At 42.6% G+C, this 121,896-nt stretch overlaps 4 protein-coding genes and 2 pseudogenes across 4 annotated transcripts; 3 read left to right on the top strand and 3 right to left on the bottom strand.

Annotated features, from left to right (window-relative positions):
* Positions 1–1,522: 1,522 nt before the first annotated feature.
* On the top strand, positions 1,523–23,199 carry LOC139477661 (uncharacterized). Its single transcript, XM_071260037.1, has 18 exons — positions 1,523–1,568; positions 4,322–4,436; positions 4,624–4,751; positions 5,963–6,004; positions 6,423–6,479; positions 8,505–8,619; positions 9,574–9,698; positions 13,807–13,848; positions 14,098–14,215; positions 14,473–14,600; positions 14,984–15,025; positions 15,181–15,234; positions 17,113–17,227; positions 17,451–17,575; positions 17,854–17,883; positions 18,466–18,609; positions 20,717–20,857; positions 23,123–23,199. The coding sequence occupies exons 1-18, from the start codon at positions 1,523–1,525 to the stop codon at positions 23,197–23,199; spliced, it is 1,644 nt and encodes a 547-aa protein (XP_071116138.1).
* Positions 23,200–27,785: 4,586 nt separating this feature from the next.
* LOC139477667 (uncharacterized) lies at positions 27,786–63,956 on the top strand. Its single transcript, XM_071260044.1, has 17 exons — positions 27,786–27,966; positions 33,619–33,733; positions 35,825–35,952; positions 40,914–40,961; positions 43,937–43,993; positions 44,395–44,509; positions 45,156–45,280; positions 45,577–45,621; positions 45,933–46,050; positions 49,766–49,893; positions 51,418–51,459; positions 51,615–51,668; positions 53,251–53,365; positions 60,449–60,573; positions 60,972–61,001; positions 61,596–61,742; positions 63,208–63,956. Exons 1-17 carry the CDS (start codon positions 27,786–27,788, stop codon positions 63,288–63,290), a joined length of 1,656 nt encoding a protein of 551 aa, XP_071116145.1. The 3' UTR covers positions 63,291–63,956.
* On the bottom strand, positions 55,782–57,045 carry LOC139477697 (uncharacterized; annotated as a pseudogene).
* Positions 57,080–59,962, bottom strand: LOC139477696 (uncharacterized; annotated as a pseudogene).
* Positions 63,957–66,837: 2,881 nt separating the features above from the next.
* On the top strand, positions 66,838–75,472 carry LOC139477677 (uncharacterized). Its single transcript, XM_071260056.1, has 11 exons — positions 66,838–66,877; positions 67,746–67,845; positions 68,205–68,332; positions 69,333–69,362; positions 69,718–69,778; positions 70,045–70,175; positions 70,838–70,864; positions 71,357–71,429; positions 72,148–72,263; positions 74,717–74,917; positions 75,396–75,472. Exons 1-11 carry the CDS (start codon positions 66,838–66,840, stop codon positions 75,470–75,472), a joined length of 984 nt encoding a protein of 327 aa, XP_071116157.1.
* A 755-nt stretch (positions 75,473–76,227) lies between these two features.
* Positions 76,228–108,516, bottom strand: LOC139477699 (cell surface hyaluronidase CEMIP2-like). Its single transcript, XM_071260079.1, has 36 exons — positions 108,087–108,516; positions 105,034–105,222; positions 104,544–104,710; positions 101,192–101,333; positions 100,579–100,740; positions 99,659–99,883; positions 99,242–99,346; positions 97,947–98,134; positions 97,617–97,689; positions 97,335–97,453; positions 96,839–97,011; positions 96,261–96,330; positions 96,027–96,173; positions 94,155–94,309; positions 93,537–93,608; positions 91,562–91,705; positions 90,797–90,992; positions 89,797–90,009; positions 89,148–89,247; positions 88,551–88,656; positions 88,083–88,253; positions 87,214–87,376; positions 86,643–86,693; positions 86,332–86,416; positions 85,392–85,491; positions 83,000–83,172; positions 82,446–82,609; positions 81,993–82,155; positions 81,503–81,595; positions 81,208–81,368; positions 80,096–80,174; positions 79,844–79,918; positions 79,559–79,591; positions 79,113–79,194; positions 77,543–77,625; positions 76,228–76,709 (listed from the first exon to the last, which is right to left on the bottom strand). The coding sequence occupies exons 1-36, from the start codon at positions 108,280–108,282 to the stop codon at positions 76,507–76,509; spliced, it is 4,821 nt and encodes a 1,606-aa protein (XP_071116180.1). The 5' UTR covers positions 108,283–108,516; the 3' UTR covers positions 76,228–76,506.
* Positions 108,517–121,896: the final 13,380 nt, after the last annotated feature.

Raw genomic sequence — 121,896 nt, 5'->3', positions numbered from 1 at the left:
TTTCCCCTGGACGATTCATCTGGACCCTTAAAGTGTTATGAAAGCTGTGAAATTGACACGTAAAAACATTGTCTGTTGTGCTACCGGCCATGCCCATGGCCATACCGAGCAGGAGGTAAATAACGCAATGTACACATGTACACCCATGGACGGAAGGAAAACGCATGGTAATGTGTGGTTATTATACAAGGAATTGTTTTTCAAGTAACACACTTAGCGAATGGACATTTGATATTCGGGTGGGGTGAGGGAGGTGGTGGTGGTGGAGGGGTTGCTGGTATTTTATTTAATCAAATAGGAATTGCTTGCCACCAAATTTACACTTCATCAACATGGTTGGTCCGTTACTTTCATTTCGCGGTAAAGGTAACGCAACATATTGAAACAAGCTATCTCAGAAGCATGAAATTTCATGACCAGATGTTTAAATAAAAATTAAAATATTTACATTAATCAATGATGGTAATGTGTGTCAAAGGCGACGTCTAGTAATCCCAACAATAATATACTTTATGTATTTCTGCCCCTGGCATGAGATTGCAACAATACATCGCTGCTAGGTCGGTGTTACCTTGAAGTACTGAGTCGGCAGGTGTAGCATATATAAACACCACGATAATACATGGCTAGAGATGATGACGTGTTGCACCCCATATATGTCCTAACACGATTGTAATACTCTTAACCTTCAAACCAGTACGGTGAAGGTGTTTAGGATCTTTGGATTGAGGTCTTGAGTGAGTCAAAGTTTAATATTGTCTGCGAGGCTGTGAGAAACAATCGCAGTAAACAGAACTACAACACACTTGAAATGAGGCCAAATGTGACTGTGGTGTGATCTAACGTATTGGAAGGTGATAGCCTTGAACATTACTGAAGCAGTATTCAAATAACTATATTTGTTAAATCCTAAACTATGCCGTCCTCCCTGGTAAAGGCGTTTCAGAGAATTATATAGTGGAACCTCCATCTTAGTTTCAGACACATTGCAGACAAGCAATACCCAAGGACACTAATTATGATATAGACATAAATAATAAATGTATGCTAGTAAAAGGTGTTTACCTCAAAGGATGTAGACATTTTAACTAAGCAGTGACAGTTGTGCAAAGATATAATGACAAATTGATCCACATGTTTCCATTAAACCTTTAACCTACTGGCAAGCCTTGTTCTCGTGACCGGTACTTTCAATTCGTATTGTTAATATCACTGTCTATGAAAACAACCCCAAGGGTGTGATGTTCCGATAGCGTCACCAGTGACGCGTGACGCTGGATCTCCACGTCAGGTGACTTATAACGCCCCACCGCCAGTGAATCGTGAGAAAGTCTAAGCTGACTACCCGGCCATCCAGTGTCTCAAACAGGCCTTCGAGGAAACTTCAGTCTGAACGCCGGTCACGGGACGGGAACCACTCCAATATATAATTCTTCCAAGTTTTACAATCGACGGGGATATTGTTTCGCTATTGCAGTTGCTTCCTGATACTCGTTCCTTCATCGATACAGTGTCGGACACCATGCCCCGGCTTGTGCTTACAGCAGTGGGGATAGTCTTTGGTTTAGGTAAGAATTTACATTAATACTTTTACTTTTAATACTTAGAGTAAACTGTCAGCGTCATGACGTTGATTCGTTATTTTCTCCATATTACATAACAGTTTCTGACTGCCTGATAAACAATGGCGTGCTTTACTTACTTATCCAATAAAAATCACAAATTATTAAACATATTGTGTGGACATTTAGAAATCAGTTGTATGCATTCTTTAATGCAGGATGTACTAATGACGATATTAAGTCGTTTAAGAACATATGTTGACGGTAACTACCATTTTTGGAAAATATTTGTTTCAATTTTACGCCTTTAGGACCCTTCACAATTTAAATACTTTCTCAAACAGTAGGAGGACGTTCTTAATTTTAAACACTTTCTCAAACACCAGGTAGACGTTCTTAATTCCAATCTTGCGACTTAAACAGTATTACTATCAGTTGAATAGTTGAACTAGACAAATAAAGCGATCAGTTATGGCGCCAGCAACAATAGGTCACAGACTCCGCCCACTACAGAAGCCCTGTACCTACACGAGAAACGGAGATATGAGAGACAGTTGAGGCGTAGCTTTGTCACTGGACGTACCGAGGTTAGAAGCAGGGGCAGTGTACATGGTGGCGTTAAAAAGACCTCTGATTCAAAACTTGTTGGAGTTGCCAAACAAGTTCCGATCCAGCATTTTTAACAGCGAGGGGTCCAAAATATCTAAATCACCTCTCAAGACCCCCTGGACCCCCTCCTCCTCAGGATCCGCCGCCCAGGACACTTGACCAGAGCACGGGGAGGGGAAGGATGTGTTCAGGCTAAAACGGCACCTCAGCAAAACGCCACCAATATCTTGTAGCGAAAACGGCACAGTTTTCGCTTTGTGACGAGGTTCCGTTTTCGCCAATCTGCGATGCTTTCGTTCGGTGACGTTTTGCTGAGGGATTATTGCTTGGGGATTGGATGAGCGTTAGTTGTAGGGTCGACGAAACACTGGGTGTGTTGTTCATGGAACATCACCATACCAAAGACGTATATACGTCTTGGACCATACAAACCAGATTTGGCACCGTCAGATTTCGACCACTTTCTTTAAGAAAGATCTTTCGAGCAAGCATTATTTCATTATTACGACATTTCTACAGTAACTGCTATTTGACATCGTAGATACTGTGGTGACCGGGCTGTTATTATGAAACAATTTTTGCATAGCTTATAATCCATATAGTACTTCCAGCCGCTGCTGAAAAGTATCAGCTGCACCGCAACGCATTGATTAAACATGTTTTCAAATCAGACATTGTTTGTTTTGTGTGGATACAGGTCCTCCAAATTTGTGTACGGTTCATCTAGATTTGTGTACGGATCATCTAGATTTATGTACGGATCATCTAGATTTGTGTACAGATCATCTAGATTTGTGTACGGTTCATCTAGATTTGTGTACGGATCATCTAGATGTGTGAACGGTTCATCTAGATTTGTGTACGGATCATCTAGATTTGTGTACGGATCATCTAGATGTGTGTACGGATCATCTAGATTTGTGTACGGTTCATCTAGATGTGTGTACGGATCATCTAGATTTGTGTACGGTTCATCTAGATGTGTGTACGGATCATCTAGATGTGTCTACGGATCATTTAGATTTTATGTATGGATCATCTATATTTGTGTACGGATCATTTAGATTTGTGTATGGGTCATCTAGATTTATGTACGGATCATCTAGATTTATGTACGGATCATCTAGATTTATGTATGGATCATCTAGATTTGTGTATGGGTCATTCAAATTTGTGTACGGATCATCTAGATTTGTGCGCGGATCATCTAGATTTGTGTATGGGTCATCCAAATAAAGTACGGATACTCCAAATCAGGTCCGGATTGGAGAATTTTAGGTACGAGTCTCCGTGGGTACACATCGTCTGGTATCCTTTCTACATACATGGCTAGCCTATGACCGTATATTTCCTGTCGTAAAACAACCCCCATAATGCAGGGCATACCACCTGTTTTCCTGTAGTCGTTACTTACCAGAAAAGGGAGAGACAATGCTATTCTTGCCCCGAGACATAAGGTAATGGCATAAAGTGTTACATATGTGTGTAGCTGTCCTCAAGTGTAAAGCTGAAGTAGTCGTTTTGGTATAGGGAAGTACACGTGTACCCAGGTGCCCAGGTGTTTTACGCGGACATGTACCCTTACCTCAACCAGAATACATAAATTACCATAGCTTGGCAGTATATGTTTGACACGAATGGACGGAATAGACTCGCCCTGGCTCCAGTGACGGACGTAGCAAAGCCGGGGTATATTTGTATGTATCGAGTTCCCTTAAGATACATTTCAGTGTGAAGGAAGGTACCCTGTAAGACAGCAACCCCCTTCAGCCTTACTACAGTACTGTGATGAGCAGCTACCTGTGGCTTTCGACTTTCCTACAAAATTGAGCACGCCGTGATGTTATTGAAATACTGTTTTAAATGCCGTTTACCCTACATTATTTCTTGATGTTATAAAGTGTATATATAGTCCATATCAGCTTTGTGTGTCATTGTTTTTATTATTAGCACAGCAAAAAAAGTTGAAATATCAGTGTGAAGACTTTCGAGACCTGATCTGACGAAACGCCTTAATTTCGTGAGCGTTCTTGTGTGTGCGATGAGCCGATAAACTAGTATATGATTGTCTTCTAGTGTAACGTGTCTACAGGAATGGAGATGATAGCATGTCGAGATAAGCTTGATGTGAATCACATATCTTCTTTCAGCCGTGTGCCATGGCCTGACGGAGCAGGAGTGCAGACAGTTTGACTATCTCAACAACTGTTACACAATCATGCAGAACTCCATCGCATCGGCAAGGAACATGACAACCAGCTGCAAGTAGGTTATGCGCGTCCGTACTACAGATTCCTTGTATCTATTTTTCGCTGTGTTTTCTATCGGTGTCGTCATTGTCATGTTGTCCACCCGTGTCCATATTTGTCACTATGTTGTCTATCTAACTTAGTCTTAATTTGTCGTTTTGCTGTCTATCTGTGTCTTTAATTGCCACGTTGTTATGTTGCAGTGCCATCCTGACGTATGTACAGTGTGTGGAGTACGTGGCCTGTGAGTGCAAGCTGACCACCGTCCCCGGAGTAGCCAACCAGCTGACCTACATCGTGGGGTTCTACTCGTACCAGCAGTGTCAACAGTGTCAGTACTCCATACACCGCCACACCGCATTCTGGAAACGCGCCTTTAAATACTCTTCCAATGTATATTTAAATGCAAATGGACAGATAACTCCCTTAATCCCTTCTCACTGGGAACGCTAATCCCCAGATTAAGGTTGACCGTAAGTGAAGGCAGACAAGACTCAATAAGACAAAGCCAAGGTGGTAAACACAAGTTATTGGGGATTGCAGTCGCGTGGGACGCTAGTATCCCATGCACATGGTTAGAACCGTCTTCAGTTGTAGGTCACAGGGCAACATGGGTGTTGAGTATGACTAGTACTTAGATTGCTTGGAGTTCAAGTTGTCAAGTAATTGATTGCCTGTCCGATCAGATATACTGATTCTCTCCGACCATTGGTTTGCATGGTCAGCGAACCTCGACTAAACAAACCAGTGATCGATAGTGTGAGCATAGGTCAATGTCCGGATAATCGCCAGATATGTTCATATACACAGCCATTGTGACCACCCGATCCCAATATCACCCAGTGTGGACATGCACATTCATGTTACCCGGATGTGAGTGTATGACCAGTAGTGAAACACTGAAATAAGGTGTAATTATATTCGCGTGCGTCTGAAAATATAACACTTTCCGAATGGATGATTATGAAGCATTATATACATTCATACATGGACACCGGGCACCGGGCACCTACTCGATCAATCACACAGTTGTCACAGATAATCACTATCAGATCTAATAATAACAATCAGCATGATATTCTGTTGTGCATAAAATCCTCCCTGGGGAAATGGCGGGGGTTAGCTAACACAAGAGTCACACAACGGATAATAATTTCCTCATAAAGCTTAATACGCACACGGTAATTTACATACCTGGAACACATACATTCTTTCGCCCATTAGCGAGTATACATGGTTCAGTGTGCACAGACGTGTCTTAGGGTCACTGTATTATCAACATGTAACATTGAGCTGATGGCGTCAGGAGGTGCTAGCTTGATGGAAGGTGGCAGTGTTTGGAGGCTGACAGTCGGGGCTTCATTCAACCAGGTCAACACTTGCTGTACTCGGTTGTCTCCCCTTCCAGTACACTTGACGTCATGCAGACACCATTGCCATCCACTCCATTCTTGGTGTAATACTAGCTACACACAACCTATAACCCTCGTATTTATATACATTACGAATTATTTTTTGAAGTATTTTGTTTCTATTTTGCAGACACTGGTGAATTTGTTCCCAACAGAGGAATACCATGCTATGGTAATTGTACATGACTATGTCGTGTTCCTCAGTGGTCTTGATGGGGTGGGGTGTTCTGAGGGTGGACGCCCTCTTGTTTGAATTTTAAAAAAAACCAACCATCCTACCTTTAAACATGTTCATTTGGTTTTTAAAGTAAAATTAATACCGTGTTTGGGATATTTTGGGTAAGCTTTTGGATGGACCCCACCCCCAATGAAGTCTAAATGGACCCCACAAATTTTTTAAAGCCAGAAGCATTTGAATCCTCCAGCTGTCCGTCTCGTCAGATCTACTGTTTTCATTCACTGTATCCTTGGTACACTCTCTATGCGACATATACACGGCGTACTCTCAAGTACAAGCTTTCAGTTTTAGTCATAATATTCACCTATCGCACCATCCCAAGTTTGATTGTGACATGTTTGTTTTCTTGTAGATAACGCCACAGGTTCTGTGACTGAAGGAGAGTTGTTAGTGCTTGCCACCTCAGTCGGTACGTACATGTACATCTCATAAAGACCGTGTGCTTGCCACCTAAGTCGTTACAACATCTCATAAAGACCGTGTGCTTGCCACCTCAGTCGGTACGTACATCTTATAAAGACCGTGTGCTTGCCACCTCAGTCGGTACGTACATCTCATAAAGACCGTGTGCTTGCCACCTCAGTCGGTACGTACATCTCATAAAGACCGTGTGCTTGCCACCTCAGTCGGTACGTACATCTCATAAAGACCGTGTGCTTGCCACCTCAGTAGTTACAACATCTCATAAAGACCGTGTGCTTGCCACCTCAGTCGGTACGTACATCTCATAAAGACCGTGTGCTTGCCACCTCAGTCGGTACGTACATCTTATAAAGACCGTGTGCTTGCCACCTCAGTCGGTACGTACATCTCATAAAGACCGTGTGCTTGCCACCTCAGTCGGTACGTACATCTCATAAAGACCGTGTGCTTGCCACCTCAGTCGGTACGTACATCTCATAAAGACCGTGTGCTTGCCACCTCAGTAGTTACAACATCTCATAAAGACCGTGTGCTTGCCACCTCAGTCGGTACGTACATCTCATAAAGACCGTGTGCTTGCCACCTCAGTCGGTACGTACATCTTATAAAGACCGTGTGCTTGCCACCTCAGTCGGTACGTACATCTCATAAAGACCGTGTGCTTGCCACCTCAGTCGGTACGTACATCTCATAAAGACCGTGTGCTTGCCACCTCAGTCGGTACGTACATCTCATAAAGACCGTGTGCTTGCCACCTCAGTAGTTACAACATCTCATAAAGACCGTGTGCTTGCCACCTCAGTCGGTACGTACATCTCATAAAGACCGTGTGCTTGCCACCTCAGTAGTTACAACATCTCATAAAGACCGTGTGCTTGCCACCTCAGTCGGTACGTACATCTTATAAAGACCGTGTGCTTGCCACCTCAGTCGGTACGTACATCTCATAAAGACCGTGTGCTTGCCACCTCAGTAGTTACAACATCTTATAAAGACCGTGTGCTTGCCACCTCAGTCGGTACGTACATCTCATAAAGACCGTGTGCTTGCCACCTCAGTCGGTACGTACATCTCATAAAGACCGTGTGCTTGCCACCTCAGTCGGTACGTACATCTCATAAAGACCGTGTGCTTGCCACCTCAGTCGGTACGTACATCTTATAAAGACCGTGTGCTTGCCACCTCAGTCGGTACGTACATCTCATAAAGACCGTGTGCTTGCCACCTCAGTCGGTACGTACATCTCATAAAGACCGTGTGCTTGCCACCTCAGTCGGTACGTACATCTCATAAAGACCGTGTGCTTGCCACCTCAGTCGGTACGTACATCTCATAAAGACCGTGTGCTTGCCACCTCAGTCGGTACGTACATCTTATAAAGACCGTGTGCTTGCCACCTCAGTCGGTACGTACATCTTATAAAGACATTGTGCTTGCCACCTCAGTCGGTACGTACATCTCATGTTTGGCCAGACTAGATGTTACCTGATGCATATTTAGCCAGACTAGATGTTGTATAATGTATATTTAGCCAGACTAGATGTTACCTAATGTATATTTAGCCAGACTAGTTGTTACCTAATGTATATTTGGCCAGACTAGTTGTTACCTAATGTATATTTGGCCAGACTAGTTGTTACCCAATGTATATTTGGCCAGACTAGTTGTTACCTAATGTATATTTGGCCAGACTAGTTGTTACCTAATGTATATTTGGCCAGACTAGTTGTTACCTAATGTATATTTGGCCAGACTAGTTGTTACCTAATGTATATTTAGCCAGACTAGATCTTACCTAATGTATATTTGGCCAGACTAGATCTTACCTAATGTATATTTGGCCAGACTAGTTGTTACCTAATGTATATTTGGCCAGACTAGTTGTTACCTAATGTATATTTGGCCAGACTAGTTGTTACCTAATGTATATTTAGCCAGACTAGATCTTACCTAATGTATGTTTGGCCAGACGAGATCTTACCTTGTGTATGTTTATATGTTCTTTCTGCAGGTCCACTCGTCCTTGACCTTGAGGCGGAGTGCAATGGTTTCCAGGCGTGTTACGTTACCTACGACACCAAGGCCGCCCTCGCTCTGCACGAGAGGAACCTCGTATCTTTATGCAGGTGAGTCAGGGGTGTTACATTTCTACCTGGAGTGAGTGATGGAGAGGGTGAGTGAGTGAGGGAGGGAAGGAATGAGGGAGGGAGGGATTGAGTGAGGGAGTGAGGGAAGGAGGGAGGGATGGGGTGTTCACAACACAGTGTTTTTACAGTATAGTCTTGCTGAGGGTCTTTTGGCGCTTTAACCACTAAGCTACCCACCACATCTATCCTATTTTATGTGTACATACAATTCCAAGGAAATTACGAGTTTACGAAACCTACTCACTTGATCTTGCATTTACAAACCCGTTTATTTGTCAACTATTTCAGGATTCATTTTAGTGTGTTTATAATTACGCTTTGGTAATAATGTCAGCATAAAATCGTCATCGATTCCTGAGAGGTACTTAGTTAAATCTTAGTCATTTGTGCTGTATATTCCTGTTGGGTATTTGCCTTCTTCGCCATCCCAGAACAACTACACAATTGTGATTTTTGATCTACGTATGCTGACAATATTTAGGACACAACCAAGTGTAGGCTTCTAAGTGCGTTTAAATAATGGAACGAGTAAAGTTTTAGGTTTGTGTTCAGTGTGTACAGTGTAGTGAGGGGCGGTGGGACAGCTAAGTTACACACTGAAGACCCGGGTTCGATTCCAACACGGATACGAGCAGTGAAACACATTCTTATGTCAAGAGCTTTCAACTCAGCCCTGTTACAGAAAGCATCGTTGAGGCTCCAGGGATCCCCCAAACCTCTATAAGCCGTGTAAGGGCCGGGTGTAAGTTCATATTATCATATCCCGAAAGCATGAATAGTTGTTAATGCTTTAAAACACAACTTTGGTTTGACCTTACGGGCCGTCCTAATACAACTGTGTAGACGCATGCCGAGTACACGACAATTTGAGATCGTTGTCAAAACATCCTGACATTTGATTTTGATTTCTCAGTTTTGACATGTGATTTCCAGCGTCCTTGACGAGACTATCGTCTGTCTCGAGAACGCCGCCTGCGCATGCGGTGAGAGCAACAATACCAAGCTGATCGAGGACGTCGTGTACAACAACCAGGTTCATACACAGACCTGCTCTATTGGTGAGTGATCTCAAATACACAAGCAGGTTCATACATAGGCCTGTTCTATTGGTGAGTGTGCTCAAATACAGAAGCAGGTTCATACACAGACCTGCTCCATTGGTGAGTGTGCTCAAATACACAAGCTGGTCCATACACAGACCTGTTCAATTGGTGAGTGTGTTCAAATACACAAGCAGAGCCATACGTAGACCTGCTCTATTGGTGAGTGATCTCAAATACACTAGCAGGTTCATACACAGACCTGCTCCATTGGTGAGTGATCTCTGAACACAAGCAGGTTCATACACAGACCTGCTCCATTGGTAAGTGTGCTCAAATACACAAGCTGGTCCATACACAGACCTGTTCAATTGGTGAGTGTGTTCAAATACACAAGCAGAGCCATACATAGACCTGTTCCATTGATGAGTGATCTCAAATACACAAGCAGGTTCATACATAGGCCTGTTCCATTGGTGAGTGTGTTCAAATACACAAGCAGGTTCATACATAGGCCTGTTCTATTGGTGAGTGTGCTCAAATACAGAAGCAGGTTCATACACAGACCTGCTCCATTGGTGAGTGTGCTCAAATACACAAGCTGGTCCATACACAGACCTGTTCAATTGGTGAGTGTGTTCAAATACACAAGCAGAGCCATACGTAGACCTGCTCTATTGGTGAGTGATCTCAAATACACTAGCAGGTTCATACACAGACCTGCTCCATTGGTGAGTGATCTCTGAACACAAGCAGGTTCATACACAGACCTGCTCCATTGGTAAGTGTGCTCAAATACACAAGCTGGTCCATACACAGACCTGTTCAATTGGTGAGTGTGTTCAAATACACAAGCAGAGCCATACATAGACCTGTTCCATTGATGAGTGATCTCAAATATACAAGCAGGTTCATACATAGACCTGTTCTATTGGTGAGTGTGCTCAATTCACACAAGCAGGTTCATACATAGGCCTGCTACATTGGTGAGTGTGCTCAATTCACACAAGCAGGTTCATACATAGGCCTGCTACATTGGTGAGTGTGCTCAATTCACACAAGCAGGTTCATACATAGGCCTGCTACATTGGTGAGTGTGCTCAATTCACACAAGCAGGTTCATACATAGGCCTGCTACATTGGTGAGTGTGCTCAAATATACAAGCAGGCTCATACATAGACCTGTTCTATTGGTGAGTGTGCTCAAATACACAAGCAGGTTCATACATATACCTGTTCTATTGGTGAGGGATCTCAAATATACAAGCAGGTTCATACATAGACCTGTTCTATTGGTGAGTGTGCTCAAATACACAAGCAGGTTCATACATAGGCCTGTTCTATTGGTGAGTGTGCTCAAATACACAAGCAGGTTCATACATAGGCCTGTTCTATTGGTGAGTGTGCTCAAATACACAAGCAGAGCCATACATAGACCTGTTCCATTGATGAGTGATCTCAAATACACAAGCAGGTTCATACATAGGCCTGTTCCATTGGTGAGTGTGTTCAAATACACAAGCAGAGCCATACATAGACCTGTTCCATTGATGAGTGATCTCAAATACACAAGCAGGTTCATACATAGGCCTGTTCCATTGGTGAGTGTGCTCAATTCACACAAGCAGGTTCATACATAGGCCTGCTACATTGGTGAGTGTGCTCAATTCACACAAGCAGGTTCATACATAGGCCTGCTACATTGGTGAGTGTGCTCAATTCACACAAGCAGGTTCATACATAGGCCTGTTCCATTGATGAGTGATCTCAAATACACAAGCAGGTTCATACATAGGCCTGTTCCATTGGTGAGTGTGTTCAAATACACAAGCAGGTTCATACATAGACCTGTTCTATTGGTGAGTGTGCTCAATTCACACAAGCAGGTTCATACATAGGCCTGCTACATTGGTGAGTGTGCTCAATTCACACAAGCAGGTTCATACATAGGCCTGCTACATTGGTGAGTGTGCTCAAATATACAAGCAGGCTCATACATAGACCTGTTCTATTGGTGAGTGTGCTCAAATACACAAGCAGGTTCATACATAGGCCTGTTCTATTGGTGAGTGTGCTCAAATACACAAGCAGGTTCATACATAGACCTGTTCTATTGGTGAGTGTGCTCAAATACACAAGCAGGTTCATACATAGGCCTGTTCTATTGGTGAGTGTGCTCAAATACACAAGCAGGTTCATACATAGACCTGTTCTATTGGTGAGTGTGCTCAAATACACAAGCAGGTTCATACATAGGCCTGTTCCATTGGTGAGTGTGCTCAAATACACAAGCAGGTTCATACATAGGCCTGTTCCATTGGTGAGTGATCTCAAATACACAAGCAGGTTCATACATAGACCTGTTCTATTGGTGAGTGTGCTCAAATACACAAGCAGGTTCATACATAGACCTGCTCTATTGGTGAGTGTGCTCAATTCACACAAGCAGGTTCATACATAGGCCTGTTCTATTGGTGAGTGTGCTCAAATACACAAGCAGGTTCATACATAGGCCTGTTCCATTGGTGAGTGTGCTCAAATACACAAGCAGGTTCATACATAGGCCTGTTCCATTGGTGAGTGTGCTCAAATATACAAACAGGTTCATACATAGACCTGTTCTATTGGTGAGTGTGCTCAAATACACAAGCAGGTTCATACATAGGCCTGTTCCATTGGTGAGTGTGCTCAAATACACAAGCAGGTTCATACATAGGCCTGTTCTATTGGTGAGTGTGCTCAAATACACAAGCAGGTTCATACATAGGCCTGTTCTATTGGTGAGTGTGCTCAAATACACAAGCAGGTTCATACATAGACCTGTTCTATTGGTGAGTGTACTCAAATATACAAGCAGGTTCATACATAGGCCTGTTCCATTGGTGAGTGTACTCAAATATACAAGCAGGTTCATACATAGGTCTGTTCCATTGGTGAGTGTGCTCAAATACACAAGCAGGTTCATACATAGACCTGTTCTATTGGTGAGTGTGCTCAAATACACAAGCAGGTTCATACATAGGCCTGTTCTATTGGTGAGTGTGCTCAAATACACAAGCAGGTTCATACAAAGGCCTGTTCCATTGGTGAGTGTGCTCAAATACACAAGCAGGTTCATACATAGACCTGTTCTATTGGTGAGTGTGCTCAAATATACAAGCAGGTTCATACATAGGCCTGTTCTATTGGTGAGTGTGCTCAAATACACAAGCAGGTTCATACATAGACCTGCTCTATTGATGAGTGTGCTCAAATATACAAGCAGAGCCATACATAGGCCTGTTCAATTGGTGAGTGTGCTCAAATACACAAGCAGGTTCATACATAGACCTGTTCTATTGGTGAGTGTGCTCAATTCACACAAGCAGGTTCATACATAGACCTGTTCTATTGGTGAGTGTGCTCAAATACACAAGCAGGTTCATACATAGACCTGTTCCATTGGTGAGTGTGCTCAAATACACAAGCAGGTTCATACATAGGCCTGTTCTATTGGTGAGTGTGCTCAAATACACCAGCAGGTTCATACATATACCTGTTCTATTGGTGAGTGTGCTCAAATACACAAGCAGGTTCATACATAGACCTGTTCTATTGGCGAGTGTGCTCAAATACACACGCAGGTTCATACATATACCTGCTTTATTGGTGAGTGTGCTCGAATACACCAGCAGGTTCATACATATACCTGCTCTATTGGTGAGTGTGCTCAAATATACAAGCAGGTTCATACATAGACCTGCTCTATTGGTGAGTGTGCTCAAATACACCAGCAGGTTCATACATATACCTGCTCTATTGGTGAGTGTGCTCGAATACACCAGCAGGTTCATACATATACCTGCTCTTTTGGTGAGTGTGCTCGAATACACAAGCAGGTTCATACATAGACCTGTTTTATTAGTGAGTGTACCATCTGGATTAGGCTTACCATCGATGGTATGGCATTTCCTGATATATAATCTTGAAGATCCTTGTGATAGAAGCACCTTTCTGGATGAGGGGTAACATCGATAGTAATGCCTGACACATAATCTTGAATATCCCTTGTGTCAGGATTGAAATTTCGTCATAAGACTTCAATGATGTGGACGTTTTGTAACATGATTTCCTGATCTGTTTACAGTTCAGCCCGATATCCTTCCCAAGAAAGGCATCCTGTGCTCAGGTCAGTTCGTACTTTCAAATATCGCGTGGGGTTTGATTAGTGCTACTCAGCATGGACTAAGTAAACCATGCCTTCGTAGTGGATTCATACAAGCAGACACCACTCCTACACCGTCCACACACAAAAACCATTTTGACTATCTGATTCGTAGTTAAGCTGTCTTTTACAACAATGTGTGAACTTCCCGAGGTGTCACTTGTAAATACATAAGATGACGAGACATAACGAAACTACATTTTGTTGGTGCAGACAATGGCACGGCTGTGGCACAGACTGTGTGTGACACCGAGAACCCAATCTACAAGTGCTTCTTGGAACTGGACAACGCTCTGGTGAGCGGAGGAAACACGCAGGACGTCAGGTGCCTGTGAGTCGTCCATCTAGCTGTCCAGTATGTCTGTTCGTCTGTCCACCCTTGATGGGCACGGCGGGGAAATAGAATCGTTTGACCACGGGGCGTTCACGTGCAACATCTTGGATCAACACATCCAGGCCGTTATGTAGACACAAATCTTAATGAAAACTTTTCGGGGAATGAATCTTTTGGTTATTTCGAGGTATATTAAAACGATAATAACAGTATAACAATGCTACAGAAGATGTCTGTGCGTGTATTTTGCACAGGGCTCTTAAGACGTACATTCAGTGTACAGAAGAGGTGGCGTGCGAATGCGGCCTCATCCGGGCTCCTAGCGTCTACAGAGCTGTTACTGTCGTTGCCGCCTCCTTCAACGACTCCAACTGCGCTGCCGGTAATATTCAGTCAAATGTGCTTATGTCGAGATCATGAGTTGCGATGCTGTAAGATAGATGTCTGAATTACGTTTCGTATAATTAAATTTGTAGTGCTTAAAGTTATATTTTCTTGTTCTTGCTAAATGGTGGGAATTGAACAATTTAAAAATCCGAATATGCTACTCACCAACACTCGACTATTTACAGGCCTAGGAGAAACAGATGGAACATAGCTAACTGTATCATACAATACATTGAACCACACATTCAATGAACCATACGTCAGTCATGAATGAATTATTTGTTTGTAATTTGTTTTCCTCTATATAATTCGATATGATGTTCTGTAAAAATGTTTGAGAGAAAAGCAGATTGTGACATGTACGTTTTTGTTTTGTAGTTGCTGGCCCGTTGAACATTGTGTCTGGCCTGGCGTGTCCTGGTATGTTGCTGTTGTCGTGGCATACGGACAGACTTTGTTATTTTTTTTACTTTTTGTAATATTTGTCAATCATCACATTTAAAACACATCATATAAAAGCGTGTTGCCTGTTGAATTGAAATGTTGAAAATGTTTAAATGTATTAATATGTTTAGATGGCACTGGCACGCGGGAAGATGAAGACCGCCTCATCATCGCCCTGTCTGAAGGTGAACACATTGCTTCTTACACATTACTGGTTCTCACACATTATTGCTTCTTTCACATTACTGGTTCTCACGCATTACTGCTTCTTACACATTAGTGGTTCTCATGCATTACTGCTTCTTTCACATTACTGGTTCTCACGCATCACTACTTCTTATACATTAATGGTTCTCACGCATTATTGCTTCTTTCACATTACTGGTTCACATGCATTACTGCTTCTTACACATCACTGGTTCTCATGCATTACTGCTTCTTACACATCACTGGTTCTCACGCATCACTGCTTCGTACACATTACTGCTTCTCACGTATCACTGCTTCTTACACATTAGTGGTTCTCACGCATTACTGCTTTTTACACATTACTGGTTCTCACGCATCACTGCTTCTTACACATTACTGGTTCTCATGCATCACTGCTTCTTACACATTACTGGTTCTCATCAGTTACTGCTTCTCACGTATCACCGATTCTTACACATAACTGCTTCTTACACATTACTGCTTTCTACCAATATTACATGAAAGAAACTGTTTGGTTAGGTTTTCATATAACCTTTTCTTAAGTGCTCAAATGCTTTCTCTGCAGCTGTCTATAAGCACAGAGGACACAATGAGATATGTACATGACTGTTGTAGAGTGTTGACTACTGGGAATACACGGCCGACATCTGTAACATGAAATATACCCTGAAACATTTAAGAAATGACTTCCACTTTGTGTGAGTTCATTGGAGTATATAAACCTTCATGGGGTGAGGGCCAAACTAAATGAACTTCGGAGCTTGTGACGACATTCATACAATGTTTTGTCCTCACTCTATGAAGGTTCATAGTCCAATGAACTCACACAAAATGAAAGTCAATTCTTATAAAATAAATTGTATCACTATTTTGTACCTCAAAGGATCTAGATCTATACGCAATAGGCCCCTATTTAGTACACGTGACTTCATATTTACACTGACAGCCATACAACAACCAGCTGTATCGCGGATTAAGATAGATCCCAAAAACGAGAGGTGACATGAACTTATGTATACTCAACATGCTCAACAGGAACAACGTTTTTAGTTTCCTTACAACAAATGTACTCAAATAATATCCTCTTTAGGTGATAAATGTCTGCTAAGAACAACCTAAGGAAGTCAGTCACAATGACAGCGCGTCGTAATACATTTACATCAAGTACAAGACGTCTAAATGGCCGACACGATAAACATGACGGGAGAGATTTCGGAAGTTGTTAATGAACCTGTGGCGGTTACATGTTTTAGTCATCATTGATCAACTGGTCGATCATTGAAAGGTGATTAAAGATGTGTTAATTAGTCACTAAGGTAAATTCACAGATTGCTGTAGACTGTCACTGTCAGCTTGGACACGGATCGAGTAGATACTTCGATAATTTGGGTGTGCATTTCTTCGTTTTGTTTACTAACATGGTCGTAGCGAGGAAATTCGTAAACGATCATGCAGTCAAACTCTCTGACGTTGCTCAATGAATACTGAAACGCTGAGTTTAAGATCACTGGATCTAAATGATCAGAAAGAACGCTTCTGTATGTATTCGTGCAAGGGAATTCCCAGGGGTTTCCCCAGGAATGTGGAAGTAGTCCGTCAATGTCTACGTCATTTCAAGAACACAGTCTCAAATGAAAAGAAAATATTGATAGTTGTTTCATAAAAATGTTCTGATTCAGGAGTCACATGTCTTACAATATACACATTGGAGGTTATCCGAAGGAGGCTTTGGAGGTTTCTTGAAATCCCTTAAGTAGATTCTGTGGGATTTCTAGGGTCCATGCTTGTTCAATGATATACATACTAGATAATTATAGGCATTATATAAATATAGTTACATATTGTATTTACAGATCCGTCTGTGGTAGACCTGTATTCTACCTGTCCTGGGGTAAAAACCTGCTACAACACTCTGGACAATTCAACAGGGATAGCACTCTTTGAAAAGAATATCAAGAAACTTTGCGCGTGAGTCAACGATCTGGCAATTAAAGCAGCCTATGATAAGTATCCCTTTTGCATCATGCGTTGTTTATTTACTGATGGTCGTTCATCCAACTTGACAGATGAAATACATCGGTCACAAGAGTACACTACCCCAACCGCCCGTTCCAATTTAAAGGTCTGAGAGCTGCGTAAAACAAAATGCAGATTTGTAGCTGTACAGTAAACCTATGAAACTGTATTGCAGAGGCCAGAAGGTGTTTATAGAATGCATGGAGGAGACGTACTGTCAGTGTGGGTTGTACGATACACAGAACGCCACCGACTTCCTGACTCTGCAGCGGGACAACCACATGTCGGCATGTTTCACGGGTGAGTATCATCGGCCATCCTGGACAGTTTTTAGGGGCGGCGTTTATCAGAAAATCCTATTATTGTTTCAATCACACGGAATCCTTACGAATGTATTATTGCACATATGGCGATTTAAAGAGTTCTAATTATATTCATTATGAATCAGCAATATGAGGAAAGCCTCACTGTTTGGTATAGAATTAATAAATAGATATAAGACTTTTTTTCACATTAAAGGAGACGATAGTCTTGCTCATCACATATCACCTTTACCTGGGCCTTATTTTATATTTCAGATTCAGTTCTACGGGCTGACTTCAAATGTGGTACGTGTCTCCTTGCTGTTTGTTTGTCTGTTGTTTACCGCCGCAATATTCCAGCTATTTGAAGGCGATCTGTAATCAGACATACCAGTGATTGATATCATGAGCATCGATCAACGCAATTTGGAAACGATGGCATGCATCGACAACATCTGCGAGCCTGACCACCCGATCCCGTTAGTCGCTTCTTACGACCAGCGTAAGACCTATGCTTACCCGGATGTTCACGGGTAGTCTCCCTGCTGAAACCCCAGTCTTTTGTGTGGATCTTTTAACTCTATGTAGAATGGACCACGAAGCGGAGCGGTTTCGACTTTTATTAACATTATTACAGCAGATTTGTCAAATAGATGTCATGGCTCCCGTCTCCCGTCTATAACCATCTCCACTGAATATTATTGTGCAAGCGTATGTCACATTTTCTCAAAACGATGTGTTCTTCAGAAAATCTTGTGGATGGCGTTCGTTGGTGTACTGTTGTTGAAATATTGCTAACTATTACAAACTTAAAATTATTCACAACATAGTGATTTATGACCGCAAGTAACTTACTTTTCATAACAAGGTGATGATTTGTTATTCCAGCATACGGATCCATAGGCTTCAAGTGCACAGACAACACTGACTGTCAGATGGTGGGGAACTCCGAGTGTGGCGCCAACGGCATGTGCGCATGTACAGCAGGGTATATCTATGATGCCGAGGACGATCCCATGACATGCACCAAAGGTCGGTGTTTGCAGTGGGCAGTTACACGCCCCACGACATGTAGATATCCCCAGATTCCTTTAAGTACTGCTCGGGCGGTGTCACAGCTCATTGTTTGTAATGGTACATCGACGGCTTTTATTGGTAACCATGCAATATTGTTGACGGTAGCGTAAAACACTATTCACTGACTCGTCTCAGTTAGCCTTTAGGGTATCAAGCTACAGTGTATCAATGCCAGAACACTTACTGACCAACTCTTAATGTGACTTTCGCCCTTCAATGAAATCAAGTCTTAAAGGTAATCAAACAGCACATGCCACATTAGCAGTGTACGTACTATGGCTTAACCCAGATACGGATTAACTGTTGAACTGAGCACCATTGGTGTTGTTTGGCTTATTCACGACAATGTTGTAATCCTAGTTCTCTTGTTGATCACGTGGTCGGGCTCCATAATGCCTATATTATTCTTGATGTGATAGTCTGTCAATGTGCATAGTTTGGAGGTCACAATCAGGCGAAGTTAGGCATAATTGGTGGCGGAGAGTAGTTAGATGGATGACTGACCGTGTTCAGCAGCTTGACTGTCCTGCCGCCACACTGAAGCACATGTAGCACATGTGGTGTTAGGGATTTTGAATTCAGGCAAGTAATAGGGCGAAAGTGTTTGGGATCAGTCTCTTTGGGAGACCATCCCCTGTATCCAAAAGAGAATTAAACAGTGAAATAATTGTGTTTGGATACAAGGAAACTGATTTCGAATACTATCAGGCCCTGGTACCGTATTAAATTTGGACTTTTTAATTCAATTTTGCAGGCAAACATGTGTAAAGAAACACAACAATGGTGACCTTATTGTTTCATGCACTCTATCATTGTAATCCTCTACCCATGGGGATGGTTCCTCGAGGTTACAGTTAGCGGGTCCAGTTTCCACCCTTGTCGAACTATTATGGAGTTATGGAGTTACACTTGGCTGGACTAACGAGTCTATGCATAGTCCAATCAAAATCGCGTCACCGAAATCGAAATCCGGTTCGTAAAGTGTCATGCATAGTTCGTTCGACTGCAGGATTTGCAAAGCATGTGCACCGCTAACTCGTTGACAACAAATATTTTCTCTATCTTTTCATGTTTTTGATCAAGGTGCTCACATGATTTGATGCACCTCACGATGTAAAACTCGTTTGATCACAATCTTGATTATCGATCAGATCGTCTTGACTGGGCGCCACCGTTTTGTTTGAAGCAAATGTTAGTGATACGAGAGGTTGAATCTGATTGGTCAATAGGAGAGGGATAGAAAGGACATAAATCGTAATAGCCACTGGTGGCGCTACGATCGAGCCCAAGAATTCCAGGCTAGTTCGCCAAGGGTGGAAACTGGACTTTTAAAGTCGGTTAACTCTCTTGCCTCGGGAAGATGGCTTTTCCTTAGGTGAATTTGTTTATTACCCTTTTGTGGTTCAATGTCTTTGGATACTGTATAAAGTTCCTCCAGTGTTCGAGCAGCAGCACAGACGCATCAGTTAGTGTCATGAAAAGAGTTGCATTGGGAGAAACAGAAAAAAATCATTTAATATATGAAGTTGATTCTGCGGAAATGATCGGTAAATCACAGATTTGATTATGAAATGACATGAACAAAATTACAAGGGATCCGAAAGATCATCGACAGAAAAATAATCGGAAGAGGGGGAAAACTGAAAATATTCGAGACTGATAACATCAGGGATTTGATTTTGTGAGCCTATGAGTGGGTCATCAGTGTCAACTGCATCAGGTAATTCAGGGAGAACAATGCGAACGTCCATTTGCAATTTCGGGTTTGCTACTGTTGGAACGGAGGGTTCATGCAAAGCAGCCTGACGGATGGTGGCAATTAGCTCACCACAAGTTCATTCGCCGGAGCTGGTCGCTCATATTCTGCTCTGTCAGGTATGCATACATTGGCATGGCTTTGTCCCATCGCTGCATCAATAATTTGCCATTTATTCGTGGTGTTTCTGGCCATCCTGTTGGTACGTCCGAAATATTCTTCTTCTTCTTCTTCTTCTTCTTCTTCTTCTTCTTCTTCTTCTTCTTCTTATTATTATTATTATTGCTATAATTATTACTACTACAGATATGAGAGGCACCATCGGGTATTCGTGTTCCAACAACGCAGACTGTCAGTTGATCGGAAATTCTGAATGCGGCATTGGTGGCGTCTGCGCATGTCAGGGCAACTTCCTCTTCACAGAATTAGATTCTACATGCAAAGAAGGTATGTTTGCAACATCGTTCAGTTTAACCACATTATCAAGTATCGTTAACATTTGTTTAGTGAGAGTGTATCAGAGGATATGGACCCCTCTAACCGAAGGGATTCATCTGTATGTAAACTGAGGATCTGTGTATGACAGTTGCTGATTGGGGATCATAACGACGGTGATTGCTGCTGTGTAGTGGTACCAGTTGCTGTTGTGAGGATGATTGCTGGTGTGTGGTGGTGACTGTTGCTGTTGTGAGGATGATTGCTGCTGTGTGGTGGTGACTGTTGTGAGGGTGTTTGCTGCTGTGTAGTGGTGCCAGTTGCTGTTGTGAGGATGATTGCTGCTGTGTGGTGGTGACTGTTGCTGTTGTGGGGGTGATTGCTGGTGTGTGGTGGTGACTGTTGCTGTTGTGAGGATGATTGCTGCTGTGTGGTGGTGACTGTTGTGAGGGTGTTTGCTGCTGTGTAGTGGTGCCAGTTGCTGTTGTGAGGATGATTGCTGGTGTGTGGTGGTGACTGTTGCTGTTGTGAGGATGATTGCTGCTGTGTGGTGGTGACTGTTGTGAGGGTGTTTGCTGCTGTGTAGTGGTGCCAGTTGCTGTTGTGAGGATGATTGCTGCTGTGTAGTGGTGCCAGTTGCTGTTGTGAGGATGATTGCTGCTGTGTGGTGGTGACTGTTGCTGTTGTGAGGGTGATTGCTGCTGTGTGGTGGTGACTGTTGTGAGGGTGTTTGCTGCTGTGTAGTGGTGCCAGTTGCTGTTGTGAGGGTGATTGCTGCTGTGTGGTGGTGACTGTTGTGAGGGTGTTTGCTGCTGTGTAGTGGTGCCAGTTGCTGTTGTGAGGATGATTGCTGCTGTGTGGTGGTGACTGTTGCTGTTGTGAGGATGATTGCTGCTGTGTGGTGGTGACTGTTGTGAGGGTGTTTGCTGCTGTGTAGTGGTGCCAGTTGCTGTTGTGAGGATGATTGCTGCTGTGTAGTGGTGCCAGTTGCTGTTGTGAGGATGATTGCTGCTGTGTGGTGGTGACTGTTGCTGTTGTGAGGGTGATTGCTGGTGTGTGGTGGTGACTGTTGTGAGGGTGTTTGCTGCTGTGTAGTGGGGCCAGTTGCTGTTGTAAGGATGATTGCTGCTGTGTGGTAGTGACTGTTGCTGTTGTGAGGGTGATTGCTGCTGTGTGGTGGTGACTGTTGCTGTTGTGAGGGTGTTTCTGCTGTGTAGTGGTGCCAGTTGCTGTTGTGAGGATGATTGCTGCTGTGTGGTGGTGACTGTTGCTGTTGTGAGGGTGATTGCTGCTGTGTGGTGGTGACTGTTGCTGTTGTGAGGGTGATTGCTGCTGTGTAGTGGTGCCAGTTGCTGTTGTGAGGATGATTGCTGCTGTGTGGTGGTGACTGTTGCTGTTGTGAGGGTGATTGCTGTTGTGTAGTGGAGATTGTTGCTGTTGTGAGGGTGATGGCTGCTGTACCGTGGTGCCAGTTGCTGTTGTGAGGGTGATTGCTGCTGTGCAGTGGTGATTGTTGCTGTTGTGAGGGTGATTGCTGATGTGTAGTGGTGACTGTTGCTGTTGAGAGGGTGATTGCTGCTGTGCAGTGGTGATTGTTGCTGTTGTGAGGGTGATTGCTGCTGTGCAGTGGTGATTGTTGCTGCAGTGAGGGTGATTGCTGCTGTGTGGTGGTGACTGTTGCTGTTGAGAAGGTGATTGCTGCTGTGTAGTAGTGACTGTTGCTGTTGTGAGGATGATTGCTGCTGTGTAGTGGTGACTGTTGCTGTTGAGAGGGTGATTGCTGCTGTGCAGTTGTGCCAGATGCTGTTGTGAGGGTGATTGCTGTTGTGTAGTGAAGATTGTTGCTGTTGTGAGGGTGATTGCTGTTGTGTAGTGGTGCCAGTTGCTGTTGTGAGGGTGATTGCTGCTGTGTAGTGGAGACTGTTGCTGTTGTGAGGGTGATTGCTGCTGTGCAGTGGTGCCAGTTGCTGTTGTGAGGATGATTGCTGTTGTGTAGTGGAGATTGTTGCTGTTGTGAGGGTGATTGCTGCTGTGTAGTGGTGCCAGTTGCTGTTGTGAGGGTGATTGCTGCTGATGTAGTCATGAAATCATGATTAATGCTGCAGAACGCATCAGGATGTTCGATCCAGTTCCTTTGCAGCGTTTCTACTATTTGTTTTTGTCTCTTGTGGAGAATAATATCAAACAAACTAAACGAAATGTTCAAACCCGAACTTCTATATCTTCATTATGAGGACTGATGTTATATGACAGATCTCACAAATTTCTTTGTTTCAGTTTCAAGTGCCATGACTGTGAAATCAACAAATGGTCTTTTGTTCGGATTAGTATTTTTGTCATTTTGTCATCTGTAGTGACGCGGCCATATTTAAAGTTTATGCTGTAAATTAGGCACATTAATTTTATATTAACCATGTTCAGTGAGACACACACAGACACACACACGCACATACACACACAGACACACATACGCACATACAATCACACAGACACACACACGCACATACACCCACCCACATACACACACAGACACACACACACACACACGCACATACAATCACACAGACACACACACACACACACAGACACACGCACGCACACACACACACACAGACGCACGCACGCACGCACGCACGCACGCACGCACACACACACACACACACACACACACACACACACACACACGCACACATGCACATACACACACGCAGACACACACACGCCATCTTCCCGAGGCAAGAGAGTTAACTGACTATAAAAGTCCAGTTTCCTTGCCGAACTAGGCTGGTATTATGGAGTCCATTCAAAATCGCGCACTGAAATCGCACTGTCGTGCAGATTTCGGTCGATTGCAGGATTTGCAAAGCATGTGCACCGCAGATATTTTCCAAATCTTTTCATTTTTTAATCAAGGTGCTCACGTGATTTGATGCATTTCGCGATATAAGACACAATGTATCACAATATAAATCTTGATTATCGATCAGATCGTCCTGACCGGGCGCCACCATTTTGTGTGAAGCAAACGCAAGTGCTACGAGAGGTGGAATCTGATTGGTCCATAGGATATGCTTAGAAGGGACAAAACTGCTAATCCTTATCGTCGCTGTGGTCTAATAGGTACCCACTTGTGTCAAAGAACTAGTTACCCTTCATAACTTTTTATGGTCGTCGCGTCTCGAATCAGCAAAATGTCACATTAACTTATACTCGTTTTCTACATATTTCACTTTTTATTGACGCCATGTCAATAATCCATTGCTGCATATTGTCTTCGTCTAGCATGTCACTTGTTATGTATTGTCATATTTTCATAAGGTTTAATACATATCTTGATATGAAGCTGGGTTTTGTGTTGATTTACCATCATCTTTGAGTGGCTCCTTGGAAGTGGATTTGTATGGCGGCTATGGCTGAGATGGTCAGTGAGCTTAATGTGGGAGGAAATCCTAAAGTAATCCAGGTTAAACACGCATCCTAGTGATAGGTGCCATGAAGCTGGACTTCTAGAGAGTGCGTCCTCGTGGTAGGTGCGATGAAGCTTGACTTCTAGAGAGTGCGTCCTCGTGGTAGGTGCCATGAAGCTGGACTTCTAGAGAGTGTGTCCTCGTGGTGGGTGCCATGAAGCTGGACTTTCTGCAGAGGACGTCCTCGTGGAAGGTGCCTTGAAGCTGGACTTTTAGAGAGTGCATCCTCGTGGTAGGTGCGATGAAGCTGGACTTCTAGAGAGTGCGTCCTCGTGGTAGGTGCCATGAAGCTGGACTTTCTAGAGAGGTCTTTCCAGGGGTAGGTGCCATGAAGATGGACTTTCTGCAGAGAACGTCCTCGTGGTAGGTGCGATGAAGCTGGACTTCTAGAGAGTGCATCCTCGTGGTAGGTGCCTTGAAGCTGGACTTCTAGAGAGTGCATCCTCGTGGTAGGTGCCATGAAGCTGGACTTTCTAGAGAGGTCTTCCCAGGGGTAGGTGCCATGAAGATGGACTTTCTGCAGAGGTCGTCCTCGTGGTAGGTGCGATGAAGCTGGACTTCTAGAGAGTGCATCCTCGTGGTAGGTGCCTTGAAGCTGGACTTCTAGAGAGTGCATCCTCGTGGTAGGTGCCATGAAGCTGGACTTTCTAGAGAGGTCTTCCCAGGGGTAGGTGCCAAGAAGATGGACTTTCTGCAGAGGTCGTCCTCGTGGTAGGTGCCATGAAACTGGACTTCTAGAGGGCGATTTAGTGGTAGGTGCCATGAAACTGGACTTCTAGAGGGCGTCCTACTGGTAGGGGCCATGAAGCTGGACTTTCTTGAGAGGTCGTCCTCGTGGTAGGTGCCATGAAGCTTGACTTCAAGATATGTCGTCCTTGTGGTAGGTGCCATGAAGCTTGACTTTCTTGAGAGGTCGTCCTCGTGGTAGGTTCCATAAAGCTGGACTTTCTTGAGAAGTCGTCATTGTGGTAGGTACCATGAAACTGGACTTTCTAGAGAGGTCTTCCCAGGGGTAGGTGCAGAGGTCGTCTTCGTGGTAAGTGCTTTGAAACTGGACTTCTAGAGGGCGTCCTTGTGGTAGGTGCCATGAAGATGGTCTTTCTGCAGAGGTCGTCTTCGTGGTAGGTGCCATGAAACTGGACTTTTAGAAAGGGCGTCCTACTGGTAGGTGCCATGAAACTGGACTTCCAGAGGGCGTCCTACTGGTAGGTGCCATGAAACTGGACTTCCAGAGTGCGTCCTCGTGGTAGGTGCCATGAAGCTGGACTTTCTTGAGAGGTCGTCTTCGTGTTAGGTGCCATGAAACTGGACTTCTAGAGGGCGTCCTTGTGGTAGGTGCCAAGAAGATGGTCATTCTGCAGAGGTCGTCTTCGTGGTAGGTGCCATAAAACTGGACTTCTAGAGGGCGTCCTAGTGGTAGGTGCCATGAAGCTGGACTTCTAGAGAGGTCTTCCCAGGGGTAGGTGCCATGAAGATGGACTTTCTGCAGAGGGCGTCCTAGTGGTAGGTGCCATGAAACTGGACTTCTAGAGGGCGTCCTTGCGGCAGGTGCCATGAAACTGGACTTCTAGAGGGCGTCCTACTGGTAGGTGCCATGAAGCTGGACTTCTAGACAGTGCGTCCTTGTGGTAGGTGCCATGAAGCTGGACTACTAGAGAGGGCGTCCTAGTGGTAGGTGCCATGAAACTGGACTTCTAGAGAGGGTGTCCGAGGGTTAGGTGCCATGAAACTGGACTTCTAGAGAGGGCGTCCGAGTGGTAGGTGCCATGAAGCTGGACTTCTAGTGAGGGCGTCCTCGTGGTAGGTGCCATGAAACTGGACTACTAGAGAGGGCGTCCTCGTGGTAGGTGCCATGAAGCTGGACTACTAGAGAGGGCGTCCTCGTGGTAGGTGCCATAAGCTGGACTTCTAGAGAGTGCGCCCTCGTGGTAGGTGCCATGAAGCTGGACTTTCTAGAGAGGTCTTCCCAGGGGTAGGTGCCATGAAGATGGTCTTTCTGCAGAGGTCGTCTTCGTGGTAGGTGCCATGAAACTAGACTTTTAGAAAGGGCGTCCGAGGGTTAGGTGCCATGAAACTGGTCTTTCTGCAGAGGTCGTCTTCGTGGTAGGTGCCATGAAACTGGACTTTTAGAAAGGGCGTCCGAGGGTTAGGTGCCATGAAACTGGACTTCTAGAGAGGGCGTCTTCGTGGTAGGTGCCATGAAACTGGACTTCTAGAGAGGTCGTCCTCGTGGTAGGTTCCATAAAACTGGACTTCTAGAGGGCGTCCTCGTGGTAGATGCCATGAAGCTGGACTACTAGAGAGTGCGCCCTCGTGGTAGGTGCCATGAAGCTGGACTTTCTAGAGAGGTCTTCCCAGGTGTAGGTGCCATGAAGATTGTCTTTCTGCAGAGGTCGTCCTCGTGGTAGGTGCCATGAAACTGGACTTCTGGAGGGCGTACTAGTGGTAGGTGCCATGAAACTGGACTTATAGAGAGGGCGTCCGAGGGTTAGGTGCCATGAAACTGGACTTCTAGAGAGAGCGTCCTCGTGGTCGGTGCCATGGAACTGGACTTCTAGAGAGGGCGTCCTCGTGGTAGGTGTCATGAAGCTGGACTGCTAGAGAGGGCGTCCTAGTGGTAGGTGCCATGAAACTGGACTTCTAGAGGGCGTCCTCGTGGTAGGTGCAGTGAAACTGGACTTCTAGAGGGCGTCCTAGTGGTAGGTGCCATGAAGCTGGACTTCTGGAGAGGTCTTCGAAGTAGTAGGTGCCATGAAGCTGGATTTCTTGAGAGCTCTTCCTAGTGGTAGTTTGGGCGACATGACAATGTAGATATATTCATTTAGACTTAGAGAACAACCATTTAATATTCGAGGGGTGTGGGTATGTGGAGATAAATTTTTTTCTTTATATATATATATAAACAGCTCCTTCTACCGCTTGCAGGATTCCCAGTTTGATAGAGCCACAGGTACTAGTTAATGAGTTTAGAGTAGCTGAGGCCGTAGAGCGTGTCTATTTAGAGTTCACGAGACTATTTTACATGTTAAATATCCACAACGTCTATGTTTGTATAGGGAGAATTGTGGGTACACCCATCGGTACTTACTAGACTTGTGAGAATCTGAAAATATTGGTTGAAAATATTGAATAATCGTACAGACAGATATACTGAACTGCAAACAAACTTTGCACATTTGAAAATAATGTGATTTTATATTAGTTGTACTGGTTCAAACCCCAATAGGCATAAACACATAGCCCAAACGCATCGTTGTTGTACCTGTAATATTTATCGGCAATGCGCACGTGTTTTTTGAGAAAATGAGAAAAATGTAAAATCACGTGATGTCATTGTTGGTAGAAATGCACGTGCCACAGGGCCATAAAATCTGCACAGTAGCAATGTCAGTCATTCACATAGTAAACAAAACACACTTGGAATGCTAAGACTAACATCAGAACAACGTGAGCGAGCTATTGGGGTGGTCCAGATGGGGGCCACCTACACGTTGCAAGAACCTTTGGCTGTTCCTGTGTTGCCGTTGGAAACTTTTCAGACAGCGTTTCAGACAGACTGGAAGGACATCGGACAGGCCCCGGACAGGGAGACCACGGGTCAATACGCCACAGAAAGACCTCCGCAAATGCTAACTCACAATGACATCATCGGAAGTGAATGCTCTGGTTCGGCGGATGAGCACACACAGTGATCAGACGACACTGACCAGCAGGTATCAGGGCCCATAGACGTTTCAGGGGATAGATGTTGACCGCTGAACATCGACGCAGACAAATACAATGGACTAATACAGTGCGACGGGGGCAGCGTCGGGATTGGCAATGCGTGATCTTTACGGACGAAAGCAGGTTCTGTTTGTTTAGAGTTGATGGAAGATACCGTCTTTACTGTGAACGCACCGTGTTTACGCAGAGGTGAAGGGGCAGTTGCTTGCTGCGTTCAATAAGTCGTTCCTTGCGTGGGAGGTGGCGTTATGGTGTGGGGTGGAATTTGTGAAGACCAGGCAACGCCACTCGTCGTCATCAATGGACACCTCAATGCGCAACGCTATAGAGATGACAGCCTCCGTCCAGAAGTGCTGCCCTACCTCCAGCAACAACCCCGGGGTGTTTTGAAACAACACGACAACGCCAAGCCCAACACAGCTCGTATCGTAGTGGACTTTCTAGCCAACAACAACGTCAACATCTTATCGTGGCCTTCATGTTCTCCTCACTTATCACTCGTTATTTTGTGTTTGTAACCACTTTCCGTGTTGGAATGAATTGCACTGAAAATCTGGACAATTGAATTTTCAACTCCCACTGATTTTGTTTGTCTGGTGTACAATATTTAACCACAAAATTTCAAGTTTGAGTTGTTCAATACCCTGTGGAAATGTTGGTTTATAAAATATACTTCACCTCAAACGTTTTTGTTCTTTTTAGTTTATTAATTACAGTCACTTCAATCTGGTGCAAAGTTTCTTTTGCCGTTCAGTTTATATAAATGTAATTTACAAAGCACTAATGACTGCTAATTCAGAATGAGAAAACTGGATATCTCGTTTGAGAGATATAAAGATGGTTACAGGACAAAAACGATGTTCACAAAAAACATCATTTAGCACGGCAAGTACTAAGTTAAACTAATACTTACAGCTTATCCCCACCCCCTAACCCAAACCACATCCCATCTAAGTTGCCCAAAAGCTAATTATGGAAGTCAAGTTTGTTTCGCTCCTTCATTATATAATATGCACATTTGGAAACATTAAATACCTCACAAACTTTGAAACTCCTTAATAAATGCACAAACGTGCATAGGATATAGGTAAATATCATAACCGGATGAATTGATATTATGTACAAAGAATGAGAACATAACGGTTTCACAAACAGGTCTTTGGTCTTGCGGTACTTTGGGTCAAGTCCACCTGCCATTCTCTCTCATGAAATACTGCCGATGTGACGTTAAATCTTAACTCACTCACTCACTCACTCACTCATGAACATGTCTGAGCTTCAACGAAAACGTGTCGATGCCATTCTAAAGCGCTTAATTTCAATATAAGTCAAGTACATTTCACATGTCAATATATCCTTTATAGCTAAATAGAGTCCTGTGTCACTGAGTGATGAAAGTTGATTCCGTCTCATCTAGTAATCTATATTTGTATTCAGAAGCAAATCCATTAAGATTTTGTCCCCAAACCATATCTATATAACGTATTTCTCAACAGAGTTGCCCACTTTTCCCTTTCTGATTTAGCAGACATAGTCATTTGTGTTTTGTAAATTACATTTACATATCTGTCTGTGCGACTATTTAATATTTTCAAGCAATAGTTTAAAATTCCCACAAGTCTAGTTACTACCAATGGGTGTACCCACAATTCTCCCTATACAAACACAGACGTTGTGGATATTTAACATGTAAAATACATTTCATGAACCCTAAATAGACACGTCCTACGGCTTTAGCTTCTTTTAACTCATCAGCTAGTATCTGCGGCGATATGAAACAGGGAATCCTGAAAGCGGTAAAAGAAGCTGTTTTTTTTTTAAAAATAATTTATCCCCACATACCCACATACCCACACACCTCGAACATTAAATGGTTGTTCTATAAGTCTAAATGAATATATTTATATTGTCATGTCGCCCAGGCTCTGTCGGAGATGTTCTCAACCGTAACCAAACCCGACTGAGCGTCGGGTATTCGAGCAGAACACCACGTATCTGCAGGTACAGTGTCTGGGTTGACCTGGTATCAGCAATCTTGTGGACCTACAACGGGGTACGCAGGGTCACCGACGAGTCACTGGTGTTTGACAGTTGTCTTTTCTTGCTGTGGAGTGCTGTTTGGATTAATTCGCAACGATGCTGAATCCGCTTGCCTGTATTAGTCTTCTAGTTATCCTGGCGAGTAAGTACCAATGTATATCCAACGCATGGATGAATCCTACTTAAATTAATAGTTTATTCATCAAGTAATTACGTTTCTGGAGGTGATGGGTGGAGGTGTGGTAGGGGCGTGGTCAGTTGTCGTGACGGTCAATAATAATCCTATAATCCTATACTAGTATTAGGATGTTTTGAACGTTAATCAGTTACTGCTGACGTGTCAGTGAAATACTATCTGACTGAACCATGTGTTGTACTTCTGCTGCACACGAAGAAGAACAAGATGTTTATTTCTCATGGATCACCGTGGTGGCATAACGGAGTGGACAAGAGAGACACATATACAATTAATTGAGACAATAGTTAGTGGAACATACGCAGTCCATATTTTACATACTGGGCTAGTCGTAAGTGAAGAGGTTTAGAAGAACAAGTCATAAGTGAAACACATATTTCAGTATTTGGATATTTACAATTCATAGCATTCTAGTGTAAAATGAAATTCATCACCAATTTTAATTTTACAGAGAGAGCAAATCCTGTCTTCCCTATTGAGGTTATACCAACTACCAGTTTCAATTGGGAGTCGGTGGTTGGTGGTTTTGATTTTAGTCAGCCAAATGCGTAAATTATGAGGTAAATACAATATATATTCTTCTACTGCGAGGATCGTGGTGATGGTGTTCAACTCCCCGGCTACACATAGATTGTATATCGCCACGCCAGGTCTTTACAGTTTAGGATGGAAATATATTGACAGACTGACCTATAAATATACAAATAGAAAGATTATGGTTTTAAGGCTAACATAAGCAATTATTTGTTGTTGGAAGACCCAGTAACTTAGCGAGTATTGCTCATCCGTAAAACAACTGACGATACATTTCTATAGTTGTACTCGATGTTACTTGTTCCTGGATATTCCAAGTATCACATTTTGTTACAATTTAAACTTACCCACTCATGATGCATCACGGTGATTCCGCAGTGAATGACGATATGGTGAGCTATCTACAGTAGACATGCTGGTGCACATTAGAACTTGGGCTATCTGAACTTCTCCAGAAGTGAAGGGGACGGTCACAAAATATGCAACCCTTCAGTGACTTAATGTATTCCGACGTGATGTTCTCGAGTTCACAGTCAACAAGCAGTTTATATTACTAAGGGATACTCCAGCAGCCAGTCTATTTCAAATTAACCTACTACCAGTCTGTGTTTGTGTGTACACTCCTCTCGCCATCCACCTTAGATAGATGAACGTGTTGTGTATGTAGGCATGAAGTTCTAGTGTACACTCACCCACATCCACCTTAGATAGATGAACGTGTTGTGTATGTAGGCATGAAGTTCTAGTGTACACTCACCCACATCCACCTTAGATAGATGAACGTGTTGTGTATGTAGGCATGAAGTTCTAGTGTACACTCACACGCATCCAACTTAGATAGATCAACGTGTTGTGTATGTAGGGATGTAGGTCTAGCGTGCACTCACCCACATCCACCTTAGATAGATGAACGTGTTGTGTATGTAGGGATGTAGTTCTATTGTACACTCACCCACACCAACCTTAGATAGATGAACGTGTTGTGTATGTAGGGATGTAGGTCTAGCGTGCACTCACCCATATCCACCTTAGATTGATGAACGTGTTGTGTATGTAGGTATGTAGTTCCAGTGTACACTCACTCGCATCCACCCTAGATAGATGAACCTGTTGTGAATGTAGGAATGTAGTTCTAGTGTACACTCACCCACACCAACCTTAGATAGATGAACGTGTTGTGTATGTAGGGATGTAGTTCCAGTGTACACTCACTCGCATCCACCTTAGATAGATGAACCTGTTGTGAATGTAGGAATGTAGTTCTAGTGTACACTCACCCACACCAACCTTAGATAGATGAACGTGTTGTGTATGTAGGGATGTAGTTCTAGTGTACACTCACCCACATCCACCTTAGATAGATGAACCTGTTGTGTATGTAGGGATGTAGTTCTAGTGTACACTCACCCACATCCACCTTAGATAGATGAACCTGTTGTGTATGTAGGGATGTAGTTCTAGTGTACACTCACCCACATCCACCTTAGATAGATGAACCTGTTGTGTATGTAGGGATGTAGTTCTAGTGTACACTCACCCACATCCACCTTAGATAGATGAACCTGTTGTGTATGTAGGGATGTAGTTCTAGTGTACACTCACCCACATCCACCTTAGATAGATGAACGTGTTGTGTATGGAGATGTAGTCTGTGTTTGTGTACACACTACTCTCCCTATCTACCTGTGGTAGATGAACGTGTTGTGTATGTAGATGTAGTCTGTGGTTGTGTACACACTACTCTCCCTATCTACTTGTGGTAGATTAACGTGTTGTGTATGTAGATTTAGTCTGTGGTAGATGAACGTGTTGTGAATGTAGGTCTAGGGCCAGCCTGTGTTTGTGTACACACTACTCTCCCTATCTACCTGTGGTAGGTTAACGTGTTGTGTATGTAGATTTAGTCTGTGGTAGATGAACGTGTTGTGTATGTAGGGCTAGGGCCAGCCTGTGTTTGTGTACACACTAATCTCCCTATCTACCTGTGGTAGGTTAACGTGTTGTTTATGTAGGGATGTAGTTCTAGCGTGTTGTGTATGTAGATGTAGTCTGTATTTGTGTACACACTACTCTCCCTATCTACCTGTGGTAGATGAACGTGTTGTGTATGTAGATGTAGTCTGTGGTTGTGTACACACTACTCTCCCTATCTACTTGTGGTAGGTTAACGTGCTGTGTATGTAGATTTAGTCTGTGGTAGATGAACGTGTTGTGCATGTAGGTCTAGGGCCAGCCTGTGTTTGTGTACACACTACTCTCCCTATCTACTTGTGGTAGGTTAACGTGCTGTGTATGTAGATTTAGTCTGTGGTAGATGAACGTGTTGTGCATGTAGGTCTAGGGCCAGCCTGTGTTTGTGTACACACTACTCTCCCTATCTACTTGTGGTAGGTTAACGTGCTGTGTATGTAGATTTAGTCTGTGGTAGATGAACGTGTTGTGTGTGTAGGTCTAGGGCCAGCCTGTGTTTGTGTACACACTACTCTCCCTATCTACCTGTGGTAGATGAACGTGTTGTGTATGTAGGGCTAGGGCCAGCCTGTGATTGTGTACACCCTAATCTCCCTATCTACCTGTGGTAGATGAACGTGTTGTGTATGTAGATGTAGTCTGTGTTTGTGTACACGCTTCACTACGTATGTACCATGGGTAGGTGGCCATGAGCTGTGTGATAACAGGCGAATAATTGTTACTGTTCTACAAAGTCTAGCCATGAGCCACATCCAAATATGTGATGAGCATGATAAAGATGCATAAAGATGGTATCTGAATCTGTGATGACGTCAGTGTAACTAAATGTTGCCTTGCAGGCGGAGTGGGCGCTATCACCCTGGAGGAGTGTGCCGCCTATGACTACGCCAGCCAGTGTTTCCAAGCCTACACCAGGAAAGAACAGGCGGCAGTTACACAGTCACAGGTCTGCAAGTATGTATGATTTGTATGCATGTGTAATTATAGCCTACCGAGTTTAGACACAGGTGGTGAAACGTTGTCGTACAAGATTGCTTTTGCAAAGGTCAGCCATGAAAGGTCAAGCTGCAATATGTTAATATTGTCAAATAATTAAATCATGTTATAATAATAATAATAATAATAATAATAATAATAATAATAATAATAATAATAATAATACCTCCCAATCTGTTGACTGACATTGGGAGAGTACCCGGGTTTGCTACCAGGAATACAGCCCTTCTGACAACCTGGGTAATGCAGAAGGTTGCAGTGCTGGGGAGTCTTCACATTCTTCGAAATGTTCTGTGTGGGTTTGACGAGGCAGCGCTTCCAAGGGCCCCGAGCTGATGATGAGCCTAACCAGCCTGACTGTGCCAGGATCACCCAAACCCTCTTTGCTGCATTTTCTATTTTAATATGTAAATAAAATTAATGATAATAATAATATGATGATGACGATAATGAGTGAGTGAGTGAGTGAGTATAGTTTTACGCCGCTTTTAGCAATATTCCAGCAATATCACGGCGGGGGACACCACAAATGGGCTTCAGTGACGATGATGATGATGATGATGATGATGATGATGATGATGATGATTACGTGCATTAGTGTGTGAGATGTTACATGTGTTACAGTGTTATCATATGTTACAAGCGTGATATGTCACATGCTTAAGCGTGATATGTTACAGGAATACGTTTGTCAGATGTCATACCCATTAATGTGATACATGTTACCTGCATTCCTGTGATATGTTACATACATAATTATATGTTACATACATCCTTCGACAGCATGATCAGTTGCATCGATCAGTGAGATATGCCAGTAGGACGGAGTCCGTTGACCAGATGTATCATGGCTCAAGGTACCGAATGGAATACTCGGTTTGTTCGCTGCCTTTCCTTCTTGCTGAGCGCGGAGTCCGGCTGTAATGGGGGATCCCTCTTGTAATCTCCCATAATACAGTCATGCTTTTCTGATTCGTTGGTTTACTGACCAAGAAAAGGAATAAGAACAACAAGAGGAGCATACATGTTTTAATCACGCCATTTCTTTCAATGAAAAATAACTGAGAAAAGAATAAAAAAGAGTCACCTTTGGATATATGTCCTATCTATGCTATGTAATCATCGGTAGATGTAATTATTACAAATTCACACTTCATGTACAACAGCAAATAAGGCTTCCTTTACGTATAGAAAGTAACATGGATCAGGTGTGCTGAAATAGTAATATCAAGCTACATAGGGAACCTAACATTCCTCCGCTCTACAGCCGTGTAAACGTCCAGCTGGGTCAAAAGTTCGACCTTCGGGCCCGTTCACTCGAATGATCCCGGCTCATGATTGCCAAGTAGTTTGTTTTAAATGGACGTACCACCTAGTACTGGAAAACCGCCTGTCACCGTGTCACCATGAGATACACGCGGCCAGTCGTCACGCTAGATTGTTATCTCACTAGGCAAGAGGAGTGAAAGGCTTTATTCTTTAGCACGAATAGGTTTCTTGAGAGGTATTTTTATAAATATCAACAATTATTTACATTTGATGTCAATCTTAGAAACCCACTTACCTTGAAGCACACAGAAGCGATGTTCATTGGTTAGATAATGGTACATATTGGATATTGTGAACATTTCAGCACAATCTGTGTCTTCTGGTCACTATAAGCCTTTTGTGAATAATTCAATACATTAATTATGCTTCAGTGTTTCAGATTGTGTTGATATATTTTGGTATTTCAAGATATATGGAGATATAATTCATTATCCAAAAACATACTAAATAATTATTTACAAAATAATTTGAAGACCACGTTAACGTTTGTAAGCGCCTTAAAAGTAGGAGTATATGAAAATGCACTGTTACTAAACACTATATATTTGAAATCACTGATCTATTCAAAATAAATGTCTGGACAGCTGTAGCCTAATATATAAAACTCACTTCGCGAAGTTTTCGCCTTGACACGATTTTGTACAAAATACATATAATGTGTTTCAGTGCAATGGGCATGCAAGGTTTCATGATCAGTCCAATGTACATACGATGTTTCAGCGCTATCAAGACGTACATCTCGTGTGTGGAGAATGTGGCATGCGAGTGTAACCTGACGCTGAGCTACAACGTGGCTAGCGCCCTCACCTACATCGCTGAGTACTACTCCTACAAGGACTGTGAGGCATGTAAGTAACACCACTGTTAGGCATGCAAGTAACACCACTGTTAGGTATGTAAGTAACATCACTGTGAGGCATGGAAGTAACACCACTGTGAGGCATGTAAGTAACATCACTGTGAGGCATGCAAGTAACACCTCTGTGAGGCATGTAAGTAACATCACTGTGAGGCATACAAGTAACACCACTGTGAGGCATGCAAGTAACACCACTGTGAGGCATGCAAGTAACACCACTGTGAGGCATGCAAGTAACACCACTGTGAGGCATGTAAGTAACACCACTGTAATGTATGCAAGTAACACCACTGTGAGGCATGTAAGTAACATCACTGTGAGGCATGCAAGTAACACCTCTGTGAGGCATGTAAGTAACATCACTGTGAGGCATACAAGTAACACCACTGTGAGGCATGCAAGTAACACCACTGTGAGGCATGCAAGTAACACCACTGAGGCATGCAAGTAACATCACTGTGAGGCATGCAAGTAACACCACTGTGAGGCATGCAAGTAACACCACTGTGAGGCATGTAAGTAACATCACTGTGAGGCATGTAAGTAACACCACTGTGAGGCATGTAAGTAACATCACTGTGAGGCATGTAAGTAACATTACTGTGAGGCATGCAAGTAACACCACTGTGAGGCATGCAAGTAACACCACTGTGAGGCATGTAAGTAACATCACTGTGAGGCATACAAGTAACATCACTGTGTGGCATGTAAGCAACACCTCTGTGAGGCATGTAAGTAACACCATTGTGAGGCATGTAAGTAACACCACTGTGAGGCATGCAAGCAACACCACTGTGAGGCATGTAAGTAACAACACTGTGAGGCATGCAAGTAACACAACTGTGAGGCATGTAAGTAACATCACTGTGAGGCATGCAAGCAACATCACTGTGAGGGATGTGAGCAACACCAATCTGATGCATATAAGTAACACCACTGTGAGGCATGCAAGTAACATCACTGTGAGGCATGCAAGTAACACCCTGTGAGGCATGCACATAACACCACTGTGAGGCATGTAAGTAACACCACTGTGAGGCATGCAAGTAACATCACTGTGAGGCATGCAAGTAACACCCTGTGAGGCATGCACATAACACCACTGTGAGGCATGTAAGTAACACCACTGTGAGGCATGCAAGTAACATCACTGTGAGGCATGCAAGTAACACCCTGTGAGGCATGCACATAACACCACTGTGAGGCATGTAAGTAACATCACTGTGAGGCATACAACTAACACCACTGTGAGGCATGTAAGTAACATCACTGTGAAGCATGCAAGTAACACCCTGTGAGGCATGCACATAACACCACTGTGAGGCATGTAAGTAACACCACTGTGAGGCATGCAAGTAACATCACTGTGAGGCATGCAAGTAACACCCTGTGAGGCATGCACATAACACCACTGTGAGGCATGTAAGTAACATCACTGTGAGGCATACAACTAACACCACTGTGAGGCATGCAAGTAACACCACTGTGAGGCATGTAAGTAACACCACTGTGAGGTATGCAAGTAACACCACTGTGAGGCATGTAAGTAACACCACTGTGAGGCATGTAAGTAACACCACTGTGAGGTATGCAAGTAACACCACTGTGAGGCATGTAAGTAACACCACTGTGAGGTATGCAAGTAACACCACTGTGAGGCATGTAAGTAACACCACTGTGAGGTATGCAAGTAACACCACTGTGAGGCATGTAAGTAACACCACTGTGAGGTATGCAAGTAACACCACTGTGAGGCATGTAAGTAACACCACTGTGAGGTATGCAAGTAACACCACTGTGAGGCATGCAAGTAACACCACTGTGAGGTATGCAAGTAACACCACTGTGAGGCATATAAGTAACACCACTGTGAGGTATGCAAGTAAAACCACTGTGAGGTATGTAAGTAACACCACTGTGATGTATGCAAGTAACACCACTGTGAGGCATGTAAGTAACACCACTGTGAGGTATGTAAGTAACACCACTGTGAGGCATGCAAGTAACACCACTGTGAGGCATGTAAGTAACACCACTGTGAGGTATGCAAGCAACACCACTGTGAGGTATGCAAGCAACACCACTGTGAGGTATGCAAGCAACACCACTGTGAGGTATGCAAGCAACACCACTGTGAGGTATGCAAGCAACACCACTGTTAGGCATGCAAGTAACACCACTGTGAGGTATGTAAGTAACACCACTGTGAGGTATGCAAGTAACACCTCTGTGAGGCATGTAAGCAACACCAATTTCATGCATGCAAGTAACACCACTGTGAGGCATGCAAGTAACACCACTGTGAGGCATGCAAGTAACACCACTGTGAGGCATGCAAGTAACACCACTGTGAGGTATGTAAGTAACACCACTGTGAGGTATGCAAGCAACACCACTGTGAGGCATGTAAGTAACACCACTGTGAGGTATGCAAGTAACACCACTGTGAGGCATGCAAGTAACACCACTGTGAGGCATGCAAGTAACACCACTGTGAGGTATGCAAGTAACACCACTGTGAGGCATGCAAGTAACACCACTGTGAGGTATGCAAGTAACACCACTGTGAGGCATGCAAGTAACACCACTGTGAGGCATGTAAGTAACACCACTGTGAGGTATGCAAGTAACACCACTGTGAGGCATGCAAGTAACACCACTGTGAGGTATGCAAGTAACACCACTGTGAGGCATGCAAGTAACACCACTGTGAGGCATGTAAGTAACACCACTGTGAGGTATGCAAGTAACACCACTGTGAGGTATGCAAGTAACACCACTGTGAGGCATGCAAGTAACATCACTGTGAGGTATGTAAGTAACACCACTGTGAGGTATGCAAGTAACACCACTGTGAGGCATGTAAGTAACATCACTGTGAGTTATGTAAGTAACACCACTGTGAGGCATATAAGTAACACCACTGTGAGGCATGTAAGTAACACCACTGTGAGGCATGCAAGTAACACCACTGTGAGGTATGCAAGTAACACCACTGTGAGGCATGCAAGTAACACCACTGTGAGGCATGCAAGTAACACCACTGTGAGGTATGCAAGTAACACCACTGTGAGGTATGCAAGTAACACTACTGTGAGGCATGTAAGTAACATCACTGTGAGGTATGTAAGTAACACCACTGTGAGGCATGTAAGTAACACCACTGTGAGGTATGCAAGTAACACCACTGTGAGGCATGTAAGTAACACCACTGTGAGGCATGCAAGTCACACCACTGTGAGGCATGCAAGTAACACCACTGTGAGGTATGCAAGTAACACCACTGTGAGGTATGCAAGTAACACCACTGTGAGCCATGTTAGTAACACCACTGTGAGGCATGTAAGTAACACCACTGTGAGGTATGTAAGTAACACCACTGTGAGGTATGTAAGTAACACCACTGTAAGGTATGCAAGTAACACCACTGTGAGGCATGTAAGTAACACCACTGTGAGGCATGTAAGTAACACCACTGTGAGGCATGCAAGTAACACCACTGTGAGGTATGTAAGTAACACCACTGTGAGGCATGTAAGTAACACCACTGTGAGGCATGTAAGTAACACCACTGTAAGGTATGTTAGTAACACCACTGTGAGGTATGTAAGTAACACCACTGTGAGGTATGTAAGTAACACCACTGTGAGGCATGTAAGTAACACCACTGTGAGGTATGTAAGTAACACCACTGTGAGGCATGTAAGTAACACCACTGTGAGGCATGTAAGCAACACCAATTTGATGCATGCAACACCTTTGTGAGGCATGCAAGTAACACCACTGTGAGGCATGCAAGTAACACCACTGTGACGCATGTAAATAACACCATTGTGAGGCATGTAATTAACAATACTGTGAGGCATGTAAGTAACACCACTGTGAGGCATGCAAGTAACACCACTGTGAGGCATGTAAGTACTACTGTTGGGCTTGTAAGGACCATCATCGCATCACATCCGTGTTTAAATTTCATCCTCCACAACACAAGTTACTTGTCTTGTCGTTTCGTAGGGAGTTTTATTCATATTTTAAACATTGAAGTTATAAAGAAATACGAGAAAATACTTCATAATGCTTTATCAATGCAATCCTGTCTCATGTCAAAAGGTTTTCTAAAAGGAGCAGGTACTATATATACTAGTTTTGAATACCAAGGTACTTCACCGAGTTAACGTCACCGTCATAGTCTGTGACAGTTAGATACAGAAGTGTCATGTGTCAAACTGGTGTCGTTGAGAGACCTTCATGGTCTCTTGTCCAAAAGCATTGCCACACAAGTTCATTACCTTGAATATCCAGGAGCCGATCACCATTTCTTATCTACATTGACTGATGTAATGATTCGAACGAAGGAGAAAATGTTTACTCATGAATCTCTTAATGCAGATGTTTAAACCAGGAGCATGCTGTTGGATTCTTGAATTCTCATGGTAGCCACAGTAGAATTCTGCTCATATATTTCAAATCCCAAGGGTACAGAAATAGTTTGTTAAATACAGTGTCCCTATTCTACAATAGTTTCTTTCTATTGGAGGTTGGACATCATAGGCAATGCTCTGTGCAAACATTATATTCCACCTGTGCCCAACGCCGTAACGAGTCGGTAAGCCACCAAGTTGGCATTTCACATCATAGCAATAATAGCTAAAATGCATAATTACAATAATGAAGGTGACATGTAGTTGACACAAGGATACCTTGCCATTGAGAAGGGAGAGTGATCAGATGTGCCCTCTCCGTCTACCATGACCAAACACCGCTGGTCAGAGGGTATATGGTTTATGTAGAAGCATCAGTGGGTGGTTGTCTACCATGACCAAACACCGCTGGTCAGAGGGTACGTATATAGGTTATGTTGAAGCATCCGTGGGTGGACGGCAAATGATGGCCGGGTCGGTGTTATGATGATTACTACAATGCGTTATAATATGCGTGTTATCATTTCAGATACCGGTGCATTACAGCTGAATAAAGGGATCCCTTGTACGAAGTGGGGTAGGTAGAATATGCTGCACACAGAACAATAAGTACATGATACCAGAGATAACTGGTAACATTTGCTGGGACATTGTATTGAGACTTGATATTCTTTCAGCCTCAGATATTTTAGTCCAAATATTTTACTCTCTAAAAAACACGTAGCAAGAATGTAAAGTTAAGGCAGACAATTTCTTTTTTCCGAACAATATGAAGCGTAAAGATTTTTTTTCAAGAAATTACGGGGACAAGGGCCTCGTTCCAGAAAGCAATCCTAGAGCTACGGCCCATTGCAAGACGTTAGAGTCAGTGTAGGAACTGCGAAAGTCTTAGCGCTACGACTCATCGCTAGACGTACGTCGGTGTAGGAACTACGATAGTCTTAGCGTTACGACACATCGCAAGACGTTAGTCGGTGTAGGAACTACGATAGTAGTAGCGCTACGACACATCGCTAGACGTTAGAGTCAGTGAAGGAACTACGATAGTCTTAGCGCTACGACACATCGCTAGATGTTAGAGTCAGTGTAGGAACTACGATAGTCTTAGCGCTACGACACATCGCTAGACGTTAGAGTCAGTGTAGGAACTACGATAGTCTTAGCGCTACGACTCATCGCTAGACGTTAGTCGGTGTAGGAACTACGATAGGTTTAGCGCTACGACACATCGCTAGACGTTAGTCGGTGTAGGAACTACGATAGGTTTAGCGCTACGACTCATCGCAAGACGTTAGTCGGTGTAGGAACTACGATAGGTTTAGCGCTACGACACATCGCTAGACGTTAGAGTCAGTGTAGGAACTACGATAGTCTTAGCGCCACGACACATCGCAAGACGTTAGTCGGTGTAGGAACCTCGATAGGTTTAGCGCTACGACACATCGCAAGACGTTAGTCGGTGTAGGAACTACGATAGGTTTAGCGCTACGACACATCGCTAGACGTTAGAGTCAGTGTAGGAACTGCGAAAGTCTTAGCGTTACGACACATCGCTAGACGTTAGTCGGTGTAGGAACTACGATAGGTTTAGCGCTACGACTCATCGCTAGACGTTAGAGTCAGTGTAGGAACTACGATAGTCTTAGCGTTACGACACATCGCAGGACGTTAGTCGGTGTAGGAACTACGATAGGTTTAGCGCTACGACTCATCGCAAGACGTTAGTCGGTGTAGGAACTACGATAGGTTTAGCGCTACGACACATCGCAAGACGTTAGAGTCAGTGTAGGAACTACGATAGTCTTAGCGCCACGACACATCGCAAGACGTTAGTCGGTGTAGGAACCTCGATAGGTTTAGCGCTACGACACATCGCAAGACGTTAGTCGGTGTAGGAACTACGATAGGTTTAGCGCTACGACACATCGCTAGACGTTAGAGTCAGTGTAGGAACTGCGAAAGTCTTAGCGTTACGACACATCGCTAGACGTTAGTCGGTGTAGGAACTACGATAGGTTTAGCGCTACGACTCATCGCTAGACGTTAGAGTCAGTGTAGGAACTACGATAGTCTTAGCGTTACGACACATCGCAGGACGTTAGTCGGTGTAGGAACTACGATAGTAGTAGCCCTACGACACATCGCTAGACGTTAGAGTCAGTGTAGGAACTACGATAGTCTTAGCGCTACGACTCATCGCTAGACGTTAGAGTCAGTGTAGGAACTACGATAGTCTTAGCGCTACGACTCATCGCTAGACGTTAGAGTCAGTGTAGGAACTACGATAGTCTTAGCGTTACGACACATCGCTAGACGTTAGTCAGTGTAGGAACTACGATAGGTTTAGCGCTACGACACATCGCTAGACGTTAGTCGGTGTAGGAACTACGATAGGTTTAGCGCTACGACACATCGCTAGACGTTAGAGTCAGTGTAGGAACTACGATAGTCTTAGCGTTACGACACATCGCTAGACGTTAGTCTGTGTAGGAACTACGATAGGTTTAGCGCTACGACACATCGCTAGACGTTAGAGTCAGTGTAGGAACTACGATAGTCTTAGCGTTACGACACATCGCAAGACGTTAGAGTCAGTGTAGGAACTACGATAGTCTTAGCGCTACGACACATCGCTAGACGTTAGAGTCAGTGTAGGAACTACGATATTCTTAGCGCTACGACTCATCGCTAGACGTTAGAGTCAGTGTAGGAACTACGATAGTCTTAGCGTTACGACACATCGCAAGACGTTAGTCGGTGTAGGAACTACGATAGGTTTAGCGCTACGACACATCGCTAGACGTTAGAGTCAGTGTAGGAACTACGATAGGTCTTAGCGCTACGACTCATCGCTAGACGTTAGAGTCAGTGTAGGAACTACGATAGTCTTAGCGCTACGACACATCGCTAGACGTTAGTCGGTGTAGGAACTACGATAGTCTTAGCGCTACGACTCATCGCTAGACGTTAGAGTCAGTGTAGGAACTACGATAGGTTTAGCGCTACGACACATCGCTAGACGTTAGAGTCAGTGTAGGAACTACGATAGTCTTAGCGTTACGACACATCGCAAGACGTTAGTCGGTGTAGGAACTACGATAGTCTTAGCGCTACGACACATCCCTGGACGTTAGTCGGTGTAGGTATTGCGATAGTCTTAGCGCTACGACACATCCCTGGACGTTAGTCGGTGTAGGAACTACGATAGGTTTAGCGCTACGACACATCCCTGGACGTTAGTCGGTGTAGGTATTGCGATAGTCTTAGCGCTACGACACATCCCTGGACGTTAGTCGGTGTAGGTATTGCGATAGTCTTAGCGCTACGACACATCCCTGGACGTTAGTCGGTGTAGGTATTGCGATAGTCTTAGCACTACGACACATCCCTGGACGTTAGTCGGTGTAGGAACTACGATAGGTTTAGCGCTACGACACATCCCTGGACGTTAGTCGGTGTAGGTATTGCGATAGTCTTAGCGCTAAGATCACTTGTGATACGTATGGTTAGTCCTTACCGTGTTGCCCTGAGATTGTGGTGATTGTCTTGCAGGTGACACGTCATCGTCTTCCACCGAGGGCGAGCTTCTGGTGTTGTCCACGGCTGTATGTGAGTGCTTGCCATCAATCCTGGTGTTAGTTGTAGCAGTACTGAAGCATTCATCGTGCAGCAAAACATCAACCCAAGATGTTATTCACAAACATTGTCTTAAACAGTTATATTACAACATGTGATGGACCTTCCCTTAATTCGTACTGATATTGATCTTCAGCTAATTTACATTCCATTGTAACTTATACTGTTATTTAAGTGTTGATTGCAATTGAAGCTAAGGGCCATTTTCTTTGTTCTATTTTCCGCGACCTTTGGAACATCACGTATTTATGGTCATGGTATGACATATCTGGTTAATTTCCTTCTTTAACACCACCGTCCGTGTTGACGCGATATAATCTGAAGCGTCCGTAAACTCCCCGTCCTGTCAGTGAAGATATCGTCTGTGTTGCCAGCCGAGTATGTGGTCGCCCTCAACAGGAATTGCAGCGGCTACCAGGCCTGCTACGCCGTTTACGACAACGATGCCGCGCTCGCCTTGCACAACAGGAACCTCACCCAGCTCTGCTTGTACGTAAGTTGTATGCTGTAAGTGGGGCACACCACACATGGATACATATATGCCCCGATACCGTGTTCCATGTATGCGTGTGTATGATGTACACAACAATCACAATGCAAAATGGCTGACATAATCACTGTAAAAATGCACTTGTCTTCCAATGTGCTGAACAGTCAAGTGAAAATGCACCTATTTGACACCATTGACACTATTTTGAATAGTTTGTGTGAAAAGTACACCTATCTCACACTGTTTTTAACTGTGTATGTGAAAGTCAATCTATCACACACTGTTTTTAATTGTGTATGTGAAAGTCAATCTATCACACACCGTTTTAAATAGTCGATGTGCAGGTGCACCTACCTCACACTGTTTTGAATAATCTATGTGAAGTGGCATCTATCTCACACTGTTTTGAATAGTCTGTGTGAAAGTACACCTACCTCACACTGTTTTGAATAATCTATGTGAAGTGGCATCTATCTCACACTGTTTTGAATAATCTATGTGAAGTGGCATCTATCTCACACTGTTTTGAATAATCTATGTGAAGTGGCATCTATCTCACACTGTTTTGAATAGTCTGTGTGAAAGTACACCTACCTCACACTGTTTTGAATAGTCCAGAGTTATTGACACCTATGTTTGTTCCAGGGTTATTGACATGGCGCTTGTATGCCTCGAGAACGCAGCTTGTGCCTGTAACGGCAGCAACGACACGAACCTGATCAACGACATCATCTACAACGATATTCAGTACAGGGACACGTGTTTCCTGGGTATTCATTGCTAAATGTTAACAACACAACTGCAAGCATTCAGTGGAAACCGTACACAATATAGCAGGAGTTATTCATTGGCTAACTGCAAAAACTATAGCCGGAGGTTTGCATTGACTAGCTGTAAATAATATAGCCAAAGGCCTTCATTACCTACCTGTTACAACATTGCTTGAGTTTGTCTATGATTTATGCTTATATTACTGGATATTATATACTCAAAAAAGCGACAAATCCCTTATTGTATGAACATTGTTATATCTTACTCTGATAGACATTCATGTTGCTATTAACAGTTGTTGGTCATGATGCGATTCCAAGATCACAAGTGAAGTGCACAGGTATGTGAGACTACGTCATGTATGTCATCAACAGCAGCACCACGACTCTGAAAAAAGCCTATTAGATATCTGTATGCCGCAAAACGTGCAATGACGTCATCAGAAATACTTCTGGTGTCGTAATCATTTTATTTGCAGTCAGTTAGGCGGTCCTTCAATAATATTCAGCGAGTATACATTGTAAATATTCATTTCTCAGGTTGTCACTTAAAAAATGCAAAACATCCCTACATTCTGGTAATTGTAAATATAGCTGTATCAGTCAGCTAGCTAGACGTCACGTTTTCCCTAATGTTGATGCTGTACACCAGATCAGGGCGCCGCATCTGTCCGGACCGTGTGTGACACCGCCTCACCAACCTACAAGTGCTACCTGCAATTTTCAGCTCACCTGGTGCGATATGGGCTCGGAAGTGACTCCCAGTGTCCGTGAGTACATTTCTCAGAACTGATTTTCACTGATCTCCTTTATTGTGACAGCGGCATTGAAGAAATACAATTAAGTTCCTCGCATTTGTCATTTAAACGTTTTTAGAACATTTCTTGAATCTTAATTCTTTCTATTTCTTTCCAACGCTTCTTGCAAGACCTTTCGGTTTCTCTCGGTGTCTGTGTGTTCAATCTACTCGTTTCTCTCCATGTTTGTGTGGTTCATCTACTAGCTTCTCTCCATGTCAGTGTGGTTTATCTACTCGTTTCTCTCCGTGTCAGTGTGGTCCATCTACTCGTTTCTCTACGTGTCGGTGTGGTCCATCTACTAGCTTCTCTCCGTGTCGGTGTGGTCTATCTATTAGCTTCTCTCCGTGTCGGTGTGGTCTATCTATTAGCTTCTCTCCGTGTCTGTGTGGTCCATCTACTCGTTTCTCTCCGTGTCGGTGTGGTCTATCTACTAGCTTCTCTCCTCGTCGATGTGGTCTATCTACTTGCTTCTCTCCATGTCTGTGTGGTCCATCTACTCGTTTCTCTCGGTGTCTGTGTGGTCTATCTACTTGCTTCTCTCCATGTCTGTGTGGTCCATCTACTTGCTTCTCTCCATGTCTGTGTGGTCCATCTACTAGCTTCTCTCCATGTCTGTGTGGTCTATCTACGAGCTTCTCTCCGTGTCGGTGTGGTTCATCTACTAGCTTCTCACCGTGTCGGTGTGGTCTATCTACTTGCTTCTCTCCATGTCTGTGTGGTCCATCTACTCGTTTCTCTCCATGTCAGTGTGGTCCATCTACTAGCTTCTCTCCGTGTCTGTGTGGTCCATCTACTTGCTTCTCTCCGTGTCTGTGAGGTCCATCTACTTGCTTCTCTCCGTGTCGGTGTGGTCCATCTACTAGCTTCTGTCCGTGTCGGTGTGGTCCATCTACTATCTTCTCTCCGTGTCGGTGTGGTCCATCTACTAGCTTCTGTCCGTGTCGGTGTGGTCCATCTACTTGCTTCTCTCCGTGTCGGTGTGGTCCATCTACGAGCTTCTCTCCGTGTCGGTGTGGTCTATCTACGAGCTTCTCTCCGTGTCTATGTGGTTCATCTACTAGCTTCTCTCAGTGTCTGTGTAGTCCATCTTTTAGCTTCTCTCCATGTCTGTGTAATCATTCTACGAGCTTTTCTCAGTGTCGGTGTGGTCATTCTACGAGCTTCTCTCAGTGTCTGGCTGGTCAACTCACTAGCTTCTCTCCATGTCTGTCTGGTCAACTCACTAGCTTCCCTGCGTGTCTGTCTCGTCAACTCACCAGCTTCTCTGCGTGTCTGTCTGGTCAACTCACCAGCTTCTCTGCGTGTCTGTCTGGTCAACTCACCAGCTTCTCTGCGTGTCTGTCTCGTCAACTCACCAGCTTCTCTGCGTGTCTGTCTCGTCAACTCACTAGCTTCTCTGCGTGTCTGTCTCGTCAACTCACCAGCTTCTCTGCGTGTCTGTCTCGTCAATTCACCAGCTTCTCTGTGTGTCTGTCTGGTCAACTCACCAGCTTCTCTGTGTGTCTGTCTCGTCAACTCACCAGCTTCTCTGCGTGTCTGTCTGGTCAACTCACCAGCTTCTCTGCGTGTCTGTCTCGTCAACTCACTAGCTTCTCTGCGTGTCTGTCCGGTCAACTCACCAGCTTCTCTGCGTGTCTGTCTGGTCAACTCACCAGCTTCTCTGCGTGTCTGTCTCGTCAACTCACTATCTTCTCTGCGTGTCTGTCTCGTCAACTCACTAGCTTCTCTCCGTGTCTGTGTGGTCAACTCACTAGCTTCTCTGTGTGTCTGTCTGGTCAACTCACTAGCTTCTCTGTGTGTCTGGCTGGTCAACTCACTAGCTTCTCTGCGTGTCTGTCTCGTCAACTCACCAGCTTCTCTGCGTGTCTGTCTCGTCAACTCACTATCTTCTCTGCGTGTCTGTCTCGTCAACTAACCAGCTTCTCTGCGTGTCTGTCTCGTCAACTCACCAGCTTCTCTGTGTGTCTGTCTGGTCAACTCACTAGCTTCTCTGCGTGTCTGTCTCGTCAACTCACCAGCTTCTCTGCGTGTCTGTCTCGTCAACTCAACAGCTTCTCTGCGTGTCTGTCTCGTCAACTCAACAGCTTCTCTGCGTGTCTGTCTCGTCAACTCACCAGCTTCTCTGCGTGTCTGTCTCGTCAACTCACCAGCTTCTCTGCGTGTCTGTCTCGTCAACTCACTATCTTCTCTGCGTGTCTGTCTCGTCAACTCACTAGCTTCTCTCCGTGTCTGTGTGGTCAACTCACTAGCTTCTCTGTGTGTCTGGCTGGTCAACTCACTAGCTTCTCTGTGTGTCTGGCTGGTCAACTCACTAGCTTCTCTGCGTGTCTGTCTCGTCAACTCACCAGCTTCTCTGCGTGTCTGTCTCGTCAACTCACTAGCTTCCCTGCGTGTCTGTGTGGTCAACTCACCAGCTTCTCTGCGTGTCTGTCTGGTCAACTCACTAGCTTCCCTGCGTGTCTGTCTGGTCAACTCACTAGCTTCCCTCCGTGCCTCGTCAAACGGCTCCTGCATGTTGTGTTTATACAAAATGTCTTGTGGGCGCAGTACAAAATCATACCATTACTGGAAACGAACATTTAACTAGTTTTGTTGTGTAAGTATTGGCATTATTAGAGTATGAACCTACATAGAGCGAGGGAAAAACTATTTGAACGTTGGAGCTTGCGACGACTTTCATACAATGTTTGGCCCTCACTCGGCAAAGGTTCATCCTCTTACATAATGTTTTTAAACTTATACAAAGTGACTGTTAATACTTATACTATTTATTGCTATTTCATAACTCGAAGGATGAATTCATAGTTTGACTTCATTTGTACACTGACAGGCATACATCAATCAGCTGTAACTCGGAACTGATAAATTCCTAAAAAGGAGAGGTGACATGAACGTATGTCACCATGCTAAAATTGCTCTACAGTAACATATCGTTTAGTTTGGTTACAAGAAATATATGGAAATAATGTCATGATTACATGAGAAAGGTTTGTAAAGTACTACCTCAGTGTGTCGGTCACAGTGACAGCCGGTCGTAATACATTTACATCAAGTGCAGGAAGTCAAAATGTCCGACGGGATACATGTTGTTCATGTTGTTAATTAACTGGTAGCGATTAGCCATCATTAATTAATTGCACGATTGCATGTGTGTAAACGTCACATTAAAAGATACGTGTAATTGAAAATCTCGGACAGGCATCTGCTATCTAAAACCGAATCACAATCATTTAGGGCAAGCTCCTTACAGGTCCGTATTGCTGTACAGTCGCGCTTAACACTATTCATCTTCGGTAATCACCCGAGCCTGCCCGAGCGAGTTCTTAGTCGTAGTGTAGAAGTTGTTGCTTCCCACCTTGGTTTAGAATGACCCTTTTGGCTGTTCATACAAAGAGGTTTCAGTTTGCTATATCCCGTGTCGTATAAGGTATGAAAACTACTTACTTATTTACACATCTGCAAGTACATGTAGTTACCATTTAGATCAGGAAATATGTCTTCATGATTCTAACTATCCCCTACTTGTTTTGCATGTTCATGTCTACGTTAAAACGCTTATCTTGTATATCGTGTGTATATGATCTATGTCAGTTGCCGGACCCTCCGCCAGAACGTCCGTATATACCCTTAATAAATGTAGATGTGTGCGTATGTCCTCCTTTGACTCTAACCTGTCCGTTAACAGGGCTTCCAAGACATACATCGAGTGTATAGAGAACATCGCTTGTCAGTGTGGACTGATTCGGGACTGGACCGTCTACCAAGCTATCACGAATGCCATTTCCTTCTACAACAAAACGGGATGTGCAATTGGTAGGTTAAGTAGATGCATATTCTGTACAGAAGCACATCCTGTGTGCCTCGAGTGTCTCGTAATGACACGTCAACGTAAATAATGAAATCCGAACATACACTTACACTTTGGTGGATGAGTGATGCTAGTGGCAGTAGAGTAGCATCAGACCTTTGTGCTCACCACAGCGACACAACGCTATGAGGACATCCTCTCACAGGTCACGTAACAACGACCCTTTGTCCGACGAACCAGGGCGTGTTTTCTGACCATGGAACCTCCAAAAAGGGGCTTCCCGAACGACAGTTAGGGTCTGTACAATAGATTCTTGTAAACATCCTCGCCTATCTCTAGCTTCAATGGGTTAAAATTGCAATGGAAGAGACTTGTCCTAGCCTCTGGAAAGTACTGCAATATACACTCCCAGCTACCTTTTAGATATTGCAGACATGTGTTTGTTCAGTTTTCAAGTTAGAGTGAGGTGAGTGAAACTGGGGTTTACCGTCACGTCCAAGAGTATTGCATTTGAATAGCGACTTCAAGTTTTGAATCGAGAAAAGCTTAACCTGGATTGAAGTTGTCATTTTGAAAGTTGTGCCGTTTTGATATGAAAAAACCCATTCTGCTTCGCAAATGTCGACTTGCCGCTAGTCATTTCATTGATAGGTCAAAATTCGCGAAAGGTCTTTCTGACGTGACCTGTAATGGGATGTCCTCGGATCTGCGTGTAGCGGTAGCGAGAATTATGATCTGATTTAAGTGGGACTGTACTCGTGGCTAACGCCGATTTCAACATTATTCCATTGCGTTAAAGGTTAATGTGGGAGGAAATAAATAGGTTACATAGATCGAAGACTTTTTTTATTTCTGTGAGACCCACAAATACAGGGTATCGTGCTGTGATTCAACCTCAGTCGTGCGAATACTCTGCGTTGGAGTTTCTGTTAGAAGAACCTTACAATCACGCCACGATTAAACCTAATTATTGCATCCTCGCTCTCAACCTGAGTGTTCTCATTGACACGTTTTGCACGCGTTTAATCCATAAATAATATGTTTGAAAGTGTACCTAAATCAGTAATAAGATGAGATACATGTGTAGGGTTTTTATAATTAAAGATATGTAGGACAATACTATCTAGTAGGCTCCGTACAGATATATACACAGTCATCTGACTGCCGACGTATTTTGAACTTCCATCGTTGTGCCGTGGGTAGAGCGTAATCGAAGAGCGAAGGCCGTGGTTTGAAATCATTGCGGCGTTATACCAATAGACGTTAATAGAATGTACTTGTTGTATCCTTGCCTGACATTAAGGGCAGAAAAAAGAACTCCCCGGTTCCCATTTCTGTGAGTGTGTGTCTGTTAGTGTGTGTGCGTGTGTGTGTGTGTGCGCGCGTGCGTGCGTGCGTGCGTGTGTGTGCGTGCGTGCGTGCGTGCGTATTTGTGTGTATGCGGTGTGTGTGTGTGTGTGTGTGTGTGTGTGTGTGTGTGTGTGTGTGGTGTAGCAGGTTTCTAATCAGATGGTTATTTTCTTCCTTAGCGACCGGGGAAGTGGAGGTTGTTCCTGGGATCAACTGCACAGGTAAATCTATTGCAGTAGCTCCTGTTATAGTCATTTAAAGCTTTATGTTAACGAATATAGAACAATAACCAACATGAGCACGCCACATGTTAGATCTGCTGTCACAGACTGAGAGTTCGTTGAAAAGTTTCAGAAATGTAGTGTATGTATTTCAGATGGTAGTGGGACGACAGACGAGGACGATCGCCTAATCATAGCTTTGGCTGAAGGTAGGGACAGTCTTGTAGATAAACCTGCCATTAACATTGGAGTTGATATAAATAGTATATGTAAAATGTCCTTTAGAGTGTGATCGCATTCAATCAAAATCCGCAGAGAAGGCCACGTCTTACAAGAGGAAGAAGGGGTCCACAGTACACACGGTAAAAAAAACCAACCATATGTTGTTGCGAGGCGCTTGCCAAGTTGAAAACCTGAAATCGGTAATTTCCCTCAAACGGAATTCACTCACCTCTCTTTTATCAATTCTAATTCTTTCAATGTTAGCTCCTCCTCTGTTTTATCTCTTTGAAATTCTCCCTCTTTCAATTTTTGATATTCCAATTCCTTCAATTTTAGTTCTCTTTCATATTGCTTTCCAGCTTTAGCAAATTCAATTCAGATCCCGGACAAGCCCCCAGTTTATGTTACGAGGTGATTTCAAAATTGAAACGCAAATGTTAAACCAGACATCGGTACGTACAGACTACACAAGATAAATGATTGAGCAATAAACTATATTGAGTTAGTGAGTTGGGTTTTAACGCCGCTTTTAACATAAGACGTTTACCACTTCGGTGAAACCAACGAGCACGGGTATGATGCTGACAAACCTAGAAACATAATCGGGGCGAACCGGGATTCGAACCCACAATCATAGATTTCTGGCGTACCAAGGGACGCAACTCTGCACAGCGAATCGGGGCGCCTTAGACGACTGGGCCACTCGTGCCCCCAAACTATATTGAAACAGTCTTAGGTTTACATTCCAAAAGGTCATGTTTCGACCTCGAATCGCCCTCTTGTCGCTTAAGGTGCACTTACTCTTTTGGAAACTCCCATCCCTACACATCTAGAGCGGCCCGTGAAGATCCGGGGTAGAATAGGTCTTCAGCAACCCCTGTTTGCCGTAAAAGGCGACTATGCTTGTCGTAAAAGGCGACTAAGGGGATTTGGTGGTCAGGCTCACTAACTCTAAAATCAACTCGCTCGCTTCCACCGACAGCTCACGACATCTTAGTAGCGTTTCAATCATTTTCTGGCTCTGACAATCACTACCAAAAAAAGCCCTTACAACAATCCGCCACATAGCTATGTCCATAGACTCCACAGTCACGGGGTGTGAGACCTCGTACAGATTTCGTCCTCCTTACCCCTTGAGCATCTCCCGGTGTAGATTCCGAAGCAGAAAAGGTCGCCAGTACTCCATACACGTTAGACCCTGAAACAAATATATCCAATACAGCCCATACAAGTCTATAAGAGTTGGCAAGTCTATCTTACTGCTTTTTCAGGAAAATGAAGAGGTCGACTGAGATTCGGAGTATTGTCTGTGACCTCCGACAATTTGGGCTTTCCGCCCTCATCATGTTTATATGACTTGACAGAGTAAGACACGCTGACAATAGGTCCCAAAACACCACTCTTGTCCTCAGTGCCAGCTAATGGTACGCGGTTAAGACACAGGCCGCTGTGATCTATCTCCAATTATGAATGTGGCGGCATATTAAACAGATCGCTATCATATATCTCAAATTGTATATGAAGTATAATTCTCCTTATGTCGAACTTGGTCATTGTGTTTCTGCACAGTTCCCTCGGTGGCGCTGCTGGACAGCTCGTGTAGCGGGGTGAAGAAGTGCTACTCGAACCTGGACGCGGCTAATGGTGTTGCCCTCTTTCAGAAAAGCAGTTGGCAGCTCTGTGCGTACGTACATGTCAATAGGCATTTATGGTTTATATATCTAACGTAAACTTCAATAGTTATGAATCAATGTCTCACTCACCTGTGAAGAGGTCACTCTTATAATAACAATACACCGTGTTTGATGCGGAAGGTTTCCAATGTATAGTTATTTATAGGTTAATAAATACTGGGTGAAGTTATTAAATATGCCATCTTCAAGATACCCTAGAAAATGTTATAATATGATGCTTCTGTACGACAGCCATGGGAAACAGAATTGGGCATCAAAAGTTAAAAACATGTTACGTAAATGTGGATGTGGTTATACAGCAATATGTAGATATGCCACAGCATTTCTTCACCCGCTTGACACAGACCTTAATAGATATGTAATCCAAAGATGGCATGGTTCCTTGTCCAGACCTAGAAAGGCAAATAACTACACTATATTTAAGACTACTATTATACTAGAACCTTATTTACTATGTGTAAATTTACATAAGTTTAGAACAGCTCTTCTTCGATTTCGTTGTAGCTCACCTGACCTATTTATTGAAAAATGCAGATATGTAGGTATTGCAAGAGAACATTGACTTTGTAGGATTTGTAAAACTGATTGCATTGAAGATAAATATCACTTTTTATGTGTATAATTCTTGTGTGTAATGATTTAAGAGCAAAATATCTAAATAACTATTTCTACCACAACCAAAGCGGTAACAAGTTTTGTAAATTAATGACATGTGATTGTACAGAAACTATGAGAAACTTATCTATGTTCATTTATAATGCTATGAAACTAACAAAATGTTAGAATTTGTAACACCCCCAGACAATGTACCCAAGGCCTTTGGCCTCATCAGTATCATGAAGAACGATTGATTGAATCACTAATAAACAAAACATCATGTCGAAACCTCACGACAACAAAACATTGCTGCATGTACTTGCGACCTTGAACTACATGTTGCAAATGAGAGTATACCCTGACCCCCTGAAACCCCACCCGACCAACATCAACGCCCCACACAACGCACACACATACACACACTAACACTAACACTAACACTAACACTAACACTAACCCACCCACCAAGTGGCAACACGCTCCTTCCCAGCTCGTGACGCCTTCTTTATTGGATTCTTGATTATCCCGCGATATGCCAAGGAGAGGCACGGGCCACCGAGCCGTTGGTGCCCGTGCCTGTAATAAAACAGAAGATGAGATTGGGTTAAATGGCCGAGGGTGTGCAGGTACTAGTGGGCTACTTAGCTGCTAATTGTATATACCAAAAATGCTACCGTTGCCATGGCCACGCGCGTGGCCGACGGCGATTGCAGCTAGCGCTGCTGGCCTGAGACTGCTACCGCTGTCCGGCCCCCACGGTAGCATATTTAAACGCTACCATTGCTTGGCAACTCCCACGTTGCCAAAAGCAGCTCCACGCTGCTGGCCTAAGTCAGACTGCCGCTGCCCGGCCCCAGGTAGCCGGCCAAAGCAGATCACACTGCCCGGCCCCATTAGCAAAACCATTGTGCGGCTCCCGCCGCGGACCCAACTGTCAGCTACCGCTTGACAAGACGACTTCCGCCGCCGGGCCCATATACGTGGCAACTGTTTGCCCCAACGTATGTTATTCTACGATTCCCCGGCTGAAAAGTCGGGAAAGACAAGGTTCCCACTGAGAAGCAGGTAACCCCGGAAAGGTTCCCGCTGAAAAGCAGGTAGCCTTAAGCACGAGTATTAATTTGGAAGCAAGTTAATTTGTTACTAGCAGTGTAGCCCACAAGAAACCCCGCACACCTCGACATAGTTTATTGTTGAGACAGGTATTGCATATGTACAGATATACAGCTATTAAGAAGTCATGTTTAATTACATATATCAGAATCGTTTAGAAGTATGTACATATATACAAGCGCTCTGAAAACCTATTTTACATATGTACAGGTTTATTTACATATATACAATCCGCTCTGCTGGTACCTGTAATAGAATAAACGCTGAAGAAAAGAAGTGATTAGCATTCCAGGTGAAGAGGACACGTCAGGCTGAAAAGGAAAGAAAAAGGAGTGGCAAGCTGGGTGGGTGGGTGGGAAAGCGATTAGATACAGTGACACACGTGTGTACTTGGGGAAGGGCTGCTCGCGAATGACGGACTAACAAAGGGCGGGATGATGCTTGCGCGGGATTATTCCCCGGGCACGGTGCCGAGTGGTGGCCCGGGGTGATTGAGTTACGAGGGGTGATTGGGTTACAGACGTAATTAGCCCATGGTTTGGATACGCGCGATAAAGTCATTTAGTAGTTAGTACTAAATGTAATTATCCCGCGATATGCCAAGGAGAGGCACGGGCCACCGAGCCGTTGGTGCCCGTGCCTGTAATAAAACAGAAGAAGAGATTGGGTTAAATGGCCGAGGGTGTGCAGGTACTAGTGGGCTACTTAGCTGCTAATTGTATATACCAAAAATGCTACCGTTGCCATGGCCACGCGCGTGGCCGACGGCGATTGCAGCTAGCGCTGCTGGCCTGAGACTGCTACCGCTGTCCGGCCCCCACGGTAGCATATTTAAACGCTACCATTGCTTGGCAACTCCCACGTTGCCAAAAGCAGCTCCACGCTGCTGGCCTAAGTCAGACTGCCGCTGCCCGGCCCCAGGTAGCCGGCCAAAGCAGATCACACTGCCCGGCCCCATTAGCAAAACCATTGTGCGGCTCCCGCCGCGGACCCAACTGTCAGCTACCGCTTGACAAGACGACTTCCGCCGCCGGGCCCATATACGTGGCAACTGTTTGCCCCAACGTATGTTATTCTACGATTCCCCGGCTGAAAAGTCGGGAAAGACAAGGTTCCCACTGAGAAGCAGGTAACCCCGGAAAGGTTCCCGCTGAAAAGCAGGTAGCCTTAAGCACGAGTATTAATTTGGAAGCAAGTTAATTTGTTACTAGCAGTGTAGCCCACAAGAACCCCGCCACAAAGCACCAGAGTGCTACCCCACACCCACGGCCACGCGATACGCGGAGATAGCATTGTTGCCCGGCTTGCTTATGCACTGAAAGGAAACACTAACCTGTGGAGATAATATCCTTACTGGCGCAAAACGAGCGCCAGGGCATGCAATAAATTGTCCGTAAACACACACAGTCCTTTGTCACTGAGGTGGACGCCCTCCCAGGCGTACCATGTCTTGTCAGATGCCAGGATCTGGGGATGTGGCACTGTTGTACCGCCGAGCTCTTTGACTCGGTTGGTCAGTTGGCGGTTGATATTCTTCCGCATCCCCTCGATCTTTCGTGGATCCCTGGCATCGTGCCAGTAGCGCCTGGGCAGCATTGAGGATACGATGATCTTGGTGTCAGGAAGCTGGAGTTGTATCCGAAGGATTGATGCCACCATGTCAAGGTAGAGTTGGCTGCCTTTGACCGAGCACAGGTCGTTGGAGCCCAGGTGAATGATGAGGGCTCTGGGGCTGCGCCGTGTCGCCTTGACCTGTGCATCCAGAATGGTGTCCAGCTCCTTCCACCTCATCCCCCCTCGTGCCAGCCATAGCATCCTCGGTTGGTTCGGGCTGGTGCCCTTCAGGAGCAAGTACTGCCGTGCCCTGGCCATGTAGCTGGATCCCACCATCCAAACTGATCCAGCGGGACTGGCCACACCTCTTGTAGCTGGTGTGCGGACCGGAACTGGTGCAAGGCATTGATGCCTGTTTGGTAAGTGGCCCATGTATTAGTAGACAGAGATTGTTGTAGGAGTCTGCCGGCTTCCTGCCTCAGATCAGCCATATGTTGCACGGGATAGGTGTGGGGTTCTGGTCCGCGGCTGGTGCTGCCTCTCGGAAGCGTTTGAGCTGAAACCTCGAGAGAGCATCGGCAATAGTGTTAGCAGTGGAACATACATACTTTGCCTTAAACATAATATTATATCGGAGACACTGCAGGATTAGGCGACGGAGTAGGCTCATCACTCTGGGGGCCTTGGTTGACTGCTTGTTGATTATTGTTACGACGGCTTGGTTGTCGCAGTAAAAGAGGACCTTTTTGTTTGCGAGTTGCTTGCCCCAGATTTGGATGGCCAGTGTGATGGGGAACAGCTCCAGGAGCGTCAAGTCCCGTGTAGTTCCATCCGTCACCCACCGGGGTGGCCATGCGCCGTTAAACCATTTGCCCTGCATGTAGGCCCCAAAGCCGGCGCCACCCGCTGCGTCTGAAAACAGCTGGAGGAAATCGCTGTCCACCCATAGTTGGTCCTGAAACACTGAAATGCCGTTATAACTCGTAAGAAATGTTAACCACATTTGTAGGTCTTCCTTGACCCAGCTGGTAATCCTAATGTGGTGAAATGGTTGCTTACCTTTGCTAAGCAGATCGATTAGCCTGCGGCTGAATGCCCTTGCCATTGGTATAGCCCTGCACATAAAGTTAAGCTTGCCTATGAGGGACTGAAGGGCCCTTTTTGTGACCTTGATGTTACCTGTTGACAGGATGTCTTGGATTTCCCTTGTTGCCTCCTTGATCTTGGGCTCTGGGATTCTGATCTGCATTGCAATGGTGTCGATTTCCAGCCCTAGGAATGTCAGTTTGGTTGTGGGGCCCACCGTCTTGTCGTGAGCAATAGGAACCCCAAGCTGTTCAAGTGTATTCACGCATCCGTTGAGGTTGTCTGAGCAGTGGCTGGTGCCTGCTGTGCCCCCCGTTAGGAAGTCATCCAGGTAATGCATGACCGGACACGTTGGAAGATGCGATTGCATGCACCATTGCAAGAAGGTACTAAACGTTTCGAATATGGCGCAAGATATGGAGCAGCCAAATGGTAAGCATTTATCGAAATAGAACTCACCTTCGAATCTGATGCCTAGCAGCTCGAAATCGGATGGATGGACTGGTATAATTCTAAAGGCCGACTGAATGTCGAATTTTGCTAGTAATGCTCCCTTTCCCAGTTGTTGCACCATCTGGGTAGCTTCATCAAATCTGGCGTACACAACGGAGCAGGCCTCTGTGTCTATGAAGTCATTTATAGATTTACCCCTGGGATAGGATAGATGGTGAATTAGACGGAATTCCTCCGCATGCTTACCCAGGTGCTGACCATATCCTGGCTGCTTCTTGGGCACCAGGCCTATTGGGGATACTTGGAGGTTGTCTAGGGGGGTGTCCTTGAAGGGGCCCGCCATCCTGCCAAGGTCGACTTCCTTTTGTAGTTTTTGTTTCACGTAGCCTGCCGTATCTTGGTGTGTGGCTGATCGCAAGTTTCGTGCCAGGCGACCCGTGCGGCTTCCCTGGAACTCGAGCTTAAAGCCAAAGCTAAAACCTACCCATAAATAATTTGCATCTCTGTAATTGACCCTAGCATATTGGCGTAACCAGGGTGCCATTTCATTGAGATCCACGGGGGAAGGGGCCATTGAATTTACCTGCCTTGCCGGCTGGTTTTCTGTTAGGAAAGGGCTGATTGGGCTTGTATGGGGTCGGTTGGACCCCATTCCCTCGAAAGCAGGTCCTAGAGCTATGGGAATGTTTGCCACACTTACCGCATTTGTGAGTGTACTTACAGTTGACCCTGCTACAGCCAAATTTATTGAAATCCCAGCATACCTGACTGGCGATGTCCCCCTGTACGCGTGTCATTGCGCCCCGTCCGCCTGATTCTGGTTGTAGTACCGGCTGTGTTACCATGTACTTCAGCCACAACTCCCCGTCGATGTTGTCCCAGCGTCGTGAGGGGTCCCTTGACATTCTGTGTCGGAATTGTTGGTCGTAGGTTGACCAGGCATCCCCCCCGAATCGAAGTGCCGCCGTTCTTATGGTTTCCATGTAGGACAGCAACCCCTGGGTTGTGCGGACCTCGGAGTGCCTACTAACGTAAGTACACATGAAAATGTGGAAAGCTGAAGTCCAGCTTGCCAGGGACAGGCGCTTTGCTTGCTGTTTTATTGGTTTAAAAATTACCTTACCTGAGGAGTCATACGCCATGGTAATCGTACCGTCCTCGTGACTTCCCTCGGTGTTTGGTAGTATTGTGCCGAGGTCGACATACTCGCCACGCCAGATTTTTTCCCTCACCTGTTGTTTGACGTGCGCGTCTATTCCGTCCGCACGGAAGGAAAGGGAATCCCCGTATCCAGCGATGTGATTGGCTGGGGCCGCGTCACCGTCGGCCTCGTTGTGCGCATCGGGGATTCTCCCTATGTTGGGCGAAATGGCGGGAGAACTAAAACCAAGCCTTACCTGTTGGTTTGCGCTAACCGGGCCGGGCGCTGAATGTTCCAGCAACTGGAGTATTTTTCCCAGTTGCTCGTTTACCTGGGTAGCCGAGTTGGCAACCTGCGCGGCATTTACAAGCTGCGCCGATTGTACGTTAATTCTGTTGCCACCTTCGATATTTCCGTAATTGGCAGACTCACCATCAGCTGTTGTCTCCTGTACAATGTGTACTCCCGGGGTTTGTCTTCTGGTTGTCCTGGCCTGCTTGGCTCCCCTCACAAGCTTGTGGTTGACGGTTGCTCTTCTCTTGGGAGGCATCACGAAAAGTCGGGGTGGTGAGTTGGTATTCCGCAAGCGTAAATTGTCCCGAGGGTGAAGTTCGGGAGTAGAGCGGAATAAATGCGATACGGCGAGTGCTGAAATAGATGGGATTCAAAGCGTAATCGGCGAAACGGTCGCGATTGTGTAAATGCGATACGGCGAGTGTTGGAATAGATGGTATTCAAAGCGTAATCGGCGAAACGTTCGCGACTGGGTACAAAGGAAACGTAAAATGGGAAAGCGATTAGATACAGTGACACACGTGTGTACTTGGGGAAGGGCTGCTCGCGAATGACGGACTAACAAAGGGCGGGATGATGCTTGCGCGGGATTATTCCCCGGGCACGGTGCCGAGTGGTGGCCCGGGGTGATTGAGTTACGAGGGGTGATTGGGTTACAGACGTAATTAGCCCATGGTTTGGATACGCGCGATAAAGTCATTTAGTAGTTAGTACTAAATGTAAATATGTTCACCATATAGCCCCAAATGTAGTCACATTTACAAATGGTTCGACCTCATTGATCAACTTGGTAACTAATCCATCATTGATTGAGTGCCAACCTGTACCTTTCCAGAAACCAGAAAGTATTTGTTGAGTGCTTGGAGGTGATGTTTTGTCAGTGTGGTCAGTTCGACTTGGACAACACAACAACCTTGCTGACCTCGCTACAGTCCAATCACAAGAGTGCTTGCTTCTCTGGTGAGATCTTTCACACATGTTGTTATGTTCATTCAGATCACATTGTCATTCTGTTTCGTACTTCAGGCTTACTAGAACGCGTCAAACATACGCGTATAAATATAACGAATGGCCGCTTTTAGAGAGCAAACCTCACACAAAAATGATCTTTACGTGTGTGTGCATTCTTTGTAAAATATTCTTACTACATAGGTACAGGGTATATTTTTAGGGCATAACTTTCAAATAACGAAGCCAATTCTATTTCGGTGAACGTCTGTGTAATTTATAGCGTCATTTCGGACATTTCGGATGTGTCGAACTCATACTGACGGCCTTCCTGAGGTCGTTATATCAGGAGCTATCTGTACTGTATCCGTTATATTCTTTGTATATACAGATTGCGTTTTCTTTTACAGATTCTGTCCTCAGAGTTGACTTCAAATGCAGTAAGACAATTTATTTCTTACTTTTTCAACACGTTTTCCAATATTTCGGTAATGGTCTAAAGATATATGTCCATGTTTTATTAAACCTTAGTCAGAAATAATAGAAGAGATCAATAACTTCAATATTTAGAGCAATGTTAGTGAGTGCAACTATATAGTAGAACTGAGGATACACGTGTAGATGTCCTCGAGTGGAATGGTAGCTATGTTGATTTAAGGGATCGCTAACATATGTCAAGTTCAAGGGTGTCCTTTTGCCGAGACTTAATGAAATACAAGCAGCGTTAACCATACTCACTTTCGTCGATTTGTTTCCAATATGGCGAAATCCTCAGTTGTTTCGAAATTTCATGTTGCGTCTTATTGTTTGATGCCACCTATCATAGCGATGTTGGTCAATAACAACCGCTCCAGGAATAACACGTGAAGGTCAATATCATCCCTGCGTGGTGATTTGAGGATGAAATGAAACGCGAAGGTTAACCCAGAAATAGGAACGTACAGAACTAAATTGTCAAGTCAGTATATAACCACACAGGAACTTGTGTATACGGGGTTAACTATAATGAACGAACTACTCTGTGTTCATGATAGGGTACGGGTACGTTGGGTTCAACTGTACCACAGACAGAGACTGTCAGGTGGTGGACAACTCGGAATGCTCCTCTGCTGCCATCTGCGGATGTAGGAACAACTTCAGTTTCAACGCCAAGAACCAAACATGTGACACAGCGAAACAAGGTCAGAAAAACAAATGGTCTTTTGAAGTATGACAAGGAATATTGTGGATAAAATCTTCCTATTTATAAGTACACAACGTTTCATGCCAACTCCCTGTCCCTTCACCATGAGAATGACAGCATGCCAGAACACACACACACACACACACACACACACACACACACACACACACACACACACACACACACACACACACACACACACACACACACACACACACACACACACACACACACACACACACACACACACACACACACACACTACCTTCGTCACCAGATATCCAAACCAAGAACTGCACCTAGGCAAGACCAAACCTCTGCCCCTAACCAACAAGCAACATTATATCTCAAACAAGACAGCACCACCACCGTCAGCATCACCGTCACCGTAACCGCCACCACCAGCACCGCCCGTACCATCAGAGAAGCAGGCAATGGCAAAGTAGCTGTAGGTATTGACACATCTGAATTTTGCCACCTGGTAGATAAAACCCTCAACAATTGCTCCATAAAGAGATCCCACTGTCAAACTAGAACAACCACACAAAGAGACCTTGGAATCCTGCACGGCAACCGAGGGAGATCAACACAGTCAGGCACCATCTTCAAGAAGCTGAAGCCCCATCACTCCTAGCCACCCATTAACATCCATAAGAGCCTTGAAAATACCGGAATCGTATTGTGCTTCCGAAGTTCTGTCGACGACAACACTTCCCAATATCCGTCCAACCTCCAGGGTCCTTTAGTGAAGGAAGATACCCCTCATCAGTAAATCTGCAGTTTTGTACTACTCTATGCACGACAGTCAGCAATGATGTCGTTGAACTATTCACCAGACTACCCACCAACTCCGTCACCAGACTGACCACTGACGGCATCATCATCCTCGTCTCCAGCTGCTTAAGAAAATCCTGCTTCACCTGGGAAAACAAGTTATTTCCAAGGTGGTCCCAAATATCGAGACACATAACCGAAATATTCTTGACCGGCACTGAAGAATCTGCCCTAGCAATCCCCTTCCAGTCAACCTGTTGGTACAGAAAGGTCGATGACACCTTCACTATCCTTGCTGAAACATGTACTCCCACCCTGTCTTTCACCTGATGAATGGGCAAGAAATAGTCCTGAAACGTTGTTATCCATAAGATGTATTGTCTTAATTATATTCAACTTCTAAATGTCTGAGATTTTAACCCCCCCAAAAACTGTCCCCAAAATGTCTAGACAAATATAATTATGCCAGAAAAATGACATTGTTTCAAGGTGTTTTTCTTTTAAATATAATCAGGCTCATAGTTTCAATTAAATAATGTCTAGTTTTACAGTTGTAGCTAAAATCCATATCAAATTTCCAGACAAAATAACACCCCATCCCAACCCCCAACCCCAAATATATGATGGTCGGTCTGTTACACATGTCATTGTTTCAGTGTCTTGGTCTGTTACACATGTCATTGTTTCAGTGTCTGGGGCCAGAGCGACCACAGATCCTACCCCGATGTGTGGACTAGTCATCTTCCTGCTAATACGTATATTTTGTACTTAGCTGGTATCAAAAGGAATACAACTTTGCTGTAAATAGCAGAAAATGTTTCGTGTGACATGTTTCTATTCTTGTACCATGTAACAATTATTTACTTCTAACATTTCAGAGTTTGATATGTATATACATGTATTAGACCTATCGACGTTTACTATAAACCCACATGTACTGTAAAGTGTATCATTATTATTATGAGAGGACATTGTGTTATCAAGTACTGTGAAATCCCATTTGCCACGACACTTCTCTTCCGGAGGAATACTGTGAGGGGAACATTTCTCTAAACACAAAGGGATATTCCAATGATTCCTTAAACTGAAAATACTCAAATCTGGAAATGTACCTTCCGGACTTACTGAGTCTCATGGTGGATGCTCACTCTGTAGGTAAGTGAAGCGCAATTTGAAACTGGACTTGTGGGAACTCCTGCATGTGCCACAATATTCTGGACACGGCCTGTCAGTTCGAGTACCATACAACAGGGTCTTACAAGACAAAGTCATGCAGCTATGGTTATTCGAGCAACAGAATAGAAAGGGACGCTTTGACTACCCCTGTTTGAAATTTCCTATGTCAACAAAATGGTAACGCATAGTTTTCGTGAGATAGCTTCATCCTGATAACCTTTTCACGTTTGGGGGGGGACAACTGATTATGTGTGTTTTTGTATCAGCCAATTGTAAAACATGTTATAACCAAGAGTGTTACTATTTTTCTGTAATTATTTTACTTGATTAAAAAGATGTGCAATGCTACTGGTTTTGTTTTTTTCTGTTATCCTTCCTTCTAAATGGTGTTCTACCAGCGTAATTAGCAGACGTCTACACTATCAGCTACTAGTCTGCCCATCAGATAATGCATGTTCAACTATCTATATGTTTATCAAAGCATTGGTTTGAAAAGTCTTTTTATGAGAGAGTACTTGTTTCAAATTGTGCGCCTGTTAATGATACAATAAAGGTTTCTCTGGGGAACGAGTCCACAACTGTCCACAAGAAATCGCTCTTTGTATAAATGTGAAGTGCATTTGAAAAACATATTTGTGTATCCCTTTTATAATCTCTTCTTCTCTCAATACGTATTTTCAATAACATATTATTGAACTCTTTTATCTTCTCTTGTCTCCGAATACGTATTTGAATAACATGTTATTGAACTCTTTTATCATCTCTTGTCCCTCAATACCTATTTGAATGACATATTATTGAACACTTTTATCATCTCTTGTCCCTCAATATGTATTTGAATAACATAGTATTGAACACTTTTATCATCTCTTGTCCCCCAATACGTATTTGAATAACATATTATTGAACTCTTTTATGCTCTCTTGTCCCCCAATACGTATTTGAATAACATATTATTGAACTCTTTTATAATCTCTTGTCCCCCAATACGTATTTGAATAACATATTATTGAACACTTTTATCATCTCTTATCCCTCAATACCTATTTGAATAACATATTATTGAAAACTTTTATCATCTCTTGTCCCTCAATACCTATTTGAATAACATATTATTGAACACTTTTATCATCTCTTATCCCTCAATACCTATTTGAATAACATATTATTGAACACTTTTATCATCTCTTATCCCTCAATACCTATTTGAATGACATATTATTGAACACTTTTATCATCTCTTGTCCCTCAATATGTATTTGAATAACATAGTATTGAACACTTTTATCATCTCTTGTCCCCCAATACGTATTTGAATAACATATTATTGAACTCTTTTATGCTCTCTTGTCCCCCAATACGTATTTGAATAACATATTATTGAACTCTTTTATAATCTCTTGTCCCCCAATACGTATTTGAATAACATATTATTGAACACTTTTATCATCTCTTATCCCTCAATACCTATTTGAATAACATATTATTGAAAACTTTTATCATCTCTTGTCCCTCAATACCTATTTGAATAACATATTATTGAACACTTTTATCATCTCTTATCCCTCAATACCTATTTGAATAACATATTATTGAACACTTTTATCATCTCTTATCCCTCAATACCTATTTGAATAACATATTATTGAACACTTTTATCATCTCTTGTCCCTCAATACCTATTTGAATAACATATTATTGACCCCTTTTATAATCTTTTGTCCCTCAATACCTATTTGAATAACATATTATTGACCCCTTTTTTTATCTTATTTACATATTTGATTAACAAATTATTGACCCATTTTATTTTCTCATTATTCGCTCAATACGTATTTGAATAACATATTATTGAACACGTTTCATCTTTTGTTCTCTCAATACGTATGTGAATAACACATTTTCTCCCATTCATCATCTCTTGTAACGTGTTTGACGTGGTTGTATATAAAAATAATGACAATATAACCACTAAATATATTAAATTGAATACAACATTGTTTCGACTATATTTCAAATTCGTTCTCACGTCTGTGGCTAACACAGTATTATGGACATTTGCAGTTTCAAAAATTCCATAACGATCTCTAATGCCCTCCACCACACCCAAAGCTCCTCAATATATTACATGAAAGGAAGGCACTTACATCTGCTCCGGGATATTGTGCGAACACTCTGGTCCACATGCGTCTCGAGCTCCCTTCAACTGAACAAACAAGTCTTACATGTCGCCTAGTGGATGTTTATTTGCATCCTGACAGTTCAGTGGTGTATCAACGTACTTATTCATGATCACTTATCTATGTACGGCGTACACTTCCAGTGATACTCTCTCGTCACAGTCAGTAATCAAGTATTTTAGCCTTTGTATCTTTGTATCTTTTCCGTTCAATGTAATTCAGTGAAAACCGTTTGATTATCATTTACGCTGCGGGTGTTTTGTTTGCGTCTAACGAGCGACGTATTGGGTTGACCTTCCTCCTGGTGACAGTCAAGATTCAACAAATGCATTGTTCAGTGGCTATCTTAATATATATATTCCCATTCAACATAGTCCCATAGTACATTTACATTCAGCATAGGCCTTCTTTACCATTCACCATAGTATGATTTTCACATTCAGATTATGTGGAGTACACTGTTTGCTAATATAGAACAAAAACATTCATTACAGGAATCGTAAATGTACTTTGAATTCGTGCCAATGGTAACTACCCCAGCAAGTACCAGATACGACCGAGGCACCAGACACAGGAACCTACTCCATCATGCCTCACGTCACACCATACAGTAGATTTACTTGAACAATGTCGAACCTACAACTACACGTGTCTACTTTGTCATGTCATGTTTTGGAGTCCTTAGGGATCCTTTCTACAGCAGGCTCACAGGCGGCTACGTCATATATAGCAGTATTGGCGTAACTGACACACACATACTCAAGCTCTTGAGATCACTCCACAGACTCTCAGGGACGGGTACTCACTAGCAGAACGCCTGACAGCCTGTCAGTTATCATAACGAATGGCCATCGTGTTATACATATCTATGTCGGCCCACCTAGGAACGCTGTTTAAACTGTGAGACATGCCGCCATGACGTCATTTATATAACAGACGTGGGTGCTGCTGTTATCTATATCAATGGGAACACGTATCCTCTTCCTAGCAGTGGGCATCGGAGGTAAGATGTTCTTAATTACACATATCATGTTTGTATTTATTAAATCACATAGATGTTGACGTGTAAATAACTAATAATATTCCATAAATTAAAGTTTCTTTGATCTAATCCGTCGAGATCGAGTGGGCAATTATTTGCTTCAGTCGTCTGTACATAATGTAATTCTTCAATTTAAAACATTTGATAGGTAGATATTGAGTCTAAACGATAACCTGTTCTTGAAATAGCCACGTATCACAATAGCACAAGGCACCGTACGTCAGTTCGGTAGGAGAGCGGAAGGTCGATGGTTCGATCCCCTGGCCTGCATCATACCGACACGACGTACAATGATGTTGTAACTCTGGTTAGCGCCCGGCATTACAGGGATAAAAACAAGGACTGGTCCGCGCGGAGACAGTATGCTAGCTGTGTTTGAGTGGGGTGCCCATGATAAAACTACGGCATGGGATCTCAGTGGGCTAAAACTAGAAGTCCGGGCTGTTCCAAGCAGTAACACACAAGCATTCATGCACTCGCGTACGCACGCACACACACACACATACAAAGACAAACGCACACGCACACACACACACAGACACGGACAAACACACACACGCATCATGCACATCCCAATCAAGTGAAACATTCTTCATCGCGACTTCAAACTCCATGATACCTTACCAATTTTGAATATCAAGTTACAGGAGCTGCAGGTATGTAATGATTTTGGTACATAAAACATGAGCTATTTTCCAAACTAAAATAAAAACAGAACAGTTGGAAGCTAAGTCCTTGATAATATGGGGATGTAATAGGTGCATGGGTTCAAATACACATTAGAAACCTGTTGCCAAGACATCAGTGTTCATCCCTGTTCTGACTGTAGTGTTGCTCGTCCAGCGCGATGTACAAGCCTGCATGGAGGGACTACAGGCTTGTTTCAAGTATTTCGACGCACGATCGGGAACGCCGACTGGTATTTGTGAGTTAGTATTTTATTTGTTTTGTTTATGTATTATAATACAGTACAGGGATGGGGGGGTGGTGGTGGGTTGGGGGGTGGGGTGGCAGTCATACAATACTGACACAGTATCATGAGCTCGTCTTTTTACAAAATATTTCAAATACCATGATTACTTGAAGTTTATCTTGAAATTTACATACTTCTTCTGAAACAGGTAAGATGACATTTAAGTTAAGTGAAATTTAATGGTCATGACAATGTATAATTTATATACCGTTACAGTGCTATATCCTCATACTTGAATGCATCATGTCAGTGAGTATTTCTGTCTTGGACATTGGTTTAGTACCGAAACACTAACTCTCGCACCGTCTGTATTAGCCTGGCAGCTGACCAGCTGGACTGTCTGGGGATGGTACGACTGACCTGTAGCTCGACGGCGCCGGTAGAGGGCGCATTCCAGGGCTTCAAGGCCGAGTATGAAGGCGCCCCTAATAACTGTATATTTGGTAGGTGTGGCGAGATACTGTTATTATTTAGTGTGTTTTGAGAACTTGTCACAAAACCGATGAGATATTTACAGCTAGGATGTATTCATTGGAAATGTTGCTACTTGAATGACGTTACTACATGAACATGACGTATGACAGGAAGACGCTTGGGCGCCCCTCACACAAATCGAGCTTTGGCGAACGTTTAAAACATGTTATCAAGCTATCCTAGAATTAACAAATGATCTGCATTCTTTTCATCACTGAAGTTCGAACAACATCGAGTAAAACTGAGTGCGAATGTTTCAAGATTCTGAAACAAGTCCGTTAGACAAAATGCTTGTCATGTTTGTACTTCTGATAAAACAATTCCATGTTAGAATAAGAAGTATAAAAGCTTTCCGCCAACATCTGAACAACATTTTAGCCTGGACACGCTTTCGTCCTTAATAAAAGTAATGCAACTGCTTGTATTAGGCCCTACCCTGTTTCAGGATTACCTTGATGATCACTATTTGAAAGAAATATCACAAATGTCTGCATGATTTATATGTATGTTACTATCAGTCGATTGCAAGTTATTCCATGTCATTTGATTGCCTTACTAAGCAATTATTTTTGAGTTTATGCTTCCATAAACTGAAAACAAATTAGGCCACGCCCACAACTGGTGTCAACTGATTTTCAGTGACCCATTCATATCATTTTCACAGCTATTTGGCCTTTTACGCCCAATATAATCTGTATCGGCAGATAACCCAGACTGGTTATTCTCGAACTCTGGCGTTGACGTTGTGAAGTAATGAAATAGGCTGTGTGTGAAGTTATTATTTTTTACCTATTTATCTATAAGAATTGACTTCAATATAATGTTGGGTTTATGGAGGTAAAATGTAAAATCAGGTGTAAAGATAGCAAGCCGATTTGTCCAGTTCCCATACCTGATATTACGTTGATAACTCCAATGAATTCAATTCTTAAATATTATGAATTGAGACAACACACGATTTCGTTTCAGACAACATAGCTCAAAGTCCAGATTATCCTGGTGAGCAAAAACTGTGAACTACTACGTTTTTAATACATTCAGCACCTGTAGGCTCTTTTGTACCAACTGCGACCCAGTAAATGAATCAATTTCAACTGAATATGTCAGTAACACTTTAAAAAGTAATATTCTGTCTGTACCATGTTGACTATTTAAAGGGGTGATACACTCCACTGCTCCGGTTTAACGAGGTTGTGTTGTGCCAGGTGCATGTATTGAGATACCGTCGAAAACATGGCTAGATCACAAATTAAATGAATATTCTTAACATATACATAATGATACGTATTTTTATTATTCTTATCAGTGCATTGACAACTGGTTGTGGTAAGGTCGATGATTTTATGTCTTGCAGCCTTCCAATGTACCAAACTGTTTGAGGACTGCAAGTCTAAAGCTAAAACAACCACATGTGGGTAAGAACACATAGACAACGTAGTTGGTGTCATCAGATTGATGTCCTGCCTGAATATCGTACTACTGTTAACTTTCATCTATAACACAAAAGTCTTCTGTCTCCCACTTTGGCCTAAAAGTGAAGAATAAATGAATAAACTTGTTGAATTTTGCAAACACAACCACTTTATTAATTTTCTATTAGGAACCGCTGACGTGTATGAATGCTTTATGCCGAGACAGTGTTTAAATAGCCTAGTGCATTCTTGTCACCTTTACACGCAAGTTTGGTTGACTTCTACGAGATCTGCACGAACGGCCTGTCAACATTTTGTTCTGTACAAAATCTACAAAACGCCACCAGTTTCATCAACGCTGAGAAGCAGAGGCTTGCTTCAGAACAAGGATGCTACTTTGGTAAGTAGGAGTCGTGCGGATAAACGCCCACATACATCTTACAGATAATAACTGAATTCCCCTTTCAATTGCTATTGACATAAGTCCTAAAACTGTGAGCGACAGTTTAACATCGATGTATCAATACCACGACTGTTGGCCTAACAGTGTTCCTTGACGGTGTTGTAACCTATGGCTACGGGCATAACCTTGCGTGATTGTTACCCTCATGTCTTCACATTCTACAGACTGTATATCCTGACTAACTGGCACGGGTTGCCGAGTAATCTGTGGCCGCGAAACCGCTGTTCAGATTTGGGTTACTTAGCCTGTCCTGGGTTCGATTCCGAGAATCTGATTATGATCCTTAATTTGTCACCACCTCACACATTCTGTGTAAGCCTTTGGGCTTTTTTATCTCCTCTCACACGTGATGTAATCGAGGCACTGGTAATAGCTCTGCATAGTTTCTCTCACCAGAGACCACATTTAACTGGTAACAATCCATGCAGTCTATAACAACACGGCCTTCTTCTACATTAATGGACAAAGTTCCAAGAAATAGTCGTATGTTTATACAGTAAGTGTGACTGGTTTATGCATATCATGTAAAGGTGTATGTGTAAACGGTTCAGTAGGATATTGGCATACGATTGCCCTGAGAACGGGTCTTTCTGTTTCAGCAACCACGCCAAGGGTTCTGTTATCAGGTGGGTGCAAGCTTAGATGAGAGAGTGATAAGCCGTCTTAACCGTTGTCTGTTGTTTTCATATAGTTTTACTGAAAAAAACCCCAGAAAACAATTAGCCAGTCATTATGAAACCGACATAGGTAAACCAAAACTTATTGTATACACGCAACTATAGTAGTAGACGCCTGTAAATGCACACCGTGAGATAGAGGTAGCAATGCATTATAGTCATAATAAGCTGGCGGATATTCAGGTTACCTTCGTCCACTGCCAACATCCATAGTGTACATAAACATGCACATACTGCACATGGAAACCTATATTCGAGTATTAGACGTAACGTCCTGTACAAGAACGTACATACCCACCACGAACATGCCTGTGTGACGTAAGTATAACATAAGCACAATTAGTAATAACTACGATTTACGTGATTTGACTGTTGAAGTGTATTTAACAATGTAAATATATACCTTTACCAAGCTTTGCTGTGCACGCCCTTCCTGTACAGGTGCGGCATGCTTCTCCCAGTATGTAGCTTGTTATGAAGCGGACGGCGTCATTGCCACTACACACCCATGCGTGTAAGTAATTATCAATCTAAGTTTCTAAGTTACCCATAGTAAGGGCAAGAGTCTTTTAAAGTCCACCTGATCTTAGACATATACTGTGTATATGCTGTAATAATATAAAAGCAACAAACCCCTTTCCATTATTCATAAGAAAGATTCGATTGTACGATCCCCACTGTATCATGAGCATGTGTTGATGAATCTAATAGTGATGATACCAGGTGTTCGCGAAAAGGTGAGCGTATCCTGCCCAACCGGTGGCACCCGTCACAAACACATGCTAAGGCAAGTAAATTGTTCACCTAAAAATCACGGGAACATATGGTACATCTAAAACAAGAGAATTGTGTCGGACGTCATTTTTGTCACCGATGCGTCAAATTTGGAAATGTCCTCCACATGTGTACCATAAAACTGTTTGAAAGAAACAGAGATATAAGATCCGATATGTAAGTTTCCTGTTTTTGCAAACGGAAACGGGCCGGCCGGCACCCTGGCATGTATTCTTACTTTATTCAAACCACATGTAAAGCACGAACTTGATTTATGTGTGATAATATATCAGTTTTAATGGGACACTACGTTTTCACGTTCCCAGTGGAAATGAGTTCGCGCATGTGTGTCTTCATCTTGGATGCTTCCATGACTTAATTCAAATTGCATGTTTACTTTATTTTTAAAACCTAAGTTCCGTGACCTTTACAGTGATTTCATCTGGACTTTGTTTCAGAGCTGTGCCTGTGTACGAGAGGTGCCTGGGGGCGACAGTGACCGGGGTCTGTGATGCTGCAGCCTCCCAGATGGTCATCTCCCACATCGGCTCCAAGCAGTTAGAATGTGGCGCTGGTACAGTCATAGCACTATCTGTTGTAACTCGCATGGAAATGATACTATACCTGTTCACTATTGGCTTACAGTGTCATTTTCTCTTTCATGTGAATATGCATCATAAATAAACAACGTTGTCATGGTTATCGTCCTTAAGAACTGCGAGCTAGATTGGTGGGAAATAAGAAAATAAGACATTTCATATTGTCATACGACGGGGACGTTTATTACTTTGAACTCTCGAACACGAACTCAAGCATCACAAACAGGTAAATTTGGGATTCGAACACATGACTAGCGGATCTCCCACTACGCCACGTAACTCTGTACAGCTCACTGCATGCTCTGCTCATCGTCGTACAAAGAAGAATACATTGAATGGGGAAACCAGCTGATAAGAATTGCATTGATGGTTCATATGTAATCGTGACATGTAAGGGTCATCAAAAGTAATACTTTTTATTCTGTATTTTCCCTAAAGTTCTATTCACTTTCTGGAACAGATTATGACATACTGATCGTTCTACTGTCCTTATAAACTGCCGGGCAACAGAAAGTATACACTTGAAAATTGGATTTGACCAACGAATTGCAAGCCTTATCAAAACGGTACTAGGCTAAAAATAGTCGAGGAAACGCTGCAATGTTTAGGTCAAAATTCCAACTAAGACACCTGTAGCAAATACATCACCATCGAATAACCATCTTCCCGAGGCAAGGGAATAGTGGAAACTGGAGTTTTAGAGTCAGTTAACTCCCTTGTCTCGGTAAGACGCGAATAACCATTTCTTGTTTGATTCATTTCAGCCACCATCATACATGGGTTTATACTTTCTGTTGTCCATTAGTTTATTATAGTATTAAACTTCTCTGAAGATAAAATTGTAGGGGTTAGTAGAACATTACATTAACATGTACTTGAAGTAAATTAACTTAACTTATACATATTTAAAAATGCGATCGATTAAATGAAGTTTTTGAGTTAAATGGTAATGAATAACGTCTGGTACACAACACTTCCTAAAATGATTTCAGTTAGGTAAATACAGATAGCGCTTGTCTGATATCAACATTTATCATATAATGGGTAGGTTTCTCGGCAGGATAAAGCCGACGGATAAAAGCGATATCCGTTGGGGTCATATGCGGATAGAGATGCAAATATCAAAGGTCAAGTAGGGACTACTTTCACTGTTTATAAACAAACATGGCGTCACCCTCGTCATTCGGCGATCGAGTCAGATTTAACCATCGGGAATCTGGATAAACTACAGAGATAATTGCTTTCATTATCAAAAGAACAGTCTAATATACTGAAAATCAGTGTCTTACTGTGACGTATCTGAGGCATTTTATACGTTTGGGCAACTTTTGAGATATAAATTTCGACACAACTTTGCGAGGGCACGAGGCCTAGCCAAGCGGGATCAGTAGCCATGTCTGTGCTTGTAGACCTCTGCGGCTTGAACCTTTCTCCACAAATTCAAATAGTTGGATTTGGCTGAAATATGTTTGAATTGTTACCCTGTTTCGTTTTGTCGCTTTATGTACATCTGACTACACTTCTTAACGTTATGACAGGACAGATCCATAGGCCCCTGAAGCAGGATAGTGATAATACTGAAACAGTAGACCCATATATAAATAAACTTCGTGTCTCTCTGTCTCTCTATATATAAAAAGACAAGGTACGTCACTCGCCATCTTGGCCGAAGTTGAAATCGGCTGTATCGTTTGAATTAAATGGATATGTGTGCATGTTAGGTTCACAATACCACCCTCCAAATACGACCTGCATGCATGCATTACCAATCAGAGCGCTCGGGAACATTGAGTGCGGAGATTTTTGTATACTTCCGTGACCCATAGCCGCGACTGAGCCAATATTTCGATAAAATCACCCGATATAGGTAATACATTGCCAGAAATGAAGGTTTGTGGCATGCAGGTCGTATTTGGAGGGAGGTGGGGAGGTATTGTGAACATTTAATTTAAACGATACAGCCGATTTCAACTTCGGCCAAGATGGCGAGCGACGTACCTTGTCTATTTATATATATGGGTCTACTGTTTCAGTATTATCACTATCCTGCTTCAGGGGCCTGTGGACAGACCGACTGTCAACAACGTCTGACCGTGGCCGTGACGTCTTCCCTTTGACAAAGGGCAGTTACTCTAGCAGAGAGACCTATGGATTGCCGCGAAAGGCAATTAAAAACAATTGTTGTGTGTTTTGCGTATATGTTGCTTTGCCACTGTAAAAGAAAGAGATTTCAGTTGGAACTCTATTGGCTACTGTCACTGTCCGATTGACACATCACTTACCCTGCTCGCCAAGGCTCGCTAAATACAATGTTTATTCCCAATGCAGGATATTAACCATCCCCAAACACACTCGCGTGACAACCTTTAGATCTATATAGTTTCAAGGAAAGAGAAACTATATTATCCTGGTCTGTCTGTGATTTAAGCCACGACAACTACGACCATATCCACAACAACGTCAGTGACAACATCTGTAACACCAATACCGACACAAACCGTTGCAACTCAACACTTGGCAGCATCAACGGCATCACAAACAGCAGTGTCAACTGACCATAGCGGTGATCGCAGCTCAACAAAGGGGGTTAACAAGGACATGCAAGGACACATTCATCTGGATTTCAAAGGTTGTTCAAATAGTAGTTTTTCAATTATAACTTTTTGCCATTCATGTTCCTTTGCATCAAGAAAAACAAGGTTATCCATTTAACACACATTTGTCAATCGAAAAAACATGTTTTGTTCATGAAGTGTCGATATAACTGAGTAAGGTGTGCTATAGGGGTGGGGGGTAGGGGGTGGGGGGGGGTTGGGAGAGAGAATTCCGGGGACATACACGGGTAGTGAATCCGGAATGTAAACCTTGTACCGTTACTGAAGATGTGTCAAGTAGAATTCATTCACAAGAAAACGGCAAACATCCCGGTTCGGAACTTTAAGTGGATTATCGGGAGTGTCAACTTGTTTAAGGCTATTTTCTTTATTTTGACGGGGGAACGGATAAGATTCTTGATAATTTGATCTGAGTGATTTTATTTTGCGCTGCATCTGTTTTGTTTTTAAATATGAATTAGTTACGCCTTTTAACGGGGTTTCCTGTTGCAGACTGTGGAACACAACTGTGTCTCCATGCTATGTTGGCTGTGTCATGTGTCATGGTGCAAGTGCTCCTCAGATGGTAATCAACGCCAGTACAATGTCAACGTCACACTGACGACACTCAAGGAAACTGAAGAACTTTGAAAAAATCTGCCCATGTCTCACTGGTGCGTGACGCACATACGACGTCATCTACAACACTGTCAAGTTCCAGAACACTTTATGTTCAAGATTATGAGCGTGAACTATCTAAATGATGTTTTATGTACAAAAGTGTTATTGTCCACTGCTCCCGTATTGTTTTCAAGAAAATGTAGGAATTTACATGTGAATGTGAAACACAATAACGAAATAAGTTGTCACGCATAAATTCCCCTCGTTTTATCTCATTTGTACTGACGTTTTGAAATCCATGTTACTGTTATACAGTAATGGGTACTCGCTTTTCAACATTCGAGTGCAGCTATCCTTCAAACCACAGATGCATACACATTTACGCAAATACGGTTCTCCATTATATAAGCGGACACACAAAGTGGCATTACATCTACAGTTGACGCGAAGTTTTTGTTTGGTTTGTTTGCTGTTCAACACCGCACTCAACAATATTCAAGCTTTATGACGGCGGTCTATAAATAACCGAGTCTGGACTAGACAATCCAGTGATTGAAAACATGCGCACTGGTCCACGCAATTGGGATACGGTGACATGCATCAACGAAGTCAGCGGGTATGACCACCCGATCTCGTTAGTCGCCTTTTACGGTAAACATGGGTTGCTGAAGACCTATTCTACCCCGGATCTTCACGGGTCAGTTAACGTGAAAAATACTTCGAATAATACCTCAAACTCAATTCAACTACGGTTGACTCGAGATGTGTTCAATGGTCCAGTTGAAACGTCTCTGTATCGCAGTCCGTTATCATGTCTTTGGCTTTGGACACTATGTTTTGAAATCTGTTTTATTTGAGTTCAGGTTGTCGGCTACAATCAGTATTGAGGGGTTAGGTATACTTGAGTATGTCAGCAAATTCCAGACCACATCTATCAATAACAGAAATAGAATTATTTTACTGTGTCTTTCAATGTGTTATTGGCCAGGTTTGAAACAACAGTTCATGGCCCTGCAGGTGCTTTGCACATGACCCACGATTTCTCCGTGCACGGCACATTTTTCCACTTTTGGTTAATTGGCTTAGTCCGTGCACATTCGCCATTGTCGACGTTACTGCCGCCTTGGTTGACGTCCCAGTTGGTGTAGGTCGACGTTGCACCATCTCCCCACTCAAAGTTACCAGATGCAGCACTGTAGACGAAGTCTGAAACATAAAGATTTATTGTGAGCCTGAGACCACCATTGTGTATTCGGTGGCAAACTATAACTTGCTAAAATACACACACAAAACATACACACATAGTGTACATCAACTGTTATAATGATATATGCATAAACAGTCAAGTAAGGCCAACTAATATTTTTCTTGTTTGACATCCACAACGACCCTAAACATCGACGACCCTAGGACTTCTATTACAGTTATTTTCCCAGTTGCAATTACGATAATACATAACGTTCGTGATGCTCAAATCAGTTATCATTTGTTTTCATTAAGTACAATTGTGAATTCAGTTTGGAGTATTTGAGAAATTGAAATAAAAAATATTTGTTTATGTGGCCTAATGATGAAAAGGTCATCTTGAAAATGGTATCTTAAAAACCACAGAAGGTAATTCCTAACAGTTCTGAAAAAGTAACTGTCAAAGTTGTAAACTGCATTTAAATGAATGTTGAAAAAACACTGTTTTATTATGGTATTTTTCTTTCCGATTGATTGCGATGAACCATCGCATATCTGAAACAAATCACCCGAACAAAGTTTGTGCTACACTAATTCAATGGCTACGACATACTTCGGAAAAACAGAATTGTGCCTTATTTAGGATCTTACGTCAACGAGGATCTTACCATCAACGATGAAATAATATGAAGTAGAAATGCCTTCATAAAAAAAACAAGTTTTAATACTGTGCATTTCGTCAACTAAAAGACTTTAAGCAATAATATACATGGAAAGTATAGTGTCATAGTTTGGGTAACGCAAGAAAACAGGTACGAGTATGTACGTTGTATTGAATCTCTCCTGTAACTCACCCAGCCACAGCTGTGTCGAGGTATAGCCACCCACAAACGTGTTTTCCGCGTCGTCCTGGACGGTGAGAAGACGACTGTCGCCCCTAGAACGATACGGTCATTGGTGAATGAGAATGTAATCAGTTATATAACGTCGTGTTAGTTGAATATATATGCAAAGCCCGGAGTAACGCTGGTCTTAGACGTTTACCACTATGGTAAACTCGAGAGCACGGACATAGTGATGGGTCAACAATCAGTACGAATCTGGGATTCGAACCACGATCATAAGGCCTTGCAGGACTAAAGGATACACCTCTGCACAACGAACTGCGACTATAGGATACACCTCTGCACAACGAACTGCGACTATGCCAATCGTGTCACTTATGGTCAATAGTAAATGTGTCCCGAACGCATTGCAACTCTCTTTGCAGAGTGGTATACCTTGGTCGCGCCAGGATCCGTATGTCGTGGGTACGATTCCGTGTTGCAGCTAGGATAGTGCGGCGTAAAACAACAAACCGACCAACCAACCAGCCAACCATCATGTTGCACATGTACCTTCTCATATGAGACTTGCAGTGGACACACACACAGACATGGTTCAATGTGAAAACACAAATAGAGAAACCGTGCAAGAATCTGTCCCTCCAAAGGTTCTTGGAATATAACAACATGACTTATCCATGTCTGTGTGGTATTTTTACCAAACATTAGTGCAAACGTGCAGGTTCGCTCGCCTGGTTTTTTCCGCACGCCTCGGTTCAACTTTCATGTCTTCGGATTTCATTTCTAACTAGCATTTTTCCAACTGTGTTTTACCGTAATCAGGGAAGTAATGTTTGAATCTGGCGGTAACTGACCATGTAATTTGAAACAGCCGCCTTCTCCCGGACATATTTCTTCCGGTTCGTTACAGTCTGACTGTTGCAGTTCTTTTCGCCTCTTGCCTTAATTGACAGGTCATTGAACATTGTTTTGATCCTGCTCTCCGTCGATTGGCTACTGACTGTGTAGGCGTGTCAAGTTATGTGAATAAGTTAAACGATCACCTGATTCATGTCACGCCACAGTATGTATTCCTACACATGGAATGTTTTTCAATCTCGTCATTTTTGTCTGTTTTGATAGATACAACTGTTTTTTTGGTTAAACTATTGTAGATAAAACATGTTTTACGTTGTCGAATTTAATTATAAGCATTGACTGTGTATTCTTTTCGGTTCATTGACGTTTGCACATCGGTTTTTTTATTCATACCTCAATGAGCCGAAAAAAATAGTCAATCCTTAATTGATAATAACATTCAATAAACAGTAGAAATATTAAAATAGCTGTTTGCGTGTGAATCTTTTTTGAGACACGTCCTGTTATTGATTGTCCTTGATGTACACGATCCATGTCGATCAGTGTCAGTGGGACATGATGACACTCTATCCGTCAGGTCATCACATCTGACCACTCGATGAACCTTAATCGTATCTTTGCTTCCCCGGCATCCACACTGGCGACATTATAGAACACTATCTCCAGGGGACTATAAAGACTCTCATATAGACGCCCAGTTGTAACTAAATGGAGAACTCACTGGTTACAGAAGGCGGACCCAGCAGAGAAGGTGGCCCATCGTCGCACAGTGAGATAGCAGTTACCATTGCGGTAGTACCAGTCTGAAATATGTATAAGAATGTACCTGGAATCATATCATAGAATAACACCAGAATACTTTTAAGACAATGGTTATAATTCTGAAATAATAGAACAGTACTCTAATATGTACATCTCCTCGCATCCCATCCCACGCATCTCCACCCTCACCATACCCAACACGGTGCTTCCACTGTAGTAGTGGTGTAATGCCGTTATTTATTTTATATGTGAATTCTATGCTCTCTTTAGATATAAATACATCCTCCTTGTACACGTTAGACCTTATATTAACGCCTCAAAGCTCACATTTTCTCAAAACCAATTTTAGATGTCTTACCAAACGTGGTCACCAGACTAAAAAATAAAATTCTTTCAGTTACCTACCACTAGAACAAGGTGTGCTGTCTGTAAGTGTTTCTGAAATAAAAAAGACCCCATTGATTTACAATAATCAAGTAAAACACTCAATAAATGAATGGTAAGACGAAACACCGTTAGGTTTCCTATGGCTTCCACTGATCAACTCCGTGTGCAGCTCAAACCAAAGGTATAATTTCCGGAATAATGTCTCTTGGTTCTAGACGAACATATCTCACGTGGACATCTCTAACAGTGGTCGTCCCCACTAACGCGTGTTCATTGTACATGTAGGAAAGGTATTATTCTCACCTATCTTACAGACCACTCCGTTTAAGTTCAGTTTGTCCGCCGACTGCTTGCTGTACGATGCCGCATGTTGCAGTTCTGGAAAATATGTAGACAACCCAAATATCACATGAAGTCAACATATGAATAAAAGCCAGACCAGGTAAACATCGTCCCCATTAAATACTGCGTCCAATACAATCATTTCAAATGTGTGATGACACCTTCAAAGACTCATGTAGACATAGAATTGTGTACACTATCACGTATACTCACCATAATACACCCTGCCTTCCTTCGCCACCCAGTAGTTTATCTCTTGGCCGAACAGGTCGAGGTGTTCCACGATGTCAGCCTTAGTAGCAGAAGAGACAATTTGTGTCATTCGTTATTCTTTGAGTGAAACCTATCCAGCATAACATATAACACTTGAGATTAGGTTTAATGAATAAATACGTACCAAAGTGCCCCGTCGGGTTTAGCTTGAAGTACAATATACCTCCCAACACATGATGAAAGATCACCTTCCCGAGGCAAGGGAGTGAACTGACTATAAAAGTCCAGTTTCCACACTTGGAGTTTTATTTTGGCTGGACTAACGAGTCTATGCATAGTCCAATAAAAATCGACATCTGGTTCGTAAACTGCCGTGCAGACTTCCGCCGATTGCAGGATTTGCAAAACATGCATACCGTCAACTGGGTGTCGACAGATATTTTCCAAATCTTTACATGTTTTTAATCAAGGTGCTCTCGTGATATGATACACTAAGCAAAGTTAGATCTGTTTTATTACAATATAGATATTGAATATCGATCTTGGTGTCCACTGGTGGCGCCACGATCGAGCCTAGTAATTTCAGCAACTAGTTCGTAAAAGGTGGAAACTGGACTATTACAGTCAGTTAACTCCCTTGCTTCAGGAAGATGATGTAAGATATACCTACCAACACCTGATGTAAAATATACGTTACAACACCTGATGTAAGATATACCTACCAAAACCTGATGTAAGATATACCTACCAACACCTGATGTAAGATATACCTTACAACACCTGATGTAAGATATACCTTACAACACCTGATGTAAGATATACCTACCAACACCTGATGTAAGTAACGCCTACCAAAACCTGATGTAAGATATACCTACCAACACCTGATGTAAGATATACCTACCAACACCTGATGTAAGTAATGCCTACCAACACCTGATGTAAAATATACCTACAAACACCTGATGTAAGTAATGCCTACCAACACCTGATGTAAGATATACCTACCAACACCTGATGTAAGTAATGCCTACCAACACCTGATGTAAGATATACCTACCAACACCTGATGTAAGTAATGCCTACCAACACCTGATGTAAGATATACCTACCAACATCTGAGTATCAGACGCGGTTGCCACACTGCCCCGCCTGGTGTAGCAGGCAAACATGGCCTGGTCATAGGTGCCCGGTGTGTTGTGGACAAGGTAACATCCTCCTCCAGTCGTTATTACCTGCTGACCATAGCCGTGATGCCCGCAGCCTTCCACATCTACAGCCGAAACAAGCCACTTGTATTTTCCTAACCAATCTTCTGATGATTTCGTAAACCAATAGTTGGTCTCAGTAATATCGTAGTTAATTTTGATGAACTGTACGTGAATGCTGTATGAAGTACGTATCTACCTGGCGTGGTGGTGAGTGGCAGTTGACATAAAGCTTGATAGTTGTTGTCCACGTTCTGATCAAACCACAGGAAAAGCCTGTCTGCCATTAAAGCTGAAAAAGAAACACATTACACATTAATAACATTATATCAATAGATCGGGTTACTGACAGAACAAGCAGACATAAACTGTGTGTCTAACCTCTTCTGCTGTTAACTCTTAATGGAACAATGGTCCAGCTGCCTGTGAAATAATTTCGACACATTCGTATTGCACAAGGTCTAGATTCGTGATAGCCCCATATTGTTTTATCCGATTCGTGTACTTTTACAGTACATGGTGTAGAGATCAGGAAACAAGCGGTGATGTTAGGTGAAATAGTCAGCGTTTGACAGGGAATCTTTAACAGGTACTTTAGAACACTCGTAATGTCTGACACGCCCAGTTCGAAAGCATCAGAAAATCACCTCGCGGCCCATTTAGCTCTGGAGAATAACAACAGTCCTCACCTACGCCATCTTGGAACTGGGAAGTGCCCTGTCCCGACAAGAAGTTACTGTAGCTGCCCCGTGGTGAACCATCAGCAAACTCAAACACACCCTCGTCGACGATGTCGTTCAGCCCAAACCATGCATCAGTCCTCTTCGGTCGCATGTAACGCTCTACTTGAACCTGCACAGGTGTAACTAATCTATACAGACCCTTTCAGTTACATGTAACAATACCTGCTGCACATACACAACAAACAAATAGACACAATGTACACAATATTATTTCTTAACTGCACTCATCATTACGGTGAGGAAATCTAACATAGTCAATGCTAATTATGTCGTGTGTTGAAAAATAGAGAAGTCGTCTAAACGGCCACCTGTAGAGATCAGCTAACACGCATCCTTCTGAATACGTTATTACGAGTCTTCAAAGAACATGATAAATACAAAATAAACACATCCGCTAACCTGTACATCTTCTGAGTCGATGGTCGCAAGATTTCCGCCAAGATCGACACATGCTTGCTGAGCTTCGACGAAAGAATAACTACCGGAAGTGAGGTAGAAACATTTCCCATCAATCGATGCGCCAGAACCGTCGGGTCCACATGCATCAAAAGATGCAGGTTCGGCTAGAATACAAAACAAGGCCAACTTTGAATGTACCCTTGGTAAAATTAGTCCATGGATTGCCATTCCAATATAAATATAGATATACGTTAGATATATCGGAATGTTAACTGGTTAATTTCGCAATTCTGAGACGTTTATGTATTTTCTTAACACTTTCGTCCTTGTTCAAGATGGAAGAGAAATAAACTCAGTGACCAGCGTTACAGGGCGTCTGTACAAGTAACACCCGGCGAATTAAAAGGAAAGATTCTCACGATTGTAACTAATACAACTACATTCTGAACTATAATGATACTTTAGTGAAATAGTCAAATGTCTTGCAACTAAAATACTTGAGAAACAGTAGGCGGGTATTCTAAGGCCTCTTAATGGACGACTTTGTCACGAACCTATGCCGGTTGTATATACAGCGACAGCCTTGTAGCCCCCGCAGTTGACGTCGTTGTCTCCTACACAGGGCTTGTTGCAGTCACTGCTGGCGCCGTATCCCCCATATGCATCCCCACAAGCACACTCGCGCCCGTTGGAAACTCCAGCGAAAGCATAGCCCCTTGTGTGACATCTAAACACGGGTGACAGGGCTACTCAGGTTGCCAGGAACACATACACATGTCAGGTACGTGACATCTAAACACGGGTGACAGGGCTACTCAGATTGCCAGGAACACATACACATGTCAGGTACGTGACATCTAAACACGGGTGACAGGGCTACTCAGTTTGCCAGGAACACATACACATGTCAGGTACGTGACATCTAAACACGGGTGACAGGGCTACTCAGATTGCCAGGAACACATACACATGTCAGGTACGTGACATCTAAACACGGGTGACAGGGCTACTCAGATTGCCAGGAACACATACACATGTCAGGTACGTGACATCTAAACACGGGTGACAGGGCTACTCAGATTGACAGGTACACATACACATGTCAGGTACGTGACATCTAAACACGGGTGACAGGGCTACTCAGATTGACAGGTACACATACACATGTCAGGTACGTGACATCTAAACACGGGTGACAGGGCTACTCAGATTGCCAGGAACACATACACATGTCAGGTACGTGACATCTAAACACGGGTGACAGGGCTACTCAGTTTGCCAGGAACACATACACATGTCAGGTACGTGACATCTAAACACGGGTGACAGGGCTACTCAGGTTGCCAGGAACACATACACATGTCAGGTACGTGACATCTAAACACGGGTGACAGGGCTACTCAGATTGACAGGTACACATACACATGTCAGGTACGTGACATCTAAACACGGGTGACAGGGCTACTCAGATTGACAGGAACACATACACATGTCAGGTACGTGACATCTAAACACGGGTGACAGGGCTACTCAGGTTGCCAGGAACACATACACATGTCAGGTACGTGACATCTAAACACGGGTGACAGGGCTACTCAGATTGCCAGGAACACATACACATGTCAGGTACGTGACATCTAAACACGGGTGACAGGGCTACTCAGATTGCCAGGAACACATACACATGTCAGGTACGTGACATCTAAACACGGGTGACAGGGCTACTCAGATTGCCAGGAACACATACACATGTCAGGTACGTGACATCTAAACACGGGTGACAGGGCTACTCAGATTGACAGGTACACATACACATGTCAGGTACGTGACATCTAAACACGGGTGACAGGGCTACTCAGATTGACAGGAACACATACACATGTCAGGTACGTGACATCTAAACACGGGTGACAGGGCTACTCAGATTGACAGGTACACATACACATGTCAGGTACGTGACATCTAAACACGGGTGACAGGGCTACTCAGATTGACAGGTACACATACACATGTCAGGTACGTGACATCTAAACACGGGTGACAGGGCTACTCAGATTGACAGGTACACATACACATGTCAGGTACGTGACATCTAAACACGGGTGACAGGGCTACTCAGATTGCCAGGAACACATACACATGTCAGGTACGTGACATCTAAACACGGGTGACAGGGCTACTCAGATTGACAGGTACACATACACATGTCAGGTACGTGACATCTAAACACGGGTGACAGGGCTACTCAGATTGACAGGTACACATACACATGTCAGGTACGTGACATCTAAACACGGGTGACAGGGCTACTCAGATTGCCAGGAACACATACACATGTCAGGTACGTGACATCTAAACACAGGTGACAGGGCTACTCAGATTGCCAGGAACACATACACATGTCAGGTACGTGACATCTAAACACGGGTGACAGGGCTACTCAGATTGCCAGGAACACATACACATGTCAGGTACGTGACATCTAAACACGGGTGACAGGGCTACTCAGATTGCCAGGAACACATACACATGTCAGGTACGTGACATCTAAACACGGGTGACAGGGCTACTCAGATTGACAGGTACACATACACATGTCAGGTACGTGACATCTAAACACGGGTGACAGGGCTACTCAGATTGACAGGTACACATACACATGTCAGGTACGTGACATCTAAACACGGGTGACAGGGCTACTCAGTTTGCCAGGAACACATACACATGTCAGGTACGTGACATCTAAACACGGGTGACAGGGCTACTCAGATTGCCAGGAACACATACACATGTCAGGTACGTTTTCTTATTCAACCAGGAACTATATTATAATTACATATTTTTTTTATACTTATTACGCTTCTAGTGGTTAGATTGATATGCGTACATTCCTCAATACATTTTGGCAGCAAATTTGTTAAACTGGAAGCTAGAATGTCAACGCACCTGTTGACACATGCATCAACGGTCAAGGATGTAGGTAGTGATACATAGGCATAAGGGAGGTCCCTCGGCTGATAGCGTTCCCCGTAGCATCCCTTTAGCTCTGGCAAAAGAAACATTATTCACGATGTAGATTTAGGAGATAAACCTACTGTGTTTTAAAATTTGAGGTAGTCAAACTGAAGATGAGAAATTTTTATTTGGAACCGAGCACTTTAGCGTATTACGAATGACAATCTCTCCACCTCGAAATTCAACCAGTTTGAGTTTGACTTACTCCCGTACATATATCGTGGCATACCATGGCTGCCAAAATAGTTGGTTTAGGGTGACAATGTGTGACCTGGTTGTGTAAGTTAAGTGCAGGTGTTACCTTGTTGTGTAGGTTAAGTGCAGGTGTTACCTAGTTGTGTAAGTTAAGTGCAGGTGTTACCTAGTTGTGTAAGTTAAGTGCAGGTGTTACCTAGTTGTGTATGTTAAGTGCAGGTGTTACCTTGTTGTGTAGGTTAAGTGCAGGTGTTACCTAGTTGTGTAAGTTAAGTGCAGGTGTTACCTAGTTGTGTAGGTTAAGTGCAGGTGTTACCTGGTTGTGTAGGTTAAGTGCAGGTGTTACCTGGTTGTGTAGGTTAAGTGCAGGTGTCACCTGGTTGAGTATGTGTAATGCAGGTGTGACCTGGTTGTGTAGGTTAAGTGCAGGTGTCACCTAGTTGAGTAGGTTAAGTGCAGGTGTCACCTGGTTGTGTAGGTTAAGTGCAGGTGTCACCTGGTTGAGTAGGTTAAGTGCAGGTGTCACCTGGTTGAGTAGGTTAAGTGCAGGTGTTACCTTGTTGTGTAGGTTAAGTGCAGGTATCACCTGGTTGTGTAGGTTATGTGCAGGTGTTACCTGGTTGTGTAGGTTAAGTGCAGGTGTCACCTGGTTGAGTATGTGTAATGCAGGTGTTACCTGGTTGGACACCTCCAGTTACACAGGTAGGCGTGTTGGATTCTGCAACCTCGAAGAAGTCTGGCTCTACTTCCGCACCATAGCCCTGTATGCAACAACAAACGTCAGAGTTCTTGGTCATTCGAAAGTCAGACTTATCACGAAATAAAGAAACACCATCGTTTCCACAATTGGGACATAAATTATTTCATTCATTGTTCGTTGGATCCGATTTTTATTTACTAAGGAATCAAAATATACATTATAACGACGTACAGATAGTTTACCAGTCATATCAAGATGGAAACATGATACAGATGTTAAACACTTACATCGGAAGAAGTCTTGACGCAGGTTTTGGCTGTTGGAATGTTCACCGCAGCCTACAACAGAAATGTCAACGCCAACAGTAGAGTGCAGCGGGGTGTTCTCATCAGCGTTTGGCGGCTCAACGCCTTCAATTACTTTGTACCCATATTCACTGATGACCCATCACATTGAGTGTTGTTTTATGCCGCTGAGAACAATATTCGAGCCATTTCAAGGCGACTGTAAACCTGGACAAATAAAACCAGTGGTTAACATCATGAGCGAGGGCCCACGCTGTCGGGATACGATGACGCATGACCACAGTTACCGAGCGTCACCACCCCAGGTTAGCATTTACATTGCATAAAAAATAAAAGCAGCTACCCATATTGGAGTGAGTGAGTGAGTATGGTTTTACGCCGCTTTTAGCAATATTCCAGCAATATCATGGCGGGGGACACCAGAAATGGGCTTCACATATTGTACCCATGTCGGGAATCGAACCCGGGTCTTCGGCGTGATGAGCGAACGCTTTAACCACAAGGCTACCCGACCGCCCCACACACATCGGATATACAATCTGATAAAACATACGTCTTCGGTTCGGTTGTACGTTCCGTCGTATGCGGAGGCGTAACAGTCCACGCTGCTGTTGCTGCCGCCGTTCCTGGTAATCTTGATTGCTGGACAACGACGACCGGGACAGTGCTCGCCGTCAATGCGCTCGGCATCAGAGTAAACCTTCACAAACAGCAGTCTGGAGTAGCAGAGAAACATAAGGTGAGAGTGAATGAGTTAGGTTAAACAACATTAAATCAGTGTCTAAATTAAATCACGAAAGTGGTCGAAACCTCAAAGTCACACAAGTAGGAGGTTAGATGCTCACAGATTATTTTACAATGTCGTTCCAATAGTACGCTCACACTTTACCGATTACGTGACACGTGCTCTTAATAGCTTCCTCTCACCAGCAGGTTTACTGCCATCCAGTTACATGGTATCGCAGAACTACAGCGGAAACGCCGCGGTAATGCCGCGGTAATGGCGCGGTAAAGCTGAGGTAATGCCGCGGTAATGCCGCGGTAAAGCTGAGGTAATGCCGCGGTAATGCCGAGGTAATGTCGCGGAGATGCCGCGGTAATGTAGCGGTAACGTTGCGGTAATGTAGAGGTAATATCGCGGTAATGCCACTGCCATAATTTTGCGGTAATTTTGCGGTAATGTAGCGGCCGTACTGTAGCCCTACAGATAAATGGATGGTGTAAGGAGTTGTAAAGTCTCAAGTCTTCTTGTACTCACCAACATGTTGTAAAGTAACTGAATATCTAAAAGAGTGGCCTTGGTTAAATCTTGATAATACGAGTGTCGATGTAAAATGTAGTACTGCGTGCGGTGAATTGATCAGTGCAATGTGGTTAACCACAATCTATCTCCTTTGGGACTCGAACTGTACTAGCGCCTACCCTCTTGTCTGATCCCAGAAGTAGGCCCTCCCCGTGGTGTCGCTGTCCAGGTCGCTGATGCTGTCCACTTGGACGGCCGGGTTGGCGGTATTGATCAATGGATAATAGCTCTGAAATGTAAAGCTTGTCACATCCTTAGGGTAGCACAGTCCTAGTCGCACGTAGTCACCTCTGTAAACACAACACACAACAGTGTCACATGACGTCCCATTACTCCCGACTTAATCCATCGTATCAATCGTTAACAAACCTTAGGGTACCTTCCCCAAAGGAAGTAGTTCCCGCACAAATGTTAGTAGTTGCTTTACTTGTAGCTGAGGTAGTAATAGTAATAGCAGTAGTAGTAGCAGCCGAAGCAGTAGCAGCAGCAGTAGTAGAAGTAGTAGTAGCAACTGCAGCACTACTACTACTACTACTACTACTGTAGTAGTAGTAGTAGCTGAACCCTGTGCACGGATGTTTGCTTACCTTCCCAAGTTATGCCCCTTGACTTGCACTGTGAACGGTGACGCTCCATTAAAGTAGACTGTGTAGGATTTCTTCTTTATCACCAAATAGTTGTTTCCCCAAACACCTACATCACAGAGTACATTGCTTTCATGCATATTGTTGATAAGATAATGAGATTGCTTCTAGTTCTGCCTTGTAGTTGCGATTTTTAATAAATGAAAAAAGTAGTCCCGGTGTGACAGAGGTCACGGTTATCCAATCAAAACGAATAAAACAAGGTTAACCTAATACGACACACGTGTGACGTACGATTTTTGGGATCTTACCACCTGTATCTTCACCACGTGGGCAATAAATCAGAATATCTCAACCAGACAAAGAGCAGACAATCCTGGCAGTGTTCTTCGAAAGAGTACAGCTTAGGATGGCAGAAACAAATGTCAGAAACAGAATGTCATCAAACCAACTGGTCAGCTGTGTTTAGTTTATTGCAGGGTATATAGTAGTTAATAGTGGGGTATAAATTGATAGAAGAATGCTCAGACCCTAGATATACAGCAGTGATAAAAACAATAAATATTGAAAAATAAAGCAAGGTATTCATGTGATATGTACCTTTTACGGAGAAAGGGTCGTCTGGCCTGTCATCACGGCGGAGAAACATGGGGAAGTTCTGGCGGAGAGTGTCTAGGGCCCCGTCTCCAGTGAACAACACCTACAACAGAGGAGCTCCTCACTCATACAACCTGTGTACAGCAAATATGAGAACATGAGTAAATAAAAGCGACAAAACCCCATTCCAAACTCATAAGAATTCTCTGCCAATTGTACGATTCCGACCATATCACGAGCATGTGTTTCTGAATTCACTATCAAATAGTGATTATACCAGGCGTAAGCAATGTTTCACCCATACCACTGTGGTCTGTGGAGTCAGGACCAGGCAAGGTGGTGACTCACACCGTCACGGTGCGATCACACACAAACAGGTCACACATTGCAACCACACAATCAGCAATTTAATCGGCGTTTACGACAAGCTTGGAATCCTGAGAGAGAAAAAATGTACATATTGTGCTTTATATAGACGTTTTCCACGTGGATCCCTTGACAATATATTTGTTCCTAATACAACCGAGGGATTCACTGTGTGACATGGTAAACATACTATTACCATGTCGTGCCGTAATAACTAAGACTCTAAAGAAATAATGGCTTGTTAGAAGATGTTAATTATCTTTGAGATGATAGAGGTTCGTAGTACCCGAGCGTAGTCGTGAGGGCACACGGCGAAGTTCGAGTCCGGTCTATAGTCACATTGGTTGGTGGTGAGGAATCGTGTGTTCGGCACGAACTGGGTCCCCGGAGTCCCGGAGACGCTGCCGTCGACGTCCAGGAAGTTGTTCTGCCGGTTGCCGTCTATGTTGTCAAACAATGGATAGGATGGATCTCCATTCAGGGCCCAATTGCCCTCACTCTGTGTAAACAAGGCGACGATGTGTTGTTTCATTACTCTAGATTCTAATCTGCCTGGAGTACGGCACCGTTGTATAATATTCATATTTCAATCACAAATGCAAATGAAAGATTGCTTTGAGTAAACAATGAATTTGTTACTGATTGAACTGATACAAGTTTTTCGTTTTTTTGGTCAGTGTATTGTAATTACCATAATACAACATATAAAGATTAAGAAAGTGGTACCCAAATGTAAGATGAATGTTGCTGATGAGTATTTTAAGACTTTACTTCCAAGATTTAGCCTGTAGATTTCTTCCTGCCAGGGTTGTGAGCTGTGTTCAATATCAGAAAAAATTGCAGATATTTGCAAGCATTCTTGACAAACCGACATTGTGCTTAACTTCTACTTAGAAGGACAACACATGAGTAAGAACAGTTGAAGTGTAAACGTAAACCTGAACCTTTATAATAACGAAAGGGTCATATATCGATGAATTGTGTTCAATAGCATCCCTTTCAAAATGACATATTGTACAAATAAATCACCAGTTATAGTTTTAGACCACCATATCATATTTAACACTTTGTGTTTGTGCACATGATTTTCTGTGCTCAGCATACACATTTCAAAATGATCCTTATGAAACACTGAGTAGTATATAGAATGGCTTCAAACTGTCACTGCCTACCAAATATGAATTAACAGCATAAGAAACTAAATTATGAATAACCCTGGTCATGTTAGAAAGGTATCCAAGGATTGTGAAAGTAAGCAGTGAACACATCGGTGTCCCTGAACCTACCACGTCACAGAATCCAAACTTGACTCCCTTTACGCTGGAACTCGCCCTGACGGGGTAGTGGCTGCTGCGCTTTACGCTGACGGCACCGGCGTATCTGATGGTGCTTCCTGATATCTTTGTCACGTATTTATCAAAGAATGAGTTGCTGACATACCCTGGACCTTGGTAGAACGTGACACCCTGAAGTGGCTCCACACTGGAATCATAGGCATATGGTGCTGTGAGAATACTTGCTTCTGATTGTCCAATAAAGATGTGTTATTAGGGCGGTTGAAAACACAACGCGGCAATATGGATGTGACGATAATGACGATAAGCGTATAAAACGTTTCTCCAGCCACTCGTTTAGCACCATGATTATAAATTTATTGCGTTAATATTACTATTGTGTCACGAGGAACAATCAACAATAATCATTAGTATTTTGGCCGAAATCAGGTAAATCAGTGTCTATTTGGTGCAGAAAATCAAAGAAGACATACAGATGATTACTTCTTTTCAATAGATTGGAACTGCCTTTCCATTGCGTTTCAGCATGCTTGGACTATATATTGTCGTATACACCCCTAATCGTGACGCTATACCATAGCGGACTGTATATATTTGAATCGGGGCCTGGAGAGTGACTAAATTATCACGCAATATCAAGGTTGGGACATGACACACTGTCCGATCACCAAATGCAATGGGCGACAAGCAGTAGATTGTGTGGGACCTATCTTACTAAATTACAGCCATGAAATAAGATAAGCAGTGTTATCGTACCTTGATGTGGCCACAGATCGACCAAACGGTGCCACAGGCAGCCCCTTGTTGTCTGTTTCCCCTATAAACAAGGAGTTGCTGATCTGTGTGTAGGTATCACTCTCCCCCCACGACATGGTCAAGCCGACCGGGGAGTCTGCAAGTCTGGAAGGTAGAACTCCCCATGTTAAAACATTGAACACAATTCGGTATTCGAAATTACCACGTCGAGCATATTAAATTAAAGACGTCTCCTCGTTGTGTTTCGCAAGTGACTTCAATTGGTTAAACCGGTTTATATTTCTCTCAGTTGTCAGTTTACTGTGAGAGGTGGGTATGGGACTGAAGTAAGTAAGAAACATGCACGTGAAAAGTATGTAACTTAATTCTGTATGTCCATGTAGTCTATTGTATATCAGCCCGTTATGATGACCTTGCAGTGCTAAATAGACATTAACTGTACTTTGCGATCATCTGGTATTTCAGTCGTCTAAGGCGCCACATTTCGCTGTAAAGAGTACCCTATGCTGTCAGAAAACTACGATCGCGGGAATTCCTTTCGCCCCGATAATGTTTCTGGATTTTTCAGCACCATACCCGTGCTGGTGGGTTTCGCCAAAGTGGTAATTGTGAAAGACCTGCATCACGTTTGGCTTTCCTCACACTTAAAACTGATATAATATTGGCGTTTAGCTTCTACTGTTTGTTTGCAAGGCATTACGGGACACCTATGTCATTGAGGGTGGCATGGCGATTTGATCAAATTTCCTCAATACAGTACGACACAGGCTGATACACAGCACAACATGGATTGCTACACAGTACAACATGGATTACTACACAGTACAACATGGATTGCTACACAGTACAACGTAAATTGCTACACAGTACAACATGGATTACTACACAGTGCAACATAGATTGCTACACAGTTCAACATGGATTACTACACAGTTCAACATAGATTGCTACACAGTACAACATGGATTACTACACAGTACAACATGGATTACTACACAGTACAACATAGATTGCTACACAGTTCAACATGGATTACTACACAGTGCAACATAGATTGCTACACAGTTCAACATGGATTACTACACAGTTCAACATGGATTGCTACACAGTACAACATGGATTACTACACAGTACAACATGGATTACTACACAGTACAACATGGATTACTACACAGTTCAACATAGATTACTACACAGTACAACATGGATTACTACACAGTTCAACATGGATTACTACACATTGCTACATGGATTACTACACAGTGCAACGTGGATTACTACACAGTTCAACATGGATTACTACACAGTGCAACATGGATTACTACACAGTGCAACGTGGATTACTACACAGTGCAACATGGATTACTACACAGTCCAACATGGATTACTACACAGTGCTACATGGATTACTACACAGTTCAACATGGATTACTACACAGTGCTACATGGATTGCTACACAGTACAACATGGGTTGATATACAGTGCAACGTAGATTGCTACACAGTACAACATGGATTGCTATACAGTACAACATGGATTACTACACAGTACAACATGGATTACTACACAGTGCAACATGGATTGATATACAGTGCAACATGGATTGATACATAGTACAACATGGATTGCTATACAGTACAACATGGATTGCTACACAGTTCAACATGGATTGATGCACAGTGCAACATGGATTGCTACACAGTTCAACATGGATTGATGCACAGTGCAACATGGATTGATACACAGTACAACATGGATTGATATACAGTACAACATGGATTGATACATAGTACAACATGGATTGCTATACAGTACAACATGGATTGATATACAGTACAACATGGATTGATACATAGTACAGCATGGATTGATACACAGTACAACATGGATTGATACACAGTACAACATGGATTGATACACAGTACAACATGGATTACTACACAGTGCATGGATTGATATACATGATTTACTTACGTGAAACTGTCCATGATGGTTATTCCCCCTTTCGTCCATACATTCAACTCTCTATTTTTGTAGCCCGTGAAACTGGCAAGAAAAGACAATGTTGACAGTTGGTAGACAGCAGAGGCGAAAGAATATAAATTACAAATCCCAAACCTGATATGTATACTGTATGGTGGACAGACACATCAGGAGTGATGAGGTTTCATGTACATCACACAGACTGCATGTGGATTTCACCTTTCTTTAACAGTCAGTGTGAGTCATCATTATATACAAGTAGGCTGTAAAATATTGATTGTACTTGAAGGAGAATTATACCTTTATCATATGGGAGTGATGTATTGACATGCTACCTTAATAACATGAACTGTCATGTGGGCCTGGCACTGCCATGTGTTTCCGTCCAGGCAGCTGATACTAGAAGGTACTGGGTATTCAGATGGTGCTCATATTGTAAACACAGGCATCATGTGTGAGGATTAATTCAATGCTCGACGTTGTAAAACGAGTTAAGGTACCGTGCTTATACCAATTAAATCTATGTAGCGATTAACAGACTGGCTTATAACATAGTGAAATGTTTTAATAATTTTTTTCAATTTGGTTCAGCTGTGATCGATAAGATACCTGTACAGGTAGGACTTGTCTAATGCTGCGTCCGGATCACCAGGGGGGTTTCGCGGTGAGTGGGACACACGTGCTGACACGATACCATTCTCCGGGACATAATCGCCGTCGAAGACCTCTCCGACAGATACCTCGTCATCCATGTTGAACCCTGCCTATAGATCAGAATGAACGTGGTTTCGGATGTGAAATAGATGTGATACAGATGTGATATAGATGTGATACAGGTGTGATACAGATGTTATATAGATGTGATACAGATGTGATACAGATGTGATACAGGTGTGATATAGATGTGATACAGATGTGATATAGTGTGATACAGATGTGTTACAGATGTGATACAGATGTGATATAGATGTGATATAGATGTGATACAGGTGTGATATAGATGTGATACAGATGTGATACAGATGTGATACAGATGTGATATAAATGTGATACAGAAGTGATACAGATGTGATACAGATATAATACAGATGTGATATAAATGTGACATAAATGTGATACAGAAGCGATATAGATCTGATATAGATGTGATACAGTTGTGATACAGATGTGATATAGATGTGATATAGATGTGGTACAGATGTGATATATATGTGATACAGATGTGATACAGGTGTGATATAGATGTGATATAGATGTGATACATATGTGATACAGATGTGATATAGATGTGATACAGATGTGATACAGATGTGATATAGATGTGATATAGATGTGGTACAGATGTGATATATATGTGATACAGATGTGATACAGGTGTGATATAGATGTGATACAGATGTGATACATATGTGATACAGATGTGATATAGATGTGATACAGATGTGATACAGATGTCATATAGATGTGATACAGATGTGATACAGATGTGATATAGATGTGATACAGATGTGATATAAAATGTGATATTGATACAGATGTGATACAGATGTGATATAGATGTGATATAAATGTAATATAGATGTGATACAGATGTGATATAGATGTCATATAGATGTGATACAGATGTGATACAGATGTGATACAGATGTGATACAAATGTCATATATGTGTGATACAGATGTGATACAGATGTGATACAGATGTGATATAGTGTGATATAGATGTGATACAGATGTCATATAGATGTGATACAGATGTGATACAGATGTCATATAGATGTGATACAGATGTGATACAGATGTGATACAGATGTCATATAGATGTGATACAGATGTCATATAGATGTGATACAGACGTGATACAGATGTGATACAGATGTGATATAGATGTGATATAGATGTGATACAGATGTCATATAGATGTGATATAGATGTCATATATATGTGATACAGATGTCATACAGATGTGATATAGATGTGATATAGATGTCATATTGATGTGATACAGATGTCATATAGATGTCATATAGATGTGATATAGATGTGATACAGACGTGATACAGATGTGATACAGATGTCATATAGATGTGATATAGATGTGATACAGACGTGATACAGATGTGATACAGATGTCATATAGATGTCATATAGATGTGATACAGATGTCATATAGATGTGATATAGATGTGATATAGATGTGATACAGATGTGATACAGATGTGATACAGATGTCATATAGATGTGATATAGATGTGATACAGATGTCATATAGATGTGATATAGATGTGATACAGATGCGTAAAACAGCGTTAATCTGTTAAAAACCAAACTCTATCTCAGCATGATGCGAACAGGACTTTAGTTGTAGACTAAGGTTGCATAGTGAACTGGGAGCTGGACTGAGGAGAATCCTACAAGACATAAGAAATAAGAACAATTAAGTCATTATACTTTATGAAATATGAAACGGTTTGGAACGTACATTCATATTAGAGTGAGCCGTGTTGTTTCTGAATTCTTTGACCTTTGTCTGCATGGCATGGAACTCAGGCACCAGCCCCCTCTGTTGCTGGCGTTGTCGGGAGGGGCCGAGGGGGAGACGAGACGCAAGGATCCAAAATCCTGTATTCTGAAAAAAAACAATATAGACAGAAACGATATTCTCGTTCTTTCAATCCAAGGATTCATAAGATGAACTCTATGATGGTATACTCACATCTGAGCCTGCGGCCACGTTGTTGATGAAGGTGTTGTTAGGGTGTGTGATCCAGTAGGAGGAGAGAGCGCTGGGGGAATAGATACGACGTTATGGAGCGCATAAGAAGCTAAATACTGTTATAACGAATTCACTTTCAAGAAGGATGACTTCCTGCAGTTGCCTACTACTACTATAAACGAAGGAGTGAATGTTATTATATCCCGAATGTTGTTATATCCCAAATGTTGTATTATCCGCATTATTCCAGCAAAATCATGACGACCTTTAAACATCAAGTCTAAGCCCTGTTATGTATGTCACGTTAAACGGACCTGGTCTAAGCCTTGTTATTAATGTCAGGTTACATGGGCCTGGTCTAGGCCTTGTTATGTATGTCACGTTACATGGATCTGGTCTAAGCTTTGTTATATTTTTCACGTAAAATGAACCTTGTCTAAGCCTTGTTATGTATGTCACATAACATGTACCTGGTCTAAGCCTTGTTATTAATGTCACGTGACATGAACCTGGTCTAAGCCTTGTTATCTATGTCACGTAACATGGACCTGGTCTAAGCTTTGTTATGTCATATTTACTCGCAATAAGGCCTCATGGTAGCATTGCACCATTCCTTCTTCATGTCGGACATGATGTGGGTGCCATGCATGGTGCCGATACACAGGTTGCTGTCGAAGACGTTCCTCTGCTCCGCGCTGTCCTCCAGGAAGAAGCCGTGCCCGTAGTGGAGATAGCAAACATTGTCAGACACCTGGTGTGAAAAAATAAGGAGATATATACGCTCGTAATACACCTTGTACACCTTGCAAGACACTTCATGTAAAGAAAGGGTAGTTAACACACGCTGCGAGAACCCTGGTGTTGAAAATGTAGTGAACACATTGTGATACGTGGTATGAAAACAATGTGTTTAACGCACGTTGTCAGAAACCTGGTGGAATACACGTTAACGAAACCAGAGCGAATCGTGGATTCGAATCCACGACCGTTGGATCCTTACACGATTAAACTGTTGACACCGGTTGACATCATTATCTACATCTATCTGACCTACGGACGGACGATGTCACTGACCTCTGCGCCGTCGGTGCCATGGACAGTGACGCATCTAGCCAGACAATGGTGGAGGGAGTTGTGCTGGAAACCGTGGCCGTCGGCGTCGTCGCACATGTGGAAATGGAGTGGGTAAGAACCTAACACAAAACACATACTTCTATTACAATTTGGCCATCAGTATATCCAATGGAAACAATGTTATATTAGTTCGACCAGGGTTTGTCTTACGAATACGTATAAATGTGTTCAGAGAGCGTATATGTTACTTGGTGTCGGCATATTCAACATTCCCTTTCGTACCGGAAAACCGTTGTTGTCCCATGTGAAATAACTCCACGCCTTGGATATGGGCAGCCTCAAAGTCTCTCAAAATCTGAAAAAATATTGTGCATATAATAATTATAAGTGTGAATTACTTAATAAGCCTTATAAAATGCACATGAAGTATTAGGTCAGTGTGAAATGCACTACCAAATCCTCCTGAAGCATATATATAACAATCTCATCCTACCGGGTACCCATTCGGTGGAGGGTGAACAGAGGCAAATGTGGAACCAAGTCACTCGCAAGGACACGTTTCCAGATGCTAATAGTTCCTGTATAGTTGCTATGAAGTTATTAACTGCCAACCTTGATCTGACCTCCAAATGTGTCAAATCCAAACAAGTCACAGAGGTACTGATCTTCCGGCTCGTTGACACTGCACCCGTCTTCCGGTATCACGCCCTCTATGAGGATGTTCCGACTCAGCAGCCCCACTTCCGCCCTCTCGTCAACACCAAGAGTTACCTCCCCATAGTGCATGTACTGCAGAGGCTCTGGAAGAATATGATTTCGCCATGAGTAACAGTAGTAACGCTTCAATGTACATCCCATAACACGAAAGAAACTCGAACTCGAATATTTAATGCACAGTTGGCCCAGTCGTCAAAGCCGATATTCGCTGTGCAGAGTTGCGACATATAGATCATTGAGATATGAGTGCGAATAACTCTATGACAGTGACGTTTGTCGAGATATAAGTGCGAATGACTCTATGACAATGACGTTTGTCGAGATATGAGTGCGAATAACTCTATGACAGTGACGTTTGTCGAGATAAGAGAGCGAATACCTCTATGACAATGACGTTTGTCGAGATATGAGTGCGAATAACTCTATGACAGTGACGTTTGTCGAGATATGAGTGCGAATAACTCTATGATAGTGACGTTTGTCGAGATATGAGTGCGAATAACTCTATGACAGTGACGTTTGTCGAGATATGAGTGCGAATAACTCTGACAGTGACGTTTGTCGAGATATAAGTGCGAATACCTCTATGACAATGACGTTTGTCGAGATATGAGTGCGAATACCTCTGACAGTGACGTTTGTCGAGATATGAGTGCGAATACCTCTATGACAATGATGTTTGTCGAGATATGAATGCGAATACCTCTATGACAGTGACGTTTGACGAGATATGAGTGCGAATACCTCTGACGGTGACGTTTGTCGAGATATGAGTGCGAATACCTCTATGACAATGACGTTTGTCGAGATATGAGTGCGAATATCTCTGTGATAGTGACGTTTGTCGAGATATGAGTGCGAATGACTCAATGATAGTGACGATTGTCGAGATATGAATGCGAATAACTCTATGACAGTGACGTTTGTCGAGATATGAGTGCGAATAACTCCGTGACAGTGACATTTGTCGAGATATGAGTACGAATACCTCTATGACAATGGCGTTTGTCGAAATATCAGTGCGAATACCTCTATGACAGTGACGTTTGTCGAGATATGAATGCGAATACCTCTATGACAGTGACGTTTGTCGAGATATGAGTGCGAATACCTCTAAGACAGTGACGTTTGTCGAGACATGAGTGCGAATACCTCTATGACAGTGACGTTTTAAGTAATGTTTTAAATACCTGTGAAACAGATTTGGTTTACTTCACAAGAAGGACAACTCTTGATGGTCATTTCTTCAGCCTGTCTCCAGTCGAAGTCGGTGGATGCGATGACGACTTTGTCTCCTGAATAACCCATGTTTTATACAGGAAATCGAAATCCAATATACAATGAATCAAATGCAATACCTTTAATGAAGCAGAAATAAGATGACCCTGTTATATTGTCTAGATTTTCCTGATGCCTTAAAGTAATTAACAGGTGCATAAAGCGTTTACAAACACTGAAATTATTTGTTTCAATTGGTTATTGCGTGACCTAGTTTAGTCACAGACGTCCATGCACCTTTCGACCCAGCACAGTGTTATTTTATAACACGCAGTTCAAAATTTATTTCTGATTAATGCTAGTTCCAACCGCGTAGCTGCATAGCTCACCTGGTCTCCACTTAGATACGTCCGCGTTGACTGTGATACAAGGAAAGCGTGCTTCTTGAGGCACGGACATGAAGTTAATGCCTTTCGTCATTGTTTGATCTATATATACTTTGCTATTGACCAGGAACTGATAGCCGTTGTCGTCTAGAGACAGGTAACCAGTCTCTCTGTATCCGCCAGTATTTGGGATGGAGACGTGTATTTCCCGGGTGGTACCAGCATCACCTGTAAATACAACTGTCATTAACCTGTGTTTCCTAACGTTGTTCCCGCAAACATGCGTGGTTAACGTTTTCAGGTATATGTTTGTTGTTTTATGCACCAGTCGGTAATGTTCCAGCGATATACATTTAAGTGCAAAACCAAAAACCTGTGTCGTAGTAATCAGTACCAACCTTTGTCGCAGTAATCACTACCTACTCGTGTCGCAGTAATTACTACTTACCTGTGTCACAGTAATCACTACTTACCTGTGTCACAGTAATCACTTCTTACCTGTGTCGCAGTAATCACTACTTACCTGTGTCACAGTAATCACTACCTACCTGTGTCACAGTAATCACTACCGACCTGTGTCGCAGTAATCACTACTTACCTGTGTCACAGTAATCACTACCTACCTGTGTCGCAGTAATCACTACTTACCTGTGTCACAGTAATCACTACCGACCTGTGTCGCAGTAATCACTACTTACCTGTGTCACAGTAATCACTACCGACCTGTGTCGCAGTAATCACTACCGACCTGTGTCGCAGTAATCACTACTTACCTGTGTCACAGTAATCACTACCTACCTGTGTCTCAGTGATCACTACCGACGTGTGTCGCAGTAATCACTACCTACCTGTGTCGCAGTAATCACTACCGACCTGTGTCGCAGTAATCACTACCTAACTCTGTCGAAGTAATCACTACCGACCTATTTTCGTTATGAAGGCATAAGCCTGTCGACCAGTGACTGCGCGGATGGCTGATGACGTCAGACCCCCAGCAGACTCCAGTGTTTCGTACACGGCGCTCATGTCCCCGGTCCCCAGTTCCCCTTGGATAGCCACAGCAAGGATCTTGTCATTTGGGATATCTGGGGGGAAAACCATTAATTTTGGCGATGTAAGTCAAGAAAGTTTAATGGCGCATTGGTAGTATTTCAGTTCCTATATCAAAGTCATATTTGTCTTCGAACGAAAAGTAATCGGTACCCTGGGTGTTAAACACAACACCACAAAAAGGGGTAAGCATGTAATTTTGTCAATGAAACACTATTCCAAAAATTAAATTTCACCAAGAGAATTTAGGACCGTATCTAGCCTTTCAATTGTAATCAAATAAATGTCCAGGATGGCTTTTGTTTCCAGACATTCGCGCGCCCAATCATGGAAAATTGAACATATGCTTACAGACATGAGATATTTAGCACTGTGTCTGAAATGTTTGAGAAACGTTCATTTATGGATTCGACTTTTTATCCAACTGTGGTGGAAGTTCGTTCCATATTTCATCCTTATTTGGTTGTTGTGGTGACTAAAACATACCAGTAACAAAGTCTTTGAACTTGACGTCTTCGCCATCCACTCCATCGCCTGTTCTAAACAACGCAAAGTCCCACAGAGAGCCGTCCATGTTGAACACTGTGACGTACAAGCCTTTGCCATCCTCTTGGTTGAACTGACTTTCCTGTAACATGGCAACACAACAGGGCTGTAATTTTGCAACACTATTAAGTTGTAGACCCATTAAGGTCCGGGTAGAGAATAGGTTGCCTAACGGGAGGCGACTAACGGGATGGTGGTCAGGGTCGCTGACTTGGCTGATGCATGGCATCATATCCTAATTACGTAGATCGCTGCTCTTGATGCCAGTCACTTTACAGACCGCAGTCATATAGCTGGAATATTGCTGAGTGTGGCGTTAAACAAACAAACAAATCAAGTTGTAACATAACAGCGCCACCAAGTTGTAACATATCAACACTACCAAGCCGTATTATATCAACACTACCAAGCCGTACCATATCAACACCACCAAGTTGTAACATAACAGCGCCACCAAGTTGTAACATATCAACACCACCAAATTATAACATATCAACACTACCAAGCCGTATCATATCAACACTACCAAGCCGTATCATATCAACACTACCAAACCGTATCGTATCAACACTACCAAGTTGTAACATATCAACACTACCAAGCCGTATCATATCAACACTACCAAACCGTATCATATCAACACCACCAAGTTGTAACATATCAACACTTCCAAGCCGTATCATATCAACACCACCAAGTTGTAACATACCAACACTACCAAACCGTATCATATCAACATTACCAAACCGTATCATATCAACACCACCAAGTTGTAACATAACAGCGCCACCAAGTTGTAACATATCAACAACACCAAATTATAACATATCAACACTACCAAGCCGTATCATATCAACACTACCAAACCGTATCGTATCAACACTACCAAGCCGTATCATATCAACACCACCAAGTTGTAACATACCAACACAGCCAAACCGTATCATATCAACACTACCAAACCGTATCATATCAACACCACCAAGTTGTAACATACTAACACTGCCAAGCCGTATCATATCAACACTACCAAACTGTAACATATCAACACCACCAAGTTGTAACACATCAACACCAAAAACCGTATTATATCAACAGTACCAAGCCGTATCATATCAACACTACCAAACCGTATCATATCAACACTGGCAAGCCGTATCATATCAACACCACCAAATTGTAACATATCAACACTACCAAGTTGTAACATATCAACACTACCAAGCCGTAACATATCAACACAACCAAACCGTATCGTATCAACACAACCAAGTTGTAACATATCAACACTACCAAACTGTAACATATCAACACCACCAAGTTGTAACATACCAACACAGCCAAACCGTATCATATCAACACTACCAAACCGTATCATATCAACACCACCAAGTTGTAACATACTAACACTGCCAAGCCGTATCATATCAACACTACCAAGCCGTATCATGTCAACACCACCAAGTTGTAACATATCAACACAACCAAGCCGTATCATATCAACACTACCAAACCGTATCGTATCAACACAACCAAGTTGTAACATATCAACACAACCAAGCCGTATTATATCAACACTACCAAGCCGTATCATATCAACACAACCAAACCATACCGTATCAACACAATCAAGTTGTAACATGTCAACACATCCAAGCCGTATCGTATCAACACTACCAAGCCGTATTATATCAACAGTACCAAGCCGTATCATATCAACACTACCAAACCGTATCATATCAACACTGGCAAGCCGTATCATATCAACACCACCAAATTGTAACATATCAACACCACCAAGTTGCAACATATCAACACTACCAAGCCGTATCGTATCAACACAACCAAACCGTATCATATCAACACGACCAAGTTGTAACATATCAACACTACCAAGCCGTAACATATCAACACAACCAAACCGTATCGTATCAACACAACCAAGTTGTAACATATCAACACTACCAAACTGTAACATATCAACACCACCAAGTTGTAACACATCAACACCAAAAACCGTATTGTATCAACACAACCAAGTTGTAACATATCAACACTTCCAAGCCGTAACATATCAACACTACCAAGTTGTAACATACCAACACTACCAAACCGTATCGTATCAACATTACCAAACCGTATTATATCAACACCATCAAGTTGTAAATATCAACACCACCAAACCGTATCGTATCAACACAACCAAGTTGTAACATATCAACACTACCAAGCCGTAACATATCAACACTACCAAACCGTATCATATCAACACTACCAAGCCGTATCATATCAACACTACCAAACCGTATCATATCAACACTACCAAACCGTAACATATCAACACAACCAAACCGTATCGTATCAACACAACCAAGTTGTAACATATCAACACTACCAAGCCGTAACATATCAACACAACCAAACCATACCGTATCAACACATTCAAGTTGTAACATGTCAACACTACTAGGCTGTAACATGTCAACACTACCAACTTGGTGTTCGTGTGTTACATCTTGATAGCGTTGAAATGTTACAGCTTGGTAGTATTGGCATATTACATCAAGCTGTAACACACTAACTCCAAACCCGTGAAGATCCGGGTTAGAATAGGTCTTCAGCAACCCGTTCGTGCTTTAAAAGGCGACTATGCTTGTCGTAACTAACGGGATCGGGTGGTCAGGCTTGCTCACTCGGTTAATGCATGTCATCGTATCTGGACCAGATTATTTACAGACCACCGTCATATAGCTGGAATATTGTTGAGTGCGGCGTTAATCAACAAACAAATATTACCGAGTGACCAGACAAAGTTGACATTTTCACTCGTGGCTGTGTCTCTCATGAAAATGTCAACTCTGCCAGGTCACGGGATGGGATCAAAGCGTGATTTGACCAACAAAGGGCTACTATATATTTTGAGGCTGTAAAGAGAGCAATATCTTTTATCGAACAAACTGAATTAGTGTAACACTATCGGGATGCATCTCTCACACTTGCTGATTCCAACTCTCGGCTGCTTCATCAACACAACACCAGGTGCTTCAATACTGATGTAAGAAGAGGTGCTAACTGTAACGAAGTGAGCGAGTATGATATAACGAACTTTGGGAAATACTCCAGCAATATCAGTGGTTGGAAGTTTGTTGGGTTTCACGCCGCTTTTAGCAATATTCCAACAATAGCAAGTCGGGGAAACCTGGGCGGTTTGGGAATTGAACCCAGATCGTCGTATTAATAATTTAATGCTGGAAGTTCAATTTGAATTCCAAAGCTTGTAAACACAGCTCACCTGAAAGTTGAAGAGATTTTCACAACCATCAGTTGGCGAGTATGCGGTCTTGATCAGTTTAGTCCAAGATGGCTTTTCTTCCCCATGTATTTCTATGGTCCCCCCTGCGTCTACACCAATAAACTTTCTACCGAAGCCTTGAACGACCAGCGTCGAGTTGCTTTCACCTGGAGCATAAACAATTGGCAGTTAACTGTTGCCGAATGACATTTCCTAATATCTGACCTCAATGGAAAATGAAAAACTGTCCTCAAAATCTAGAATCCTAACTCAACTGAATGATGGTTCCTAATTATAGAATAAAAATTGTGACAAAATTGTCGGTTCACAAAGAATCAATAAAGGTAACTGGATGTCGGTCCTCAATATTACTGGCGTCTTGCGTGAACTACTTGATGCTACAAAAACATTAACAACTAGGTAATGAAAAGGCTATTTACATGTCTTTATACGGAAAATAAACTCGTAAGAAAGCTGACAAGAGCTTTACCTATAAGTCTGATGTGAGTTTTCCTGGTGAACCTGCAGTCTTCGCTGCCGATCTGGAGGCGGCCTCTGATGAGGATGTAGCTGACACAGACGTTGAGGTTGTCCACGTCGCCCCAGACTAACGCTGCCCCTGCTTCGATGGTGATGGAGGACAGACAGGGCGGGGATACGTTCAGCAGGAGCTTCTTGCCTGGAAAACAAAATGACGTATTCCTAATCTTTACCAGAACTCTGGCGCATTGATGTAAAAAAACTTCATTCCTCTCTTTGCAGAAGTACTTTTTAGCACAAATGTATCAACTGATTTAATATCGCAACACCAGTCTGTATGGCCAGGACAGCAAGACAGGGATGTAGGTGCTTTGAATCTTACCTCTATTATATGAGACAAAGGTTTAGAACCTGACTTCATGACAACACCTACCATGCACCATGGCTATACTGTTCCCAGTCACCTTATAAGACTTTCAATATTTTGAAACACTCAGCAATTATAGACGATTACTTTATGCTTTTAAAATTTTATATCAACTTACGTATGTGTATATCACTGCCAAACAACATATAAATTAAAACCTCATATACATTTTAGCCAGTGATGCAGTATAATCCGCAGTGAAAAGTTCTTTCCCTGGGCGAAATAACTTTGAGAAGATATACACAATTTCTCAGTGCTATGCTTCAATACCTCGCTATCTGATGCACTATTGACAACGAGAAAATACGTCAGTGTATTTGCATAATACGATTGGCATATTTGGAATGAATGTTTTTGGGACTATTGTTGAAAGTACACAAACTTTACGACCAGTCTCTAAAACGCAAAAAGGCCTCAAGAAAGATTCTGTCAATGTTTAAGATATTTCAATGAATGACATCAGTATTCAACATGAGATTCAAAGCTAAGTCAAATATGTAATGAAAACAAGGAGACTGTATTTGGAAAATTCAGGACATTTAAACATTCGAGATACCGATATTTGATAACATGGGAGAGAAACAAATATGATGGATGTGCCAAATATACTCAGCAACAAAAGTTCCCGTGACACCAATATTTTAGTGTATTTTTCAAACAAGTAAAGTTTGTTTTTCAATATTGTAGAACATGTATGGAATTAAGTCACAAAAACGCAGCTGCTACAGAAAAGCATGCATTCCATGCAAAAGTTGACTTTTATGCAAGCCCCATGCATTTCACTACCCAAAAATGGGTATAAAAACATGTGCGTTAACGGGATTCCATATGCATTGTTTAGCATCGTGCTGACAACAATCACTCAGAAAAACAACAAAATTACGCAATTATTCAACATTACGAAATGCCACGCCTGTCCGAAAATGAGCGTCTGCGGGCCATTGGTGTGCTTGAAGCAGGATCGAGTCAACGTGATGTTGCAAGACAATTTAACGTCCACAGAATCACCATCAGATGTGCAGGGATTATCGCCAGAAGACCCGCCAGACGTCCCATTTTGACAGGAAACCACCGTCAAGCACGTCCATGGCCATGCAGTGGGGACAAGTTCTATTCACTGACGAGTCTCGTTTTCACCTCAGCCACAGCGATGGAAGGATTCGAGTGTACCGACGTCGAGGTGAACGTAACGTCAATCATTGTGTCATGGAAGAAGATCGGTTCGGGGGGCGGTAGCGGGCAGCGTTATGGTATGGGGTTTGATTACAGCAAGACAGAGTGCATGTTTGATAGTGGTAGGGGGACATCTCAATAGACAGCGCTACCACGATGAGATCATCGGCCCTGTTGTTCTACCGTTTTTGCGTCGTCATGGCCCAGGCATTACCTTTCAACATGACAACGTCCGGCCTCATATTGCTAGACTTGTTTAGGATTCTCTTCAACAAAACAACGTGAATGTCATCCCCTGGCCGGTTCGCTCCCCCGATCTCTCACCAATCGAGCACATGTGGGATGAGATGGATCGGCGCCGCGTGTGACACTCCAGGAACTTCGAAACATGATATGGAGAGATATCCCACAGGACTTTGTGCGACGCCTGGTCCATTCCATGAGACGAAGATGTGTTGCTTGCATCGCAACCAGAGGTGGACACACACCCTATTGATTTGTAAATCGACATTTTTGCATGTTCATGGGTAGTACAACAAGATCATTCAAATAGTTTAATTTAAAAAAGCAGAATATTTAGACATGTTCAAATCATAGCGGTCTCTTTGGTGTGTACCTTTCATTACCATGGTTGGTACATATCGAGGATGCTGCGACACAGCAGAGATCATACAATAGAGGGACGGCCCTCCCCTACAGTACGCTAAACATATTTAACACAATACTATACGGTGAAAGTGGGAGACTTCCTTTGTAGATAATTATATACCTGTGTGAAAATCATGGACACGACTCTTATGCAACTTTTGTCGCGATTGCAAAAGAAATGTTCCAAAATGATGTTATTGTGGTACGACTAATTTGGTCATGAAAAATAAGAAATGTATTCGTAAATTCCGATGTGGATACCGATGGAAAGTTCAAGAGGGAGAATACAAACAGTTATTTATTAAGTAAGTTAAAAGACATGTGCTTCCAAGGATGATTGTCCAAACCAGGTCAGATTGATACATTTGTGAAATATCACATTCGCAAGCGCCCTAAACACTTGACTTCTTTGTGTACAATCTGGTGGATATATCAATGTTGAAGGTGGAATCTGCAAACATTGTCCTTCTTTCTTGTTTGTCCGCGGTAGACAAATAAAAGTGAGAAACATTCGCGCGTTTACTCAAATGTCCACAAATTCCGTCTGTTATGAGAACTATGACAGCTTGAAATACTGATATTTAAAACAGATCCTTTCTGTGTCTTTGTTTCACGCATTTATTGAGGATGTAAAGAAGTTGCAGATGTCATATCCAAACAATGAAATTTATACCCTGCTATGGCACTTGAAACAAAAGACTGACATTAACATATATATGCAGATATGTACTATGACAAATGTGAGCGGTTAGTGGGTAGCCTTATTTTGAGATAACAGAGTTCGACGAAAATATACGTCTGTGTGCTTGATTTACCTGATGGAATAACAACTTGGTCATCTTCTACAGGCAGTACCCCCGATGTCCAGGACGTTGTGTCCCCCCAGTTCTCCAGCCCAGCCTCTAGGTGGGGACAGGTACTTTCCCCCACCCCCACGGACAAACATACTATAGCTAGCCGCAGCAACACTCGCATCTTGGGTGAATGGTTATAACATGAATATACGGTCATATTTATAGTCAAGGGGTTCCGCGGACATGACGTCACAGATGAAGCTGACTATTACTACATAATCCCATCGTGTGCTGGGTGAACGAGTCACAGTTCACCGTCAGCTGAGCGTGAAGCGTTTGGTTTGCAATAAACAAATGAACAATACAAACAAGATATAGATAAGCCAAACACTTGAGGCCATCGAGCGGACAGACGTTTTGATTACAATCTCTACCTGTTATGCTCCCGATAGCCTCGATAATACCGTACTTTCATAACTAGCTCAATCAAATCATGCAATTGGTATAGATGATAAATAAGTGCATCCTTTTTGATAACAATGGTTGTTACCCATGATAAGAACGTGTCTTATATTCAGTTGGAATGATTACGACAATGTTGTGATGAATAAATACTAGTATGTATTACTGGGTGTAAATAGGTAAATATGACAAATATATTTCGTTAGGGTGACAGTGTCAAACAAAATGTGACGAAAGCATGCATTCCCGGTAACAGTGAATAAATATGATCAATGCACATCTGTACATATCTACCAAATAGTGACAAAAGTGAAATCAGGTGGAATTCGGTAAATACAGCAAATAGATATCTGTTATCGCATTAATGTTGATAAATTTGACAAATACGTGTCAGCATATCAGGAGAATATGACAAATACAGGTACAGACAATAGGTCAATATGACATGTAAAAAGAGGTTATCACGCGAGTGTGTTTGGGGATGGTAAATATCCTGCATTAGGAATAAACATTGTATTTAGCGAGCCTTGGCGAGCTAAATACATAGCGATTATTCCTAATACAGGATATTTACCATCCCCAAACACACAAGCGTGATAACCTCTTTATCATATAATGTCATTCTTTAATTCTGTGTTTCAAAATCGCTTTCCCTCTCTCACAAACATTACCGAAACATTGCGAGTTTTCCTGGAATGCGCGCATTAATATTTATTACGTCACAGGGTAAGTGATGTGTCAGTCGGACAGTGGCAGGAGCCAATATAGTTCCAACTGAAATCTGTTTCTTATACAGTGGCGAAGCAACATATACGCAAAACACCAATTGTTTTTAATTGCCTTTCGCGGCAATCCATCGGTCTTACCGCTAGAGTAACTGCCCTTTGTCAAAGGGAAGCTACTCTAACCCTAGTCTTTGAGACGTCACGGCCACGATCAGACGTTGTTGACAGTCGGTCTGTCCTGTCATAACGTTATGAAGTGTAGTCAGATGTAAACACAGCGACAAAACGAAACAAGGTAACAATTCAAACATATTTCGGCCAAATCCAACTATTTTAATTTGTGGAGAAGGTTTCAAGCCGCAGAGGTCTACAAGCACAGATATGGCTACTGATCCCGCTTGGCTAGTATGCCTCGTGCCCTCGCAAAATTGTGTCGAAATTTATATCTCCACAGTTGCCAATACTTATAAAATGCCTTATAGCTACGTCACAGTTAGACACTGATTTTCAGTATATTAGACTATTCTTTTGATAATGATAGCAATTATTCCTGTAGTTTATCCAGATTCCCGATGGTTAATTCTGACTCGATCGCCGAATGACGAGGGCGACGCCATGTTTGTTTATAAACAGTAAAAGTAGTCCCTACTTGACGTTTGATATTTGAATCTCTATCCGCATATGACCCCAACAGATATCGTTTTTATCCGTCGGCTTTATCCTGCCGAGAAACCTACCCATTATATGATAAATGTTTATATCTGTATGACAATAGATACATACAAGTTAATCATTTTAAGTGTATGACATTAAACAAATATGAAAAGTCAATATTTGTAACTCTACGAACATAGGTAAGTATGACGCGTTAATGTCTGTAAATGTACGGCAATAGGTACATACGACAAGTTATTGTCTGTAACTGTTTAACAATAGGTACATATGAAACAGTTGGCAATAAGTACATAAGACATGTTTATTCCCTGTAACTGTAAAAATAGGTCAATGTGACATGTTGTTGTCTGTAAATATATGATGATAGGATAATATGATACATGCATATCTGTAACTGACTCACCATAGGTAAATATGATACGTCAAATGCCAGTAACTGTCTCACCATAGGTAAATATGAAACGTCAATGCCAGTAACTGTCTCACCATAGGTAAATATGATACGTCAATGCCAGTAACTGTCTCACCATAGGTAAATATGATACGTCAATGCCAGTAACTGTCTCACCATAGGTAAATATGATACGTCAATGCCAGTAACTGTCTCACCATAGGTAAATATGATACGTCAATGCCAGTAACTGACTCACCATAGGTAAATATGAAACGTCAATGTCAGTAACTGTCTCACCATAGGTAAATATGATACGTCAATGCCAGTAACGGTCTCACCATAGGTAAGTATGATATGTCAATCCCAGTAACTGTCTCACCATAGGTAAATATGATACGTCAATGCCAGTAACTGTCTCACCATAGGTAAATATGAAACGTCAATGCCAGTAACTGTCTCACCATAGGTAAATATGATACGTCAATGCCAGTAACTGACTCACCATAGGTAAATATGAAACGTCAATGCAAGTAACTGACTCACCATAGGTAAATATGATACGTCAATGCCAGTTACTGACTCACCATAGGTAAATATGATACGTCAATGCAAGTAACTGACTCACCATAGGTAAATATGATACGTCAATGCCAGTAACTGTCTCACCATAGGTAAATATGATACGTCAATGCCAGTAACTGTCTCACCATAGGTAAATATGATACGTCAATGCCAGTAACTGTCTCACCATAGGTAAATATGATACGTCAATGCCAGTAACTGACTCACCATAGGTAAATATGAAACGTCAATGCCAGTAACTGTCTCACCATAGGTAAATATGATACGTCAATGCCAGTAACGGTCTCACCATAGGTAAGTATGATATGTCAATCCCAGTAACTGTCTCACCATAGGTAAATATGATACGTCAATGCCAGTAACTGTCTCACCATAGGTAAATATGAAACGTCAATGCCAGTAACTGTCTCACCATAGGTAAATATGATACGTCAATGCCAGTAACTGACTCACCATAGGTAAATATGAAACGTCAATGCCAGTAACTGTCTCACCATAGGTAAATATGATACGTCAATGCAAGTAACTGTCTCACCATAGGTAAATATGATACGTCAATGCCAGTAACTGTCTCACCATAGGTAAATATGATACGTCAATGCCAGTAACTGTCTCACCATAGGTAAATATGATACGTCAATGCCAGTAACTGTCTCACCATAGGTAAATATGATACGTCAATGCCAGTAACTGTCTCACCATAGGTAAATATGATACGTCAATGCAAGTAACTGTCTCACCATAGGTAAATATGATACATCAATGCCAGTAACTGTCTCACCATAGGTAAATATGATACGTCAATGCCAGTAACTGTCTCACCATAGGTAAATATGATACGTCAATGCCAGTAACTGTCTCACCATAGGTAAATATGAAACGTCAATGCCAGTAACTGTCTCACCATAGGTAAATATGATACATCAATGCCAGTAACTGTCTCACCATAGGTAAATATGATACGTCAATGCCAGTAACTGTCTCACCATAGGTAAATATGATACGTCAATGCCAGTAACTGTCTTACCATAGGTAAATATGATACGTCAATGCCAGTAACTGTCTCACCATAGATAAATATGATACGTCAATGCCAGTTACTGACTCACCATAGGTAAATATGATACGTCAATGCAAGTAACTGACTCACCATAGGTAAATATGATACGTCAATGCAAGTAACTGTCTCACCATAGGTAAATATGATACGTCAATGCCAGTAACTGTCTCACCATAGGTAAATATGATACGTCAATGCCAGTAACTGTCTCACCATAGGTAAATATGATACGTCAATGCCAGTAACTGTCTCACCATAGGTAAATATGATACGTCAATGCCAGTAACTGTCTCACCATAGGTAAATATGATACGTCAATGCCAGTAACTGACTCACCATAGGTAAATATGAAACGTCAATGCAAGTAACTGTCTCACCATAGGTAAATATGATACATCAATGCCAGTTACTGACTCACCATAGGTAAATATGATACGTCAATGCCAGTAACTGACTCACCATAGGTAAATATGATACGTCAATGCCAGTAACTGTCTCACCATAGGTAAATATGATACGTCAATGCCAGTAACTGTCTCACCATAGGTAAATATGATACGTCAATGCCAGTAACTGTCTCACCATAGGTAAATATGATACGTCAATGCCAGTAACTGTCTCACCATAGGTAAATATGATACGTCAATGCCAGCAACTGTCTCGCCATAGGTAAATATGATACGTCAATGCCAGCAACTGTCTCGCCATAGGTAAATATGAAACGTCAATGCAAGTAACTGTCTCACCATAGGTAAATATGATACGTCAATGCCAGTAACTGTCTCACCATAGGTAAATATGATACGTCAATGCCAGTAACTGTCTCACCATAGGTAAATATGATACGTCAATGCCAGTAACTGTCTCACCATAGGTAAATATGATACGTCAATGCCAGTAACTGTCTCACCATAGGTAAATATGATACGTCAATGCCAGTAACTGTCTCACCATAGGTAAATATGATACGTCAATCCCTGTAACTGTATGGCAATAGGTAAATGTGACAATCTTATGTCTAACTGTATACCAATAGATAAATATGACAAGTTAATGTCTATATATGGATAAAAACAGGTGAATTGGAATATGTAGTCTTTTCTACACTGAAATGACATTACAAGCTATGCACTTTGTGGAAACTCGTAATCAAATCGGAAGCACTTTGCTGTGATTTGAAACCTCCTCCTGTCCAATCAGAGTCGATTCTTTTACCAAGTCATTGGACACACAGGAGATAAATGACATCACCTCCTGTTTTAACATTTTAGAAATACAATGTCCGGCTACGGCATCTATACGTTTGGCGGATTTAGTAGGGGGTGGTGAGTGCAGGCAGATTTTGAGCTAAGAATTCGAAGGCATTACCTGACTGTTTTGGAAGCAACCCTTCTTTCCTATCATCCACATATACGTATACGTGTTTCCATGAGCATTTGAAATATTACTGTGAGATCAGTTTCTTTTGAATTTCGGGTACCATAGCTCTACAGTGAGCTATGTATCATTGTTGACTCCATGTCGACGGAGTTAGTTTCACGACAAGATTTCCAACTGAAGACACTACCTCTTAACTGCAGATAATTATTAGCTGGATAACAAAGGAGATTACGATATACACGTGTGTATCCTACTGTTACGTAAATGTTGACAAGCACACTCATATAATACACATCTTAGGAAACCATAACAAAAAGTGCAGTATTACCTTCATTGAGCATACTGTAATCCTTTCGATTGAAGGAGTTTACATTTTATGTAATAGAACAAACATTTACTTTTTATCTAAGGCTAAATTATATTTGTGAACTCGCTTATTTGTTTCAGTCGATAACACAAAAGAAAATTACGGAACTCCAGCTCCCAACTCTAATGAAACCTGATCGTGTGAAAGACAACAACTACGCTCACGGTTGAACTGGTTGCATGAACACATTCTCTATGAGAAAACAAGACAAAACATTTCATAGCCTTGACGTATGTTTGTGTAAAAAGCACGTATAACATTGACATAAGACGATGGATGGTTGATAAAACACGCGGAATGACAATTGCTTATGACGGGAACATCGGCAATGTTTACAAATTACCGGTTACATAAACCATGGAACCTTTTGACAGGAGCCCATGGGGAGATTCTTAGTTACTCATACTACAAGCATCCAAAGAAACGCAATATTTAGCTAAGAGTTTAAGATGTACGATATTCTACCTTATGATCTGACTTACGTCAGAGACCATGCCCGTACTTGTTGGAAGCGTCTAAAACCTGTATGAGTTTCAGTTGTGCTCCCACATTATAAGCTGACGGGCTGTGATATAAACTGAGGGACAAGAGAAAGTATTCCGAGTTTGTCTTTTATGCAACTGAAAATTGAAAGAATTTTTGTTAAATTTGATTATGCCTATTTAACCCTCACTCATTCCAACAGACAGTTTGTGAAAGAGTAACCTGAGACCATGTAATTTTGTGTAAAAATGAAATAGTTTAATGAAGGCTGGGGTAAAAAATGAATTTGCAACCACAACACCCCTGCCGTGTTTGAAATGATGTAAATTTGTGCCGAAAAAAGCAAATGTATTCATTTTCAAAGAGAATATGTCAAAGATGCCAATCAGCAGTTGTGTATTATGCGTTTATTTTATATAATAAAAAAAAATACACACAATTATCTTTTAAATAATAGTGAGTGAGTGTGGTTTTGCGCCGCATTTAGCAATAGTCCAGCAATATCACGACGGGGGACTCCAGTTTAAATAATGAAAGCATGTAGAAGTATTCTTTGTGTGCTGACTAGGCGCCAGTACAGTTCATTATTTATATATAATCTGTAACTTAAGCTATTTTCAATTGAAATTCAAAGATATGATAAAATCAACTGCAAAGTATACTTTCTTTTGCTCCTCAGTTTAAATGAAATACTGTTAAAGCCAACTCATAGGATCGCACTTAATATTTATTTAATAAACACCGTGTTAAAATTGAAAGGACTATCCACATCACTTACATATTCAAAGTTACCAACTGACAGATCCCAGTCTATTGCCAATGTACCTTACAGGCAATAACATGGCGAGGGTAACTAGATAGCTGTGTACAAATCGCGATCAGCTTGGTTTGGCATCGGTCTATTGTCTAACAATTTACTGTATTATCCCAGTGTCAAGGTAAGATGTCGCGAGGTAGAGGTGTCAAGGTAAGATGTCGCGAGGTAGAGGTGTCAAGGCAAGATGTCGCGAGGTCATCAGCTGGTCACCGATGACTTCAGGCATATAATAAACATTACTTTTCAGTACATAGTAGAATTAATTGGTATTGTTTGTTGGCTGTTTAATGTCGCACTTAGCAATATTCGAGCTTAGGGCGGCGTTCTGTAAATAATCGAATCTTGGTAAGACAAACCAGTGATTGATATTACAAGCAACGATCCACGTTGTTAAAACGGTCAAATGATGGATCAAACTCTTGTACAGCCCCACGCAATCACCCGAATGGCCGAGCCTGAAATCAGAAAGTCCAATTCATGATTTCTTTGGCTCGAGACATTCAGAAAGCTACTGGAGATGTATTCTTCGTGAAAACGGTGCCCATTGTAAATCAGTTGATCAGTAAATGGGGCAACGATAAATGACATCCATGAGAGAACTGTGCCTCAAGGTTGACGTGAAAGCAGGGAACTAGTGTATAACGTTGAGCGTGGTGCAGGCTTAGAGGGCGCTTACTTGTCCAGATCAATGGAAATAAGCTTATGGAATTCCATATTTCAAACAAATGATTCAGCACTATCCTCAAATTATTGCACGCTTTATTTGATTAGATGTATATCTGTAAAGTCTTCTAACGTTCAAGCGGTTGCATAGTTAGCTTCACGTGAATTCGTTATTGTACACATGCCTATCATCATACCAAGCACGTCCCCTCGACTCGCCAATACAATTAGTGGCATTGTAAATATATAAAGAGAGTGTGCAAGGCAGTTGATAACGAGCGGTTGTATTGTGTGGCATCCCAAAGCGTTTGATAGAATATGACCGAGAGACGATGAGATGCTGGAGAGGTTGGCTGATTAAACGGCAACATATCCTTGTGACATACCTGGACACGAGTATCCACGCCTTACATATATCCTTGTGACATACCTGGACACAAGTATACACTCCTTACATATATCCTTGTGACATACCTGTACACGAGTATACACGCCTTACATATATCCTTGTGACATACCTGGACACGAGTATACACGCCTTACATATATCCTTGTGACACACCTGGACACGAGTATACACGCCTTACATATATCCTTGTGACATACCTGTACACGGGTATACACGCCTTACATATATCCTTGTGACATACCTGGACACAAGTATACACGCCTTACATATATCCTTGTGACACACCTGGACACGAGTATACACGCCTTACATATATCCTTGTGACACACCTGTACACGAGTATACACTCCTTACATATATCCTTGTGACATACCTGGAAACGGGAATACACGCCTTACATATATCCTTGTGACATACCTGGACACGAGTATACACGCCTTACATATATCCTTGTGGCACAACTGTACACGAGTATACACGCCTTACATATATCCTTGTGACACAACTGTACACGAGTATACACTCCTTACATATATCCTTGTGACATACCTGGAAACGGGAATACACGCCTTACATATATCCCTGTGACATACCTGGAAACGAGTATACACTCCTTACATATATCCTTGTGACATACCTGGACACGAGTATACACGCCTTACATATATCCTTGAGACACACCCTGAAACGAGTATACACTCCTTATATATATCCTTGTGACACACCTGTACACGAGTATACACGCCTTACATATATCCTGGTGACATACCTGGACACGAGTATACACGCCTTACATATGTCCTTGTGATATACCTGGACACGAGTATACACGCCTTACATATATCCTTGTGACATACCTGTACACGGGTATACACGCCTTACATATATCCTTGTGACACATGTGGACACGATGATACACGCCTTACATATATCCTTGTGACACACCTGTACACGAGTATACACGCCTTACATATATCCTTGTGACATACCTGGAAACGAGTATACACGCCTTACATATATCCTTGTGACATACCTGGACACGAGTATACACTCCTTACATATATCCTTGTGACATACCTGGACACGAGTATACACGCCTTACATATATCCTTGTGACACCCCTGTACACGAGTATACACGCCTTACATATATCCTTGTGACATACCTGGAAACGAGTATACACGCCTTACATATATCCTTGTGACATACCTGGACACGAGTATACACTCCTTACATATATCCTTGTGATACACCTGTACACGAGTATACACGCCTTACATATATCCTTGTGACATACCTGGGCACGAGTATACACTCCTTACATATATCCTTGTGGCACACCTGTACACGAGTATACACGCCTTACATATATCCTTGTGACACCCCTGGACACGAGTATACACGCCTTACATATATCCTTGTGACATACCTGGACACGAGTATACACGCCTTACATATATCCTTGTGACATACCTGGACACGAGTATACACTCCTTACATTTTTCCTTGTGACATACCTGGACACAAGTATACACGCCTTACATATATCCTTGTGGCACACCTGTACACGAGTATACACTCCTTACATATATCCTTGTGACATACCTGGACACGAGTATACACGCCTTACATATATCCTAGTGACATACCTGTACACGAGTATACACGCCTTACATATATCCTTGTGACATACCTGGAAACGAGTATACACGCCTTACATATATCCTTGTGACACCCCTGTACACGAGTATACACGCCTTACATATATCCTTGTGACATACCTGGAAACGAGTATACACGCCTTACATATATCCTTGTGACATACCTGGACACGAGTATACACTCCTTACATATATCCTTGTGATACACCTGTACACGAGTATACACGCCTTACATATATCCTTGTGACATACCTGGGCACGAGTATACACTCCTTACATATATCCTTGTGGCACACCTGTACACGAGTATACACGCCTTACATATATCCTTGTGACACCCCTGGACACGAGTATACACGCCTTACATATATCCTTGTGACATACCTGGACACGAGTATACACGCCTTACATATATCCTTGTGACATACCTGGACACGAGTATACACTCCTTACATTTTTCCTTGTGACATACCTGGACACAAGTATACACGCCTTACATATATCCTTGTGGCACACCTGTACACGAGTATACACTCCTTACATATATCCTTGTGACATACCTGGACACGAGTATACACGCCTTACATATATCCTAGTGACATACCTGGACACGAGTATACACGCCTTACAAATATCCTTGTGACACCCCTGTACACGAGTATACACGCCTTACATATATCCTTGTGACACCCCTGGACACGAGTATACACGCCTTACATATATCCTTGTGACACCCCTGGACACGAGTATGCACGCCTTACATATATCCTTGTGACACACCTGGACACGAGTATACACTCCTTACATATATCCTTGTGACATACCTGTACACGAGTATACACTCCTTACATATATCCTTGTGACATACCTGGACACGAGTATACACGCCTTACATATATCCTTGTGACACACCTGGACACGAGTATACACGCCTTACATATATCCTTGTGGCACACCTGTACACGAGTATACACTCCTTACATATATCCTTGTGACATACTTGTACACGAGTATACACGCCTTACATATATCCTTGTGACATACCTGGACACGAGTATACACTCCTTACATATATCCTTGTGACATACCTGGACACGAGTATACACTCCTTACATATATCCTTGTGACACACCTGTACACGAGTATACAGGCCTTACATACATCCTTGTGACATACCTGGACACTATATGTGTATATCTGCCATGGTAAAACCAATTCTATTACACTGTTGTTTAATCAGCGGTTTTGAAAACTAAACAAATTGAATCTGTTCATGTTAATATTTTACGTAAATTACTTCCCATTAAGAAAGGCACACCTTTATAAATGTTGTATGGGCAACTTGGAAGAGTACCTTTAATTAACTCTATCAAATTTCGAATAGTATGTTTCTGGGCAAAGTTCTTATCTGGAAAAGAACAAAAGTTATCAAGAATCCTATATCAAATAGTATATAATGATGTCTGTACAAACACAAGTTTAGGTAAAATGTTTGGAAAGTATTTTTCATGAAACGGGCTATAGTTTTTGTATTGGTGAAGGCAACAAGCAGTTCCTCCTAATGTCCTTAAATCTATCTTTTCTTTAAGATTATCTGATATAGCAACTCAAACATGGAATGCAGAGATTACAAATTCTTCTAATTCTTCTTCCTTGAAAAGTATTTATTATTTATCCCTTCCTCTTGTTTAGAGCCTCATGCCGCCGTTTACCTAGTATAGAATTCGGTAGATGGCTCAAAATTCCTGTCAATGAACGAACGTGTAAACTCTGTGACTTGAGCGATGTTAGTTATGAATTCAATGATATTTTTTCCAACGGAAAATATATGTTCCAATTCTATATGATAAAAAACACAAATATGTTTTAAAGTTGAAGAATGTTTCAATTGTAAAAAATAAGTGTTATAAACACTCATTATGAAAACTGTAAAATCTGTCACTAAACCATCCCGCTATCTTATGTATATACTGTTTGTAAATGTGTACCTCATGTGCCGAGTACCCCGGCCTGAGGGTAAATAAAGCTTTGTCTGTTCTGTCGTTATATATAAAGCTGTAACATTGCTGAGTGCGGCGTCAAACAAACAAACTGTTACATAAGAAAGTGAATATCTTGAAACCTGGGATGTGTTAGTGACATGAAAGTATCCACTGGGTTGAGTCGAGTGAGACGGTTACTTGCCTTCAAACGTCAATGCAACCAGTAACCTCACAAACATAGTTGACAGTTTGAACTGTGAAATGGCGGGTATCAGTTTCCCATCAGAAGGTAGAACTTTCATAACAGTATTACATTGGCAAACCATGGTTTGCTGATCGTCTCCCCAAACCACCACATGCCAAGTCCCCTACACCCCAATACCCATACACTTAGTTAAAACAACAAAGGAAATTTACCTTTTGTAATTCTAGAACTATCCAATGAAGGTTTAAGCTAATTCACTGAACTGAACATTCATTTACACTCAGGCCGCAGTCAGCGGCATTAGAGGTACATAATCGTGTCAGCAACATATACATGAACATATAAATATAGAATAAATACAAAACATCTTTTCCGAGCATGCATGCATATATACCCATCGCCAAAAGAAACACAAACAATAGAAACATATAGAGCAGTATGTACGTTATCGTGGTGCAAATGTGTTCCAATTAACGACAAAATTAACAATCAGTCAAGTGAGTGAGTGAGTGAGGTTTTACGCCGCTTTAAGCATTATTCCAGCAATATCACGGCGGGGGACACCAGAAATGGGCTTCACGCATTGTTCCCATGTCGGGAATCGAACCCGGGTGTTCGGTGTGGCGAGCGAAAGCTTTAACCACTAGGCTACCCGACCGCTCCACAATCAGGCAAGTGTTACAACAGAGTGTCTTTATTCTTATCATGATATGATGCACGTGATTTCCAAACTTTACACGCATATCCTGCACGAGACAAATGCTGCCCTTCGAGTCATGGATCTATGACGTCACATTTGATGCGTTCATGAGCGTCGATTCACACAATATACCAGTATGTCCGTTGTGCATTGACCCTGTCTAATATTTCTTGAATAAGAATAATTCTTCATATATTAACCAACGTGGATGGTATTCGCGTTTCTTTTGTCGGTGAGTGAATATATATAAACCAGCGGAAAAAAGAAACGGCACTAATTTTTAAATAAATAGTTGCCCAGATATTTGGCAAACATCACGAAAACAGTTTGGGAACACTTAGCTGGAATGCAACCTACCTGTTCCCTGTGAACAGGTGCACGTACTTCACGTGATTTGCGAGAAAAGAGAATTTAATCACTAGAAAATGCAAAATGTACACGAAACCGTTTAAAACAACGAACATGCCTCAACTAACCGCAGAGCAGAGGGAGAGAGCCATCGGTATGTTGCAAATGGGAGCGAAGAGGAAGCACGTTGCCAGGATCATGGGCTGCTTCAAGTGCACCATCGCCAGACTTGTCACGCGTCACAGGCAAACTGGCAGTACTGCAGACAGGCCGAGGAATGGAAGACCCAAGGACAAGACCCCACAGGAAGACAGATATTTACGGGTGCTTCACCTAATTCCAGATTCCTAACTGTGACGTCATCATCCTCAAACAGCCTTGGACATCCAGTCAGCAGAAGGACCGTTGGTGGACGAGTCCGCATGTATGGTCTCCGTGTAGGGCTTGGACGGATAACTCGGGTGGGTACTGAGTAGGACCCGGTACCCACACGACTACCCGGACCCGTGGTTAGTCACGTGATGTACTGTTTAGTGACAAAAATATTTAGAACTCAATGGTTACACTACAAGTCACTAATGTTCGCATTACTTTCTGACTATGCACCCACTCCTTCTCACTTTTCATATGGTTGAATAAAGATATAGCTTAAGTCAACTTCAGTGTATGCATGGCCAGATTGTTTAATGCATGTATCTAAATACGTTTTGCCAGGGCTATGGTAAAGGAATTCCCAATCATTCCCAAACATTTTGTACCTATCTCTTGAGACCTACAGTGGGTATCCGGTTAGAGTCGGGTAATTGGGGGGTGGGTACCCGGGTAGTAAATATGGACTCTTCCAAGCCCTATCTCCGTGCCTATCGACCTTTCAAGGGCATTACTTAACGTTTCTACACCGACGTCACAGACTGAGAT

Source organism: Haliotis cracherodii, unplaced genomic scaffold, assembly GCF_022045235.1.
Source record: "Haliotis cracherodii isolate W230 unplaced genomic scaffold, xgHalCrac1.p SCAF_34, whole genome shotgun sequence".
NCBI lineage: Eukaryota > Metazoa > Mollusca > Gastropoda > Lepetellida > Haliotidae > Haliotis > Haliotis cracherodii.
Note: the sequence above shows the minus strand (reverse complement) of the source record. Positions and strands in the feature narration are given on the sequence as shown.

Excerpts from the sequence above, each read along its gene's own strand:
- LOC139477661 (XM_071260037.1), top strand. The coding sequence starts at position 1,523 with ATGCCCCGGCTTGTGCTTACAGCAGTGGGGATAGTCTTTGGTTTAG. Across the intron at positions 14,601-14,983 it reads CGACTCCAACTGCGCTGCCG|TTGCTGGCCCGTTGAACATT; the intron begins GTAATATTCAGT and ends TTTGTTTTGTAG. Across the intron at positions 18,610-20,716 it reads TCCCATGACATGCACCAAAG|ATATGAGAGGCACCATCGGG; the intron begins GTCGGTGTTTGC and ends TTACTACTACAG.
- LOC139477667 (XM_071260044.1), top strand. The coding sequence starts at position 27,786 with ATGGGGGCCACCTACACGTTGCAAGAACCTTTGGCTGTTCCTGTGTTG. Across the intron at positions 35,953-40,913 it reads CTACAAGGACTGTGAGGCAT|ATACCGGTGCATTACAGCTG; the intron begins GTAAGTAACACC and ends TTATCATTTCAG. Across the intron at positions 61,743-63,207 it reads ATGTGACACAGCGAAACAAG|TGTCTGGGGCCAGAGCGACC; the intron begins GTCAGAAAAACA and ends TCATTGTTTCAG.
- LOC139477677 (XM_071260056.1), top strand. The coding sequence starts at position 66,838 with ATGGGAACACGTATCCTCTTCCTAGCAGTGGGCATCGGAG. Across the intron at positions 70,176-70,837 it reads AGAACAAGGATGCTACTTTG|CAACCACGCCAAGGGTTCTG; the intron begins GTAAGTAGGAGT and ends TTTCTGTTTCAG. Across the intron at positions 71,430-72,147 it reads GCCACTACACACCCATGCGT|AGCTGTGCCTGTGTACGAGA; the intron begins GTAAGTAATTAT and ends ACTTTGTTTCAG.
- LOC139477699 (XM_071260079.1), bottom strand. The coding sequence starts at position 108,282 with ATGACCGTATATTCATGTTATAACCATTCACCCAAGATGCGAGTGTTG. Across the intron at positions 88,657-89,147 it reads CGACCCTTTCTCCGTAAAAG|GTGTTTGGGGAAACAACTAT; the intron begins GTACATATCACA and ends TCTGTGATGTAG. Across the intron at positions 82,156-82,445 it reads TCGACTCAGAAGATGTACAG|GTTCAAGTAGAGCGTTACAT; the intron begins GTTAGCGGATGT and ends ACACCTGTGCAG.